We start from the raw sequence: 144,179 nt of genomic DNA, 5'->3' as shown, positions 1-144,179 counted from the left end.
TTCCCAATGAGGCAGCGTTGGTTGGGAGGTGGAGCCTAGTGAGGGGTGTTTGAGTCATGGGGGGTACATCTCTCATGAGTAGATTAATACCCTCATTTGGGAGTGAGTGAGTTCTGGCTCTTTTAGTTCCCCCAAGAGCTGGTTGTTAAAAAGAGGCTCTTTTAGTTCCCCCCACCTTGCTTCCTCTCTTACCATGTGATCACCTTGCACAGGCCAGCTCCCCTTCCATTTCTGCTATGAGTGAAAAGCAGCCTGAAGCCCTTGCCAGATGCAGCTGCCCCAGAATTATGAGCCAAATAAGCCTCTTTTCTTTATAAATTACCCAGTCTCGGTTATTCTCTTATAGGAACACAAATGGACTAAGACACTGAGCCGTATCTGAAGAGATCTTAAAGGATCACTTCGTGATCAAGAGAGCCTCCCAAAGAGACCCCTTCCAAAACAAAAGTCTTCTTCTACCTTTGGAGGCACAGGAAGGAAGTTTCTGACAGTTTTAGAATTGCCAGTTTGTTCCTGTCTCCTGTCATCAAAGGTTAAGAAATATTGAGGTCTATCCTAATGCATCTTGCTACATAACCAAAATATTCAGCGACAATGAAGGGATATTTGTACACCGATGTTCATAGCAGCATTATTCACAATAGCCAAAAAGTGGAAGCAACCCAAGTGTCCATGGACAGATGAATGGATAAGCAAAACATGTTCTATACACACAAAAGAATATTATTCAACCTTAAAAAGGTAAGAAATTCTTTTTTTTTTTTTTTTTTTTTTTTTTTTTAAAAAGATGACCGGTAAGGGGATCTTAACCCTTGACTTGGTGTTGTGAGCACCACGCTCAGCCAGTGAGCGAACCGGCCATCCGTATATGGGATCCGAACCCGGGGCCTTGGTGTTATCAGCACCGCACTCTCCCGAGTGAGCCACAGGCCGGCCCAAAAAGGTAAGAAATTCTGACACCCGTTACAACATGCTCTACAAGGTTAGAGCATGGCGCTGATGACACCAAGGTCCAGTGTTTGATCCCTGTACCGGCCAGCCACAAAACAAAACAAAACATGCTACAACGTTGAAGACATTATGCTAAGTGAAAGAAGACAGTCACAAACAGACAAACACTGTATGATTCCACCCATATGGTATATTTAAAGTAGTCAAATTCATAGAGACAGAAAGTAGAATGGTGGTTGCCAGAGGCTGAGGAGGAAGGGGGAATGGAGAATTAGTGTTTAATGGGGAGAGTTTCAGTTTTGCAAGATGAAAAAAGTTCTGTGGATGGATAGTGGTGATGGTTACACAACAATGTGAATGTACCTAATACGGAACTGTATTCTAAAAAATAATAGTAATTAAAAAAATCAATGACAAAAACATTTACATGCCAATTTTTTTTTTATCTATCAGACAGGCACTAAAGTATAGGACTTTCCAAATCAATTTTGGATCCTGGCAAATTTTGGATCCCATATAGCAATTTACAGGAAAGGTTTCTTGGAAAGCCCCAACCCCCCGTCCCTAAGATATAAGTGGATGGGATTCCAGGAGAGCCCTGAGTGGGCTGTGGGGAGCCAGGGGTGCAGGGTGAGGAGGACAGGCAAATAGAAGGATTTCAGTCTGAACACTGGTCCAGTGTCTCTAGGGATTTTCCTCCAGGGCACCCTTCACTATGTCTTTGCTTCCAACATGAAGTTTGGAGTTTGCCAGGTGGGTTCCCATCTGGATATAAGGTCAGAAGGAGAAGGGGGCAGGGAGGCTGGATACCAAATATCCTGGGACTCTCCTGGAAAAATCCATTGCTTGGTTACCACACTCCTGACAAGAAATGATGTACTGCTTTTCCCAGACGCTGGTTTGGGAAGGCCACTACAGGCTTGCAAACTGTAAATAAATTGTTTATATGTGGGTGTTTCAGGAATGGCGTGAATATCTTATTGTAATGAGTATGATATACTCTGGTGTGGTGCTTGTTGCTTGAAGTTTGCGTTAACAGGAATGGTTTAAATGTTTGAAGACTTTTAATCATATTGGCTGAAACCTTGCACGTTAGAAACAGATAAACGTGCAGTCCCTCTGTAACAGCCCACCGCTCCCCACACATATCTATCCCTAGCTGAGGCAGCATCTAAGAACACCCAAGGCCACTTGGAAAGGAATCACGTAGCCCCTCCCAGAATGGAGTCTTCATCTCAAGAAGATCTGTAAAGGCTGATCACAGGGACCTGTCCCTCTGGAGAAATGCCTGCCGATAACTGTCTCTAACTCAAACAAGGTAGACTTCTCACTCTTGGAGGCTCAGTGACTCTCAGACACTGGCTGCCATTGGAGAAACTGTAGGATTACTCTGCCTTCCCCAACATGCCCCTCTCTCCTCCCCCAAACACACACATGGTGACTTTGTATGAAATGGTTTGGGCTATTGCTCGTAGGGCACCAATTAATATGTATATTGAGTCTGACGCTAAAAACCAAACACCCTACCTGGGCAGCAAAGACACTATTGGCTGCTACATGTGGCTGTGCTAGAAACACTAGTGTTCTCAGAAAAACAGCAAACACGGGTGGGAAGGGACAGCTCAGCATATGGGTAGCTCCCTTACCCACTCCCTTACCACTCCTTAGTTTTACCTGAGCGCCCTCTCTCCTCACTTGACACTGGCTTGACACTGGCAGGTATACTCCAATGGGACTCGGGCACCCTGTGAGTGTCTGGGAGAAGCAGGAGCTGGGGCAGGAGGATTTGCATTTGGATTTGGGAGCAAACTTCAGATGTTCCAACAGACTGAAGCTCAGAGAACAGTGGGCATAGTGTCACCTGACCTCAGAGGGTGGGGGCCGGAGCAACACCAAGTGAGACTAGGGCTCTGCCACCCAATCTCTCTCTCCATCTCTCCCTCTCTGTCTCTCTGCAACACACACCAGACACACACAGCATCACCTGCCTCACTGTAGGAAGCCTTAGCTGTTGGTCTGTTGGTTCCACAAACCTTGGAAGGAAGCCTGCTGACAGCCCATTTCCAGACCCAGGATCAGCCCCAGGAGCCTGGCAGCCACCCACAGGCCTGAGGACAGCGGGGCCAGGCAGTGGGGGCAAGTCAGCAGTGACCAGCACAAGTGCTGAGGAAGCCCAGGACAGCTGTGGAGGTGATCCTCCCAGACCTTCATTGATAAAGACCAGACGACAGTGAAGACCCACGTGGCTGAGACCATGGCACATACTGCGATCTTCAAAATACAAAAGCTTTATTTGATTATTTTGCAATGGGCTTAGCTACAGGCTTCTTTGCTCACCACTGTTTTTTTTGGTTGTATGTGTGTGTGTGTGCGTGCGCATGCGTGCGTGTGTGTGTCCTATGTCTTTCTCTTCCTCCCTTCTTTTCCTCCTTCATCATGTTTTGGTACATCTTTGTGTATCTGTCTTAGTCCATTTTCTGCTGCCTATAACAGAATATCTACAACTGGGTAATTTATAAAGAAAAAAATGTATTTCTTACAGTCTGCGAGTGGGAAGTCCAAGTTCAAGGGGGCGCAGGTGGTGAAGGCCTTCTTACTGGTGGGGACACTCTGCAGAGTCCCCAGATGGCATAAGACATCACATGGTCAGGGGGATGAGCATGCTAGCTCGGGTCTCTCTTCCTATTCTTATAAAGCCACCAGTCGCATTCCCATACAACCCATTAATTTATTAACCCATGAATGAATTAATCCACTCATGAAAGCAGAGCCTTCATGACCCAAATCACCTCTTATAGGCCCCATTTCTCAATACCATGGTCAGATTTCCCACCCTCTTGATACTGTCCACCTTCCAATTACCATAATAGGATTTCCTGCCCTCAACAATTACAGTGAGGATTAAATTTGGGGGGACATTCAACTCAAGGCACTACATGTACTGAACTGTCACATTTGTCTTTCCCATTAGACTATACGTTTTACAAGGGCATGGATTGTGCCATATTAACAACTACCCCTGCAACTAGCAAAATTCCTGGTACCTAGTAAGCATTCTACATATTTGGGGAAGGAAGGAAGGAAAGGAAGTATTAGAGTCGGTCACTGTCAGTCTAGGTTGCCAATGGGTGTTAACATTCAGCTCACCTGTGCATCCTTGGAATAAGCCAGTGTGGAAAAGTTTCAGATTAGTCATCTCCCTCCATGTCTCATTTCCTGTTCATTCAAGGGCTCAGCAGTTCCTAGATAATATATCCCCATGTGACTGTCTCCCGCACTGATTGTCTCGAGGACTCTGATGATGCCCCACATTGTAATGACTTGCTCACACAGTTGCCTTAAAATGGATATGACTGAGAAACTTTGGAATCTGTGCCAAAGTGGGTAATGGAGAAGGAAGCACGTATTAGCCAGTTCAAAAGATTTCTCATGCTTTGATTTTCTCCGGCAGCTTTGTGGAATACACCCTAAGCACTCAAGGGTAGTTTTTCGTTTTTTTGTTGTTGTTTTTTGTTTTTGTCTTTTTGTGACCCGTAAGGGGATCTCAACCCTTGGCCTGGCGTCGCCCGCACCGCGCTCAGCCAGTGAGCGCACCGGCTATCCCTATATAGGATCCGAACCCGCAACGGGAGCGCCGCTGCGCTCCCAAGCGCTGCACTCTCCAGAGTGCGCCACGGGGCTGGCCCTCAAGGACAGTTTTAAAATCAAATTCTTGTTTCACATGGTAGTAGCTACTTCTTAAACACAATTTGCTAATATTAGCCACAATATTGGACTGACAAGCCACAACCGTAGATCGTCACATAAAACACAACTTGTCACACATCATTTAAATCAAGCCACCTGCACCTATCCAGACAGGCCAGCTTTCTATATTACCATCTTACCAGCTGCTGCCATCTCTTTCCTGAGTCCTTCTCCATAGCTCTGCTGTGTACTACTTAGGAGACTTTTGGTTCAAGTGACATAAAACATGATCCAAAATATTGAATGAAAACTGGAATTTATTGGTGCCCATAACCCTAAGTTTCCTTGACAGATCTTGACTTAAGGGGCTGGCGGGTTTGCTCAATTGTTTAGTGTGATGCTGATAACACCGAGGTCTAGGGTATGAAACCTGAACCAGCCAGCTGCCAAAAAAAAAAAAAAAAATCTGACTTAAGGTTTGACTTGGCTCAAATAATGCCACTAGAATCTAGTATTTCCACAGCCCTGCTAGCTCCACTCTCAGGTTCTAGGCAAGGAGACTCCACAGCTTCCTTATGCTACACACTATGTTTATAGCCTCTGCAATAAATAAAATAAGGATGTAGGAAAGACTATGGCTTGTAGACCAACTCGCTTTTTAAAAGCATTCCTGTCTGGCTCAAACAATGACCTACTGAGCCTCAGAAAAGGGAAAGATCCTTCCAGCTGCCAAGATCAGGAAGATATCATTAAGGAAGAGGCCTTTAAGCTAGACCCTAAAAGTTGGGTAAGTTTTCAACAGGTGAAAATACAGACCCAACAGAACACAAGATAGAAGGAAAAGGGTTTTTCTCTGAAACGACTGGACATGAAGAAATTTAAGAAATGGAGGAGGCCCCGCCCTGAACTATGCCTTTTAGAGGGCCCTGCATATTACAAACACATTTTAAAAAATCAGTTCATTGTGACCGAGTAATCCTGGGATAGTGGGACACTGAGGCTAAACAGGAAGTGACTGCAGGGGGTGGGGTGGGGCAGTGAGGTTCCATTAACAGAGCACAATTCCTGAACCCAAAACAATGAATCCCTAGTGGTGAAGCTTCAGGCATCAGTTGACAGGCTGCAGCCAGACTCTCAGGGCACGTGCTTGCACCTGATGAATGACAGCCTGAACCATGAGCAAATGGGACTATATGAACACTTCAGTGCAGGAGCCCCCTCTTGACCAATCCTTCAGAAGCATCCACGTCATCCAAGGTCACACAGAACACAGCTCTCCACTCACCATGGTAGCAGGCCCAGTGTGGTCCCTACTTAAATGCCTAAAGAGATTCTTCACATATTCTTAATTAATGAATTAATTCATGCACAGATTCTTCACATATTCTTAATTAATGAATTAATTCATGCACAAAATATAACTTTTGGGTTCATCATCTGATATAAAAGCAATGCAAATGAGTTATGGAACATTTTAATAAAGAAAAATTGTAATGCCATACCAGCCAGCCACCAAAAAAAAAAAAAAAAGAATTATATGAAGAAAATAAAGGCTTGTCAATGAACATAAAAAAATAATTTATCAAATATCACATGACTACCCTGTCTGTCACTCAGGATCCTATTCTCAGCATTGGCATAAGCAACCTGTAACTCCGAACACCCACCCTCATGACAGACCCCATCCTGACCCAGGAAATGTTTCTCCACATCTCTTGCCCCATGTTCTTGACACAAAAGGTGTCAGCTTCTAAACGCCTAGAAGAGTTTCTCACTGGATCACTGCCAACATCAGAGATAGATGCTTCAAAGTGTAGAAAGGATGAAGTGAAAGCACTTTGTAAAAAAGAGAAAAGAGAGAATAATTAATGTATTAAATCCCTCCTCTGATATAGCACAAATATAACAGAATCATACATAATGAAATATCATTCCCTAGTAGAGCTGAGTGTCCATTTCCTTGTTTTTCTTCATGTTCTATCTAATTCATAGCTCCAGAGGTACTCAGGAACTTACAGTCTTTGCAACAATTGCTCAAGACAGCAGAGGAAACATTTTGCAACATTAACGACTCATATTACTCTTACATTGTGACTATATAGGTCTAGATCTAACTCTTACAGAAGCATGATACCAGCTCCTTACACTGGTAACTAAATGAACATTAAAGGCTAGAATTGTGAGTAGTTTTATTTTTATAAAATGATTTAATAAGATTTAATTAGATCTTTACAAAATTAAGTAAAAGTCAGCTTTATTTAAAAGACTGATTTTAAATGTTGATATTTAAAATTTGATGACACGAAAATCAACTGCACTGTATATTGATAAAATATTGATAAAATAAAATAAAATTATTTTTAAAGTTGATATTCATTAATCATAATTTATATTTTACTTTTGCCTTTAATTTAATAGAGGATTTTGAATATTTTAGAAGATAACTTATTGAAAAATATATTAAAATAATTTAATTTTTTAATTTTAACTTACATTTTTGGATAAAATGTATTCAAATTTAGTGCCCTGTGAATATAATTACATTTTATTTTTAATCCTGCAGGACAAATCTGGCCCACCACCAGCGTTTTTTGTAAATGAAATCTTATTGGAAAACAGCCATACTGCTCATTCATTCATGTGTTGTCTAAGAATGTTAAAGTGGCAAAATTAAGTAGTTTTCACAGAAACCACATTGTCCACAAAACTGAAACTTTTTACTATCTGGTCCTTTATGGAAAAAGTTTGCCAACCTCCGCTTATATGATTATAGCCAATAGAATATGTAAAAATCTTTAATATATCAACATAATCTTGCTGAAATGAATACAAGAAAAACAAATTTTACAGAATACACATAAAACATTTTATAAATTATATATGTCTTTATTTTATTATTCATCTAAACATCACTGGCTTTTCAGCAGACACTCAGATGTGTAATAACAAATAAATTCAGTCATCTTTAATAGCCTGCCAACTTTCAGTTTATAAAAGTTGGGCTTTTCACATATTTGCCAATTTTGTATTTATGAAGGTGCATTTTGCAATATGGGGTATATTTAGTTTACTCTTGCCCCAAGCTCTGCAAAAAGAGGGAAAGGCCCGCCAGGGTGTGCTCCATACGTAAGGCATTCCACTGCAGTGACAGCTGAGCCTGGATGCTGGAGCTGGGCCGATGGTCCCCCGTGCCTTTGATGGCAGTTTGCATGGAAGGCACACTCCCAGAGCAGTAACATGCTTCACTCTGTGCCCTGCTTCAGCTCTGGTGGCCACCAGAACATTAGGATGGACATCATGCATGGAAGGACTCCTCTCCTCTCTTGAGACTGTCCAGGTAGGAACAGCTGTGACCCTAGAAGCCCAGGTCAGCTTCCAGACCAAGTCCGTGGGAGGATGTGGCCTTGCAGAAGGGCTCCTGAGGGACTGTCAGTGCAGTGGCAGCTCTTCCGGCCACACCAGCAGCCCCACGTTTCCTACAACACCTGTGGTTCTTACATGCCACCAAGAACTATTAGTACCTGTGACAAGTGTGCAACTGGAAATGTCAGGCTGATGCTCAAGACCCGCCCATCCCTGCTGCTGGGGGTGGCAACCATTCCCAAAATGTTAGAAACTAGTGCCAGCTTTACCAAATAAAAATACAAGATGCCCAGTTAAATTTGAATTTCAGATAAACAACGAATAATGTTTTAGTATATGTCACAATATTGCATGGGACATACTTCACATCAAAACAGTATTTATTGTTTATCTGAAATTCAAATTTAACTGGACATCCTCTATTTTATCTGGCAACACTAATTCCAGCTCATCTCATCGTGCCAGGATGGCCTTATCTATGCTATAGTTGGAGAATATGAAAAAGGGCTTCCAACCTTGTCCCACAGCGGCTGATATTCTGGCCTAAAAGTTAATTAACAGAGAATGAAGGTTTTTGCGTTGCCATCAGTTGCACATTTGATCTCAGAGGCTGTACAGAAAACACAGGTCTGGGGGGGAAAGGATGATACGTGCCGAAATAACGAAAACCACTAAAGGTGACACAGCGTTTTCTCTATGCCAGCTACTTTTCTAAGCACCTTACACATTTTATTTTATTTATTTATTTATTTTTTGTCCTTTTCGTGACCGGCACTCGGCCAGTCCTATATAGGATCCGAACCGCGGTGGGAGCGTCGCAGCGCTCCCAGCGCCGCACTCTACCAAGTGCGCCACGGGCTCGGCCCTAAGCACCTTACACATTTTAATTCATTTAATCTGTACAACCACTTAATAGTAGCTACTGTTATCCTTATCTTATGGATGAGAAAACTAAATTACAGAGCAGTAAAGTAACTTGCCCAAAGTCTCACTGTCAAGGGGCAGAACTGGCAAGCCAACATGGGCAACCCAAGCCCAGAATTGGTGTTTCAACCACCCTACTATGACACTTCTCAGAGAGAGAGCCAGGGATAGCTCAAGGTGAGTCTCGCTGAAGGTCTGTGGGGCTTTGTGTCAGGATTGGGGCTGGAAAGGGCCTGGGCAAAAGCTTGTCATGGTCCCCCAGTTCTGAGAGGTAAAGTCCTGATTCCTCAGCCTACTTTGCACTGGCTTCCCACATCCTGCTTCCCACGCAAGGCCAGATCCCACTCTAGCCCCTACCTGGCAGCTATTCGATGCTGCTCCCCAGCGTCCCACACACCCTATTCCTCTTCCTTGGCATATTCTGTTCCCTCCCCTCACTCCTCTTCCAGGCGAATTCCAACAGTCATCTGTTCAGAGAGAGCTCAATAAGTATCTGTTTGCTCCCTCACCTTCTCAGCCTTCCTAGAACTTAGGTTGGGGCCATATAATTCTAGCCAGTGGACCACGAGCAGGAATGACGTGTCCCTTCTCAGACAAGGTATTTTAAAACTGAGGTATTTAAGAACCATCACTCTCTTCCCTGCTGAGGAAACTTTGGAGACCATGTGTTTTAGATGTGGGTCACTCAACCCACAGAGATGAACTGTTATTGGTGGTAAGCCATGGATTTTCACATTTATCTGCAACTACAGCATCACCTAGACTCTCCTAAGACATCGTTCAAGACCCTGCCTAGACTTCACTCTGGCTCCTTCCCCTTCTATTGTGCTCCTATGGTGTTTTATAAACCCCTCTCTTACAGTGCTCAATAAATGCCTGCTTAGTTATCTTTCTAACACTAACCTGGGCAGAGGAGCCCTGTCTTATTTGACTTGGTGACCACAAGAACTTACATAGAACTTTAGCACGTGCTGAATGAGTGAATGGCCAATAATTTCTTGAGTTTAGAGCCAGGAGTCATCTTTACATTCTTTTTTTTTTTTTTTGCTTTCTTCAAATTCTTTTCAAAGATGGATAATTGTCACACAAAAGACGTCACACAAAAGATGTTACCTCTCCAGGTGTCATCTTCACTGTTCCTTAAATAAGGGATTGCCTCCTTTTAAATAGGTCTGCAGTTTTTGGAAATTCAATTACATGTCACTATTATTTATATAGTGATAATCAGAAGAGAAAGAGATTGTGGGTGATGATATTCATTTTTTTTTTTTTTTTTTTTTTTTTGACCAGTAAGGGGATCACAATCCTTGGGGTGGTGTCGTCCGCACCGCGCTCAGCCAGTGAGTGCACCGGCCAGCCCTATATAGGATCCGAACCTGCGGCGGGAGCGCCGCTGCGCTCCCAGCGCCGCTGCGCTCCCAGCGCCGCACTCTCCCGAGTGAGCCACGGGATCGGCCCGACATTCATTCTTAGTCACAAATTAAAAGAGAAACATGACAATGACATTTCCAGTGTGAGAGAAATGTCACCTGGCATTGGGAAGCCCTAATTGCAAGGCTGCGTTTCCATTCTAATCGTCTGTACTTCCCGGGGATGTCACTGTCACTGATGTTGAAAGGCTAGGTCCCCGGTCTACTCAGGAGAAAGAAGGAATATTATTTCCCTAAATGTTTACTCTCTCTAGATCAGTGATTCTCCATTGGGGGTGCGAAATGTACAAATCAGAATCTCAGAAAGGGAAAAACATAGAAAATATTTTTATTTTATTTAAAAAACTTATTTCTCTAATACAAAATACAGAGATTCAAGTGTGAAATTCGAGGCTGACAGGCATGTGGAGAATATGGAATGAGAAAGCCTTCAGAACAAGCTGTAGGACCAAGGTGGCACTCCACACATTCCTCAGCCAAAACGTGTTGTTTTCTATTGCATATTTGTGGCCATCTGGGCTGCAATTCCCACTGCAAATACAAAGTAAGTGTTTTCTGTTTAAAGGGGACTGTAGGTTTTTATTTTAAACAAGTTCTGCGGGCTGGCTGGTTGGCTCGAGTGCAGCCTTATAACCCCAAGGTCACGGGTACAGACCCCCATCCCAGCCAGGTGCCAAAAAAAAAAAAAAACAAGTTCTGGTTTTGAGTTGTTATGACATGGCAAGAAGGGGAGGGGGCTTTGGTGAATGTAGGCAGATGAAGAGCAGAGACAATTCTCTCTGGAAATTTGGCTGTGAGGGGAAAAGAAGAACTAGAGGAGGAGGCAAAAGAGCATTGGGGGTTTATTCTTTGTTTTAAGATGGGAGAGACTGGAACGTGTTTAAAATGTGGTTAGGAAAATCCAGTAGAGCAGAGGAGGTGGAAGAGCAAGAAAATGGGCAGGGGATAGATAATTGTCTTAGCCCTTTTCTTGCTGATAACAGAAGACCTGAGACTGGGTAATTTATAAAGAAAAGAGGTTTATTTCCTCATAGTTCTAGAGACTGGAAAGTCCAAGATCAAGGCGCCAGCATCTGGCAAGGGCCTTCTTATTGCATTCTCCCATGGCAGAAGACAGACGGGAAGAGGGAGAACAGACAGCAAGCTGCTGAATGCTGCACAAAGCCTCATTTATAAGGGCCTTAATCCCATTAATGAAGTGAGAGCCCTCATGGCCTAATCACCTCTTATAGGTCCCATCTCTTAAAACTATCACATTGGCACAGCTGGATAGTGGATAGAGCAAGATCTCTGAAGAGGGTAGGAGGGGATGAGAGCTTGAATACAGGAAGGAAAGAGGAAAAAAGGGACAAAGAATTGGTGTGGCTGCAGTATGTTTTAGAGTCCCTGTTAAGTTGCTGAGGGATTGCTTGCAGATCACAGAGGCAAAGAGGAGGCAGGTAGACAACAACTGGATTTATTTGCCTATCTTTATGAATATCTGAATGCCAATGCCCAATGCCAAATTTGTATAAATTTCTTCAATTCCATACTAAAGTTTGTGGGTGGCCCAAGAAATATTCACTTGGCTAAATTTAGAAACTATTGCCCTACTTTGGGATGAAGCTAACATTTTCAAACTTTTCAAGAAAGGCAAATTTGCAATTGAGCTTTTTTTGTTTGGAATACAGCTCTGAAGACATTTAATCTGAAGTATAAAGACTCAAATACCAACTTTGTTGTTCCTTTCAACATTTACGACAAAAATCCATTACTGGATTCTTCCAGCTGATGTTAAAATGCCTTTTTAATTTCTTATCTTGATGGTGCTCTAAAGGACAAAGATTTTGAGGTTGGTTACCAAGAAAAACAAATTCTAACCTCATCCGGTCCAGCTGCAGGATGAACTCAAGCTATAACTTTTCCTTGTGTTAGGGGTAGAACCAAATTTTCTTTGCAAAACTCCAAGAAAAAAACTCTTCCTGATATTCAGTCTTTGCCAGAAAAAGCCTCAAGAAGGGTTTAAGTGACACAACTTTGAGTCAGTTGCATAAGAAAACACTTGAAAAGGCACATTGGAGAATTCAGGGATAAAGTTTACCACAAAGAAGAGAACCAACTTTATATGCCATTATGTCATTCCCATCAATGCACATTTGCTAAGCTGATTTGTCTGCACCTCTGGCTACATAAACCCAGTGGTGGCAGGCTTGAGTTTGAAAATGCTGTTCCTTCCACACTACAAACAGCTTATGACAAACGCATACACTTGGTGCTCACATTGATACCACATTAGTAAGGCTCCAAAACATGTATTTTTTAAACACCAAAATACATTTGTTCTGAAAAATTGTCATTGCTTCATTTATTTTTAACCATGATGTTTGCATTATGTTAAACTTTCTATTTGACCCTATAGGAAGGCATGAGATTTGTATGTCTATCAAAGGAGAATAAAACAGAGTTGAGAAAAACAGCTCTAAATGAAAAAAAAAGAGTGCTAAGAATGAAGACACTGGTAGAGGGATGTGGAATAGCTGTCTGCAAAGGCTCCTCCATGCTGCCAGCACCCTATTTAAATTCCTGCTCTCAGTTGGAAGGCATATCTGGTTCCCTGAGGAAGGTAACTTAAGGACAAGCAACGCTTTAATGTGAAGTCTTTTTATTTTATTTTATTTTATTTTATTTTTTAAAAGATGATCGGTAAGGAGATCTTAACCCTTGACTTGGTGTTGTCAGCACCAGGCTCTCCCAAGTGAGCCAACTGGCCATCCCCATGTAGGGATCTGAACCCATAGCCTTGGTGTTATCAGCACCACACTCTCCCAAGTGAGCCACGGGTCAGCCCTGTGAAGGATTTTTAGATCTCAGGCTTTGGATCTGAGAGATGGATGGGCAGGTTTCCCCTTGTCCACCTGACCCTTTTATGGTTCCAGATTACTTTCCAGACCTGTGGATTGCCTCCATGTCAGAAGGGGAACATGGCAAATCACAAAGCTCCCTTCAGCTTTATGCTAATTTCCATCACTTTCTGGTCATCGGGTCCAAACTACTGTTTACCTGACTGACACTTCTCTAAGCTGATGGTATATTAGGACCTATACCCTTAGTTTAAGACATCTTTGACTTCTTCTAAACTTCTAGCTGAGACAATTACCTCTCGAGACAAAGCCAAAGGACCATGGCAACCATTCTCCCCACTGTGTTCCCTAGCTTCATCCTGTATCAGGGGCTACATCATTGGGATCTCATGGAAAGGGGAAATATCTATTCACTGAAGGAAAAATTTAGAACTTCTGGGTCATTTCCATCACATAGGATGAAGGTCAAGCATATAATTTGAGGACCCAAATTGTTAGATGACTATTCAATAATAGGTAACTTTTGTTTAACATATATTATGTGCCAGGCACTATTCTAAGAACTTTGCAACCCTTGGCTTGGTGTCGCCTGCATCGTGCTCAGCCAGTGAGCGCACCGGCCATCCCTATATAGGATCCAAACCCGCGGCAGGAGCGCTGCTGCGCTCCCAGCGTCGCACTCTCCCGAGTGAGCCACGGGGTCGGCCCCTAAGAACTTTTTACTCCACAAATATGTGCAATTATTATGCGTCAATTACAAGTAATTAAAATAAATAAAATTTTTAAAAATTACATATGACATGCCAATCAGTTAACTTTTGGATAATATGTGTCATGTGCCAGGCACTATTCTAAGAGTAACTCAGTTATTCCTCACAAAAACTCCATGAGAAAAATACTATTATTACCCGCATTTTATAGAGCAGTAACCAAGGCACTGAGTATTATAGACCAAATTGTGTCTCCCCAAAATTCATATGGTAAAGTCCTAATCCCCCAATGTGACTGTATTTGGAGATAGCGCCTTTAAAGAGATAACTAAGGTTAAATGAGGTAATAAGGCCCTAATCCAATAGGACTGGTTTACTCATAATCAAAAGGAAGAGACACCAGGGATGCACACACACACACACAGAAAAGGCAATGTGTAGCCACAGCAAGAAGATGGCCATCGGCAAACCAAGGGGAGAGGCCTCAGGAGAAAGCAAACCTGCCAACACCTTGATCTTGGACTTCCAGCCTCCAGAACTGTGAGACAATAAATTTCCACTCTTTAAACCACCCAGTTTGTGGTAGTTTGTTATGGGAGGCCTACCATACTAATATACCAAGAAACTAAGAAATTTGCCCAGGATCACACAGCTCTGATGTGGTAGAGCTAGGATTTGAACCCAGGCAGTCTGGCTTCAGAAATCATGCTCTTGACCACTAGAGCAGCACGGTCCAATAGAAATATAATGTGAGACACAAATTCAAGCCTCATGTGTAATTTATTTGTTTATCTATTTATTTGGCAGCTGGCTGGCATGTTCTATGGAATTTTATTTTTTTATTTCATTTATTTTAATTTTTAAATTTTATTTATTTTTAAATTTTAATTTATCCATATACAACGTAGTTGATTTTCGTGTCCCTTTACAAATAAATTTTATTTACTTTTAATTGACACATAATAATTGTACATATTTGTGATGTTATAGTGTGATGTTTCAATATATCACACAATGTATGATAATCAAATCAGGGTATTTGTCATATCCATCGTCTCAGATATTTATCATTTTTTAATGGTGAGAACACTCAAAATTGTCTCTTCTTGCTATTTTGAAATATAAAACATGCGAGTATTATTGTAAACTACAGTCACCCCACTGTGTAATGAAACACTAGAACTTATTCCTTCAATCTAACTGTAACTCTGTACCCATTAATAAACTTCTCTCCATCTTCCCCTTGCCCCTACCCCTTCCAGCTGCTGGCAACCACAACTCTACTCTTTACTTCTATGAGGTCAGCTTTTTTAGATTCCATATGAGTGAGATCATGCAGTATTTATTTTCTGTGCCTGGCTCACTTCACTTAACATAATGACCTCCGGTTCCATCCGTGTTGTACAGGATTTCATTCTTTTTTATGGCTGCATAGTATTCCATTTTGTAAATATGCCACATTTTCTTTATCTGTTCTTCTGTCGATGGATATTTAGTTTGATTCCATATCTTGACTATTGTGAGTAATGCTGCAATAAATATGAGCGTGTAGATATCTCTTCAACATACTGATTTCATTCTTTTGGATAGATACCCAATAGTGAAATTGCTAGATCATATGGGAGTTCTATTTTTAGTTTTTTGAGGAAACTTCATACTGTTTTTCATAGTGGCTGTACTAGTTTACATTCCCACCAACAGTGTTTAAGAACCTTAATTTTTGTCCTTTTGATAATAGACGTTCTACATGGGGTGAGATGATGGTGGTTTTGTTTTGCATTTCCCTGATGATTAGTGATATTGAACATTTTTGTATGCCATCTTTAGATCTTTTGCTCATTTTTTAATTGGATTATTTGTGGGGTTTTGTTACTAAGTTCCTTATATATACTGAATATTAAACCCTGGTCAGATGTGTAGCTTGCAAATATTTTCTCCCATTCTGTAGGTTGTCTCTCCACTCTGTTGATTGCTTCCTTTGCTGTGCAGAAGCTTTTTAGGTTGATATAACCCCATTTGTCTATTTTTGCTTTTATTGCCTGTGCTTTTGAGGTCTTATTCAAAAAATCCTTGTCCAGACCAATGTCATGAAGCATTTTTCCTGTGTTTTCTTCTAGAAGTTTCATAGTTTCAGGTCTTACACTTAAGTCTTTGACCCATTTTGAGTTGATTTTGATTTTTATAAGTGGTGAGAGATAGGGGTCTTGTTTCATTCTTCTGCCTGTGGATATCCAGTTTTCCCAGGGCCATTTATGGAAGAGACTATCTTTTCCTCATTATATGTTCTTGGCACCTTTGTCAAAGATCAGTTGGCTGTAAGTGCATGGATTTGTTTCTGGGTTTACTATTCTGTTTCATTGGTCTATGTCTCTGTTTTTATGCTAGTACCATGCTGTTTTGATTATTACTGCTTTGTAGTATATTTTGAAGTCAAGTAGTGTGATGCCTCCAGCTTTATTCTTTTTGTTCAAGATTGCTTTGGCAATTAGGGTCTTTCGTGGTTCCATATTAATTTTAGGATCGTTTTTTCTATTTCAGTGAAGAATGTCATTGGTATTTTGATAGGAATTTTATTGAATCTGCAGATTGCTTTGAATGGTGTGGACATTTTAACAATATTAATTCTCCCAATCCGTGAACAGAGGATATCTTTCCATTTATTTGTGTCTTTTTCAATTTTTTTCATTGATCTTTTATACTTTTCATCATAGAGATCTTTCACATTAGCTAAATTTATTCCTAGGTTTTTGGTGTTTTTTTTTTTTTTTTGTAGTTATATGTTGCTTTGTTTCCCATGGATTCATCACCCCTCTTCTCCTGGGTGACAGAACTGCAAAGAATTACTCAAACGCCATCTCTTCTGATCAATGAGAAGCCCCGAAGGGATTAATCTCCCAGAACCCTCAAGAGAGAGGCATCCCTTCCATTTGGGAAATTAATCAAGAACTGGGGTTCTTGCCCCACATTTATTCTCCAGACCAGGAAGTTACAGGAAAAGGACATAGGTGGGGTTATAGTTTAACAGTATAGGCTGATAACATCAGTCAAACAAGCAAAGTGACATTCCATAATGCAATTTGCAAGAAAGTCAATCCACCAACAAAAGCTTGATCTTAGCAAACATTTTCTCTCCCTACACAATTTCCCAGTATCTTTACATATTAACCAGTAACTTGTCTATCCTTGAGCCAGCAACGTTGCTGTGCTACAATTCTTTATCTTACAACAGAGACTAGCCTGAAGAAAATTTTCTGTCTTTTGCAAGGTTAATATACTTTTAAGAAGTTAGGCTAAACCTGAAACTGCAAGAAACTAGGCCCTGTGAAATATATTTGCTTTATAGTATACTCCACAGTTATTGTAAAATAAATTGCTTTTCTTATTTCTTTTTCACTGTTGGCATATAAAAACACTACTAACTTTCATGTGTTTATTTTGTACCCTGCAACTTTACTGAATTTGTTTATTAGTTCTAATAGTTTTTTTGGTGGATCCAGCATTACCCTGATACCAAAACCAGACAAGGATACAACAATAATAGAAAACCACATGCTGGGCTGGCTGGTTAGCTTACCAATGTCCTTGATGAACACACAAAAATCTTCAACAAAATACTTGCAGACAGAGTCCAACAGCACAACAAAAAGATTTTCCACCATGATCAAGTTGGAGTCATCCCAGAAATGGAAGGATGGTTCAACAAATGCAAACCAATAAATGCAAACATTACATCAACAGAATAAAGGACAAAAACCATACAATCATCTCAATAGATGCAGAAGTATTTGATATAATTCAACATCCCTTCATGCATGATAAAAACTCTCAACAAATTAGACAAAGAAAGAACATACATCAACATAATAAAGGCCATTTACAACAAACTCACAGCCAACATCACACTGAATGGGAAAAGCTGAAAGCTTTCACTCTAAGATCTGGAACAAGACAAGAATGACCATACTCACCAATTTTATTACATATGGTACTAAAAGTCCTAGCTAGAGCAATCAGGCAAGAGAAAGAAAGTGCACCTAAATTAGAAAGGAGGAAATTAAATTGTCCCTGTTTGCAGACAACATGATTTTATATATAGAAAACCTCATATGTAATTTTAAATTTTCTAGCAACCACAGGTGAAACTAATTTTAATAACACATTTTATTTAACCCAATATACCAAAGCATTATCATCTCAGTATGTAACCAATATGAATTATTAATGAGATATTTTACATTATTTCTTTTGTACTGTCTTGGAAATCCAGTGCTTATTTTACACTTACAGCACATCTCAATTTAGGCTAGCCACATTTCAAGTGCTCAATAAGCACTGGCAATTGGCTGGTATGATTTATGGCTTTCCTTAATTCTGTGACCATGATGGCTACTGTAAAGTCTTTTTCTGATATATGTGGCATCTGGCTACTTTAACGTCTTTTTCTGATAAGTTTAATATCTGGTCTCTATTATAAACAATTTCTGTTATCTGCTTTTCTCATGGTGTATGGGTTATTCTTCCTCATTTCTTTGCATGCCTTGTAATTTTTGGTTGAAAACCGGACATTTTAGATAATATATTGTAGTAACTCTGGGTACTGTAGGAACTCTGGTGCCCCCCTTCTCTGGGGCTTGTTATTGTAATTTGCTTATTTGTTTAGTAAATGACTAGATTATTTTAGTGAAGTCTATTTTCCCTGCACAATGTTCAGCCTCTAACGTTCCTTCAGGAGTTACAGCTTTGAGCATGCCCATGGTCACTCTAGAATCAGTGGTTTTGAGGCAGGACAGAATAGAGATATGCCCCATGGAGGCTGCTCATAAATATTCAGACTGGATAAGCGCAGATCATCTCCTTATCTGGCAATTAATGAACCCATAATGAGCCAATGACAGCTTAACTACCCTACCAATCAGCATGTTACACCTGGAACTTTGCAAATTATGAAAACCCCCAAACCTGCACGGTAGAAGAAACAAAAGTACAGATGACCACAATACAACCTTCCACCCATGACGCTAGACCAGAAAGATCACTGTGCAAGACCAAAAACTTCAGATACTTGAGGACGCATGACAAGAAAGAAGCTGATACACCTTCTCATCTAGCTATTAGGCCTTCATTACCCTAGATCCTCCCCCACAGCTGACTATTCCTCCTCTTAGTTATGATAGAGAAACACTCCCATCCCAAAACAGCATGTTAAGCCTTCCTGTAAGAATCCAGGGCATTCCTCCCTCTTGGAGATGCCTGTGCACACTTCTGTGCATACTTTCTCTTTGTAATAAAGTCCTATTGTTTGAATCTTCCATCTGTCTGTTCCACTTCCTTTTCTTTTGCTGAACTGGTGTTCTCCACAATGCAGACTCAGCTCAGTACCATGCAAGAGTGCAAGATTTTTCTCCAGGGTTTGACCAAGAACCTGGAACCGCCATCCAGTAACAGTTTTGGTACAGGGCTGGCTTCCTCTCTTCCCTAACCACAGACAGCTTTTAAACCACACTATTGTGAACTGATTGCTCTAGTGTTTTCAACAATGCCCTGGGCATAAATTGTGCTACAATTTATCCAGTTGAATTCTGGCTTCTCCCACTGAGCAGGTTTTGAAGACAGTGTTTGATTGTCTGACCCCAGGAGGGCTTTTTCCATCTGTCTTATTCCATGCTTTCTCCTGAAAAACCAGTCATGTACAGTTTAACCTGTATCTTGAATCTCCTCCCAATGCCTTTCACCACAATTCTACTGTCCTTGAGAGTGACTTTAGGATTGAAATTCTTCACTTGCTGTTGCAAATGAGATCAATTCCTTCTGAAAGAGATTAAGAGTCATCTGTTTTATGGTCTGTTTCTCCCCCACAGGCACAATCTCTGAGCCAAGGCACTGGAGCTAGGAGTGGAGACAATGAGTGACACCCCACCCCCACCCCATTCCCAACTCTTGACCACACTACTTAGCCTCAGCAACAGGTGGCTGGGGCAGGGTAAGAAAAACTGTTCTGTCCTCCCAGGAGGAAAGCCTTCTGGGTTTTAGGGGATGTTCTTGGCTGCAGCAATGTGTCTGGGGGCTCGGATGGGAGAGAGAGGGAGCTATCCTGGTTCGAACACCACAGACTCTTGCCTTTCTTACCAAATTTTTGTAGATGTCCCTGAATAAATGTTTCTTTGTACGCTCTTTGCCCTTAGGACCATTTCCAGAGGTTTTAGTTATTTTTACAGTTTTCACCAGTTTCCCTGGGGAGGGGTCAGTGAACTCCTCAAGCTGTGATGGCAGAAGTAATCTTCAGAACCATTTCTTTAAAGACCCAGGGTTGGCAAAGTTGTTCAAAGAGACTCAAGATCAAGGACAATATGAATCAGATTGTAAACTGTGGCATTATTTACACAGGAAAAGTATCTAAAACTTGGAAATACAAAATGATTATGTGACTTACAATCCTCTAATGTTAGACGTTAACTTGCAGAAAACTGTTAAGGGTGTGATTTTTTTAAATGTCCAGTAGAGAACCCTAAAAGTTATTGTTAATTGCCTGCCCACTAACTGGTTTTACATCTAAGTTAGAAATCTTTTTTTTTTTTTTTTTTTTTTTTTTTTTAAAGATGACCGGTAAGGGGATCTTAACCCTTGACTTGGTGTTGTCAGCACCACGCTCAGCCAGTGAGCGAACCGGCCATCCCTATATGGGATCCGAACCCGGGGCCTTGGTGTTATCAGCACCGCACTCTCCCGAGTGAGCCACGGGCTGGCCCTAAGTTAGAAATCTTAACTCAGATTTCCTTCTCCCACTAATTATATGAAATGTAGTTTTCCAGATTCTTTTCTATACAGCTTTGTCATTCTGCTAGCTCCTTTATTAATGAAATAAAATTTTAACTCATGCTCACTATCTTTGGTATGAGAATTATGTTAATAGTTTTGAAAGTTTGAAAGAATTTTGCTTTTCAAATCTTTGGAGTCTCAATTCCCTTTTTTTCCCTGCACAACTAGCACACACCCCAGTCACTAAGATTAAGGAATAGACAGCTTTTCTGAGTTTGGTTCTTAAGGTCCTAAAGATTCTCTTAGCAGGATCCTGGGCTCTGAAGGGGAAAATGTGTGTCATGGGCTGAATTTTGTCCCCCACTCCCATCCCCATTCACATGCTGAAGTCTGTGATGGTTAATTTTAGGTGTCAACTTTACTGGATTAAGGGATACCTAGAGAGCTGGTAAAGCTTTATTTCTGGATGTGTCTGTGAGGCTGTCTCCAGAGGAGATAGGTGTGTATTGGTAGATTAAGTGAAGATCCATGCTCTCTGTGGGCAAGCAGACTAAAGGCAAATTTTCACACGCTCTGCTCAACTGGGACACCATTCTTCTCCTGATCTTGAACATCAGAAAGGTTCTCTGACTTTTGGGCTCTGGAAATTGCAACAGTGGCTCCCGGCTTCTCAGAACTGAGAATTACACCATCAGTTTCCCTGGTTCTGAGGCCTTCAGACTTGGATTAAGCCATGCTAACAATCTCCCTGGTTCTTCTGCTTGCAGACAGCCTATCCTGGGACTTGTCAGCCTCTATAATCACATGAACCAATTATAATAATCCTAATAAAATCCCTCTCATCTATCTGTCCTTAGTTTCTGCTTTTCTGGAGAACCCTATACAGAGTCTTAACCCATAGTACTTCAAAATGTGACTGTATTTGAAGATAGACACTTTAAAGAGGTAAAGTAAAATGAGGTCTTATGGGTGGGCCCTAATCCAAAATAACTGGTGGCCTAGTAAGAGGACAATAGGTCACAGACACACACAGACCAAGACACAACCATGTGAGCAGACAAGGAGAAGGTGGCCAACTACATATCAATGGGAGAGGCTTCTGAAGAAACCAAGCCTGCTGATACCTTGATCCCAAGACTTCTGGCCTCCGGAATTGTGAGGAAATAAATTTCTGTTGTTTAAGCCACACAGTTTGTGGTATTTTGTTGTGACAGCTCTAGCAAACTAATATAAAGTGCAAGGGAATATTTTGGCCTCCTTGGGATTGCCCAAACCTTGGAAATCTATAGGCCAGGGGCAATAGTTTCAGTTGTGGGTATGGATCTATGAATCCACGCACTCCATAAGATAGTTCTGTTGTTGAAGTTTATCACCAAATTCCCAAAGTCCTAAAGTGGAGTGGAGAGTATATGTTTTTGTAGGTTGAGGGAGGGCCTCTGTTTCCTTCTGTGAGTATCCACTCAGTTCTCTGTATATTTCTTTGATCAGATGGCAGCTTGGCTTAGACAAAGTGTTGGTTTACAGCAATACACTTGCTGTTCACAAAGTGACTGGAAGCACCAGGGTTCTATCCCTAATGGTCTCAGTGGTTTTGCTTCAGGAGTGGAGAATGGGGATTGCCAGGGGGAAAAATCAGGAGACGATTCCATCAGAAGCTGAAAGGAAATGGCAAATCTTTATTCAACAGATAATCTACAGTATGCTGGTTTTCTGCATGTGCTTTATTTCTTACAAAGAAGGCCCTGCCTCTTAGTGAACAGGGCTTATCACTAGAACCCTGTAATCTCTTCAGTATTTATGCCTTTTTTCATAAGAATTTAGTGTAGATTCAGTCTAAAAGTGAGCTAACTTGTCACATACCAGGCATAAAGCTAACTATTAATTCTGTAACTCCAGGAATTATATTTTTTGAATAAAAAAGTGGATGTGTTCTTAAAATACAAAGATACTACACTGATTCTAGAAAATCTGGGGCTGACTGCCATTATTGTTTAAATGTTTAAAAACATTAGATGTCAATAAATCAGGTAAATTCTTCGGATTTAGTTTGTAAGCTAGTATCATGCTGCAAGAAAAGTCATACCAGTGCTTTACATCTTTATTATAATGTTCCTTGCTGGCATGGCTAGAATAACTTTTACAACTTTGGATCCTCCAACCACCATTTATCTATCAAATCAGCCTACACTAAAGCACAATAAGAAACATGAGTGTGAGGGAACCATCAGGACAATTCTAAACCTTGTGGGTTTTTGTTTTTGTTTTTCTATTAAGTTTTTATTCCTACCTAAATAGTTCTATTTCACTCTCAAGCTCATATATCTATTGTTTTTATCATAAGGGATAGATGTGCACTAAAAATCTGTAGGATAAATGGATTTTGAAGGCAAAGTAGACAGCTATGATTAAAATGTCAAGTCTTTTGCAAAAGAACCACAAAAAATAAAATTAAAAATAGTATAAAAATGAAATAACAAAAAACATTAATAAACTGAAAAACAAACTCATTTGGGAGGATCAAAACAAGTAAAAAGCAAGTTCTCTGAAAATACTTATAGCAAGATGGCTCAAGAAAAAGAGAGAAAAAGTGCAAATGAAAAATATAGCCATTAAAAAATGGAATATAAAAAGAAAAATTTAAATTTAAAAATTAAAAAAATTAAAAATGGGATATAATGCCAAGGTCCAGGGTTTAATCCCTATACCAGTCAGCAGCCACACACACAAAAAAATATGTGTGTGTGTGTGTATAAATAATTACCAATGAGGCAGAGACTTTATTTTATTATTACTATTTTTTTAAAAAGATGACTGGTAAGGGGACCTTAACCCTTCACTTGGTGTCATCAGCACCATGCTCTCCCAAGTGAGCCACAGGCGGGCCCTGAGGCAGAGACTTTAAAATATTATAAACATTACCAATGAATTTGAAAGCTACATAAAATTAATAGTTAATAATCTTCCCAGTAGAAGGGGAGAAGAGGTAGGTATAAAAGATAAAACACTGAATATAAATGGTGAATGAAGTTGGTTAATGAAAATAGTTTTACATAGTAGTCAATCTACTTTTGTGTTTGAAATTTTCCATAAAAACATAGGCTTAAAAAAAAAAGATATGGGCTGGTCTGTTAGCTCAGGTTAGAGGACGGTGCTGATAACAACAAGGTCCAGGGTTTGATCCCTGTAATGGCCAGCAAAAAACACACAAAAGACAAAAAAGGGAAAACTTCTAGAATGGTAGAAAACAAAATTATTTTGAAAAGACAAAATAAAAATAATAACAGGGAAAAAATTAAGCATTTATCTTATCTTTCCTATAGAAACTGTACCTCAGAATAACCAAATAGTTGATATTGGGAAGTTTCTCTTATTATGTAGAGGCAATCCAACAAATACAGGCAAAAAGGATTAGAATAGAATTAGAGCTTTGCTGTTTCACAGCCCTAAAAATTAATGGATCTAGGTAGGCAATGATCATCAATGGCTACTGCCATCGCAAGAAAAGACACAGCATTATGGAAGTACGCAACACTATCTACGAATTATTCTTGCCAAAAAGAAAAAGAGGAGGGGGGGGGCAAAGGAGGGAGGCAGGGGAAAATGAAAGAAGAAACCAGAAATCTGAATGAGCTCCCAATTCGCAAGAAATTTGAGGGAGGGAGGGGGGAAGACATGGAAGAAATAACATCATGGGGATATAATCAGTGAAATCCAGATTATTAGAATTTTTACAGAGCAAATAGCTGTTTCTTCAACAAATAAATTGCAAGAAAAAAGATGCAAAGGGAAGCTATAAGACTTTATCAACAGTTGCAACGTATGTATGGACTTAGAAATATTGAAATGTTAACAGGTGAAATTATATGTCTGATATTTGTTTAAAATAATCCTGGGGTGATGAATAGATGAAACAAGATTAGCCACTAATTGCAGTTGGGTATTGGGTACACGGTGAGGGGGTTATTATACTAATTTGTGTAAATTTAAGAATCTTAATAAGAAAGAAACAACAATCACAACAATATGTTGATCTTTTAGAAGAAGAGCAGAACTGTGATTACTAGAGGTGGAAAGGGGGAGGGGTGAAAAGGAGGGGGTTAATGAGAAATTGGTTAACGGATACAAAGAATGATTATATACTGTAACGATGAATAAGCTAACTATCCTGATTTGACCATCGTACATTGTACACAACTACTGATAGTCAACTTTGTACCCCACAAATATGTATAACCAATTATCTTTCAATAAAAAAAAGAACCTTAATAGCAAGTTTTGCTAAGCCTCTTGTATGAAGTCTCTTGTTACGATGCTAAGGAGGAATTTCTGGCTTCTCTTTGTGTAACAGGGCCATGCGTGCTCTAACCAACTGAGCTAATCTGCCAGCGCTCTGGCTTCTCTTCATAGAAATGTATTAAGGGTTAGACATCAAACAGCCCACCAGATCAGGTTCATAGTTGCAAAAACAAAACTAAAATGCATGAATTTTTTTCTGAATCTACTTGGGTAGGTAAAGTTTACTTGAAAAAGGTTTTTTTGGGGGGTGGGGGTGCGGGTGGGGGTTGTCCTATATGGGAATCCAATCCTTGACCTTTGTGTTAACGGTTCACATTGTTTTGTCAGTGAAACATTTTTTCTGCAGGCACACCATGGTCAGAGAATTGCAATATATACATACGCAGAAGAGCTTCACAGTGAAACTCAGTCCATAGTATCTTGGGTTCTTTGTAACAGGGTCTTACTGGGTAGTATAATCCAATGATTTAAGAATGGGGATTGGTTTATAGCTCCTTGTTCAGTTGTAATTGTTTTTAAACATCCTATTAATTGAAATATAACACAGACAAATGCACAAATCCTAAGTGTACAAGCTCAATGAATTATCCGAAAGTAAACACTCCTGGGTAACTGGTATGAAAGTTAAGAAATAAAACATTAACCAGACACCAGAAACCTCTCCTCTACCCTCTTTTAATTACCTCCTTTCTAAAGGTAACCAGTATCCTGTTTCTGAAGTTGATGTAAATAAAATTATACATTATATATTCTTCTGTGCATGTCTTTCTTTGCTCAGCATCACATCTGTGAGTTTTATTGGCTTTATTTTGTTCGTTGCATTACTATAAAGTATTCCATTATATAAATATATCATTATGAAATCTCTGATTAGCTCAATAATGCCTTTTGCCCTACAGTGTACTTTGTCTAACATCAATATAGTTAATACCAACTTTCGTTTGGTTAAAGACAACCTCTTAACAGATTAGGATTTGACATTTCTATTCTGCAGGACTGAGGATTAAGCAGATAGTTCCATAACCTTAGGCACAGAACAATGATAGAGGGAAATTTATTCCAATAAAACTGAGCTTTTCCTGTTATCCTGTCTATATTCTTAGAACAAACATAGGGACAAAAGAAAATAGATACACAAAACTTCACAGAACATTAGAATCATTAACTTTTTTTGGTTAATTATACTTACTTTATACTAGCAGAGTTGGGAATTCTACCTCCCAATGGAGGTAAAACGCAATGGCTCAGGAATGCAGTAATTCCAGCAATATTATCTGAATTTTTTAACTTTGGTATAAGTTGTTTTGATAGAAATACATAAAGGAATTTGTGACAAATTTCCATTGGAAGTTGATATAGAAAAAAAATATTGCTTTAGGAACAATCACACAAATTATAAGAAAAATGAGTTTAACATTTGTAACAATTCCTAATCCAGCATCCCAGTCCAACTATCAACAAATGTTGGGCATTAAAACGGCACAGCTTGTTTGATGGTGTCCTCTTATTTCTGCAACTGTTCTTCAAGTAATAGCATTTGTCACAGGAATGACCATTGCTCTGACATGGCTTATTTCTGAGAGTAAAAAGTATACAATTAATGCAGGGTATGTTTGTACTTCTATATATTCATAACTAGCTGCATGATAGTTTTAGCCATATATATTCTGACTAGAATTGTCTCGAGAGAGCCTCATGATCCATTTTTGTGGATTTAGGCTGATTACATTACACATTTCTGAAAGGTTAAGTCATCATGACTTTAACTCTTTGTATTTTTCCCAGCACCTAGTTCAATTGCTGGTATAATCAGTACTTGGCACACTGAATGAATAATCTCTGTTAAACAGTTATGGGCTGAATTGGGTGCTCCAGCCCCACACCTCAATTTACACGTTAAAGTCCTAACCCCCAGCATCTCAGAATGTGACTGCCTTTGGAGACATGGCCTTTAAAGAGGTAATTAAGGTAAAATGAGATCATATGGTGGGACCTAATCCAATTATGACCAGTGTCCTTATAAGAGACACGCACAGAGGAAAGATGTAAAGGCACAGAGAAGGCCATCTACAAATCAAGAAAAGAGGCTTTAGAAGAAATCAACACTGACACCTTGATCTTAGACTTCTAGCCTCCAGAACTGCGATAAACTAAATTTCTGTTGTTTAAGCCACCCCATCTGTGGTACTTTGTTATGGTAGCCCTAGCAACTACAAATAGTAACTACATCTTTTGAGTTAGTTTCAAATTTATAATGCAAAACTACATTTTTTAGTTTATTTTTTTTAGAACTAGGTAGGCATTTTTACCCTTCAGCAAAAACATCCCCATCATTTATTTAATGTCTTTAAGTTGGTTTTGGTAGTTTCAGAGGAATACGTAAGCACCCCAATACTGTTTACAGACCTTCAAGATCATAACCTAGCAGCACTTAGCAGGATATATCTGCAATACTTGGGTGCAATAGAGAATAATGGGCAAAGGCAAGGAGGCCTGAGTTTTAGTCTAGACTCTGCAATTAACTGGAAATTGAACTAAATGGTCTCATAGGTTCCTTTATGCTCAAAATTGCACAACTCTTAACGATGGTTATAAGCTCTCTGCTGTGTAAATAGGCATTTCGAGGTCAATCAAGTTTATAAAAGCCTCAAGTTTATTTGGCCATATGGTTATTTTATCTTTTCCTGATAAAACTTCTTATGCTAAAATAAGTAAGTAGGTATTCACTTATTTATCTAGTGACATTTATGGAGACAACAGATTTTACAGGTGAGCCAGCAAAGTATCAGTAGTGATTACCTAATTTTCTATTCCATTGAGAATAAATTCTCATTTCCAAGAGATCCTAGAATAAAAGATTAAACTAAATATGACTGCTTAAATTCCTGCAACCCAATAATTCTTTAAAGGGCTGAGAAGTAAAACATTTGTCTAAGGAGAAGCAATGTACAGTCCGCTGGTAATTGTGTTACCCTTTAAATAAAAAGGACATAAACTGTGTTTGAGATCACACCTCATGTCTCAAAGTGTATGTATTCTAATCCCATAGGGAAGTCAAAAACTGAACTGAACTGAAAGAAGTGCTTCAACTCTGGTTTGGCATTGCACATATGGGTGACAGAGAGGAGAGAGAAAGAAGAGAGAGAGACGAGTGTGCGCGCGCGCACACACACACACGGAGGGAGGGAGGGAGGCAAGGAGGGAGAGGAGAGACACGGTGTGAGCAAGCAAGCAAGCTAACATGTACTTGCACTAAGAAGGGAGTGCCATAGATGAAGGTGCATTATAGGAAGATTAGAAAAGCACTTTGCTCCTCAAAATGAGAATTATTCCTAAAAAGAGAGGTAGTAGATTTGGGGTTTTTTGTTTATAAAGTTGCTTGAATATGTGCTTACTACTCTCTAGCTATGTCAAGTTTAGATGGATGGCTATGAAAAAGAAAATATAACATCATTAGAATTACAGGTAAGACAAGGGGAAACCCAAAGTACAGACAAGAACACAGAAAAATTTTAAGAGAGTACAGATGTCATGACATTTATTAAAAGGCATGCTACAATGCTATACTTGTTAGGAAAAGAGTAGAGATATCAAGTAATAGTCAGCAAATATACAAACCGAATGAAAATGTAATATATTGTAGTGTACAGAAGCTTAAATTAACCATGCACTACGCATTTAGAAAATATGTTTTTTAATATTTTATCTTCTCTGTATTTATAACATAATTCACTTCAACAATCACAGAGTCCTCTTCTTCCAATGCCACAAACTGTGTTACAAATGAAAGCTGGTACTGCTGCTTATCAAAATATACAAGACAATTGATGTTTCATATAAAATCACTTTATATGTTAACATGTTCCCAAAAACCTGTTTTTTTTTCTTTTTTGGTCTGGTTAAAAAAAATGTTGTTACAAATATTTACAGCATTTTCTTCTGTAGATGAACATTCTTACAAACCGAAAAAGGGAATTTTATGAACAGACCACGTAACACACGTAAAATAGAAACAATGTCAGCGGCTCCTAGCTGTGCTATTTTTTTCCTTAAATACAGTACTGAAAATGCCCATCAAACTCTTGTCATCCTAATCCATTCTGCTCACATTTAAACTCCCATTTTCTCTAAGTAGTCTATTCAACCAATAAGAAATAGAAAGTAAAGGCCGCTCTGCACTGGGTCTTCTTTCAGAAAGGAGCTTGGGGAAAATGCTTCAGAGAGGAGTTAAAACCAGAACAGTCAGTCTTTGGTCAGAGCAGTGAGGTGACATTCTGATGCAAAACTTGGCTTGGTCAGCAATCTTTATAATTAGTACTTTCTGGATGTGAGACAAATTTTTAAAAGATCTGAGTAACAGTGGTAAGGGAAAAAAGGCCAGAGTATGATTTTTTTAATGACATGACATAAAAACCAACTAATTAAATACTTGTTATTACAACTACTACATAGATCCAAGAACAGAAAGTACACAACAACAACAAAAAAATCTGTTGACAGTGCTGATTTAAGCTTACCATAAGCAGCATTCAATCATGACTACTATCACCAAGGTCACTGGACCAGACAAATATCCCTGTTCTCTGGAACATATGCCTCAGGTTACAAAAACTAAGGTGACTACCACAAAGATTCAGAGCAGCTGTTCTTGGACCTGCACAATGCTATAATGAATATTATGTGATAAAGGCAAAAGTGTAACTGAGACTCTATATATACAGTTACAATTCACGGTTTGTATGAACAGTTTGTGGGACAACATTCTTTTAAAACTATATAGTACATATTTCCTGAAAACCAGAATACTGATGCTACCTTAGTCTCAAATAGGAAGAAAAGGTCAATTAAGACTACTGAAGAAGGCACATAAACTTTGGTCCTGTTTTGTTTTTCTCCCTCCTATAAAATCCCCCAAACTAAAATTTTAGTAATTTTCTATTTTTTAAACTATTCACAAGTAGCTGTTAGAATATGCTCAGAAAAAAGATTGCAAATAAGTCTTGTAGATAATAACACAACTTTCAGAAGACAGCTGAGTTACATTTTAAAATTTTGTACAGTCTGAATTGTATTTCATTTAGCACAATAGTAGAATATTTTAAGTCTGGCAGTTTTATTCTTGTTGACAGCAGATCAAGACAAAGGAAAGGCTAAAAAAAAATGCTTTATACATAGTCATGCTGTCTCTTTTTGGTTTTAAAAATAGCAGTACACATTAAGTTTTTTAAGAGATAAGCTTACAGTTTGGCAAACTTTGGGATTTTGAGTAAATCACTAGGGGTGAAAAGACACGTTTCTGAGTTTATCGTTTTTTGCCTAAAAATATGTGGGAACAGAAGAAATATACTCAATAGATAAACATTCCTGACTAATGACATGGAAACTTTGAAAAGTTTCTATGAAATTGAACAGATATTCATAAGAGCTACTTCTTATCAAATGAAGCAGAATCTAGGATCATCATACCAGGTGGTGCCAAAGATGGCCTTGATCCCATAAGGAATTAGGTAGACAGAAAGACTGTGAGTTCTGCAACATTCAATAGCAAAATCAGGAACATCACTTCAAATAACTGATTATAATATTTAGTCTTAAACAAAAGAAATTATGGCATTCTGTAGGAGCTACTAGGTAATTCTGATACCCTACAGTAAGTTATCAATTAAGATAGTGGGTCATTTTTCTATTTGTATCTTACACAAGACACATTACAACTATGCAAGTTATTCAAATCTCAAAGTAAAACATCTTGGCATAGATTGCTACTGTTAAACGTGTACTGCTATCTTTTAAAGTCCTGAATATATATACTTTGTGTAAAAGTCAAGACATCTTGAAAAGTGATAAGACAATACTCCTTAAAATAAGGTAAATAAACTTAAAAATAGTATACTAGGACAGATCAACAGCAAAAATAAATCATTGCTTATTAGATATCAAATAAATGCATGCCAAAACAAAAATACACAGATCTAGTTTTTCCACCACTCTTGATATTTTTTAATCTTTTTACAAAAACTATGCCAACACAAATTCTGTAGACCTCAATAATTCAAACAAGCAAATAGCTCAACATGGAAAACATCCATGTGCTACAGCTAATTTAGACACAAACTGATGGTTTCAAACATGCTATTTTAAAATAAGAACATCTCACTTTTCCAATCTTAATTTGGTTAGTATTTTTTGTCAATAAATTAAACTGTATGTAATGTGCATATGTATACACAACATTAGAAGAGTGTGTGTACACACACACACACACACACACACACACACACACACCACACACACCACACACACCACACACACCCTACACAATACCTGAAAAGAATTCAAATGTTCTCTCTCAAATTAAAGGCCATTCCCTACTTCAAAATTACATTCAACACTATTAAGATCTCCAGTCTCCTATCAGTAACTGTTGCTACACTTATGCTGATTGTGAAGAGAATCATGAATTAATAAATTACATAGCAATTCCCAACTTAAAGCAAAGGAAATAATCCAATTTAACATGCCACTGAAAATTATAATAGTGCCTGTGTAGAAGGAAAATAAGGGCAAACTTTGAGAGATTTCTTAAATTTTTTTCTAACCCCCTCACCCCGTGTTTGGATAAAAATATTTCGTAGGCAGAAAAAAAACACAACTAGGTAAACGATTATACCTATCTATTCAGCCAATACTAACAGATCCATTCGAAAGGTCTCAACTTAGTATCCTGTTCTACCAACTAACTGATGCTCAGTGTTGAGTGAATTCTGCTTTTTAAACAACCTGTAACATCTCTTGCAGTCTCTATTTTTTTTGTAAAATTTCTTTTGTAAAAACCTCCCGATGTTCAAAATTCATGGCTGGAATTAGCAAAGTGGTTGAGATATTCTTTTAAAATTTGAGATGAGCTACTTTGAGAATGTAAAAAGTGCAAAAGGGTGGACAAAAATGATCCTTTTGACAAATTCTGCTTTAAAAAAAATCTGATCAAGCATTAAAGGAATAACTAGCAAAAGCAAAATTATCTTATTAAAAAGAAACAATTTTTCATTATATAATCACTTAAGCAACATTAAAATGTACTCTTACGTTCAACCAAAAAGAGAGAGAAGGACAGAGTACAAGAAATAACCCATCTTCTCACACTCTAAACATGTGGGCACTCAGTAATGAAGTTACATTAACAAAGAAAAGTAAGTTTTCACTTAAGTATTGAGAAAAACCAAGTAATCCTGAGACAAATTCTGATGGGTGATGAAGATGAAACTAAGACTGCATTCTATATCCCCAAACTAGTATGCAAAAACTGGCAATAACTTATCAGTCACAACGTAAAGAGGCCTACAAGTGTGCACTGAGTAATTCCCCATCACTCCATCTCATCTCTGCACTGAAGCACCAAAATTTGAATAAAAACCATTACTTATGAGAAACCACTTAAAACTGCAATGAAAGAAACTTTAAAATCCTTACCAAAACAAGGAAAGAAAAAACAAAACACTCACCAAGTCCACAACATAGCTTTCAAGATATTTAGATAAAACTCTAACCTACTGTATCTTAAGCACATAATAAGGCACATAATAAGAAATTAAGTAAATACACAGTAATTCTGAATAAGTATTAGAGATTACAGTGGTACAAAAACCCCTTGAGATTAATTTTTTCTAAAAGAAGACCTTACCAAAAATAACTTTTAAAAAATCTGTCAAACCATATGATAGACCTGAATATTTTCCTTAAGACTGTAAACTTTTTTTCCTGAAAACAATTATAAAAAAGTAGTTCATAAGTAGAATTATTTTTCTTTTAAAATTTTCCAAGGTGATATTATACTATGATGTGTTATTCTGAAATTTAAAATGGGATTTTTCCTAATAAAACTATTAATTATCTTGACATCTTAACAGATCCTGGTTGGATTCCACTTCATTTCCCTGGGGACAGTCAAGACACTTCATTTTTCCAAATAGCTTTAAAAAGCTAAAAGATAGGTATTATTCAAAGGAGTGTCTAATAGTGAGAAAAAAGATATCATTGAAAGAAAACATGCAAGTTTATAAAACTGCTTCCAGTGCAACTCAATGTGTTTATGTATATTAACCATCAATATATGGCAAATATTTGATGTAATTTATAACTGAACATAATTTCCTACAGGGGTCAAACTTCTGAATCATTAAGTTAAAAACTTGGCCATAAATGATTTAAATTACTTACATTAAGTAATAAGTCCATATGTTTACATTTTTCAAAGTACAAAGGAGTTTAGAAATGTTGTATAAGGCTGATCTGGACCCAAACTTAAAGAAATTTCATCCTCTCAAAATCTAATTTAATATAGGGAGGTAAATTATTGAAAAAATATTTTTTCCTGCAGGTTATTTTCATAGAAACCATGGTACAAAGAAAAAACAAAACTTTGATCACATACTGGCAGGGGAAAAAAAGAATGTCTCCTGATTTTTTTAATATACTTAAATATCAAACTCAGAAAGTTATTTTTGTGAAAGAGGCAGAATTGGTCTTGAGCTGCTTCAGTCAATGTCTGAAGGTTTTACTAAAATTATGGTCCAGTTTTAGGAGAAAAATTCACAAAAAAGTCAGATTGTAGATTTTGAGAAGGAAACTCTGAGGTGATGATTTTCTCCTAGGTCATGGTTATGAAGCTCAATGAGGGCCTGGATTGCTTCTTCCACAGATCCCAACTGAATGAGCGCCATTTTGCGATCTTTCCTGAAAAATGTATAAGAAATATAAAATGTATTTAGGATTTATTTTGCCTCCAGATCTCCTCCCCCACATCAGATTTCACTGAACTACCTTAAAATTTGCATACTATATTAAATAATGTTAACGTATTTCTTGAAAGAAAGGACTTACTGAAAGAATTTAAAAGCCTTCACTGAACATCCAGCTTCTATGAAAAGGTTCTTCAAAGCATCCATTGTAACAGAAGGGCTGTGAAAACATCACAGAGAGTCAACTACCCTAGCCCCAATTCTCAAATGAAGCACAGATTAACTTTTGCAATCATCAAAGCTCTAGAATATTTTATATTTTATGTAAAGAAGACATAACTGGAAGTGCCCTGAAAGATGTTCAAAATTAACTCACACACATCACCCAACAATGGAATTTTGTCTCAATCTTTGCAGAACATATGGGCAGGTATATAAAGGGCAAGAAAATCTTTCTATATTTATTTCAAAGTGGTTATTAGTCATACCACTGGCTTCAGTAATTACCTCTGCTACTGCCAAAGTTACTATGTTAGCTCTGATTTATCTTCCACCAGCCAGAGTTCTACATTTTCAACGCTTTCAAGGTAATTCTGAATGTGTGTATGTGGCACCCAGGCTCTAAGATGGCCTTGGGTATTCCCCTCCCATAATGAATAGACATGTCCTCTGTAACTCTGAGGATATTGTAGAAATGACAATATGTGACTTATGAAGCTGAAAGACATTGTGGCACTTTGTCCTCCCTTGAATCATCAGCATTGGAAGAAACCAGCTCTCATTTCATGAGGCCAGTCCTGTGAAATCCTTGTTGGAAGAAACTGAGGCCTCTTTTAACAACCAGGCACATGAGTGAGCCACTATGGAAGTAGATCCTCTAGCTCTAGTTAAAACCTTCAGATGACTGCATCTGCGTCCAGCATCTTGACTGCAAACTTAAGAGGGACTCTCAGCCAAACCACTCAGCTAAGCCACTTCTGGATTCCTGACCCGCAGAAACAGTATAAGATAACGAACATTTACTACTGTGTTAAACTGTTACATTTGGGGTGATCTGTTACGAGACAGTAATAACTAATACAGTGGGTCTATCACATGACAGTCAACTGACTAAGAGTAGACTCCTCATCTTCTCAAAACTGCCAACAAGGACAGTGTAGTAGAACAATCACTGGCTTTGCAAGGAGATCTGAGTTCATAGTCTATGCCTCAATCACATGTTATATCACTTTGAGTAAGTTAATTAACCTGAGTCTCAGTTTCATTAATAAAATTAAACTAATAACCTTACTTAAAAGATTATTATGGATTTGAACTGGCCAGCTGCCAGCCACAAAAAAAAAAAAAAAAAAAAAAAGATTATTATGCATAAAGTCAGAATGTGAAATAGTGGTTACCAGGGGGCTGGGAATTGGGGGATAATGGGGAGTTACTGCTTAATGGGTATAGAGTTTCAGTTTGGGATGACAAAAAGATTCTGCGAACAGAGTTGATGGTTGCACAAATAATGTAAATGTACTTAATGTGAATATATTCTGCACTATACACTTAAAAATGGTTAAAGGTAAATTTTAAGGTATGTATATTTTACAATAATTTTTTTTAAAGGTTTTTATGGAAATAAACGAGGCAATAAATGTAAAGCACCAGCATAGTGCCCAGAACTTGGAATATGGTTCGAAAAATATTAATGTCCTTTCCTCTTCTACCTACATGTAGGTTGCAACTGGTGACCAGCTCCTACATAATGTGTTGTATTTAAGAAGCTAACAAATACAGGCACCTGCCTCAGTTTCTAATTGTTTCCCATATACCCTACTCCTAGTGATGAGCTGCTAAATTTCTAGATCCAAGTAATATACATTTTTTTCTCAAGTGACTCCTCTAGTTTCCTAGCTGACATGAAGTTTGATCCATTGCCCAATTCAGATTCAAGGTTTCTCGACGTAGCCTAGCAGAGAGGTTGGGCATTCAACACTATTTTGAATAATTATTTTCTATTTTCATTCTCATTCTCAATAATGTTCCAGAATTTACCCTTCTCTATCTCCTCAGTCTTTAAATTTTTACACACACACATATACATATACACACACACCCCACAGTTTTTACCCCCTCCTTTCCAATGTTTATCCCCCTTCATGTATTAGTTTAAATTATATAAAATTGCCATTCTTGTAGACCAAGGATATCAAGAATTAGCACAGGGGTTAACAGTTTTTCTTTAACAGGCCAGATAGTAAATACAACAGGCTCTGTGGGCCATATAGCCTCTGTTGCAACTATTAAGCTTTACTATTGCAACTCAAAAGCACCCATAGATAATATGTCAATGAGTAAGTAAAACTGTGTTGCCTGAAACTTTATTTATGAAAGGTGAAATCTGAAGTTGTTCTTGTTGGCTGGCCAGTACAGGGATCAAACCCTGGACCTTGGTGTTATCAGAACCACGCTCTAAACAACAGAACTAACCAGCCAGCCCTGAAATTTGAATTTTATAGAATTTTCTCATATCACAAAATATTTTTCTTTTGCTTTTTTTCCCAACCATTTTAAGATTAAAAATTATTCTTAGGGCCGAGCCCGTGGTGCACTCGGGAGAGTGCGGCGCTGGGAGCGCAGCGACGCTCCCGCCGCGGGTTCAGATCCTATATAGGAATGGCCGGTGCTCTCACTGGCTGAGTACCAGTCATGAAAAAGACAAAAATAAATAAATTTAAAATTAATTAATTAATTAATTAATTAATTAATTAATTAATTATTCTTAGCTCACAGATATCCAAAAATACCCATGGGTTGTAGTTTGTCAATCTCTGGGTTAGAAAAGATCTAAAGAACACACCCAATACAACAAGGGTTAATAAACAGACCTGTAGAGTGGTCACAGGGAAATAACTTTTAGCTTTTAAGTAATTAATATATATATAGCTTTGCAGCTGACAGATAAAAAGTACAGAATTAATTTTTACCAAATTCTTAGATACATAAATTACTTGATTTTGCTACAGTGGCTACTTCAGAGTTGTTACTTCTGCAAAGGAATGAACAGAATATTTCTGCTTACACTTATTTTTATGATCCTTATTTTCCACTTTTTTATTTTTTACACTTATTTTATAACTGAAAGGTAACTAGCTGCTAATTTCTATTCGGAAAGAAAATTTTAAAACATGACTATCTCTCCACTTTGTAGTGTATGAGATGACACTTCTGAAGGCATGACGGCAAATAAATTATCTTACAAAAAATCGGTGATCAAGACAACTGCTAAATAATCTTAATTTCACAGTTTTTAATCTCTTAAACCATACACTATAGATTATTAATCACCTAAGTAAACAACTTATTAGGTACATACGGAATGTTGGAAAGATGCAGAGTGGCTGATGGTGGAAAGATATTCTGGAAGTTTTTAGAGCCAGGTTTTTTAAAACGATGCAAAGGACTATTGCTGAAATCCTTAGTCAGACCTTGGTCTTCTTGTCCCTCTCGAGGAAGTTGAACTGCTTGATGTTTAGACAGTGTTGCACGAAGTACTTTTCCATAAAGTCTCTGACCACTTAGATGGTTCATTGCTAGAATATAGGAAGAAAATAAGGAAAGTTTGGGTATTAAGATAGATTCTCAGTAATATTTATCTAAATCATCATAAATTATTTTTATTTAGTAATTTAAAATTATATTGTCTAGCTGGCCAGTTAGCTCAGTTGGTTAGAGCATGGTACTGATTACATCAAGGTCCGGGGTTCAATGCCTACACCGGCCAGAAAAAAAACTAAAAAATAAAATAAAATTATATTGTCAGTTTGAGGTAAGGATTTGAAATCCAAAAACTCTTAAGAAAATGTATTAAATGACTTCATTTTACTATAATAAAAGCAATTTTTAATAAAATAAATAACAAACCAACCAAACAAAAAATAACTATCTTCCCAGCAAAGTGCTATGAAATTCCAGAGTGCCTGGAACATAAGTGCTCATGAAATGGTTATTGAATATATTAGTTTTATCTCAAGCAAAGCATTTTTATAAGAAATCTGAATGGTAATATTTTAATAGACCATAACAGTGAGGCTGTAGAACAACACCTTCTTACACCATGAAAGGTAAATTCTGCCCAAACTTTTAAGCCACTCAACAGTCCTAGAAAACTTAACTTGAGAAGGAGAAGAAATGAACAAAATAAAACAAAACAAGTCATGTTTATTAGTTTAAACAAGCGGAAAACCCTGGAGTCAAAGCTTTAAACATCAACAATATGTACAAGTAGATAAATGAACTTCAGACTTAAAAGAGTAATGAATATTTTTTAATCTTAAAATGTAAGCAGGTGCAATTAATGATAGAGACATTATCACAAGGAGGTATTCTTCTGTAAAATTATATTCCTACTAGCTATAAGTTTAATTTGAAGGAAAATTCACATAAACAGGGGGCAGGTTATCATTATTATTATTAATTATTAGTACCTAGCTGAGCTTGATTTGCATCTGCCATCTGAACCAAGGCATTTTCTTTCTTATTAAACATAATCTTCACTCGATGTACATCACCATACACTCCTAATTAAAAACAAAACAAAACACTTTTTAATGCCCAATTGTGTAGTGTTTAATTAATTTTACTAATATATTTAAGGAAGGCTTCTTTTTTCATACTATATATTCTCCCTTCGCAATTTCATACATAAACTCCCAAATTTTTATCTCTTCCAAGTTCCAGTCTATTCATCTACCCCCCTTTTTTCACTTGAATGTCCCACAAACACTTCAAATTTAATAGTCCCAAACTCATTCACACCTGCCTTCCCCTCCCTACTTCCAGTGTTCACTAACCCTGTGGATTAATGGTACCATTACCCACATAGTTTCCCCAGTCAGACACCTGGGAGTGATCTGTAGACTCCTCCCTCTCCTTTAACCCTTGTGTCCAATCAATCACGAGCACCTGTTGATTCTATGACCTAAACACCTCTCACATTTGTCCACTTCTCTCCATCTTCACAACCATCAAAACTATCATCACCATTTTATATTGGGACTACCAGAACAGCCTCCTAACTGATCTCACTACACTCTACTTTTCTATACTACTGTTTCCCAAAGTGAGTTCCAAATTCCAAAGGACAGGCAAAATGACTCATTGGGGTGTCAGAAGAAAATGATCAAGCTCTTATGTATACTGACCTGTTCATACAAACCAATATGGAAACACTACATTTTAAGAATTTTTAACATACGCATGAAAATAGAGGCAGGAGAATCTACAATGTGAATGGCATTCTCTCTCTTTTTCTTCCTTCATTGTACTGCCATATATTGCAGTTTATATGCTACAGGGTATCACTGACATTATAAAAGTAAGATCTTTCAGTAGTAGCATCATTATCATACTTTGTAATGCAATGAGAGAATAACTATGATAATATTCAAGGCACACAAAGATGTACTGGTTATTTTGTGGGCAAGCACCTAAGGCAAGTGAATGTAGAAACAAATGACATTTTAAAAATTTTAAGCAAAAAGACAAGTATGCCAAATTTGCTGCCCTTTTCCGAAATGACAAGTGGGTGAAGACATTCTTTAAAAACTAAACGCAATTTGTTCTTCAGGGTGAATTTTCTTTAAATGAGTGAGAAACTAACTACTATTAGAAAGAAACATACTATGGCTAGAAAAGAGTCACATGAAAATGATTTTATTACTGAAAAGTACATAGACGTATAATTAATAAAAATTTTTACTGTGACTGCAAATGAGCATGACGGATTTCTCTGGGGTGATAGACATGTTCTAAAATTGGACCATGATGATGGCTGCACAACTGTGTAAATTTACTAAAAATCACTGAGTTGTACAACTAAAACAGATGAACAGTACGGTTGTAAATTACACTTCAAAAATGCTGTTAAAAAAACTATTACCACTCAATTCTCTTATTTAAAAAATCTTACAAATGAACAGTACCAGTGGGTTTTAACCCCATTTGTTCAATATATTTAGATAAAACAGATTTCAAGATCCACTGATTTACAGGGGAAAAAAATGGAACTTTCTAGATAAAATATAAGAAAAATTAGTGGATTAGACTAAAAAAATTAGTAAATTAATGAAGTAACATCAACAATGAGACACTTCCAGTTAGACTGCCTATTTTATGATGTATCTTTTTCAGTTACAACAACCATTAAGATCAAGTACTGTAATATAAATTAAAAAATTTTTTTTAAAAGATCAAGTACTATAATAATCAGTCCTTAGAATACCAAATCAAAATGAAAAACAAAGATATTTTTAAAATAATAAAGGATATTAAATCATATTTCTCACTAAATGTAAATATTTTTTATGGGAAAAAGGTTTTCTATCATTAATAAAAATCTTTAAAATACTGAGTACTGCTATTTCATTGCTCTCATATTTCTACACTTGTGTACATTTTATACTTTATAATAAAACTGGGTACAATTTATAAATAATTAATCACATATAAATTAGAAATACATGCTAATTTTTTTCTTTTACTGAGGGAGGGATCCGTTAGAAAGTGTGGAGACTATTTTTGAAACTTGAATCTTATGCTACTTGCTTGCTTAAAACTATTCAATGGTTTCCCATTGTTCCTAGGTTAAAAACAAAACTCCTTAATATAGCTCACACAGCTCTTCATGACCTTGCCCCTATCCATCTGTCCAGCTTCAAAGTATCTCTCTCTTAGACTCCACTGGGCTTCCTTTACTTCCATGTACCAGGATCTCCCTCTCTCACTCTCTGCTAGTATCTGTGGAACGACATTTACCTTCCCTTTCTGCCTGGCCGAGTCTTTCTCATTTTCCACAAGTCAGCTTAACTGTCATTCCTATTGATTCTCTCAATTAGATTAGGTCTCCCTGCTTTTTGCTCCCATTAAAACCTTTATTTCCTCTTTTATAAAACTTTATTGTAATTACTTACTAAGTCTTTACTCACTGCTCTATACTCAGCGTCAAACACACTACTCAGCACACATGGAGGTAATCAGTAAGTATTACTAAATGAATGAAATGTGCTCAATTCACATCTGCAGATAATATTAAAAACAGCAAAAATGAACTTACCAAATAGGATAAAAAGCCCATGTGGTGTGATAAGCTGTTTGAAAAGGATAACATAAAATATGAGCATCTGACTAAATAATTTAAGTAAAAACTTTAAATAAGTTTATTTATGATGTGATAATTACAGCTGATTTTGTTTAAAGTATGGATGATATGCTTCTCAATATACTAGTAACAAATTCTAATAAAAATTCTTAAAATAAACAAGTATTTTAATTAGAATACAACCTTAGGTCAGCAGCTACTACACATCCTCCTGAAAAACTATTTTCATGTAATACTTTTCAACTCACATCAGGATTGAGATTGGTGACAAGTAGAACAGAATTTCCTGGTATACCACTAGCTCCAGGAATGGCCATCCTTCCAGTGACAGCAGAGGAGGTGATTGTGAGAGGACCAAGAGCTCCAGGAACAGCTGGGACTGATAGACCTTTTAAAAACATCAAAAGCATTTCATATTCTAGTCATCTGGAAAATTATAACAGTATATATAACTTAAGTAAATGAAAACAAAAATATAGAAAAAAAAGATGTCATGGCTACCCTAAGCATAGCTATCAAAGGCCAGTTTTTGCTCTACAGAGTCTGTCTGGAAGCTGAGTTCATTATTTGTTGACATCATCATACTCAGTAGTCTACTATTCATAAGACATTCTGCAGAGTAACTGAAGTTATTGGTCTTAAAAAAGCTATTAGGTAGGCTTTCAGAGAATTTATCAACTTGTAAACACTCCCTCTGTTTCTTGAAATGGATATATTCTAGCACCTTTCTATCAAGTGGATATAATTTTCATATTGCCTTCTACCGTAAAATCAAATACATATTTTTAAAAAAATCCTTCAGCAGAAGTCATAAACAAGCATGCTAGGTAGTGCTGTATGATATCTATTTGGGAAAAAACACTTTATAACTATGTAAAGTATGATATGAACATCATTACGACCAACAATAGATTTACAGAATTCAATATTCTTTTGTAGCAGAAATTTTCAGAGCTCTCCACTCCCCTAGACATTATGGAACTACTAGAAGTTCTATAATCCTGGAATATTGGCACTATACTTAAAACAGTTCACTTTCCCAAAATTCCCACTTTTTGTGTTCTTGACTTAAGTATCTGAGGTAAAATCTCTAGTTTATGTAAAATGAACCAATTCCTTAATTTATTGATTCTTTAAGCTCTAAATTCTTTGTAACAGACAGTCTGTCCAGTTTACACACACACCATATGATTAGATTATAATTGTCAAGCAAAAGAGGCTGAAGGTAAAATACATTGCAATCTAAGAAGGTCATTACTACTATCATCCATACTGCTGAATTTTAAAACTGTGCAGACTACATTCTCAGGCTAAATACTTTTCCATGAAATCTACATCCAATAGTCCTTCACATAAACTCTTTCCATGCCCCTCCAAACCAACCATGTAACTTTTGCAGTTTGTAGGTCTGTTATACATGGGCTAAGAGTATAGCTTTGCTGCATTGTGGGATATGTACACACACGAGGGTACTTCAAAAAGTTTTTCGAAAAACAGAATTAAAAGGTAATATGAATCTCTCCATGAACTTTTTGAAATACTGTGTGTGTGTGCGCGCGTACTCTACTAGATCCTCTATTAGACCTTAAAAGTCTGATCAAGTCAGGAGTCCTCTTTAGTCACTTTTTATCTTTCTTAACACCTATTATTGCGTTTTATACATAGAGTGTGTCTAAAAAAAAAAAAAAATAGCTAAAATGAGGGAAAACATATATCACTACTTCCAAGTGTCTACCAATTAAACTTTAGGGAGCTTTAAACAAGTAAAAACTATGTTTTTTAACAGAATAGGTGGACTATTCACTTAATTATATGTATCGTTAGATGTATTGAAAATCATCAAATATCTAAAATTTAAACCTCAACCTTATCACTCTTTCCTTTTTAGTTAATTCCATCCTCTTTATCGAAAAAGCAGAATTGGAAGGTTAGGATATAAACATTATTGCCAGAAAGCATCTACGTTGCAATTTAAGATACAGTTACAATCAGGAATCAGCTAGAAGCTGGATACATAGTATGTAGAAAAGGCTTAACACTATGCCATTCCCCCAATCAACCTCGGTGTTTTCTTTAGGCACCAACCATAAAGCAAAATTTTTTTCTTCTCCTTAAGTTATGATCAAATTCATTTTGTTTACTATTTGGGAAAGAATTGGAGTCATTATCCAAGTATTAATCAACTCTTCTATCCCTTAATTACCTCCATTAGCTAAAGAGAAAAAAATATATCCCCTGAAGTGAATGGCATGCACACCCTTCTATGGTAATCTTCTGAACCCATTAATGACAAAGGATTTTCTGGAGAAATGTTTATTAATTCAAATATTTACTGACTGCACACTATGTGTTGAGTGCTGTCCAAAGGCACTGAAGACACAAAGATAAGACACAGACCTGTTCAACACATAATTGATAAGCTTATTAGCAAAGACAGAAGCAGCTCATAAATTTTACAATCAACTAAAAAGGCAAATCTAAGATTATTTAATGTGCTCAGCCTACAGTTATCTGTGCCAATGGAAGGTATAAATGATGCAGAACATATAACGGAATTATTGGAGTTAAGAATGGAACCAGGGAGAATTATTTGTAAATAAAAGGAAGCTGTGCATCATGTGACTCGTGTCTATGGCTGATACACATAATGCTTTCATTGTAAATATGATAACATTTTCCATCTATTGATAAGTTCCTAGAAAATACAGAACTTCACTGAAAAATCATGTCGAATTCGACTTTAAAAGAGTCACCTGTAGCTTGAGGAAATCCAATGGCTGGGGCAAATCCAGCAGCCCCCGCATATGGTGAAGAAATTATACCTGGTGCACCTAATGGAGAAGAGAAGCTAAAATAAATATACTACCATCTATAAATATGGTTATCAAAACAATATAAAATGGCTATATGAGAATATATTATTGATAAAAAGATTCTTTTACAGTACTAGGGACCACCATTCAACAGGTGGTCCCTAGTCTACAAGTAAAGAGTCTCTGTCACTTCCATAGGCTAACCCCTTTCAACTGGGTTCAAGGATCAAGAGTACAGCTTAGTTGTCAATTATTTTTAGACTAGGCTGAAATTCTTGCCCTTATTTAGAACAATATTTCTATATGAAAAATCATCACTCATTAAATCTTATTAAATCATTCTGTATCTATGGGTTACCATGCTGATAAAAAGAAATATGAGATAAGATCCTTCCCCTTGAGAAGTTTACAAACTAAGTATGAATTGCAAGAGTCATATGCTGAGTGGTATAAATATAAAAGTACTGCAAGTGGACTAAAAAGAAGGGATCACAGAGGGTTCATTGTTATTGATGGGAGGTTTCTCTGAAGGTCAAACTTGAGTTAGAGGCTGGCCAGTTAGCTAAGTTGGTTAGAGCTTAGTGTTATAACACCAAGGTCAAGGACTCAGATTCCCATACCAGCCAGTCACCAAAAAGAAAAAAAACAACAAAGAAAACTTCAGTTAGACATTATGTAATTGAAAAACACAGTGCATACTGTGTACTAGATGCTAAAGAAATGCTGGTCTTCTTCCCTTTCCTTGAAGAAGCCTGGTGGCTGTGCATCATCAACAAAAATCAAAGTTAGTTTTAATGGAGAAGTCAGTTCTAGTAGAAAAATAATTAATTTGGTATGAGGCATGTCAAGTTTGAGGTGATATTAAGACATTCAAATAGAAATGATAACACGTAGAAATAAGGGGGGGCAAACTCAGACAAAATATTATAAGTAAACACAGATTTGCAAGTCATCTGTGTAGAAATACATGTGAAAGCAATACAAATGACAACTCCACTAAAAATAGCACAAGAAACAAAGAGCTAGATACTGGGAGTATTAGCACATTTAAGCAGTAAAAAGAAAAGGAATATCCTACAGAAAACAGAAAGTGAACAGCCTCAGAAATAGGGAAAAAAATCAATGAATTATAGTACCTCAGGATATAGAGGAATAGAATTTCAAAAGGGGAGAAGAGGAGGATCTTCAAAAAAGGTCACAGAGAATGAGAAATGAAAAGGTAAACAACAGTTTTACAGAAATGGGAAAAGTTAGGTTGCAAAAGTCAAAGGGAGGGTTTTGTTTTTTTAATGATAGGGAGACAAGCACATTTACAGGCAGAAGTATATAGACTATATTTTCCAGAGGAGATAAAAGCTCATATAATTTTATGCTCTTCATTAAAGAGAATTATTTAACAATCTGTTAAATACATAACTGTAATTTATTATAATAATTCAAGAAAATATAATCATAAGAGACTGCAGGGATAGAGCTAGGAGAGAATTGACAGTAACTGAAAATGCAAAAAATAAGAATAACTGACAGAATAATTGATGAAATAAGAGGGGAGTGAAATCCATGCAGCAAGTATATACTGAAAGCGTACTATGAGCTAAGTATTCTCCTAGTGAGGAATCACTGAACAAAGCAGACAAGAATGTTTGTCCTGCTAAACGTACAAGATCACAGGTAAAATTAATCATTTTTACAACTATATTTAAGGCATAAAGGAATATTTAATAAAAAAAACTCCAAGATAGATATGAGAAATTATGGAAATTTATGCTAGAAAATCTAATTAGTTAAACATAGAGATATGATAGAAACTGTATTAATCTTGCCAAGTATTCACATGCACCTTCTATATAACTGGCCACTTGTGACTTGCAGTGCCTTCTGTGGGAGCAGCATACATTTCTATCCAATTCACAATAGGCTTAATCATGTCATATGTTTTTGTCAAGAAAAAAAGAGAGAAATGACATATGCCACCTCTACACATAAGCTTTAAGAGGCATTACAGGTTTACACCAGTTCAGTTATTCTTTAATCTCTTTCATAAGAATGACATGTCTCAAATAGGAGTGAGACCTTCAGCCTGGGCCCAAGATCAAAAAGACATGTGAAGGAAGGATGCAATAGTTGATTCACAACTGCTGCAAAGGCATGTGAGAGAAATAAATGTTAACTGCTATAAACCACTTATTTGGAGAGTTCAGGGTGGGGGGGGAGGGAAGAAAGAAGTAGTTTTTAAACACAGCAAAGTGACTAATACAGATGGCTTTGGTGGCAGGGGGGCAGTAGGTTTTGGAGAAATGAAATACATTTTTGAGAAAACTATCACAAAGCATTCAATAGAGATGAATAAAAGAAATAGCAAACAATTATCAAGGCTAAATTTTAAATAATCATTTCCATGTAAGACATGATTAATAAGAACATTGGTTAAAATTGGACAACAGAATCGTTTTAAAAGTTTCTATAAATCTACACTTCTCAAATGAGCAGAAATAGAAACATTTTAGCAAAGTAAACTGTTAGACAGTGAGTCAGTATCTTTATTTTATGAAGAAATTATACAAACCTCTAAAAAAAAAAGGTTTAAGATTTGAATGACTAAGAATAGATATTTTACATTTGGAAAATGTACCACCATGATAGCAATCAGAACAATACAAATTAATAGACAAGGCAACATTTTTACCTATGAAATCAGTTTATCACAGTGTTATTTATAATAGCAAAATCTTAAAGAAACTAGCTTAATGTCCAAATTAGAGAATGAATCAACAAATTGTGGTGAGTCTCTAGTCAAAATATGAAGCCATTTGGAATGATATTAAAGAGTATGCACTATAAAAAATATAGCACAATTACAATTGTTCCAAAAAATTTGGATATAGTAGTAGAGTAGATAATATAGACTAACCTTACCGTAGAAAATGCCCAATGAAAGAGTATAAAAACCTAAAAGTTGATAGGATGATAAATAACCAGGCAAAAAGTCTAACCCTCTGAAAATGAGCTATGGTTTGGTCAGCCTCATGGTGCAGTAGGCCAGGGGCAAATCACAGGGTTAACCCAAGGAGGGAAGTCAACAGGATACTCTCACGGCAAGGATCTATTAGTACAAGCCTAAAATAAACTACCCAATCTGCCAACTCCTCCCACCCTAAGAAGACTACAAGAGAAGTTTCCTTTGTATCTAGCAGAGAAGGGAGAAAAGTCCCCGAAAAGTTCTAACCAAATGAAGCTCTCAAGCAAATTTGCAGCCCAAATTCACATTTCTTGGGAGCCCAAAGGAACATTAATCAAGTTCTGAATTTAGGTTGAAATGATCACAAATGTAGAGCCTTTATTGTTGCAGACACATACATTCTCTTTGGAAAAACACATACCTTGATCCTAAGCCTCAAAGACCTCTCACAATTAATTCTCCAAGTAAAATGAGTAACTCATCCAAAAAAAAGTGTGTGGGGGGGCAGGCAGAAATATCTAAGCAGAACGACAACTGCAAAGATTTCTTCACTGAAATTAGCAGATAAAGATTTAAATAGCACATACGAAGAAATTTTTTAAATGCCAAAAATACCCATAGGGCAGGCAACACTTCTTTTTAAAAGAACCAAATAAAATTTCTAGAGATAAAAAACACAATTGCTGAAATTAAAAATTACTAAACAGACTTAACAAAAGATTAAACAAAGTTAAAGAAACCATTAGTGAACTGAAAGTTAGGGTCTTAAGAAATTACTCAGAGAAAAAGAAATGGAAAATATGAAAGAAAGTTTGAGATGCTGAGGATAGAATGAGAGTGTACAAAGTTCCAGAAAGAAAGAAGAGAAATGGTGGGAAGGGGAAATATATGAAAGGATAATTTCTAGAACCAATAAAAGATACCAGTCCATCAAATCAAGAAGCCCAAAGAGCTCTAATCAGAACAAATAAAAATAAATCTTTAAATAGATATATCATACTAAAACTGTAGGATACCAAAGGTGAGGAAAATACTAAAGAACAGCTAGAAAAAAAGAGCAGTAGTTAGGTTGACAGCTGACTTTCGAAGAGCAACATGAAAACCAGAATACCATGGAAAGATATCTTAAACATACTTAAAGAAAAGTATCTGTCAACCTAGAACTCTATACTCAGGAAAAACACCTTTTAAAACAAATTAGACACATTTGTGGAGAAATAAAAATGCCAAATATATTATCATGGACCTTCCCTACATGAAATACTAAAGGATATCCTTCAGGCAGAACGTAAGCATTCCCAGATGGCATGTCTAAATTGCAAGAAGGAATAAAATACCTAAAGATTTATATATTGTTTATAATCTAAATGAATATTGATTGTATAAAACAATACAGTAGTCCCCTCTTATCAGTGAGGAATACGTTCCAAGACCCTCAGGGGATGCCTGAAACCACAGATAGTACCAAATCCAGTATAAACTATGTTCTTTCCTATACATACATAACTGTAATAAAGTTTAATTTATAAATTTGGCACAGTAAGAGGTTAACAAAAATAAATAATAATAAAATAGAACAATTATAACAATATAATAAAAGTAATGTGAATGTGGTTTCTCTGTTTCTCTAAATATTGTAATATTTCAGACTGTTGTTGACTATGGGTAACTGAAACTGCAGATAGCAAAACTATACTAATTGCAAGGTTACAATCAAGTAATTTAAAAATATAATAACAACATCGTGAGTCTTAGAAGGCGGTAAAAGGAGTTAGTGTCCTAAAATTCCTAAATTATTTAAGAAAAAGGTACAGCTATCTATTAAGGAAAATTAAAAATACTAGAAGAGAAAAGAAACAGTGTTAAACTTCACAACCAGTGGCAGAAAAACAGAGTAATAATAATTAAATATTATTAACAAATATTATTAACAATTCAACAAATATTTTTAGCATGGATATTTTGTGTCAGGCCGCAGGAAAAATGAATAAACTAAATAGACACTCCCCACCCCCAAAATCTACCCTGATGAAGTTTAGCAGCGATGAAAACAGAATAAACAATACACATATAATATGCATAGTAAGTAAACTAATTGTATACTATGTAAAAAGGGGACAATTATTATTTTTTAAAAAATTGAAGAGAGAGAATCAGGAGGGCTGGTAAAGATAGGTCAAAGAAGGCAGCATGAGAAAAATCTCTCTGAGGGTATCTGAGGGAAGTGCATGCCAGGCAGAGGGAATAACCAGTGAAATGATCTGGAAGTAGGAACATACTGAACACATTTAAGAAACAACAGGGGTGTCCATATGGTAGGTAGAAGGAGGAAGTGGGGGAGCAGTAAAGGAGATATGTCAAAAAAAAAAAAAAAAAAAAAAAGGTAAAAGTGGGGTGGGGTGGATGGTATAGAGCCTGTAATCCGATGTAAAGATGGTGCCATCTACTCCGAAAGAAATTGGAACCTTTCATGGATTGTCAGCATTAGAGTGAATGATTTAACTTACATTTCTTTTCTAATTTACATACAACAAGCTGCATATATATGACATATATGTACATATTATATGATGTATATTTTATATGTAGTAGGTGATGAGTTTTGATATATACTTAAAATGTGTGAAACTATCATAACAATCAAGATAACAATTTCATTACTCCCGAGAACGTTCTTATGTCCCTTTGCAATCCATCTCTCTCTCCAAACCTTGTCCCCAGGCAATACTGATCTGTCACTATAGATTAGTCTGCATTTTATAGAAATATATATAAACAGAATCATACAATAGATTCTTTTCTGTCTGGCTTCTTTTATTCAGCATAGTTCCTTTGCCCTTATCAATAGTTTATTCCTTTTTATTGCTGAGTAATATTTGATTGTACAGGCAGACATTTTTATTCATTCACCTCAGAGTATTTAGACATTTTAATCCATTCACCTGAGAATATTTCTAGACTTTGGCTATTACAAATAAGACTGCTATGAACATTTGTGTACAAGTATCTGTGTGCACATATGCCTTCATTTCTCTTGGGTAAATATTCAGGATAATGATCAGGTCATACTGCAAGTACACATTTAACTTTTTAAGAAACTGCCTGACTCTTTTCCAAAGTAGCTGTACCATTTTACATTGCCACCAACAGAGCATGGGAGTGAAAGATGATCTACATCCTTGGTACAGTGAGTCTTTTTAATTTTGGTTATTCTAATGGGCATGTGATAATATTTTACAGTGATTTTAATTTACATTTCCCTGATGACTAGTAATGCTGAACATCTTTTCGTGTGCTTATTACCATTCATCTCTTCAAATCTTTTGGCCATTTTTATGGGTTTATTTGTTTTTTTAATAAGTTATAATTGATCTTTATATATTCCTGATATAATGAGTCTGATATATGCGTTGTGAATATTTTTCTTCAGGTCTGTGGCTTGCCTTTTGGTTTTCTTTTTTTCTTTCTTTTTTTTTTTTTTTAAATGATGACCGGTAAGGGGATCTTAACCCTTGATTTGTTGTTGTCAGCAGCAAGCTCTCCCAAGTGAGCCACAGGCCATCCCTATATAGGGATCCAAACCCGTGGCCTTGGTGTTATCAGCACCACACTCTCCCAAGTGAGCCACAGGCCAGCCCTGCCTTTTGGTTTTCTTGACAGTATCTTTCAAACAGTGGTACTTTAAAATTTTGATGTACAGTATATAAATTATTTCCTTTTACAGTTTGTGCTTTTTGTGTTCTACCTAAGAAATCTCTTCATATCCTCAGGTTGCAAAGATTTTCTCCTATGTCATCTTCTGCAAATTTTACAGATTTAAGTTTTACATTAAGGACTAAGATCCATTTCAAGTTAACTTGTCAGTGTGGTGTCAGATAATGGTTAACATTTTTTTTTTCCAGTACCAATATCCACTTGTACAAAAACCACTTGTTGAAAGATTTTCCTCTCCCTACTGAAATATGCTGGCACTTGTGTTAAACATCAGTTGACCACATGTCCTTCTGACATTACCAAACTGACTTGATTACTGCAGCTCTGTACTGTCTTAATTTTTTAAATTGCTTTGGCTATTCTAGATGCTTTCTTTTCCATTTCTCTACAAATTTTAAGTGCAGTCCACCTTACCAAAGCAAGAAATAAAAAATCCCAGAGATTAGATAAATGAACATAAACTAATATTATTTATAAATGATATGATTGAGTAAATTGATATGTGAAAAGAATCCACAGGCAATTATTGAAATTAATGAGTTTATCAAGGTTCTAAATATGAAATCAAGAAACAATGCTGCATTTCTATATCACCAACAGACAGAAAACAAAATTATGATAGTTCAAACTTACACTGCATTCATGCCAAGCATCATTTAAAACTCTTTATGTACATGAGCACATTTAATCTTCATCACAACCCTACCTGTTAAGTACTATTATTATGCTTATTTCACATATGAAGAAACAGAAGTGTAGAACAGTTAAGCAATTTTCCCAAGTTTAACATAGATCAAAATAATAGGTCCAGAACTGAAATCGAAAAACTATGGTTCTTAACCACTATACTATGACAAATAAAATATAATCAAAAGTAAAAAGTTCTTAGGAATATATCTAACCAAAAACATGCAAACCTTTATGGAGAAGTCACCAAACTTTACTGAAAAACTTTAAGGAACATTCAAATGAATGGAGAGATGTACGATGTTCACAGACTGGAAGACTCTTTTGTAAAAATATAAAATGTCAATTATATTCTAACTGATTTGCATATTCACTATAATCCCAATTAAAAACTCAATAGCTCCTTTTTTTTTTTTTTTTTAAGGAACTTGATAAGCTTAGCCTAAAATTCATAAGAAGTGCAAACGGTTGAGAACTGCCAAGATACTCTTGAAGAAGAATAAAGTAAGAAAAACTTTCTCTGTGGGGTATACTAACATTTATAAAGCAAATGTATTTCCCAGGGCCTAGTTTCCAAAGTCCTATAGTTTCAGGTATAACCTAACCCTTTTAAAATTATAATGTTAACCTTGCAAAACACAAGAAACTTTCCCCAGGCTAAAGTCTCTGATATAGATATAGAATTGTAACACAGCAAAGTTGCTGTCTCAAGGACAGACAAGTTACTTGATTGTTATGTAAACATACTAAAGATTGCTGTAGGGAAAGAAAATGTTTGCTAAGAACAAGCTTTTGTTGATAGATCGACTTAGCCTTTTGCAAATTGCATTATGGAATGTCACTTTATTATTTCACTGATTTTACCAGCTTCTATTGTTAAGCTATACTTAGCCATAACTTCACTTATGTTCCTTTTCTGTAACTTTCTGGTCTGGAGAATAAATACAAGTAGAGAACCCCAGTTCGTGGTTAATTTCCCAAGGAGGAATGCCTCTCTCGAGGGTTCCAGGAAGTTAACCCCTTCGGGGTGTCTCACTGCTGAGAAGAAATGGGCTTTGAGTAATCCTTTTTGCATCTCTGTCATCCCATGTGAGGCAAAGCAACATTTCTCTACCAGATATTGAGACTTGTGGTAATGAAAAAAGGAAAGACAACTAGCCAAATGGAATAATGCCCAGAAAAATAAGTCAAGCAAATATTAAGCTCAAATTAGTGGTATGGGTTAGCAACTCCAAAACTATTTTTTGTGTATTCTAGGATTGAGCAAACAGGTAAATATGTTGAGGATAATGGAAATCAAATTGGTCATTCTTGAAGAAGAGAGTTACCAAAAGGATGCTGGGTTGGAAACAGGGCTATCAGTAAAAACATATTTTTTAAAAAGGAGTGCACACACACACACAAGTAGAGGGGGCTAGCCAGTTAGCTCAGTTGGTTAGAGTGTGGTGCTGATAACACCAACGTCCAGGGTTCCATCCCTGTACTTGCCAGCCACCAAAAATCAAATAGATACACATTTATGAATCACACATATACATATATTTGAGTCATGTCCATTTAGAGCACTTAGAAACAATGATGCTACTGGCAATGAGCACATCTAATGCCTAAATATTGATTTTTAAATACCATTTCCCACTAAAAGAAACCAGGGCTCAATGGAGAAGTGGCTGATTCTAGGCCAAGGGCAGAGAAGGTAAAGAAGATCTGAAACATCTTTTGCCAGAAAGTAAGGAAGTGCTCAAATGATGGGGGAATGTCAAAAGACCACAGAAGCCAGTGTGAAAGGGCTCCCACTGGCCAAGTCTGGGACAATTTGAGCATAAAATGAAAAATCGATAGTAAGAAATTATAACTCATGGAATAAAATAACAATCTATGAGTCCATACTGAAATAAATAAATAAGGCTGGTGATGGCAAAGAAAAAGTTCTTTCATTTTGTTTTTGTCTTTAGGTGGAAGAGGGATGGTTTATTATCCAGGCACAGGACAGGAACTTAAGTAACATGAATTCAGGGATCTATTCATACTTAGCACACCTTTTCCTTCTTGTCCTTCAGATATATGATATAGTAACCAACTTAAAGTAAAGCACATGTTGTTCACTTTTTAAAATCCACTTAGGTCTCATAATTGCTCTAATAGAGAAAGTGAATCACGCCATGATTCAAAAAATCTGTCCTTCACATAAATCTATGGGCGCACATTTAAAAATGACTTATTGTACATCTTTACATTTCTTAAGGCATGCACTACATATGGAAAGGTTCTCAGAAGCATCACATCTTTTTGACACGGCCATCACAAGCACACTACATCAAAGAGACACACTGAAAGTCTGAGCTGTCCAACTACTGTTGCCCAGGAGCTCCTATGACTTAAGTACTTAGGAAAGTGCGTCCATGTAGACAATGGACCAAATGCGTGGTTTATACATTGTTAAGAAAAAAGTTCTTTACAGCTAAAATGTAGAAGAAATGATGGAAATAACAAATTACCAGATAGCAACCATCACAGTAACAAATAATTTTGGCAACAGATGTGAAAAATAAAAGGTGAAAAGTGATAAGCAACAGGATATTTACATAGTCTCAACCTACAAATTCATTACAAAGGGAAAAACAGTACTTTAAAGGGAAGAAACGCGGCAAAAATCACCTTAATTGATCAAAGTTAACACCATCAGAAATAGGATAAATGGACATCATGTGCCTCCTTATGTAACGAACTAGGAAAGATACAACATTATATCTGTGGTATTTCTGCCCCAAAATGCATACACTGAGGGAAAATCAGACATCCACATTAAAGAACATTCTACAAAATACCCTCCCTGAACTCTTCAAAAATGCAATAGTCATGAAAGACAAAGAATAAGGAAATGTTCCAAATTAAAGAATGCTAGAGAGACACAACAAATAAATTAGCCTGATACCAGGTTCGGAAATTTTCAAAATTGGAAAAATTTAAAGACAGCCTGTGGATTAGATAATAGTATTGTATGGTTGTTAATTTCCCAATTTTGGTAACTGAACTGTATTTAGGTAAGAGTGTCATTGTTCTTAGTAAATACACCATGAATATTTAGAAGTAAAGGGGCATCATGTTGGCAACTTACTCTCAAACACACACACACACACACACACACACACACACACACACACACACACACACACACACACACACACACACACACACAGATGGTAAAGTAAATGTGGCATGATGTTAATAGCTGAGGAATCTTTTTATTATTTTTGGCAGCTGGCCAGTACAGGGATCAAACCCTGGACCTTGGTGTTTTCAGCACCACACTCTAACCAACTGAATTAACTGGCCAGCACCTAGAGGGGAAATCTGAATGAAGGACTTATAAGGGAGTTCTTGCGACTTAAATAATTTCAAGAAAGAGTTACTAAAATACTATCAACTTTACAATATAAGTAGATATCTTTATGACCTCAAGATAAAAAGAACTTCAAGACACAAAAAAGAACAAATATAAAGGAAATAATGAATAAACTCACCTACATAAAAATATCATGAAGACAATTGTAGTGGATTGATTTACGTCCCCTCCAAATTCCCTGAAGCTTGAATTGTGCCCCCGCAAGTTCTATGTATCAGAAACTTAGCTCCCTTATTAGGGTTAAGAGGGTGGGAAATCCTATTATGGTAATTGAGAGGTGGAGCCTTGAAGAGGTGATTGGATTGTAGGATTATGCTGTAGTAAATGGATTAAAAATGGTCAGGGGCATGGTTCTGAGGGCTTTAAGAGAAGAGGAAAATCTGTCTCTCTGCTGTCTCTGCTTCCACCATCTTGCAATGTCAGACCCCTGAGTCACTGTCACCACCACCAGATGGACTTCCCAGCTTCCTCAGAAACTGTAAGCAATAAATTTCGTTTTTCTTTATAAATCACCCAGTCTCGGGTATACTGTTATAGCAACACAAAATGGACTAATATACCAATAAACCCGTAAGGCAAAATTGGGAAAACCATTTGCAACACATGACCAACAAAGGATTATCATCTGGAATACACAAAGAATTCCTACAAATAAATAAAAGAATTCAAAAAAACAAGAAACCAAACATAAAAATAGACAAAAATGTTGAACAGAAAATTTATAAGGAAGGATGGCAAATAAGCAAATAAAAATATGTTCAACCTCACTAGTAATCATAAAATGCAATTGAAAACTAGAATGTTAAGATATTATTATTACACATACACCAGAACAGCAAGAATTAAAACAGCCCGCAACGCAGTTTTAAAAACAATATGGCATTATGTAATAAAACTGAAGAAATACATACTCTATGACCCAACAATTCCTTTCCTATGTATGCTCCCTAGAGAAAATTCTTGTCCAGAAGACACATACATGAATGTTTGTAATAGCACTGTTCATAGTAGCCTCAAACTAAAAACAACCCAACCCAAATGTCTATCAATAATAAAATGGATAAACTGTGGTATATTAATATAATGAGCTACTATACACTTGACAGTATTGTAAATGAATGAGCCATAGTTACATGTATGAATGTGAAGAAATCACAAAAGTCTAATACAGAGTAAAAGAAATGTCACAAAAGAAAAACAGCACGATTGCATTTACGTAAAGTTCTAAATATAGGTAAAAAAAATTTAAATGTTGCATTTAGGGCTACATAATGAGTGCTAAAAGAAAAAAACAATGGGAAAACAGAAAAGCAAGAGAATAATTATCAAATTTGGGACTATGGTTATCCTAGGGCAGACAAGAGTGGGGAAAAAAATGATGAAGCAGGGTACTGTTCCAGTATATGTGAATATTTTATTTCTCAACCTGAGTAGTAATTACATGGGTGTATAAAAATACATTTACATGTTTTATAAATTATCTTTTTTTTTCTAAAAGATGCCCAGTAAGGGGATCTTAACCCTTGACTTGGTGTTGTCAGCACCACGCTCTCCCAAGTGAGCTAACCGTCCATCCCTAAATAGGGATCCAAACCCGCGGCCTTGGTGTTATCAGCACCACACTCTCAAGTGAGCCATGGGTTGGCCCTTATAAAGCTTTTCTATAGGTATGATAAATATCACTGAAAACAGGGACAGAATGCCTATGACTCACCCCTAGAAACTTTAAAGGGCAACCTTTAAAAGAGAAAGAACAGCCAGTGAGGTAGGAAGAAAGTAAGTAGTGTGTGATGTTTCAGCAGCCAAGAGAAAAGAGGAGGGAATACTGAACTGTGCCAAATAGTAGTGAGGGGCACAGTAGAGAAACTTTCACATAATATTGTTCTGTCTGATGAATTGCTTATCTTAGAATATAAACATTATTTTGCAACGACTGAGGACTTATTAATAACAATGAAACAGGATATGCACGTTCTGATATTTTATATTCAGAAATCAAAAATTTTAACCATATTTTTTAAATCTTCTCCTCCCACAATGCAGAACATTAATTACACCAAGGCTATATATTCAATTATTGGAATAAGTGCAGTTCTACATTTGATAAGGCAAATTCTGGCAAAACTGAATTTGCCCCATTTCCTATCACTTGTTATTGAAATGATAAAGACAAAATCTTTGGCTCTGCCAAGTCAGACTCGGGAGCTAGTAACAAGCATAAAAAACAAAATTTTGGTCAGAGACCAAACCAGAAACTTTAACAATTTCAGGAACATGCACTGAATAATTCCCTTTTTAAATTATAAATCACAAATAAGCTTTTGCTTTAAAAGAAAGTTACAAACTATCTTCTAGAAAATTTTGGACAACCATGTAGTTGTCTTAACTCTTTAATTTTCTCACCTTTAAAAGAAGATGAACTACATACTACACCTAAGGTCTCAATCACAATATTTTATGGTGTTATTTAGGGAAGGAAAATTAATCACAAAGGGTAATAAAACTTAATACTTTGTCTAAATAATAAACCACACTTCTGAGAGACATAAAACCAAAAAGCAGCACATATCAATCTAATGATATATTCAAACTGGGCCATCCATTCCTTTTTTCATTATACAAAGGTTTACTTTAAATAAAAGAAGAGAAAAGAAGCTCTTTAAAGCTACATTTGCAGAGACAATTTAGAAGGATATACTTTTACTAATGCAAAATGCAACTTCACACAAACTTAAGTTGGAAGTTCTAATATATAAAAAAGAAAACAAAAATGAAATAAAACCTCTTCACTGAATAAAGAAAGAATACACCATTAATTTAGGCTTGTAGTTTTAAAATAAAGCTACTTAAAAAGGGAAAAGTATTTTTCTAAAGAGCTCTTATGGTAAAGTTCTGTTGGCCATAGACGAATACATTTAAATCAATGTTGGGCCGAGCCCGTGGTGCACTCAGGAGAGTGCGGCGCTGGGAGCGTGGCGATGCTCCCGCTGCGGGTTTGGATCCTATATAGGAATGGCCGGTGCACTCACTGGCTGAGTGCCGGTCACGAAAAAGACAAAAAAAAAAAAAAATCAATGTTAATTAATTTGAAGCAAATGGCTATCGGGATTATAAAGAATGAGTAATATTAATGTCAGAAAATAAGTTTGTAACTCAATTTCAGATTAGCCACTTGTTTTATCAACTAATTGAACCTCCTAAGATTTAATTAATAGGCTATAATTCTTGCTTTCCTTTAGAAATCCTGAGAGAACTCAAGGAAAAAAAAAGGCTAACTGACACACATGGATTAATAAAACAAACTTCAGAAAACTTGCTTTGCGACCCAAAAAGGAACTACTCACCAAAAGCAGCAGCCATAGGGGGTTCAAGGGATGGCTGGCCATCACCAGTAGGAAGGTCTAAGCGAGTGAAGTCTCTGCTTTTGTCATTATTATATTTCACATTAAGGCTGGTGAGCTTGGAGAAGTCAATACGCAGAGTGCAGCATGCATTATAGATATTCTGGCCATCCAGAGCCTAAAGCATGTGAGAAAGGGACTGATGGTTTGGCAAGACAACAACACTGATACATCAAGGAGCGTCTATTTTGACACAGAGTGGCAATCAGGTGTAAAGCAGAGAGCACTAAAAGCCAAAGACTTGGGTTTACTTTTACCTATGTCATTAACTGTGTGAGTCTAAGGGAGAAAAACAAAATCTCTAAGACTCAGTGTTCACCTGTAAAATAAGGGTAATAATAGCTATCTTGTCTGTGGTAAGACCAAATGACAGGTGAGAAATGTAAAAGCTTGGAAAACTATTGTATATTATAGAAATACTAACTATTATTATGATTATTTTACTTATGGCCAATTATTTAAAGATACTTTAATTTTACATTTCATCTTAATTCACTTTAGTACAATTTATATAGGTTAGAATGAAAAAAAGCTTTTGCATGGTCTTGTCACAGCCACAATACATAAAATATTATCTACCATTTTTTTCTCTTGTAAATTTACTTTGTAATACTTTGAATAATAAACTGAGGGAAATTTGGAATCAGTTGTGACCAAAGATCAGTAACTCCTTTCTTTCTTTGCAAGAATAAAAATTTATCAACTGGTTATTTGTGGCCATTTATGACTTCCCATAAATGCTCAGATTTTAAAAAATAGTTATCAGAAACCAAAGCACATAAAAATAAAACAAATATTTATAATAATAGTCATTGACAAATACACCATCATAAGGGTACAAAATAATATATGCAGATAGAAGGTACAGCAAATATAAAAGCTACATTCCTAATCAAGTGTCAGATGCTGTGTGGTACATAAGAGTACTATAAACCTTAGTCCCTATATTTGAGCAGAAATTAGAAATGATTCAGATACCAGTATAAGACAGAATTAGAGCTAAGGATAGATCTCAATATAACCAAACTGAATGTGAAGTTTTGTACATTGTCAAGAAAGTCAGGCATTCATGTACTAAAAAAAATGAGAACATGAATTGACAGCAGCATGTTTCCTAAGATTCAATGTCTTCACCAATTTATAGCTTAACAGGAATGAACATTGAATATAGTTGCAAACATAGTGAAATCAATCTTAGGCTGATTTAACAGAAGTAAATGGAGGCACAAGGGTAAAGATAACTCTATCTTGTTAGTCTGACAACATCAGGAGTACAGTGCTCAACTCTAGACTTTAAACATGACAAAAAGGAATGAGTTTCAGAGATCTGAGAGGTGATAGGAGATTTGAAACCATTTCATATAAAGAAAAAAGTAGTTATTTTTAGCTTAGAAAAAAAACAACACATGAACTATACACTTTAAAATGGTTAAAATGGTAAAAATGTGTATTTTACCAGAACTTAAAAAAAAAAAAAACAAAAAAAACCCACATGGTAAACTGTAGCAAGAGAAGACATGATGGCTTTGTTCAGGGGTCACTTAAGTGAGTGATTAACAACTGAAAAATGAAAAAAAAATCATAATTACCATTTTGGCATAATGTGCATTCACTGGGTCAGCATACTGAAGCAAGGCCTGAAACTGATTATTCTTTGTAAAGGTGATAATCTTCAAAACTGTGCCAAATTTAGAAAATATCTGGAAAAAATAAAGAAAATATTAAACTAATGTGCCTTTATAAAAATACACCTTGGCTCATGAATCCCATTTTTAAATGAAAATAATTTTCTCTATTAAAACTTGGTACTAAAATGATTTAAATCAAGCCTAAGATGTTAATGTTCCATGCATGTCTTAGAACAATGCCTGGTACACAATAGGCACTCAAATATTTAGCCTATTTTACAGCATGTATAAGTGGTAAAATACTAAAATAGGAGGCTATGATAGGAATTAACTGATGGCATGAGAAAATGGTGTTACAAAGCGTATGAATGGAAGTGAGAGAGCCATATGGGTCAATTATTTCACCCTGTGAATCAGCATCTACTTGAGATTTTTGTAGGCACAGAAACTAGAAGATTTCAACTAGAGGCTGCTCTATTAATTCATCAAATATTCATGAAGCACTGTTCTAAGCACTAGGACATCAGCAGTGAACAAAACAGAGACAAAAGTCTCCACCCTTATGAAGAAAGATAGACAAGAAACAAATAAGCAAACAAATGACATGATGTCTAGTCATTAGAAAGTGAAAAGAAAAAAAAAATAAAAGAGGGGAAGGGATAAGAAAAGTTGGAGTGCAAGTTGGGATAGTGCAAATGTGCTCAAGGATGGCTTCTCTGAAGTGTCTTTGGAGAAGAGGAATAGAGTCAGGGAAAGGCTTCCTGACAGATCCCTAGTTCCCAATGCTCTTATAATACTTGCTCCACATCAGCACCACAAAGCTTCATGGCCTGAATTAGTAGTAACTCATTTCTGAAAGACTAAATAGGTAGCATTTTGTTTTCCTCTGCAATTCCATCTTAAATTTGGATCTTAATGAGCCAGAAAATTTTCCTTCTGCTTCTGAGAATAAAAAGAGAAGTACCCCATGCTGAAGATTTTGCTGTTATCAAGCACTGTGTATGAGTGTCCTTAATAGGCAATTGGTCCTGCTTTTCAATTATCAGAAAGAATGCTCAAGAATAACTATCCTAAAGCATAGGCAAGAAAAGAAAAAATAAAGTGAATTACCTCAAAATTAAAAACTTTTGTGCATCAAGGGATGCTATCAACAGAGTGAAAAGGCAACCCACAAAATGGGACATAATAATTGTAAATCACGTATTTGATAAAGGGTTGATATATGAGTATTCTTACAACTCAACAATAACAACAAAAACTACCCAATTTAAAAACAGGCAAAGAACTTGAACAGACACTTCTCCAAAGAAGATAATCAAATGGCCAATAAGCATATGAAAAAATGCACATCACTAATCATTAGGGAGATGCAAATCAAAACTACATGCTCACTTCACACCCACTAGGATAGCCATTATCAAAAAACCCCACAAAAACATAAGATAACAAGTATCAAAGAAGATGTGGAGGGAAAATAGAACATTTGTATTCTTTTTGGAATGTAAAATGTTACAGTCACTATGAAAAACAGTATGACCTTTCCTCAAAAAATTAAAAATAAAATTACTATATGATCAAGCAATTCCACTTCTGGGTAAATACCCAAAAAATTAACAGCAGGGACTCAAAGAGATATCTGTACACCCACATTTATAGCAGCATTATTCACAATAGCCAAAAGGAGAAAGCAACCCAAGTGTCCATAACAGATAAACGGATAAACAACATGTGGTGTATCCATACACTAGAATACTATTCAGCCTTAAAAAGGAAGGAAATTCTGACACATGCTACGACACTGTTGAATCTTCAAGACATCATGGCAAGTGAAATATGCCGGTCACAAAAGGACAAATACAGCATGACTCCACTTATATGAAGAACCTAGAGCAGTCAAATTCATAGAAACAGAAATTAGAACAGTGGTTGTTAGGGGCTGGGAGGCAGGAGCTATGGGGAACTATTATTTAATGGGTACAGGAGTTACCATTTGGGAAGATAAAGAAAGTTCTAGAGACATATGGTGTTTGGTGATGAGTGAAAAACAATTTGAATTAATGTCACTGAACTGTACAATTAAAAATAGTTAAAACGGTACATTTTGTTATACATATTTTACCACTTCAATCATTTTGGGTAACACATCTATCTATTATTCATGCACCAAGCGAATGTTTTCCTCCAATAAAAGAGGAGCATTAGACTTACTTCTTAAAATTAAAAAAAAAAAAAAAAAGACAAAAGTGTGGCTGGCCTCATGGCTCACTCGGGAGAGTGCAGCGCTGGTAGCACCGACAGATCCTATATAGGGATGGCCGGTGCGCTCACTGGCTGAGCGTGGTGCAGACAACACAGTGCCCAGGGTTGCGATCCCCTTACCAGTCAAAAAAAAAAAAAAAAAAAACCCAACCAACCAACCAACCAAACAAATAAAAACCTGTCTACCTCAGGTAGTGTTCTAAATTATAAATCAGATTATATTTTCCCCTGCTTAAAATCCTTCACTACCTCATTATCTACGGTGAAATCCAAGCTCCTCAGTACAATATACACAATATCTCAACCTCATACCCTGGCACTTCTTACATCTCACTATTTACATCAACAATACGCAGTTACCTGTAGTTCTTCAAATACACCAAGTAACTTCAGACTTCTATGCCCATACATGTGGATTTTCCCTTTTCCTAGAGCTCTGTCTAACATCTAGTAAATTTTCATTTTTTTTTTCCAAAACTTAGCTCAGGGAGCAATGCCAGCATAAAATTCTCAGCCTCCCCCAAATCCCAATAGAGATTTTAGGGAAATACTCTTGCCCAAGTATTGTTCCCTTCTGGGTCGCATGTAAGCAATTATCTTGCTGTTGTACTAATATTCTAATATATATTTATTTATTTACATATTTGTCTCCTTTAATTAGGCTGAAAGCTCCTTGCAGGAATATACCTTGTCTTAATAATTTCTGTATCATTAAGCACAATTCTTGGCATTTAAGAGATACAGGGAAAAATATTTATTATTAACTGACAAAGAATTATACTGAGATCTGGCTGGAGAATTATGGCAATATGCAATTTTTTAAAATGATAAACATGGCTAACCATGGATAGCTCTCTCGAGTACCCTGGACTGTACTCACTGAGAGAGGAACTACAAAGATTATTCTGATACTTCTGAATAAGTGAGCGCCAACATCAGGGAATCCAGAAATATCTCAAGTGTGATTTTTTTTTTTTTTTTTAAATTTTATTTTGTCGATATACATTGTGGCTGATTATTGCTCCCCATCACCAAAACCTCCCTCCCTTCTCCCTCCCCCCCAACAATGTCCTTTCTGTTTGCTTGTCGTATCAACTTCAAATAATTGTGGTTGTTATATCTTCCCCCCCCCCCGGTTTGTGTGTGTGTGTGTGTGTGTGTGTAAATTTATATATTAATTTTTAGCTCCCACCAATAAGTGAGAACATGTGGTATTTCTCTTTCTGTGCCTAACTTGTTTCACTTAATATAATTCTCTCAAGGTCCATCCATGTTGTTGCAAATGGCAGTATTTCATTCGTTTTTATAGCTGAGTAGTATTCCATTGTGTAGATGTACCACATTTTCCGTATCCACTCATCCGATGATGGGCATTTGGGCAGGTCCCCGGAATCAAGTGTGATTTTTAACATCTTTTCATAACCACCAAAATAGTAAACTTTAAACAGATTTGGTCTCAAAAAATTAAAATTCAGGGTATTTAATATATACAGATTTATTTTTATTAATTATAAAGTCTTTGACTCTATTTCCCTAATATATTTATTTTGCTGTCATAAATACAGACAAACACATAGACTCAACTCTAGATGTCTCCTGTGCATTTGAATCTTTTCGGACTACAAAATGGGACTAAAAAGATACTAAAGATCAATTATTCAAGTTAGAAAAAGAAGACTGACAAAAATTATCTCTAATGGTACTATCTCTTGTATGAAACAGGATGGTGAAGATTTTTTCATAACTTAAACAAATATATCAACCAAAACAACAAGGCCACATTTGACTTTCCTCTTATAAGAGTATTCTTCCTTACCTGATGAAGAACTTCCAAAGTAACAGGGTAAAAGAGGTTTTCAATAATTATTCGGAGCACAGGGCTCTGCCCAGGTAGAACTGTGCCTTCACTGGAAGGAGCTCCAGGAAGGGCCAGACTTCCTGACTGGACAGCACTGACAGCCTGCAGTGCAGCTTGGGCTCTCTATAAAACAATCCAAAATGAGAATTTTTGGTTATACAGAAACATTATAAGAACCCTAAAAATTAGTTGACATAAAACAATAAGAACTAACATAGTTAAATAAAAAAATACATTCTATTCAATCTGGATACACATATCCTAAGTTTGTAATCAGTTAAGAGTCATAGATGTGCCTTCTTATCATGATAAGAAAGTGCTTAAGAAAGTTGCTTAAATTTACTTAAAGAGATGAAAAAAAAGAAAATCTGGATACGATTTTTATTTCCTAATTTTAAAAAGACAACATGAAAACAATATTAAAGACCATGTAAAAAATCTCTCAAGTCCCTTTTCTTTCTCTCTCCTTTTCCTTTCCCTTCTTGAACAATTCGGTTCCATTCTTAAGCCTCTGGGTGGCATTAAGATAGGTGTAAATATAGAGGAGGAGAGGAAGTATGGTGGTTCAGAATGGATAAGGATGGCATCCTGGCATGGAATATCAGAGCCAGAACAAGTTGAGGACAGCATCCTCAACAGGGCTGCATGGCAAGGGGAATCTGAATCCAAACAAGGTAGAAAGTATCTATGTGTGGGGGGTAGCCCAGTGTTGAATATTAGAACCTAAGAAGCATGAGAAGGGCATTCAGAGGAAGGGCAGCCTAGCTTGGCATGGCAGAGCTGAAAGAGTTTTAAGAGGGAGGTCTACATGGTGTAGGTGGCCGACATAGTGAAAGACAGTCTGAGCAGGAAGAAGAGGTCCACGGGATGGGAACAAGCTGGTATGAAAAGTCAAAGTCTGAATGGGGTAAGGTCATCCAGTGGAGGAACAACCTCACAGGGGTTGTCAGAGCCCAAGCAAGGGTAGGCAGACAAGCTTCTAAATATTCTCCACTAAAAGGAACCAGGACACTCTAAAAACTGGCTGGTTCCAGAGCTGGGCAGAGAAAACACAAGATGAGTGTAAAACATTTGTGTGTGTGTGTGTGTGTGTGTGTGTGTGTACGTGTGTTTCGGCCAGAATGCAAGGAAGTATTCAAGGTGATAGAGACATGTCAAATGGATATACAAGTCAGCTTGAAGGGATTCCCACTGGCAAAATCTGGGAAAATTTGAGCATCAAAATAATAATGAATCTAACAAACAATAACCTATTAAACAAAAAAGGAAACTTTAAGTCCACACTGATATAAATTGACAGGTTATAAGGAACAGTATATTTACATTGTCTTAAAGTACCTTCCCACAAAATACTATGCTTCCCCCTTCGTAAACAATAACTTTACAGTAAAGAAGCCTGGCAAACACTAGCCTAATCAAGTGATCAAAGAGCACATCATCGATAATGAAACAATCTGAAATTATGTACTACCTGATATGATGCAATGAGAAGAAAAGAACATTACTTCTGTGATGTTTCTGTCAAAGATACATACCTTGAATGGAATCATGAGGAAACAGACTCAAATTGAAGAATATTCTAGAAAATAAATTACCTATAATTTTTAACAGTGTCAACATTATGAAAGTCAAAGACTTAAAAAGACATGACAACTAAATGGAACATATGATTGGGAACTGGATTCTTTTGCCATAAACAACTGGCAAAACATGAGTGAAGTGTGAGGACTGGAGAGAAGTAATATATCAATGTTAACTTCCTGATATTGACTATATTGTATTCTGGTTGGCAGAAGAATGTCCCTGTTTGTAGGAAATGCACACTCAAAGTACTGGACAGTGAAGAAAGACCAGGTTAACAGTTTATTCCCAAATGGCTTGAGAACTCAAAACTTCGTTCTGTACCTGCAACTTTTTTCTAAATTTGTGACTGTCTCAAAATCTAGAACAATTATTTAAAAAATAAAATAGGCAAAAGGATGGGGAAATTAAAGGGAAAAAAGCACAGTTAATGATTATTGAAATTAAATGCATGTTTTTATCAATCTTTAGTTCCATAGTCATCTTTTCTTAAGAATGGTGATAATTAGTAAAATACCTGTGCAACAAAATGAAAAATCCAACCACTTCAATGTAGGTACTTTTCATTTTTACATATTGCATTCAATTGCAATTTTAAAGATGACAGTATTTTGCAGGTTATTTTGAATTATTAACATTTATTTTGATTAGTTTTCATGATTGTAATTTTTAGTTACTGTCTATTTAATTTTTTTATACCATCTGTCTTCTGTGATATTTGAATAGTTTTCAACATTTTCTATGATAAATAATATTAAAATAAGTGCCTTTCCAAAAACTAGCCATCTTTTACTTCTTGTATGCTTATTTTAAATTCCACATTTATATCTGTATACATCCTTTTTAAAACTACTTGTATATAATCCCTCTAATAACATTTTTATAACATATACAGATTTTTTTGGGTAGCTGGCTGGTATGGGGACCTGAATCCTTGCCCTTAGTGTTACAACACCACACTCTAACCACATACCCATATTTTTATGTATCAGATATTATATAAACTGCGAAAAGTTTGGTTTCCAAAGTAGCACCATCTTTAAGAACAATATATGAATAATTTTTTGATTACTTTTTATCACTAATTCTCAAAACTATGTTCTTGACAGCCAAGTATGTGGGATACTGGGCACCCCAATCCTGCTTCAAACATGGCAGTTTATCTCATCCATTTTACACTGGGCTCCCCAGTAAGATTTTATTGGGGAAAAAAGGGTGCTACTGCTTTTAAAAGTTTGAAAACTGATTCAGACATATACTTTGAGCCTGTAACTGGTAAAAGGGAAATCAATCAATTAGCAGAGATGTTAAATTACTTATTATAACTGTATTCCACACACTCAAAAAATCAAGTAGAGACATGAAAGGTATAAAACAGTGCTGTCCAGCAAAATTTCCTGTGATGATGGAAATGTTTGGTATCCACACGGTCCACTATGGTAGATAGTAGCCACATGTGGCTAGTGAGCACCTGAAATGTGGCTTCTGCAACTGAGAAAATGAATTTTTTATTTTAATTATTTTAATTAATTTAAGTTTAGCCACATGTAGCTAGTAGCTACTGCATCGAATGCCATAGCTCTAGAATATCTAGAAGACATCATCATACATAGTGAGGTTTTAAGTGTAATAATTGTTCCTATTCCTTTTAGATTGAAATGATTAAATCTTACCAAAACTAAGTAAACCAAAAGTAAATGTACAACGAAAAGTAAATTTAACCTCGCAGACCTCTTTATTTCATTATGCCATCAATCATTCCATCAATAATATTTATTAAACAATTGTATATAAGTGCTTTGCTGCTGGTGGTACTGTTGCTGTTGTTATTGTTGTGCTCCTCTTCTTTCACCCCCTCTTTGGCTTAAGGGATACCACAAGGGAAAAATTAAGGAGCTGTGGTATATACTGTCCTAATCATTAGAGAATTTTCAATATACTCTGCATTGACACTTCACAGAGTATTAAACACAAAGCTCTCTACATAGCAGGCATGTAAGGAATGTTTTTGACAATAAAAATCTGAGAAAATAACACCTGGGAAAAAAGGTAGATTTCTAAGTAACTCTATAGTTTCCGTTGTTATTGTTTGTTGTTGTTGTTGTTGTTGTTGTTGTTGTTGATTTATTTATTTATTTATTTATTTATTTATTTATTTATTTATTTATTTATTTATTTATTTAATTTATTTATTTATTTATTTATTTTTAAAGATGACCAGTAAGGGGATCTTAACCCCTGACTTGGTGTTGTCAGCACAACGCTCACCCAATGAGCCAACCGGCCATCCCTATATGGGATCCGAACCCATGGCCTTGGTGTTATCAACATCACACTCTCCTGAGTGGGCCACGGGCTGGCTCCAGTTCTTATTATTTTTTAAAAATCTATTTATTTTTCACAGCTGGCCAGTACACGAGTCAGAAGCCTTGATCTTGGTGTTGAAACATCACACTCTAACCAACTGAGCTAACCGGCCAGCCTTCAAATTTTTTTTTTTTTTTTTAAAGATGACCGGTAAGGGGATCTTAACCCTTGATTTGGTGTTGTCAGCACCACGCTCACCCAATGAGCTAACCGGCCATCCCTATATGGGATCCAAACCCACGGCCTTGGTGTTGTCAGCACCACACTCTCCCGAGTGAGCCACGGGACGGCCCAGCCTTCAATTTTTAATTAGGCAAATATATTTAAGTAAAAAAGCGAGAAATGTCTTAATATGAAAGTATGTCTGGTACTAAAAATTATGAGAAAGCAGAACTCCTATTATGGGAAAAAATTTTTAAATGTTTGGACAACAAACTCTCTGGATATGTTTACATTAACTATTAATAAAGGAACTAATAGCAGTAGCATAATTGAAAAAGCAAATATTTTATTAAGGTAGGATAGGGAGATATACTTCCTGCAAAATTTAAACATGCCTGGATAATGTGAAGATGACATTTCTAATATTGAGAATATGAAAATTAATACACAATAAAAACACAGATCTTAAGTGTTCAGTTTGATGATTTTTTAAGGAACTTTTTAAGGAAAAATCCTCCCATGGTCATCTATGCAGATTTATAAAATTCCACACACAAGGTCAAGAAAAACTATACAATAATGACTGCCATTAACCATTTCTCAAATGCTATTACCTCAGAATATGATCCAAATTTTGTAGTTATAATTTTAGCTGAAATCAAGGAGACAAAAATACTAGATATTCGCCAAACATTTTGGCAAGTATGTCCATAAGCTGGAAAAGTAATGTGCATGTTTTGGGATATCTTACTATTCAGAGAACAAAAGAGAAAAAAACACTAATCTACTAGCTACCTGGGCCTGTTAAAATAAAAAGACATATGGTACTTTCTATGTATGCAAACAGGTACCCTCAATGACTTCAGGTTTGGTGTAGGACTTTGAATAAAAGAAATTTTTAAAAAATCAAATATCAATGCATAAAAATTGCACAAAAGTAACAAAATGAAAAGGGTACTGAGAAGAAATCAAGGATATCTAAGAATAAACTAGGTCATCTGGGCTGTCTCTGGTTGCCAAGCAACAGGGATTTCTCACTGTTTCCCTTTGGAATAATCCAGTCTTTAAGACTTTTATTAAATTGTTTTTTTTTTCTTTTCCAAGATTTATACTAACATCCTAAAGAATCACACTAGAGAAAACTGTAGAACTTACTTGAAGGAAAATGAAAAATTCTACTGAAAGATGTAAAAGAATACAAAAAAATATATAACTTCCTCCTCTAAAGGATCAGAGAGCAATATACATATGTTAATTATCCCCAAATTAAGCTATGAAAATCAACCCAGTTCCAATTGTGTTTTGGCGGGGCAGGAGTTGCCAAAATAATTCTAAAATATAGCTGAAGAAATAAACAAGAAATATTAACCAGGAGGGTGGGGGGATCGGGAGAGGGTGGTCAATTGATACAATACTGTAGAGATAGGAAGAACAAGATTTAGTGGTCTACAGCAATACGGGGAGACTAAAGTCAACAACAAATTACTGTATAACTTCAAGTAGCTAATTGAGAAGATGCTGAATGTTCCCAACACAAAGAGGTGACAAACGTTTAAGGTGATGGATATATTAAATACCCTGATATGATCATTGCACACTGTACAAATGTACCCAAATATCACATTGTATTCCATAAATATATACAATTATCATGGATCAATAAGAAAAAATAAAATTTTTTTCCAAATATTTCAGACAGAAGTAGATTAGAGGTTACCAGAAACTATGGGGAAAGAATAATGAGAAGTTATTGCTTAATGGGAACAAAATTTATGTTTAGGATGATGAAAAAGTTTTGCAAATAGATAAGAGACAGTGGTCATATAACACTGTGAATGTATTGAATTCAATGCAATTGTACATTTAAAAATGCTTAAAATGGCAATCTTTAGGTTATATATGTTTTACCACAATAAAAACAAATATTAATCCATTAATTTCTGAAAAGAGAAAGTAATGAATAGGACCATGCCCTACAATATCTTAAGCTATAGGGTGCACTGAATCACAAATGGAACAGAATGGAACCCAAAAAGCCAGTCCAGGTTAGACATGGAGTGCATACGATGTGAGCAGCACACACATAAGGGTAGATCAAGCCATGCAAAACTAGAATATGATAAAGGACAAGTTTCACAACAGTGGATAATAAATGGTTTATTCAAAAAATAATGGAGGAGAAATTGGTCTCTTGGAATAAAAAAGATCAAAGCCCTATCCTCATTCCCCACATCCAAAAAATTCCTAATAAAACAAAGATTTAAACATCAAAATAAAAATAACCAAAACATAAAAATATTAGAAGAAAATGTAAGTAGATTTTTTTCTTAATCTTGGTCTGCTAGGTCTTTCTGAGTATGGTACCAAAGTTAGAAAAGACTGTATTATAGCAATCTTAAGAGATATGACTATATGTATAAAAATATTCTAAAAACTGCATTAGCAGAAAAATTCACAGAGACTAACAGTAGAATGATAACTGCCAGAGGCTAGAGAGAGGAGGAAATGAGGACTTATTGTGGGTAGAAAGCTTCAGTTTGGGATGCTGAAAAAAAGTACGGAGATGGTTAGTGGTGGTGACGTACAACAATGTGAATACATGTAAATACCACTAAACTGTATAGTTAAAAATGGTTAAACAATAAATTTTATATTATGGATATTTGACCACAGATTTAAAAATGGGGGAAAAAAAGCATTAACAGAAATCATTATAAATAAGTACTTTACAAATTATCAAATAAAAGTAAATAAGATATAATTTCTCACCTATCATATTAGCAAAGATAAACAGGAAAACTGCTTACCCTAAATCAGCATGCAAATCTTTACAGAAAGCAATCATGCAGCACATATCAGAATATAAAATATGCATATGCTTGCATAGGACAACTTAACTGCCAGAAATGTAACCTAATAAGATAACGTTGCAAATGTGCTAAAATATATGTTGTTGCAGTACTATTTCTAAGGCAGAATGGATAAATTACGGCTCTCCTATACAAGAGAATATCATGCTATTAAAAATTATGAAGTAACTATATTTATTGCCATGTCTCCATGTTTGTTGTCATGAAACCATGTTTATAAGATGTGATAGAGAAAAAAGATTTCAAAACATCGGGATTCTGTTTGTGTAAAATGAGATACATAAATACCTAAATAGAAAAGGGGTACTACAAACAAAATGATAGCACCAGATATTAGATATCTCTGAGTAACTGATTTTTTTTTTTTTTCTTTTACTTCTTTGGGTTGTTTGAATGTTTTACCATGAGCATGTATACTATTTATAATTTACAAGGCAATTTTTCATTTTAAAAAGTCTATTCTATTTGAAAATATCTAATATTGCATTTATTCTAAGTTTATATAGTTTATTATATACTGTTAATACATCTTAGAAAAAGTTAAGGATTATGTGCAGGAAATGTCTCTGTTTTAAAACAATGTGGAAAACTGTAATTTAATCTCAGCAGCTTGCATTATAATGCTTTTTACCACAGAATCAGACAGCTTTAGAAGTTCTTTACCTAGAGCAAGAATACAGGGGGTAAACATGCTCTTAACATAAAAAAAAACAAAACCACTTTCTTAAAATACACTTGCTTTGTGGAGAAAGTTTTTCTATTCTTAAGTAACTTCAAATTACTATTTTAACTACTTAAAAATGAACCTGAAAAGATACAAAAGACTCAACATAAATTATATCAAAGTAAAAAGAGGAAAATGAGGTAAGAAATGATGATACGCTATGTTCTAGTTATCTCGAGGAGTCAAAAATCATTTAATGAACAATTCTAAACAAATCCCTATTAAGTTCAGTTACTTAACATCATAATATAAGCATCATTTAACTTCTTAAACTTTGCTATATATTCTTTAAAAAGAAGGGACTGAAGTGAATGACATAATTTCCTTTTAGATCTGAGATTTTAAGAGGTATGTAATAATACAGATTTTTATATTTTATTTTTTATTGTGAAAAGTTTCAAGGGAAATAATAAATATCTGTCATTTCTTAATGGCACTGTTTTCTTACTCTTAAGCTTTGGGAGAAGAATTTACATACACAATCCTAATATAGTATCCTAAAATTAAGAAAAGCACATTATCTTTCTTCCTCTGTAAAGTACAGAAAATTAATTTTAAGTTATTATACCATGTGTACTTATACTTATTTTTAAAAATGTCTTTAATACTTACAGCTTGATTAGGAAGATTGTCAGTCTTAAGTTCTCTGTGATTGGAATACTGAATAAAAACAGGCTGGCTTCGAAGGTGAGGAGTAAAAGGAGTATAATAATTCACCATAGTAACAGCTGCTTCCTCAGACGCCATTTCTAAGAAAGCCTGTAATAAACACAAGGTGAAGTGAAAGCTCATCTTTCTGAAAGACAGTTAAAAACCGTGATCCTAGCTTGCACTTAAACTCATGCATTCTCAACAGAAATGATATTGCCCCCAAGAGGATGAAAAAAACTTTTGCTCCAAAGTGTATCATGGATGTTAATTAGCAACATATTTGAAAAGTTGGGTTCAGGGCCAGCCTGTGGCTCACTTAAGAGAGTGTGATGCTGATAACACCAACTCAAGGGTTAAGATCTCCTTAACGGTCATCTTTTTAAAAAAAAGAAAGAAAGAAAGAAAGAAAAGTTGGGTTCAATAAAGGACTTGGGATTGGGAAACTGCCAGTTGACTGAATAATTTTATGTGGTTTTTGGGTTTCCTCTTATTAATGTTTCTTCTAAAACCTAGAAATAATTATAAAGGCAAAAATAAATGTGTAGATCAACATTGTAAATGGATGCTTTCAGGGGCTGGGCTTTTATAGTTCTTTCATTAAAAATCTTGGGGTTATGAGGTTACAATACATAAACAGAGATAGTAAAATTTCATGGGGAAATTAGGGGGTTAAAAAAAAAGTCTAAAAAAGCCTCTAAAGGAGCAAAAAGAAAAAAAAGGGCCGAGTCCATGGTGCACTCGGGAGAGTGCGGCGCTGGGAGCACAGTGACGCTCCTGCCGCGGGTTCGGATCCTATATAGGAATGGCCGGTGCCCTCACTGGCTGAGTACCGGTCACGAAAAAGACAAGAAAAAAAAGGTTGAGAAACACTGCTCTAACTATCTAGATTCTTCAACAGTGATGGGGCATAATGATTTGTTCTCCCTTACCTTTTCATAAAACAGCCATTTATAAATAAAATTAAATAGAACATTCATTTTTTTTCAGTAAGAGTTTTATCTCATACTTTGCCAATTAAAAACCAACATATTGGGCCAGCCCGTGGCTCACTTGGGAGAGCGTGGTGCTGACAACACCAAGTCAAGGGTTAAGATCCCCTTACCATTCATCTTTTAAAAAACCCAACATATCTCACAGCAGAGAATGAGAATCATCATTAGATAGTGGAAAAGGAACTAGATTAAAAGCTATATCTAGCTCTAACACCTTGGTCAAAATCTCTTGAGACTTAGTTCCCTCACCTAAAATATGAAGCCCTGCCTAACTAATATGATCTTTAAGTCTCTGTCTTGAGTGAATGTCCTCCCCAAAACTTTTAACTTCCACTGTTAACGGTTGAAGATGGGAAATCCTATTATGGTAATTGAAAGGTGGGGCTTTGAAGTGATGATTAGGTTGTAGGACCATGCCAGTGATGATTAGGTTGTAGGACCATTCGGTAGTGAATGGATTAATAATGGTGGTCAGGGGTGTGGTCTGTGAGGCTTTAAAAAAGAGAATGAATGAGAAGTTTTCTCTCTCTGCTCTGCCATTTTCTGCAATGTGTAACCACTGGGTCACTGTCACCAACAACAAGACCTTCACCAGATGTGTTCCCCACACTGTGGACTTCCTAGCCTCTGAAACTATAGGTAAGAAATTGTGTTTTCTTAAAAGTTATCCAGTTCTGTATATACTGTTATAAGCAACAGAAACGGACTAATACAATCTCCTTGTAGCTCTTACCATGAGATGACTTTTTTCCTAGTAGGTAGTGTTCGAGATTTTTCAGAAAGAGGCTAAATCTCAGCCTCTGAAAGCATTCATTTAAAATGGTGATGCATACATTTAGTTTTGTCTTTTTAATTATTTCTAGATTTTAGAAGAAACAGAAATAAGAGGAAAACCAAGAGCCACATAAAATCAGTTAACTGAGTGGCAATTTTCCAAGTCCAAATCCTTTACTGCACTCAACTTTTCAAATATGCTTCCAATCAACATCCATGTTACACTTTCAAAGATTACATATAATTATACAGAACATATTTCCGTTTAATATATTTATATTTTTATATACATACACACATCTGTGCACACACATAAACACTGTATCTACATCTGTATGTCATATATGAGGTTACTTCAAAAGGTTCATGGAAAAACAGAATTGAAAGATAATATAAATCTTTCCATAAAGGGCCGAACCCGTGGCGTGCTCGGGAGAGTGCAGCGCTGGGAGCGCGGTGACGCTCCCGCCGTGGGTTCGGATCCTATATAGGAATGGCCGGTGCACTCACGGGCTGAGTGCCGGTCATGAAAAAGACCAAGAAAAAAAAAAAAAAGCTTTCCATAAAGTTTTGAAGTATCCTCATATATTTGTATGAGTAGCATCACACTTAACTATTACCAAAAAAACTGACATTTGAGGAATATCACATTTTACCTTAAACAATTCTATACTTTTGAATTTTTCAATAAACATGTGAAACACTTAATTTTTTAAAGGTTTCCCAGCATAAGAATTATGATCTTGATCATTCCTTAAAGCGGCATTTGAAATTCCAGTCTAAAATGATGGGAAATCGTACGTGCAGCACTGACAGTCAACATGAGGCTAAGGGGCAAGAGCTCTCCCCATTCCGTGCCTTCTCTATTCCTTTACCCCCAAAAGACACTGTGAAGAAAATCTTTGTTAGCATCTCCTCACCACCATACCCACCACCGCTTTCACCACTCACCCCACATCACACATTCACATGGTTTTAGCTAATGTTACTAGGGTTTAGATTCAGTTTCTTTTTTCTTTTTCCTGAGATTAAGACGTTTGGATGGATAGACTTATAAGTGTTGGGGCTTTCTTTAAACTACAGATGTGCACATAGAAGTATATACCACATTCCAGACATCGTAATTTGGAGGTATTAGAAAATAAAGTAGTTTCTAATCCTACAAACACAGAATCTTTAAAAAATAAAATAAGGTGCAAAGGATCAATTATTCAAATTACAATAAATGGGAGAACTTCCTACATCAAGTCAATATTGACGAGTCACTGAAATGACTTTTTTTTTTTTTTAAAAGATGACCAGTAAGGGGATCTTAACCCTTGACTTGTTGTCAGCACCACGCTCTCCCAAGTGAGCTAACTGTCTATCCTTATGTATGGATCCAAACCCGTGGCCTTGGTGTTATCAGCACCACACTCTCCCGAGTGAGCCACAGGCCAGCCTCTGAAGTGACTTTTGATTACTGTAGTCACTGTACTAATATTAGACATGTGAAGATGTCTAAACGTAGGAAAAGCTGAAATGGTAGAAGCTCCTTGATATTTATGTCCTATTCTCTATATGGTTTCTTCTAGCTGTCAGTACTCCTGTGACAGGAACAGGATAATCATAGAGCTTTAAAGTGGCAGATATTACACTCTCATCTTAATGGTTAGTTAGGAAGATAAAATATAGATGATATACTAACCATTCTGGGCTCTCAGAACTACCTATAAGATCACCTCTAATTTAAAATGCAGGAACAAATCAACACAAATTTCTAGTTAGACAATCCAACTTTTTTTTACTACAAAAGTGCATTTAATTAACAACCACTTCAACCTATCATAAAACATTTACAATTTATTTATAATATATGCATTTATTAACAAAATTTATTAAACACAGGAAATGGCAAATATTTATAAATCAAACTATTTCTTTGTTACCTGACTTGTCAAATGTTTTCATTTGAAGGCCAGTAAAGCAGTATTAACTGGACCAATGTTAAACATGATGTCTAACTGTATCAACCAAATGTCGCAACTGAATAAATTCAATGCTTCAAATGAACCAACAGTATTGTATGAAATAGTGATGTTAGCCACATAACAGTGGATAAAATATCACAAATCAATCAATAATAAACAAATAAAATTCCACAAGTAAATAAAATTCTACTATCTTTAAGGGATGAAATAGGCTTTGAGTCATTTATACTCTCTAACAGGTATGATTGTCCATGTATGCACTTTAAAGTCACTATACAATTGCATCAATAATATGCTTTTTCTAATTTTTCTGAAGTAAGAGGATAAAAATGATCAAGGTAAGAAAAACAGCAATGGCAGGAGTTTCTACCTATCCGGTCTTAATCATCCTTTGACAAAGAATTTGTAAATATTATTCTAATAATATTTACTGCATGGGGAAAGAGCTTATTTCTGCGAACTTCTTGCTAAATGTTAAGATGGAACTCAATTTTCTAACATCAGTCACATAAAGGAAAAGCTAAACAATGTCTTTGGAATTCATGATTCTTGCCATAGGAAGTTTTTCTTCAAAGTATGAAACCAAAAATTTCATATTTAAAAATAAATTTTTCCACATGGAGTCCAGTAAAGAAAGTATTTGTTTCTCCAAAGTATCTAGTCAAAAGGTTCAATTTTCATAATGTGGGGTGGAGAGACAACCAAAGGTCACATCCCAGAGGAAGGCTGATAAAAATAATCCCCACCCTGCTCCCAACACTCCACCTACAGTTTCCCTAGGAAAGATTATCTCCCACAAGTAGTTCTAGTGACTCACATCAGAATCTCTTGGCTGAAGTATATTACCAGAGAGATAGTTTCTAAACAGGATTTATAATCAAAAGATAAGCAATCAACATAACAGTTATAGTTAGCTTACAGATTAAATACACCCAGAAGTAGAGAGCAAAAAAATTGTGCCACTGCCTGCTGCCTCTCACAGGCAAGTGTAGCCATTAGACGTGGCCATGTTGGCTCTTTCCAAACCACATAATCCATACTATTCTTAATAGCAGCAACTGTGTTAAAGATTGAAGTGGCAGGCATGCACTATATTTAACTTCTCTGGATCTTAGTAACCTCAAGTGAATTAAATAGGGATACTAATTAAGTAGTTTACTAAAGATAGGGTCCAAATCATACATTATCATCCACCCTTTTTCATGCCCAACGCTTATCTTTTTACTTATGAAAGTATTTATAATGTGTTTCTTAAACTTATTATTTACAAAAAGTAGAAGAAACGTACTGACACATCACAAATGAACTACAAAATTCCTAAGGCCTAGATTTGTTGTCCTCTTCTTCGCAGCAATGCTCAGTTTAAAAAGTTTTCAGGACAACCAAAAACTTGGAAAGAACTAAAAGATTCATCCAAGTGGGGTCTGAGTTGGAACAAGAAAGCACACAATTATTCAAATCAAGTATTATATTTCTGTCATGGTCACCATAGAAGCAGGTTTCCTTATTCATCTCAAGAAAAACCTATTAACTTCTAAAATGAACTCTTACAGTCACTTTCAAATTATTAAAGAAGTTAAATATCAATTTTACAACTAAAATATACTGTTAAATAAACTTTGTGGGAGGCCACTGTTTTAGACTAGCCTCCTGCACTAGGCCCCAGCAGAAAATGGGATCACTTACGCTAAGTGAAGCAGGTAAATCCCCAAACAGATCAGCTTTTCCTGCAAATAGGATATTCACATCACAGCAACTAATCAGAAAGAACTCAGTCTACCTGAATCAGCATAATGAAGTATCCTCTGCTTTAACCCTTAGAAGGAACACACCCTGTGGTAACCTGATGTTAACCAATGTGCTTTTTAGAAATTTTGTTTCCTTTTTCCCACCTTACAAAACCCAAACATTCTGTCATGCCCAGTGGAACACTCTTTCTATTTTATAGAATGAGATGTTGGCAGATTCTAGAATCACAAATAAAATCCAATTAGATCTTTAAATTTGTTGTAATTTTGTCTTTTGACATTGTTATACATTTCTACCTAGATTTTTAAAAACTTAAATGTTCTTTAATTTGCCAAATGAGGTATAATTTATATCCACTGTCTCTGATAATCAGAGGATATTTCATAAACCATCCTATAATATAAAATATAAATAAAATTTATTAAATAAAAATAAATAAAATAAAATTATAGAAAAGAATATATTTCTTGTTAAGGGGGAAAAACACAAGTCAGTAGATACAGAAATCCTATGGCAGTATTTTTGTTTGTTGCTTCCTGTCACATACAAAAAAAAATTCTACTTTAAAAAGTAATTTGTTTACAGAATAAAATTTAGAAAATACAGAAATTTCAAGAAAATAAAAATCATCTCTATCTCTTTGTCAACCTTTAAATATTACATACCTGGCTTTTTCCTTTCAACATCAAAAGATTAGTTACTTTGCCAAATGGTAGACCTAATGATATGACCTCTGCTTCGGTGACATCACATGGAATTTTGCGAAGATGGAGAACACGGGAAGGCGAACAGGGAGGTCTATCTCCTTTAAATTTCTTGTTGTCATTCCCATTAGCTAAAAAACATAAGATTTTTTTTTTTAATTACTGAAACTAATTTGGGTTGACATATTACATTAACTATATTGTCACATTTGATCCTCTAAGAGTTTCAGGTTTTGACATTCAGGGAACTGTGGGGTTGATGGGGAGAAAGGAAGAAGTAGAGTAGAAAACAAAACCAACTACCTTTCAACGAATAGGCTTTTTGGGTATTTTTTCACTTCAGGTATTAAGTATTTAAAAATTGAAGTCTGACTTTTAACTGCAAGGAAAAGTATTAAGGTAAATGAATTATATTATTTCAAATACCTATAAATACTTGACTTTTTCTTATGAACAGAGAACAATATAATGTCTTTAATGTATTTTTAGGATATTTTAAGGATATTTTTCTATTTTTCTCTATTGCTAAATTAGAATAATAAATTTTAGAAAAGACAATGATAGAAATTTTATATTTATCACATCAAAAGAGATTTAAATTTGAGCTGTATGTTTATGAAAATTTATTTCTTAGGTGTTATAGTCTTTATTAATCTATTTTTTAGATGCTAAGTTGTGGTTTCCTATGATAATCTTATTCCTTATTATATAACAGTAGTTCTTAACCTAAGCACCACCTTTTTGAAAATGTGAATTTTCAACCCTACCCCAGCCCTACTGAATCAGAAATTCCAGGGGTGGGACACAGTGACCTTCCCTTTAACAAGCCCTTCAGGTGACTGACTTACCCTGAAGTTAAGAACCACTACTGTAAAATAAAGAAATTCATTATCCCAGAACACAGCTAAATTTTACTTAAATCTTATTGTTTTAACAGTGACAATAACTAGAATTAACAATATTATAAGTACTACTCAAGTTTATGTAGATAAGATTCAGAAATGTTTTTCTTCTAGGAAAGCACCATGTAAAACTGAATGCAAATTACTTAAAAGCCAAAAGTTTCATCACAATATTTTTTAATATTAAATACAAATATCTGCCACTATTTGGAAAAAAATATAATCTTTCCAAATGCCTAAAAATATCATTTTTCTAAACACAAATGAAAATTTACAATCAAATGTCTTTGATCCTAAATAAACAATTTCATGAGGACTAAATAAAAATTACTATGGCAATTCTCTACCCGTGTCTGTGGCATCTGTGGCATCTGATTTACAGGTAAATAGGTTGACTTAATACCCAAACCAGCACTTGCTCCCAAATTCTACGTTCATGAACGCAGGAAGCATCCTACCCAGACCCCAAAGACTATCAATTCCTAGAGGTCCATACAGGTCTGTGCCCTTATACAGCAAACGCCTAGGTCAGATTATGGAAAATAAACGGCACTCAAATATTTACTGGGTGAATTAATTTGGGAAGCAAGGGATTCCCTCTTCTCTACCTTAATCACCAAGAAATACTATATTGATGTTTCTCTCCAAAATGACTACTGATTATATTCTTTCTACTCCACTCTCAATGTCACCAACCTCACCTTTGATCTTGTCTCCCTCTGCTCTCCCTTCCTCTAGTCTCATTCCCTGTGCTCCAGACCCCACTAGGATCTAGTATCATATCAACTTTTCCCAAATCATGTATTATGTCATGTCATTACTCTGCTCTAAAAACCCTGACAGGCTTCCAAATATCTAAAATGTCCTTTAGTTTCTAGTTTTCAAACTGTTTTCACTTACATTGCCTCATTTGAGCCTCACACACATCCAAACTGAAGTCTAAAGGTAATTTCTTTATTTAACCACAAAAATCAAAGTGTCTTACCATTCTTAGAAAAAAGTAAAAGACTTGACACTGATGTAAATTTTCAAAGTACGTGCTGGCTTAATGGATTGTTAACAATAACATACAATGGGCACCAGTGGCGCCAGTGAGCCGCCCCCAGTCCTGGGGGAAGGAGGGTTGTGGCAGGAGGCCTCCTTGGCACTGGGCAGAAGAGCCCTAGCACGGAGATGTTGGTTGGTGATTTTCTCTCCAGATGCTGAGATACCTGTCTCTTTGGCACAGGCCAGTACTGAGCTGCAGTTAGAGTAGACGTGCCTTCTGAAGCAGTATCTGTTTACAAGGAAGTTGCTGTGTTCAGAATTCCAGTCACTTTTCCCAGAAAGATTGAAGAGTCTAACAGAATTATTTGTCAAAGAGAATCAAGAATTAAGAATAGCAGGAGGAGCTGTGAGGGAATTTTTAAGTGTGGTAAAGCCTTAAGATGTAGATTTTGCTTCTATTGCTAACCCTACTAAAATGAAAAACGTTTCAGCCAGCCAGTGTTCAGATGATAAACAACAAAGGAGAAAAGCACAGAACAATTACTGTCAGGCTTCATGGAAAAAATTTTTAAATTACTGTATTACAGACTGATGTCATCACTGAAGTAGAATTCACAACTGACTGTCAGAAAGATGCTGAACACAGAGATCTCACTATAAATTCTGTTTTTAGGTGCTGATGGTACCTTATCTGACTACTTTAATGGTTATGAAGATTTAAAAAATAAGAAAGTTAGAATTGTTGAACATGCTAAGAGAATACAAGACTATCTGTGAATTTTAAGATATTTCAGGTTTTATGGGAGAATTGTAGACAAACCTGGTGACCATGATCCTGACACTGGAAGCAACTTCAGAAAATGCAAAAGGCTTGACTGGAATATCAGGAGAGAAGATATGGATATCAGGAGAGAGGATTTGGGTAGAACTGAAAAAAATTAGTATTTGTAACCATGTAAATCACTTGATTCACCTCATGTATGATCTTGATATGGCTCCTTATATATGCTCACCTGCTAATGTAAGTTTAGAAAAATTTAACAAAGTCAGTAAAAATATTGCAGTGTTTTCCTCCAAGCTAAGACTCTTGGCCTCATTGTTCAAAATACAGTATGATGTCACTCGCACATGTGAACTACCTAATACCAAGGAGAGCACTGCCTTTTAAAGAAAATGCAGTAGTAGTCTGTCGTGTTACACCAATTGCAGTGCTCTGCTAATGTCAGAATCCTGTTCGTGATGCCAATTGTAAAGCTAGGTGACCACGTCAGTTGTCGGCTCATTTACTTACCCGTAATCCTGCCCCCACTGGGCCAACTGTCGAGCTAGGGCTGGGTCTGGAGCTCACAGACCCCTCAAGCCCGTTCCAGACTGGGCTACAAACCCTTCATACGCCAGGCTGGGTCACCTGACCCTTTACACGCAGGTCTATGAGTTAGGTAAGGCAAACAGGCCCTCAGAAGCCATAGGTTGGAAAGCCTGGCTGCGGCAGAGCGGTGGGCACCCAAGGCAGTAGTCGGCCAAGGTGGAGGTGCCGCCCAGGCGCACTAACTCCACCCACTCACAACCTGCCTATAAAGAATGTTGCACCACCCCCAACCTGCCCCGAGGCGAAGGGGCCTAATTATTCTATTTTCCCAATGTAGTCCATTCCTCCATTTCCTGTAAATGGCCAAGATATCAAAAAAGTGGGCATTTCTTCAGGAAAAGAAATTGGGAATCTATTACAACAGTTGCGAGAACAGTGGGGAAAAAAGTGGTTACCAAATGGTAAAAGATGAACTTTTTTTTTTTCTTTTCTTTTTTTTTTTTTTTGTCGTTTTTTCGTGACCGGCACTCAGCCAGTGAGTGCACTGGTCATTCCTATATAGGATCCGAACCCGCGGCGGGAGCGTCGCCGCGCTCCCAGCTCAGCACGCTACCGAGTGCGCCACGGGCTCGGCCCTAAAAGATGAACTTTTAAGTTACATAAAGAATACCTAAAACTGATGAGAGCTGGCTACTAAAATATGGAAGATTTTTGGTAAGATTACTTTTTTCCCCCTCTTTCTCAGTGAGATATAAATAACTACGACAGAATAAAAGCCGGCTTGGAGGATTTCTTTAGAAAAGGTCTTATTTTGTGAAATATATCTCAGTCACTAAACTGAAGTCTACCTCCTCTTAATCTGATTTATATCATGAACATTATAATTCTTTTGGAATAGTTCCTACTGAGAAAAGTATAGCTGGTTTTGCCTACCTTAATCTGTTTAGATTTTTTAAATTTCTTTCCACCCATAGGGCAGTACTAAGATCCTTAAAAAGTGGTGAAAAAAATGTTTATTAATGTTTACAAATGAAATAACTTTTTTTAAAACAATGATTGTCTATAAGTGTCAGTTCTTACCTAAATTCCAAAATAAACATGCCTAAAAAAAAAAATAGATGAACAAATTTCCATCAAATATCCTGTGTAAAATATGAATACCAACTATGTCTTGGTTGGCTGCATTCATACATACAAGATTTGTTTTAGCAAGCTATGTTTTAGTGTGTAGTTGATAATTTTCTGTCATAGTGATTTCTTTAACTGTGCATGCAAAGCCTGAGAAAGTTGAAGTTATGGAATTAATTTGAACGTTACTCTTCATCCTATTATTTTAATAAAATATTTCCTTTCGTATCGGGAGAAAAAAAATAACATCATCACTAGAGTAGAACACTGAACATCAGCATCTTGGATAGGAATGATAGTTGAGCATGGAGTGCCTTTTTGCACCCTCCGTGTAGGCCTAAAAAGCTAAACAATACCACCACCAACATGGCCTTTCATAACCAGCAAATGGTAGTAAAAAGACTGGAGAAACATCTTTAAAGGCATGAGGCTCCTTTCAGTTTACCCAGAATACTCCAAAAAGAACAAATGAACATGAAGAAGGCTCCTTCTTAATTAAGGCTCCATACAGTATTCTATGTTTGAGAAAATGTAAATATCAAATAAAGACTTAACATGAAAAACTTTTACCAACAATTGTGCAATTATAAATCACCATCTTGTGTTTTTAATTGTTCTGTATTATAGAAGTGCCTGGGCTATGTTAAGAGCAGAGGCTATGAAATCGGACATCCTGTTTTGGGCAAGTTACTTGACATTACTGAGCCTCTGATTCTTCTCCTCTAAAATGAGTATAATAACAGGGATATTCAAAAATTAAATTAGTTTATTTTTCAATATATTTTAAATGCTTGGCACAATGTCTAGTATACAGTGATCGATAATATATGTCTAGCTTTTCTTAAGAAGAACTATTTTCCTCGGGAATTGTGTTCTTTCTACTTTTTTGGTGTCAAAATGATTGTTAAGTGATAGTGAATTTTCTGTTGATGTCCTGCCTTAGCAAAATTAAGACACTGGCCCAAATATTATTATTCTATAAAATATAACAATCTAAAGAACTACTCTTTGGGGGCGGGGGGGCTGACAGCCGCCCAGTAGTGAGATCCGAACTTTTGATAAGAGCTACTCGTGTAGATCACCAGAAAAAGGTTGCATCTAAAGACTTGACAAATAATCTGAAAATGGAAAATGTATGGCCATAATTTATGAAAAGCTAACAGGAACCAAGGAAATTCTAATGCACTGAACACATAAATTTGAAGGGTTATTCTCTGTACTAAAGGATAGACTAGAGTTCCCCAAAATCTTAATATAAAAATAAAGATTCAAAATACTTAGCTTATATAAATAAACCTTGTATATTACTGAATAATATATTGAAAACTACTAAATGCCAACTATATATTAGTCATGTTCCAAAAGAGGTATGAGGAAGAGGGTTTTTAAAAATTCATATATTCACACCTCAAAACTGGAGGAATCTGTCAGGAAAACTATCTGAAAAATACAGGGTTTTTTGGTATTAAATCAACATTATAAGGGTATACTTCAGATACAATAAAATCTACCACATGTTAAATGCAGAGTTTGATGAGTTTTGACAAATGTATATATGCCCATATGATAACCACAAAAATCAAGATATAGAACATTTCTATCACCCCCAAAATTTCCCTATTGCCCCTGTACAGATAGTTTTCCCTCCAAAACCCCCCACCCCACGCAATATGCATTCTATTCTGTTTGATTAATCCATATGTCTATCATCAGTCACAACACTGTCTTGATTACTACAACTTTACAGCTATTCTTGAAATCAGGTACTTATGAGGGAGAGAATTCATATCTTAACAATTTTGAGTCATCCAAACCATAAACATTGTGATAGCTCTGCATTTATTAAGACCTTCTTTAATGTCTCTCAGCAATGTTCAAGTTTTCAGTGTAATGGTCTTGCATATATTTTGATACATTTAACACTAAGTACTTCATAATTTTTAGTAGACTTGTAAATAACACTTAAAATTTTATGTTCCAATTAATCATTGATAGTATACAGAAATACAATTGATTTTGGTATGTTGGCCTTATATCCAGCAGCCTTGCTGAATTCTTTAGTATTTTCTACGTATACAATTTTATTTCTTATTTTCGAAACTGTATGCCTTTTATTTCTTTTTCTAGCTTTACTGAACTGGCTAGGACTTTCTGTACAATGTTGAATAGAAGTAACAAGATTGGACATTCTTACCTTGTTCCTGATTTTAGTGAAAAGGCACTGTCTTACACCAGTTAAGTATAACACTAGATGTAGTTTCAGACCTTTACCAGGTTGAAAAGGTTCCCTTTTATTCCTAGTTGACGCACAGTTTCATCATGAATTCAAGTTAAATTCTTTCAAATGCCTTCTCTGGATTCATTAAAATGTGCATAATGTTTTTCTCTTTTATTCTGTTAATATAGTATATTACAATAATTAAACTTATGAGATTCATTTTAGACATTTTTTTCTTTTTCAATATAAACATTTAAAGCTGTAAATTTCCTTCTACGAACAGCTTAGAAGGAAATTTAGAAGGCTGGTTAGCACAATTGGTTAGAGTGCAGCCTTGCAACATCAAGATCACAGGTTCAGATCCCAGTCCCAGCCAGCCGCTGAAAAAAGAACAGCTGTAGCTGAATCCTGCAAATTTTAATAAGTTGTGTTTTCATTTTAATTCAGTTCAAAATACTTTCTAACATCCCTTGTGAAGACTTTTTGGATTTGTGGGTTAAGCATTGTTTTATCCCTAAATATTTGGGGTTTTTCCCCTAAATATTTGAGGATCTTGTTTTTTGATTTCTAATATAACTCTAATGAAGTCAGAGAACTTATTCTACATAATTTTAATTCTTTTATATTTACTGATACTTGTTTTAAAACCTAGCTTATCTTGGTGACCACTTCTTGTGAACTTGAAAATAATGTCTATTATTCTGGTGTTCGGAAGACTGCTCTATATATTAATTAGATCAAGGTGGATGATATTATTGAAAACTTCTACATCAGGGATCTACCAACTTTTTCTTAAAAAGCCATATAAATATTTTAGACATTGTAGGCCATATGATCTCTGTTACAACTACTCGACTCTGCAGTTATAGCATGAAAGCAGCTGTAAATGAATGGCATAACTGTCCTCAAATAAAATTTTAAATACAGATATTGAAACCTGACTTTCAAGTAAGTTTCATGTGTCACAAAATATTGTTTGTTTTCTATTTAAAAATGTAAAACTCACTCTTAGCTAGTGAAAAATTAAAAAATAGGCAACGGCATGTATTTGGCCAACAGGCCAGAATTTGCCAATCCCTCTCCTGTATCTATACTGATTTTTCTGTCTACTACAATATCAATTACTGAGAAAAGTGAAAATTCCAGCTATAATTGTAGACTCATCTATTGATCAGTTTAGTTCTATTCGTTTTTACTTTATGTATTTTAAAGCTCTGTAATAAGATTTTAAATATAAATATATATGTATTTAGATTATATGTTCTTGATAAATTGACCCCTTTATTATTATGAAATGTCTCCCTTTATACCTGGTAATATTCTTTCCTACAAAGTCTACTTTTTCTGATATTACTATAGCCAATCCAGCTAAGATTTTATATTTAAAACAAGTTTTTTACACACATCAAGTAACTGTCTTCCTTTTATCCAGAAATCTCTGCCTTTTAATTGAAATATGTAGTGTACTGAATTATGTCCCTTCAAAAGTCACTGAAGCTTGAATTGTGTCCCTGAAGTTTTATTAAGAGGATGGGAAATCCTATTAATGGTAACTGAAAGGTGGGGCCTTGAAGAAATGACTGGATAGTAGGACCGAGCAGTAGTGAATGGATTAAAAATGGTGGTCAGGGGCATGGTTCTGAGGACTTCAAAAGAAGAGGACAGTCTGTCTCTCTCTGCTCCTGCCATTTTGCAATGTGATACCCTGCGGTAACTGAAGTCACCACCAAAGAAAGCCTTCACCAGATGTGTTCGCTGGACTTTGAACTTCCTAGCCTCTGAGACTGTAAGCAATACATTTTATTTTCTTTATAAAATACCCAGTTCGGTTTTATTATAAGCAACAGAAATGGACTAATGCAGAATCTTTATGCCATTTCCACTTAATATAATTATTGACATGATCAGATTTAAGCCCACCATCTTGCTATTATTTCTCTATTTGTCCCATTAATTCTTTGTTCCTTTTTTCCTTTGTTTCCTGGCTTCCTTTAGATTATTTTGTATTTCATTTAATTTACATTATATACTATCCTTTGTTTACTTTTTTTTTTAAGTGACTGCTCTGGAGTTAACAATATGCATCTTTAACTTAACAAAGTATATGTTCAAATAATATTAAGACACCTAGGTATAATGCAAGAACCTTCAAAAGAATATGTTTATTTCCCTCATCCTATCCTTTGTGGTATTGCTGTGTACTCTTCCCATATACTATAACCCCCAAATGCATTAATGTTATCTTTCTCTAAATACCCAATAATCTTTTAAATCAACAACAACAACAAAAAAAAAAAAAAAAAAGGAAAAGAGTCATACATTACTTTGTGTAGACCCAAGTTTCCACCTGGTATTTTCCTAAAATTTGAAGAATCTCCCTTAACATTCTGTGAAATGGAAGTCTGCTGCTAACAAATGCTCTCAGCTCTCATGTGCCTGAAAGACTTTATGTCGACATCAGTTTTTAATTCCATACAGAATTCCAGTGTGATTCTTTTTTTTCCCCTTTCTTTCAGCACTTAAAAGATGTTGCTCCATAGTCTTCTGGCTTCCACAATTTCAGGCAAGAAATCTTTCTTGTCATTCTTATCTTTGTTCCTTTGAATGAAATGTGATTCCCCCCCCAACCCCAAACTTTTAAGATTTGCTCTGCATTCTTGGTTTCCAGCAATTATTATGATGAGCCTTGGTGTGGTTTCATTGTGCTTATCCCTACTTATGGTTCACTGAACGTCTTCAGATGTAGGTTTATGATTTCTACCATATTTGGAAGATTTTTGCTCATTATTTCTTCAGATATATTTCTTTTTTTAGAAAAAAAGATGACCAGTAAGGGGATCTTAGCCCTTGATTTGGTGGTGTCAGTACCACACTCTCCCAAGTGAGCTAACCGGCCATCCCTATATAGGGATCCGAACCCCTGGCCTTGATGTTATCAGCACCACACTCTCCCAAGTGAACCACAGGCCAGCCCCTCTTCAGATATATTTCTGTCCCTCCTCCCCACCTTTTTGTCTGGGACTTCAGATAGATATAGATATGTCTGGGCTGCTTGATTTCATGCCATTAGGTTACCAATGCTCTGTTCATTTCTTTTTCAGTATTTTTTGTCTGTTTTAGTTTTGTTTTGCTGTTTTAAAATTCACTGGTGTTTTCTTCTGTGGAATATAGCATGCTATGAATGCCATGCCATGTTTTTCATGTTTTATATTTTTATCTCTAGAAGTTCCATTTATTTTTATCTTTCATTTTTCTCCTTATTGTGCTCATACAGAGTCTTCAAAAAGTTCACGGAAATATTTGTATTATCTGTTAATTCTATTTCTCCACAAACTTTCTGAAGTACCTTCCTTTAAATACTTGAACATACTTTTAAAAGCTGTTTCAAAGTATACAGATGCTAATTCCATCACTTCCGTAATTTTCTAGGTCTGTTTCTGTTGACTGAGTTTTCTCCTGCTTTGGGTCACATTTTTATGGTTCCTTCCATGTTTGGCAACTTTCGATTGGATGCTCAACATTAATTGTGAGCACTAGAATTAGTTTTATTCTTTTAAAAGTGCTAGATCTTTTTTTGGGAAAAAAAAGTTAAGTTACTTTCAGATCAGCTATATTATTCTGGTGCTTGTTTTTAAGCTTTGTTAGGGTAGGTTAAGAGTAGCTTTAATGCTGAAGCTAGTTTAGCCCTTCTGGTAAGGCATGTTTCCTCTGGTATCACATGTCCCTGAATGTGCTTCAGGTATTCAACAAGAACTTTTATATTCTAGTTGGCTATCACTCAAACATCTCCCAGCCCTGTGTGAGCCCTGGAAAGTTCAGCTAATAGCTCCCCGGTTGCTCTTTCTTGACCTCATAGAGTTTCACGATATGCCTGTGTGGCTTAATATTCAGCAACAGATTCACTGTTTCTGCACAGCTCCCTTTTCTCCCATACTCTGTCCTCGTATATTCCAGCTGCCTCAGCCCTCCCAAACTTGGATCTCTGACTCTTCAGCTCAGCAATTCTGCCATGTTTGCTTGGGTCTTCCCCTCCCCCCTTATACTGTCTAGAAAGAAAACCAGGGTAATTACAGGGTTTACCACATTTGTTTCTGTTCTCTCTGAGATCACAATCCTGTTGCACCTGTTGTCCACTGTCTAAAAACAACTGAAGGTAAGTCTGGTTCCAGTTACTCGATCATGGTTGAAAGCAGAAGTCTATCAATTCTTTTTTAAGTTACAAATTACAAAATTTAAATCGCAAAATTTGCATGGGTGTACATCAAGACTTCAGGTGAATTTACCTTAAACTTAATTCTCAGAGCTACTTTAAGGTACTGCTTAAATATTTGATGAGTTTAAGAATTACTTGTCAAGCTTAGAGATTAAATAGTGTTCACATTTCTTCATATGATTTAAAGCAATTTTAATGCATTTCTTGCTATCAAAAGCTAAATACTCAAAATAACTGGCCAGAGAAACTAGTGCTTATTATGAAACCATATTTAGCATTCAATACCTGTGGCAGAGAATGCAAATCTGTGTTGCAGTGTTTATTGTTTTCTTCATAGAACCCCCTATTTTTAGCTAAGCACATGCCTGCCAGAAAAAAGGCTATATTCTCAGCCTCCTAAGCAGTTAGGAGTGGCTGTGTGACTAAGTAAATAAGACGCAAGCAAAATGATATGTGCTACTTTTTCCCATAAGTGTCTTAACAAGGAGGAAGACATGTTCTTTTTCTCTTCTTCTTCACCTTTTTGTTGCCAGGAGTTCCAAAAACCATCTAGGACCATTTGTTAAACGTGAAAATAGACACTATGTACCTCAGAGCACTGACAACTTCAGAACTTACTGAATGTGACAGAAATAAAATTCCATCTTCTATCTTGCTTAAGCCATTAATATTTGCAGCCAAACTTAATACTGGGCTCTTTTTAAAAAGGAAATTAAAGTTTGATTTGATAAGAGGAATTTCAAGACTTTTTTTTTTTTTGACTAACGATTTGCAAAACAAAAGGGTATGCTAATAGTTTATTAGTATTTTGGTAAAGTATCAAATGTTCCTCATCAAAAGTAACTACTAACTAAAATGTTGAAGAAATGGAGGGAGTGGTCTCACACAGAAGTAGGAGAAACCTATGTTAGGAGTGATTAGGCAATGGAAACCACAAAAATTCAGAGACTATTAAGTGGTGTGATATAAAAAGTATAAAACTATAGTGAAGAAGAGAAGACACTGAAGACTCAGGAAAGAGGAGAGACTAAGTGACGGAATAAAATCCCCTTTCAGTCACTTCATTCCATCTGACCCTAACAGGGAAAAATAAAGAAAACATACAAATGGAGATGAAACTGTTAGTAAAAAAGAAGTTAGCAACGTTTCCAAATTTTCACCCAAATGCCTCCGTATATAGAATGAAAGTCCTTTCTAACTCCAAATTTCCATAACTATTTGAAAAACTACTACATTGCAATATTCATTACAATAAGTGAGGCTAAAAGTTCCAATCAATATTCCACAGTAAGGTACTTTAATGATTCAAATTACAACATAATTATAAAATAATTATGACATGAAAATTCATTCTTCTTAATTAAGTCACTTCATATTAAGCCACTCTTTAAAATAGGAATTTAGTATGCACAGTCTTAATAATGGAAGGAAAGCAAAATAAGTATTCCTATAATTTATATAAAGTACACTACCAATCTTTAGGCAGTCCTTCTAAACGGTAAGAAAGGACAGTACCCAAGCTCACCATGTTAGATAATCTTTTAATAAACTAAATAAAGAGAAAGTTTCAGTAGGTTGATACATTTGGCCCTCTGTAGGTGCGGGTTTTGCACCTGTGGATTCGACCAATTGTGGATTGAAAATATTCAAAGAAAAAAAATGTTTTAATGATATAATAAAAATACATCTATTTACACAGTCTTTACATTGTATTAGGTATTATAAGCAATCTAACAAGATTTAAAGTACAGTATATGGCTGGGCTGGTTGGTCAGTTTAGTTGGTTAGAGCATGGTGCTAATGAAGTACAGTAAACATGAGGATGTGGATAGGTTATATGTAAATACTACATCATATTATATGAGACTTGAGTATCTGCAGATTTTGGTATCCACAGGGAATCCTGAAACCAATCCCCCATGGATACCAAGGGACAACAGCATGTACTTTTTAAAGAGGGTATGTTCAGATTCCCATGCTGGCCAGCTGCTATAAATAAATGAATGAATGAATGAATGGATAAATAAGTAAATAAGTAAAATAAAAAATAAAAGGGGTGTGTGTGTGTATAAAATACTGATTATGCAGTATAGTAGCAGTGGTTTCCTGCTTACATATATTAACCCATATAATTGTTGCTTATAAATCAAATATATAAAATTTGATTTCCTCAACATTCAACTTCATAGGAAGATTTTATTAATGACATACATATGGTTTCAAAAAAAAAGAACTTCTGAATTTCTGAAGAAAAAGATTTTGAGCATTAATTGATTAGCAAAATATTGAAATATATTTTTAACAAGGCACAAAAAGTTCTAACCATAAAGAGGAAAAACTGGAAAAGTAGACTACATTAAAAGGTACAACTTGAATTTATCAAAAATCATCATTAAGTATAAACTTGCAAACTATAGTGTCAGAGGGGTAAATATATCTATATATGTATAACAAGGAATTCATACCCAGAATATACAAAGAACTACTACAAATTGATGAGAAAAAGGCAATCAACCCAATTAAAAGATGGGCAAAAGATCTAAATAAACATATTATAAAATATTCAAGTGCCAAATAAATATGAAGGTATGCTCAATTTCATTAACATTCAGCAAATGAAAATTAAAGTCACAAACAGCCACCAATGTATAGTTACCAGAATAACTAAAATTAAAAATCACAAGTATTGGTGAAGTGCTGGAATAATGAATTCACATAATTGCTGGTAAGAGTGTAAAATGGTACAATTGCTTTTGAAAATTAGTGGAATTTACTAAAGATAAGTACATGGAAATCTTAAGACCTAACAATGCCACTTCTAAATATATACCCAATAATAATGCACACATTTGTCCACCAAAAAGTATGTCAAGAATATCCAACAAACTGCAAAGACATCCCATATTCATGGATTGGAAGACTGGATAGTTAAAATGTCCATACTACCCAAAGCAATCTACAGAATCATTGTAAGCACTATCAAAATCCCATTGGCACATCATAATCAAATTACCAAAAACTAAAGACAAAGAAAGACTACTGAAAGCAGTAAAGAAGTAAAGCATATAACATTCAATGGAGCCCCAATATGGCTCTCAGCAAATTTCTTGGTAGAAACCCTACTTGTCAGGAGAGTGGGATGATATATTCAAAGTGCTAAAGGAAAAAGACTGTCAAACAAGAATTCTATATCCAGCAAAACTAACCTTCAAATATGAATGAGAAATAAAATCTTTCCCAGACAAACAAATTTGAGGGAATTCATCAACACCTGACCGTCCTTACAAGAAATGATTTAGGGAGTTCTTCAATCTAAAAGAAGGTGACACTAAAATGTAACAAGAAAATATCTGAAGATACAAAACTCACTAGTAAAGTGAGTTACACAGACAATCTCAGAATTCTCCAATGTTGTAAGGGTGCTGAATAAACCACATATTGTTAGTATGAAGACTAAAGAACAAACCTAACAAGACAATAGCAAATATAGCAACAGTATGAGAGACAGACAATAATAAAAGATGTAACTTGAAACAAAAAAATGTTAAAAAGTGGAGAAGAATGATGACAAAGAGCTGGCTTCAGTTTTCCCCTTTTTCTCAGTGATTAAAGTTAAGTTGTTATTAGTTTAAAATAATCTGTTCTAAGTATGTTTTTTGTAAGCTTCGTGGTAACAATAACACAAAAACTTATAACAGACATACTAAAAATAAATAGTGAGAAATTAAGTTACTACTAGAAAAAAACAAATAATCAGAAAGGAAGATGTGAGACCAGAAAAAAGGATATACAAAACAAACAGAAAAAAAGTAACAAAATGGCAGTAAAAAGTCCCTATATATCAATAACTCTAGATATAAATGTATTAAGTATCCCAATTAAAAGACAAGGAGTGGCTGAATGGATTATAAAACACGAACCAACACACTTCACCCATAAAGACACACATTAACTGACAGTGAAAGGATGGAAAAAGATATTTCATGCAAACAGAAACCGAAAAAAAGTAGCAGTAGCTATACTTATGTCAGATAAAACAGATTTCAAGCCAAGGAAAGATAATGAAAGTGGTTATATGATGATAAAGGAATCAACTAAACAAGAGGATATAACAATTCTAAACATAAATGCATCCAACACTGGAGCACCCAGATATATAAAGCAATTACCCAAAGGAAATTAAATCAATATATAGAAGACACATCTGCACTCTCATGTTCACTGCAATACTATTCACAATAGCCACAAGGAGGAAATGAATGGAAGAGGAAAGGAGACGGACTTTTGGGAGTACTAGCAATGGTTTATTTCTTGATCTGGGTGTGCTAATTGCATGGAATATTTATTTTATGATGTTATGATAATATTAATACTAAAATCTACTAAGTATGGTATAAAAAGAAAGCTGTGGATAAATATTTTGATTAATACAGTTGTAAAAATTCTTAATGAACATACATAAAATGAAAACAGTATATATATGGCTGAATGTATATGTGACTGAGACTGTTAGTGTCCCCACCAATACATGTATTTCCCTTCCATTTTAAAGTAATAGAACTCCCTGAATTATGACAGAAAATGGGCATCCCAAAATAAAGACCAGTTTCCTAGATCTGTGCCCACCTTGAAGTGGTGTGTCAATGTGACTAAGGTCTCTAACAGGATGAGAGAAGAAAGTGCAATTTCTAGGTCTTGTCCCTACAGTCACTCAGCCTCCACCTCTCATCTCTGTCACCTTTAGGTGTAAATCTCATCATTATGGTCTAAGCTAAGATGGTTGATGAACTCCAGCCTCAACTTTCCTTGTTCCCCTTCCTAAAGGAATGATGGAGAGAGTCAGCGTTCTGTTTTATATCTTGACAAGGTAGTCATATGTTGAGAATGGAAGAACAACAAAATAGAAAAGTCTGGTCCCCATTACAATCAAGAAACCAGATAAGCCCCTGATCATCTACCCAGACTTCAGAAGAAACTTAGAAAAACTTAAGTCTGTATTTTTGGGTCTGTATTATTGCTCTATTACAGCAATCTAACCTGTATCTTAAATAATACAGCATAACAAAATAACACCCCATGACCAAGTTTGTTTATTTTATGTAAGAATGGGTCAATATCAGGAAACTATAAAATATTTCACTGCATCAGCAAATGAGTAGAGACCAAACCTCATGTTTAAAATAACAAAAGTGGGCTGGCCAGTTTGCTCAGTGGGTTAGAGCACAGCCTTGTAATACCAAGGTCAAGGGTTCAGTTCCCAGTACTGGCCAGCCACCAAAAAAATAAATAAATAAATAAAATAACAAAAGATAAACATTTATAGCTACTAGTAATAAAAAATAAGTAAAATAGAAAACGAAAGTAATAAAATATGATGAATTATTACCAAAACCTAACAGTAAACATCACATTAAAAGATTAACTAATAAAGCCACCTCTATTAAAATTAAGAGCAAGACAAAGTCATAATTACCACTATAATTCAACTTACTTGGAGAGGTAGCAGTGAATACTTAACAAGTTAATAATTTTAAGTTAACACACTTAAAATTATCTTTATTTGAAGGCACATCATTGAATAACTACAAAATTCAAAAGACTAATGAATTACTAAGACATTTTAGTAAAGTAGCTGTACACAAGATAAATATTCAAAAACCAATAGCTCTTCACTATAATAGCAGTATTCAGTTACTAAGGAAAATAGGAAAAAAATTTTCTGCTCATAATAGCAAAATAAAATTAAGTTATCTGAAATAACAGTTGCTTAATAAAGTTAATTCTTGCTCATGTAAAAAGTCTAAATGTAGGAATGCCAGATCTGGAATGGTAACACAAAGTTATCAGTGTCTCAGGCTCTAGCTGCCTCTCTGTTAGGGTCATCTAAGATGGAAGAACCCCCGCAGGCAGTAGGATAAAAGAAAGGGAAAACAGTGTACCCATGCAGACATGCCCCAAAAGTTTTATATAACTCTTCTAATCACACTTCAGTAACCAAGACTTAATCACATGACCACATCTACCTATAAGTAGTTATTTAATCTGGATGGCAATGTGTCCAGGTAAAAACTAGGGTTCTTTAATAAAGAAAACGGAAAGAATAATGTTGGAGTTCACAAATAAGCAGTCTCTGCCATTGATTTCTAAGATTAAATCTAAAAGGAAAAGCATACGATTTATGATTTATTGGTGTGAAACTAATTGTTAAAGGACATAAAATAAGACCTAAAAACATGTAATCACATATCATATTCTCAGATGGAAAGACAATACCAAAAAAGATCAACATTTCACATTAACATACAAATTTAACGTAATTCTTTCTAATCAGAAACCTAAGATTTTGTGGGCAAAAGTAAAGGGGAAAGGGACTCTTTGTTTCAAGACTAGACAAAATAATGTAAAGTTCAAATGAAAAAGACAAGTCTACAACAAGTTAAGAGAATTTTTAAAGGAAAATTAGTAACACTTAAATAGAATGACCAGGGCCGGCCCATGGCTTACTCGGGAGAGTGCGGTGCTGGTAAATAGAATGACCATACGTCCCAGGCTGCCTGGAACAATCACAATTTTGCACTGCTGTTCCAGCATCCTGTACAGTTTGACATTAAAAAATATATATATATTAGTAATAGTTACACTGAAATATACCAGAATGAGTTAGTAGGTCCAATTTTTTAACTTCCAGTTTCTGCCATAGTCTCATCTTGTAGTTTATAAGCCATGTACGTGTACAGTGGTTAAATCTGAAAGTCAACCAGTGACTGAATGAATCTTTTCACAACTTTTTCACAGACACACAAAGGGCCTATGAATTAAAAAAAAGTACAATGGAACACAAGGAACTAGGATAGCTACCTCTTTCCAGCACCATTCCACCTTGCTGCCTATACTGTCCATAAAATATGTGGAAATTACAGGCCAGGTGCACATGAAATATACCTTTTTATCACCATTTCATTTTATATCTTGCAATAAATCCATAAATCTCCTAATTAATTTCACATGCAAAGTTTCTTCTGCATGTATAAATAGTAAAGTGACGACAGCTGTTCCACTGTTGGCTCCATTAATTAAAACGTTGTAAACAGTTAAATTATCAGTTTTACCATCATCTGCTAACATTAGAAAATCAATTATTATCTAACACTGGTTTAATTTTGAATCCTCTCCATGGAATCAAAATAAAGCTTTTGGGAATGCCATTCTATCTAAAATGAAATATCTGACACTAATAATAACTCCGTTTTAAAAGTTCTCTTTTTAAAGAGAAAACCTTTTTTTGAGGAGATAATACAAACATAAATTTTGATGCAACACAGAGTCATGACAGAAACACTGTTCTTACTGAAAAGCTTATGGGGCAGATATGTACTTGCAGTAGGTTTGGTGTATACCTAATTCCTGTTTCCAAACAACCAATATCCTACCAATAGAGACAGAAACTACAGTTGTCAAATTTTACAAATGTTTTTAGATCAACATTTAGATGAACTACAAAATTTCTGACGAAGATCATACTGAATACAAAAAAAGATCCTTTAGCACAATAGCATACATGGTTCTCATGTAGCTACCCATAATCAATGAGACTGTTTTGTAAAAAAGGAACTACTTACAAAGGTATTAAAAAATTTTGTAAAGGAGCCCTAAAACCTTTATGTTGCAATTTGTTCAAAGTAAATTAGAAACCTTTATATAAAGTAGTCAATGAATGGAGTACCAAAATCTTCAGCTTCTGAGGCTTTTAGAGAATTGCAAATATTGGATATTACAAAATTATTTTAAATGTATAGATGACCTCAAAAAAGAAAAGTGAAATTTCCAGGTGTCAACAGCTACTAGACAACTGAAAGCTACAGTGTTTGGGAACAAGAGCCAACAATGAAATGAACAAGGATAAGGGAAAACAAGCGCTTCGGGTTTTAAAACTTTGGGTCTGTGGCAGTCAAAAAAGCTGGAATCTTCCTTAAAGACAATGCCTGCATAAAAATGAGCCCCTCAGCAAGCTGTTCCCTCAGTGAAAGGCAAACTAAAATTAGCAAATTTCCATCTACCAGAGGTATTTAACAAGGGAGCTTATCTCCGTTCAGGTAATTTGATTGGGAAATGTGAATGTTTGGATTCTGAATTTTCTCCTTCTGTTATAGGAATCCCTAAGGCAATAAATTAACCCACATGAGAACATTAGAACATGTTAGGGGCTAGTGATACAGTAGAACGCCTACTAGCAGAGCAAAACACAAAACTACCCTGGAGACTCACAAAAGAAAAAACAATTCAGCTGAAGATCATCTCACAACTAAAAACTAATAATCATACAAAGATAAACAATAGACCACAAGCAAATATTAGCAAATACAAAAAACAGGAATATTAGCACGCCTGGGAACTCCATATAATTGTCAAATCTGAAGCAATAAAAAGTTTGTTTTAAATGATTAAAGAATTAGGAAAATAAGAATAAAAACCATAAGAAAAAAAAAATGGTACTGTTAATTAAAAAAAGAAAAAAATAACACGTAGGTAGACTTTAAAAATTAATCAAATAAAACGTAGAGAAATGAAAAATAGAAGCCCTGAAATCAAATACTCAACAGAAGAATTAAACACCAAATTAGACAAAGCTGAACAGACAATGAGTGAATCAGAAATCCATTTTAAGGAAATTATCCAAAATACAAAACATTAAGTAGAAACAGATGACAAAATATGAAAGAGAGGTTAAGGCAAATGCAGGACAAAATAAGGTAGTCTAACTGTAGTTCCAGAGAAGGCAATTTTGTGAAGAACTGGGTAACTCCTAAGCAGGATAAATGAAAACACGAGCAACAGTCCTCAACCCTGGCTGCACCTTAGATGGAGTATCACCTAAGAAGCTTTAAAAACAAACAGTGCCTAGCCCTATACCCCTAGAAATTCTGGAGTTGGTGTGAAGTAGGTCAAATCATCTGTACCTTTTTCAAAGCTTCCCAAGTTATTTTAATGAGCATCCAGAGTTGAGAACCAGTGATCCATACCTACACATAACTGATTAGACCACAGAACAAAAACAGAGAGAAAAATGTTAAGGTAAAAGTCTGAGAGGTTACTATTTACAGAGCTGTGCTGAAACGGCTACTAAAGAGGATGTGTTTCAAGACACACATTGAACCTAGCATGGAATGGGATATAAGAAGAAATTCAAACATGAACGCAAAACACAACATAACTGCTGCTGCCAGCTAAGCTCACATCTCATATGTCAAACTTTTTCTTAAGTAATCACCCTGAATGTTAGTCTTTCTGGTCATCTATCTCAGTAGTTCATAAACATGACCAAACAAACAAAATGACCTGAGGTTTTAAAATAAGTACAAATATGTGGGCCTTACCCTAGATGTACTATAACTCTGGGAATAAGAGCAGAAATTTTTTTAAAAGCCCACCAGATCAAGAAGGTAATCAGGCTTAGGAGCTTCAGATTCCAACCTTTCCTTCCCCCCACTGCCACAATAGTTATCAAAGTGAGTTTCCTCAAATGGCAGCATCAGCATTTATGGAAACTTGTAGAAATGCAGATTCTCAGGACCCATCCCAGACCTACTGAATTAGAATTTCTGGGAGTGGACTTAGCAACTGTGCTTTATTTTAACAAGCTCTCCACTTGATTCTGATGTGAGATCAAGTTTGAGAAGTCTGCTGTGCTTTAGTCTCATGTCCATATTATTCTGTTCACACTGTCACATAAACAAATCACTGGCTGTTGTCCTGTCTACAGAATCTTTCCACTTAGTCCTTTAAGAAAGATGGTTGACCAATTCCCACACATTCTTAATCTCTTCACTGAATTTTCTTTTCGTCTTTTTGCCTTAACTGACTCTGGTCCACTTCTCTTATAGAGTCCTCCCATAGAGGGTGTTCACTCTCCCAAACACCAGGTAAGCTCATGGTCTGGAAAGGGAGGTCTACTCATCCCCTAACTTCCTGTAACTCCAAACACATTTGGATAAAAATCCCACCTTCTCTGAAACTCTCCATTCCCATGGTTTCACTTGTCAACTGTGTATGATATTAGACTACCAAATTTCTTTCATGATGTTGAGACCAGGAACCACTGTCTATCTGACATTTCCACCTGGATATTCCACAGGAACCTCAAACTCAATCTGTACAAATCTTAACCTGCTGTGTTGGCCAACTCTGTTCTTCTTATACTCTCTAACAGAAATAAATAGTATCACCATTCATCTATGCAATTACCCAAGTCCAAAACCTAAAAATCACTGATGGACTCCTTTATTGAAACATTCAGCTAATTACCAATTACTGTAAGTTTTACCTTCTGTAAATTCTCCAACTCTCTCCATCACAACTGCCATTTGTAATCCCTCCTTACTAGGATTACAGCAATAGCCTCTTAACTACTTACTCTCCCTCCAATACTGCACTCCTCCAATTCATTTTAAAGCCCCCAAATTTCAAGAGCATTCATTTTTAAGTCATGTGGTACCTTATGATATGTGAATTATACTTCAATTAAAAAAAATCATATGGTCATATAATTTTAATATTTCCATTCCAAATCTATCATCACTCATCACAAGTTTGAAATCTAGCTCTTTTATTCAATAGTTCTGGGTCACCAACTTATTGACAGTATTTTTATCACAAAGAACATCAATCAAAAAAGGAATCATCAAGTTAGATCCAAATGAAGACTTACAACTTAAGAAAGCTGTAACTAGTCATTCCATCCATGTAGACAGTACAGTACTTTACTGCAACAAATTTTAGTTTTTGTTATAAACAGTGGCAATTCAACATATATTTATAAGATGAGCAAAATAAGAACATTGTAGAAAGAAAAACTGAAATCCATTGGAAAAAAACATTTTGAAAAAATTAAAACTCACTATACATACCTGTAAGAGTAGAATTGTTCATGGTAAAAGGTCCGTTAATGATGCCAGAAGGAAGAAGCTCATCAGGTCCCCGCTGAAAAGCAAAACCAATGTTCAGTTAATAAAACAAGTTTTAGAGAATGGTCCATATATTTACTACTAAAAATATTAAAAGCTAATAATATTACTTCATCTTAGAATGAAGTCATTTAAGGGGAAGTCCTTGAGAATCACAAAATCTACAGACTGAAGGTGAGTTGCAGTGTAAGGAAAATTATCGCACATCCACATGACTGTTAGTTATTAAAAAAAAAAAACTGCCATCAGAGATACCAACAATAATTTTGCAACCCTTTCTAATCAAACTCAGTCCTCCAAGATGTTACGTTTTAAATATAAAACTGTATTTAGGGGAGTTGTAGCATTATGACATTGTTTTTGTCGTATATATTTACATACAAATAATTTGAATAGTCCTCCCTAATAATCCTAACTTTTCAATACCTATATGTTTATTTTTTATTTTTTATTTTTATTTATTTATTTTTTAAAAGATGACCGGTAAGGGGATCTTAACCCTTGGCTTAGTGTTGTCAGCACCACGCTCAGCCACTGAGCTAACCGGCCATCCCTATATAGGGATCCAAACCCACAGCCTTGGTGTTATCAGCATCGCACTCTCCCGAGTGATCCACGGGTCGGCCCCTATGTGTTTAAATAGAACACAAAGACACAATTTATTTCTATATTTGCCAATTTCTTTATAATCAGTAATTTTTCATTCATTAATCCTCAAAATGATGTTTAATATCTACTGTTTCTTAAACAACTACTGTTTTCAGATAATAGTTTTGAGCTAATTCCAAATCTGAACTGTCAATGCTAAAAGATAAGTCAGACAAGCCTTTTCATTGTAATTTATAAGATCTACAACCAAGATTTAAAAGTTTACATTTAGAAGGACAATGAATACCACATACAAAGTTAAAACTAACCTATTTTAAATAGTACTATTTGTTTAGCTTGGTGAATTTTTAAGAATGAGTATTTTGGTCTACTGGATAATAAAACAATCTCCAAACAATCCTACAAATATTAGAATAGCAACAGTGTTCATGTAAAGACTCATAGTATCTTTTAATTCTACTCTTCCAAAAGCTTTTTGAAGAACCCTCATATTTAATGTTTAGTTTTAAACATTAAATATGCAGTCAAATGCTCTACCACTGAGCTATACACCCCCCCCTCCACTTGTACCACTTTCATAAAGAACAACTTCAGCCTTTGCTGAAGAAAGATAAACTACCACTGTGCTTGCATAATAGAAATACAATTAAACAATTCTTGTTTAAAATGGAAATGTATCCATATATTCTACTTTAAAGGGGGGGGTATTGAAAACTCAGGATTCTTAGGGAGGGCTACATATACTATTGTTTAAAACTGCAAAGAAGGTAAATTTTTACAGTTTTAAATACAGTAAAACTCTAACTGTGCCAACATGGTTTTCACATGAGGGATTTCGTGTTATAAGATAAATATATCTTCTACATATATGTGAGTTTAACATTAATATGTCTCTATGTAAATCAAGTTAATTTGATCTTAGAAACCACTTGGAGGTCACTTTAGCTCTTTCTAGACTTGCAGGAGTATGTTAAAAAGTCAACTAAAACTTAATTCTAGGTGGATTGTAGGTTGAAATGTAAAAGGCAAAACACTAAAGACTCTAGAAGGAAAGTAAAGGAGTATATTCATAATCTTGAGGGTTAGGAAAGATTTTTTAAAATAAGAAACAAAAAGCACAACTATAAAAATATTGATAAACTAGACAACATTAAAACTAAAAATTTTATTTGATAAAAGACACCATTAGGAGAGTAAAAAGACAAGTCATAGAATGACAGAAAATATCTGTGATACATATAGTCAACAAAGGGTTTATATCTAGAACTTACAAAGAAAAAGGAAAAAACAAAACAAAAAGTACTAGGAATCAATAAGAAAAAGTCAAGAAAACAGAAAACAACCAAAGACCTAAATAGGCATCTCACAAATAAAGTGGTAGACTGTATTACTGTTCCAAAGTATTGGCACCCTCTCCTTTTCCTAAGAAAAGATTAGGCATCCCCATTCATGGCCATGAGACTTGCAATGCCTCCTGTGGGAGGATAACTCTCTGCCCCACTAACATTTGAGCACAGTCTTATAATATGCCTATGGAATTTAAATTTAAATTTAAATGAACATGACCTACACTTAATATAAGCAGAAGCTTCAGAGATATCAATCAGTTCTGCTAATTTTTTTCTCTCTCCATCTGGGCCAAGAAGATCACATCCCAAATAGAAGCCTGATTCCCAGAATAAGAACAAGTATAGCTCCATAACAACCACCAACATTATAAGTAAAGAAGAATTAATTGTTTTGCTAAGCCATATATAAACGACTGATAAGTATCCAATAAACATAGGATAAGATGCTTAACCTCACTGGTCATCAGGCAAATGTAAGTTAAAACCCAATGAAATAGTCACACATGGCTTAATGATGTGGAGACAAGAAATGCATTGTTAGCAGATTATGAAATGGAACAGCAATGAATTTTCTCAATCCACACCGGCCACTAGTTGCATGAATGTGGGGTCTCTAATTATGCTACTAAGTCTTTCTGTGCCTTAATTTCCCATCTGTTATATAAGAATTAGAATACCAGCACCTCTACCAAGTTACGAAAATTAAAGGTAGGGACTGTGCCTGGCATTCAGCAAGCACTCAGTGAGTGTTAAGTATGAAGGTTAATTCTAGATGTCAACCATGGTTATATGAAGGAATGCTGAAAAACCTGGTAAAGCATTCTTTTCAGGTGTGTCCATGAGGGTGTTTCCAGCAGAGACTAGTATGAGAGTCTGAGTGGCCTGGGTGGGAAAGACCCACCCTCAGTGTGGGTGGGATCCATCCAATCCACTGGGGGTCCAGAGAGAACAAGACCGAGGAAAGAGGTGAAGCTCTCTCTCTCTCGATCCGCTGGAGCTGCGATACACTCTTCTTTCCTGTCCGTAAACATCAGAGCTCGAGACTCTTCAGCTTTTGGGTTCCAGAACTTACACCAAGGACACCATCAGCTTCCTTGGTTCTGAGGCCCTTGGACTTGGACTGAGCCACGCTACTGGCATCCAGTTTACAGATGGCCTATCATGGGACTTTTCTTCATAGCCACGTGAGCTAATTCCCCTAATAAATCCCTCTCATATAATTATAACATATCCTGTTGACTCTGTCTCTCTGTTGAACCCTGACTAATACAGTTAGCTAATTGTTATTAACTATTATTTTACTATGGGGATGGGCGAGAATCATTTAAAAATGCAAGAATTCTAAAGCAGACAACAACCTTTTACTTGGGGTTAGATCTAATGTGTCAAATGCTTGGCTTTCTATCTTAAAAATATGAGTTACCTTTGGCAGGGTCACCCAGTGGGTAAGCTAGGCACTCTTCCTCAACATATTTTGCAGTAGGTTTGTTTACGAATAGGAAATGTGTTGCACCATGATATTACCATGGCTACAATGTATTAGGCGGTACAAATTTTTCAACTCCATTATAATCTTATGTGACCACTGTCAGGTATGCAGCTCCTCACTGACAGAAACATTGTTATATGGTGCATGACTATACATCATATTAAAAGACTGACAATATCAAGTGTTCATAAGAATGTGTAGCAACAAAAACTCTTACATGGGAGTTAAGTCAGTACAATTTAGAGGGAGTGTAAATTGGTACAACTTGGAAAAGTTTCACCCAGTCTTCTAAACTTGAATATTACACAAGGGATCTTCAAAAAGTTCACAGAAAAATTGCATTATTTTTTAATTCCATTTTTCCATGAACTTTTTGGAGTATCCTCATATACGAATATCCTAGGATCCCTAAATATTCCACTTCAATGCACACAACCAAGAGATTGCCTGCTTATGTACACCTGGACATATGAGAATGTTCTCAGCAGCATTATCTGTACTAGCCAAACTGGAAATAACCAAATGTCATCACCTACAGAATGGATGAATAAATCTTTTAAATGCTTGCAATGATTTAACACCAATGAGACTGAACTACTGTTTCACACAATAACATAGATGAATCTCATGAATGTAAGAAGTCACTCACAAAAGACTATATTAATTGCATTTAATAGGGTTCCAAAATAAAAGTCAAATCTAAGCTACATGAGGTATCTTCAAAAAGTTCATTGAAAGACTGTATTATCTTTTAACTCCATTTTCCATGAACATTCTGAGGTACTATATGCAAAAGAAGAAAGTTCGAACCCATTCCTCATACCATATACAAAAATAAACTCTACATGGATATATACTTAAATGTAAAACTATGAAACTCTTAGAAGAAAACAAAGGAGTAAATCTATAGACTTTGGGTTAAGAAATAGGTTCCTCACAACAAAAGCACAAGTGATAAAAGAAAAAATAGATAAATAAATAAATTGGATTACATGATAAAAACTTCCATACTTCAAAGGACACCATCAAGAAAATGAAAAGACAACCCAAGAGAATAGAAGAACATTTTTGTAAATCATATATCTGACAAAGGACTGGTATCCAAAAATTCTAAAATACTCTTACAACTCAACAATAAAAAGAAACCCAACTTAAAAGCATGCAAAAGATCTGAATAGACATTTCTCCAAAGAAGATATACAAATGGTCGATAAACACATGAAACGTTGTTCAACATCATTAGTCATTAAGTAAATGCAAACCAAAATGACTTCACATAAAAATTAAGACCACAATATCACCATATACCTACTAGAAATCTAGAATAAATAGAGATGATATCAAATGCAGACAAGGATGTGGAAGAAGCTGGATTTCTCATACATTACTGGTAGGAATGTAAAACGGTACAGCCACTCTGGAAATTAGTTTGGTGCTTTCATAAAAAACTAAACATACTCTCAGCAATCTCAAAAGATAACATGCTCCAAAGAAAACACACACACACACACACACACACACTCTATGATTTCACTCATATTCTCAAAATGATAAAATTATGGAGATGGAAAACAGATGAGTGTTTGCTGGGGGCAGAAGAGATGGTTGAGGGGAGCAGGTGGGTATGATTATAAAAGGGTACCATAAGAAAGGTCTTTGTGATGGATTAGTTTTGTATCTTGATTGTGATGTCAGTTATACAAATCTACACAAGCAATAAAAGGAAATAGAAAGCATACTTCAAAAAGTTCACAGAAAAATGGGATAGTCTGCTCCACCATCTTCACAATGCTATATACTCTGCCATCACTGTTGCCAGTACCAAGAACTTCCTCAGATGTATTCCCTGGATTTTGGACTTCCTAACCTCCAATGCTGTAGGCAATAAATTTTATTTCTGTATTTAAAAAAGAAAAAAAGGAAAATGGGATAAAAAAACAATAATAAATCTCTTTCCATGAACTTTTTGAAGACCCCCCCCTGCAAGCATTGTACCAATGCCAAATTCCTTGTTCTGACAGTGTACTATAATTCTGTAAGGCGTAATCATTGGGAGAAACTTTTTGAAGAATACATAGCACCTTTCAGTAGTATCTGTCCAACTTGCTGTGAATCTGTAGTTGTTTCAAAAGGAAAAAGGAAAAAAACACTATGACAAGAGATACTTCATTCTAAGCCAGAGGATTCCTACCTGCTAGAGAATATTCTTGCCACCTGTGCTCAACCCTCCCACAGCTCATTGTCATGGCTCATCCCCCACATTATGCTTCTGTACAACAGTGGTCCAAAAGGCAAATGCAAAGAAAAGCAACATTCAAAAAAGAACACATGCGTTCCTTATGGGAATCTAAGTAAAAAAAGGATGGAATGATGGAAACACTACAAAAGACAGACAAGATACACCAGAAAAATTACACAATTTTAAACTGTGAGCAAATGGCTTTTCATAAAATGAAAAATATTTAAGAAAATATAAGTGTTTCCTAAATAAAAATACAAAGGGATACAACAGTTCAAGGGAGGCACAAATAAGAAATCTACCAAAGGAGTTAAAAGAGAGACTGATAAGAAAAAAGAATAAAGCAATACCTTGAAAGTCAAACATTTCAAAGAGAAGGATTAGGAAATTAAAAGTGCAATCACCTTTCCACCATCCAAGGAATGAACTTTCTACAATTTTGAGATTAAAGAATCAGAAAGAAGCAATGTTCAGGAAAGCACTTTCTTGGAGGCACCTGAGATTACCTGAAAGGCATCTGGAGAAGGCATTAAACTGTTAACATAGGCCCCAGCTAAGAATCCAAAGAGCCTCTTTAATGCACACATGCTATTCCAGGTTCAATTTGGGGAGAGGACTGAGTTACGTTTTTGTTTTTGTTTGTTTTTTCTATTGCTATCTCACTCAATAAACTCTGTTACCTAGTCTTCTACCAAATAAATCTCCAATCAACACTTAACCTGATATTATTCCCCACTGCTTACTGGATCAAACCTAAATGTATTGTGATGGTGATTAAAAGCTCTTTCTAATCTGGACTTCTTCCTCACAGTAACACAGCTCTGTCATGTAATTTTCCCAAAATTCATATTTATCTGATTCTTTTTATGCTGTTGTCCTGCCTCAAACACTATCCCTTCACTATATATCCAGTCCTATCTAATGATCACAGACTAAATGGTACCACATCCTTGAAAAGTTTTCTATCCCAAAAAGTGAAACGGTTCAACTTGACTTTGAGTGTCTTTCAAGATTAAAATGTATATGACTTTAGGATTTCAGTATAGGTTGAATAATATATTCTTCCTACATGTATAACTATCAATACCAAAATTTTGTCAAATATATACACAAAGTTAGTTCTCAGCTATTTTGAGGTCTATTATTGTGCCTCATACCAGATTATATTCCTCCATAGCCTACAGCATAGTGTTAAGAACAACATAATTGTTCTCTCCCATGGCTATGCATTACAATCACATATCCAGTTTAAAAATAAATACTGCATACCAGGTCCCACCCCAGAGACTCTTAACCAGTAGGTCTAGGCTGCAGCCTGAGCACCTGTATATTTCCAAAGTCCACATGATCATCATGTACAGCCAATTGAGAACTACTATAAATAGATGCTATAGTGAACACAAAAACAGAAATGTAAAGCAGTTAAAAAATACACTCTTTTAAAGTAGAGCAGGTCTGGGTTTGAATTCAGGCTCCACAAACTTAATTTACCTTTCTATGATATAGCAAATTATTTAACCGCTCTAAGCCGAAGTTTGCTCATTTGCAAAATGTGGTTCACAATGATACTCTTCAGGGTTGTTCTGAAGATTTTTCTTTTCTTTTCTTTTCTTTTGGCAGCTGGCCAGTACAGGAATCCAAATTCTTGAGCTTAGTGTTAACAATACCATGCTCTCACCAAGTGAGCTAAGTGGCCAGCTGAAGATTAATATTTCTAATACATAGGTCTCATTAAACACTGGCAAATAAATACTTCTAAGTAACTACTCAGTCCTTTTCAAAGCTGTGTGTACGAATAGTTATATGCATTCAATGTAATGAATATTGGACATCAATTGCCTAAAGGTGAAAGATATACTTTCAAGAAAGGAAACTTCCTGAAGTTTTAAAAGTAAATGCTGCCTTACCCTCCTAAAAAAATTTGCTTCTCTCAGATAAATTGATGACTTGATTTTGATAAAATGTGCTTAAAAACTACACACAATAATTTTCACATTTTACGTAACAAACTCTTAAAATACATATCCATTTGTAATAGAGTCCATACTCTCTTTCTATAGAATAGTATAGGAGATTTATTAAAGTACCAATTATGATTAACCTTTGAGAAAAAGAAAGAATAAAGCATGTATCTGCTCTTGCATTAGGATTTTTCCTGTAGAAAACATTGTGATGAGATTTGTTTAGAGGAAAAAAAGACAAATTTTTCACTATAACCATTCCTTATATAAGCATCTTTTCATACATATCCAATTATCTCAGATTAAATCTGTATATCATTCTCCAAGAACAGAGAAATATGACACAATCAAAGGAAACAAAAAAGCACCAGCAATGGGCCCAGAAGAACAGTGGACTTATGAAATGCCTGATGGGGAATTAAGAATAACCCTCTTAAGGATGTTCAGGAAGTCACAAGAACATACAGATAGAAAATTAAATGATATCTGGAAAACAAATCAGGAGCAGAATGAGAAACATGACAAAGGAATAGAACAAATTAAAACAAAAACAAATACAAACTCTAGAAATAAAGAAATACATTTTCTGAACTGAAAAACTCAATAAAATCTCCAACAGCAGGCTTAACAAAACAGAGAAAAGAATAAGTGGGCTCAAAAACATAATATATGAAATTATCCAATTAGAGGAACAAAAAGAAATAAGAAAAAATGAAACAAAAATGCAGCAATTATGCAATTTCCTCAAGCAAAATAACTTCCACATATCTGAAGGAGAGAAAAAAGGAAGAGACCTAGAAAGTATATTCAAAAATATGTCAGAAAATTTCCAAAGCATGCACAAAAATGACAACATTCAGGTACAGGAAGCTCAGAGGTCACCAATCAAATTCATTCCAAAGAGAAACACCCCAAGGCACATCATAATCAAATTATCAAAAACCAAAGACCAAGAAAGGATACTCAAAGCAGCAAGAGAAAAGAAACATATAACATTCAATGGAGCCCCAATACATCTCTCAGTGGATTTATCAGTGGAAGCCCTACAGCCAAAAGAGAAAGGGATGATATATTCAAAGTGATGATGGAAAAGACTATCAGCCAAGAATTCTGTATCCAGCAAAACTAACCTTCTAATATGAAAGAGAAACAAAATCTTTCCCAAACAAAAGCTAAGGGAATTCATCAACACTAGACCTTCTTTACAAGAAATGCAATAGGAAGTCTTTAATCTGCAAGAAGATGCTACAGTATATCAAGAAAACATCTGAAGGTACATAACTCAGTAGTAAAGTAAGAACACAGAGAACCTCATAATACTCCAATATTGTAAGGGTGATGAATAAACCACTTATATCCTCAGTATGAGGGCTAAAGGACAAACCTAACAAAACAATAACAAATACAACAACTATATAAGAGACAGTTAATATTTTTAAAATGTAACTTGAAGCAACAAAACATCAAAAAGTGGGAGGAAATTATGCCAAAGCATACTGTTGGCTTTTTTTTTCCCTCTCTCTCTTTTTTCTTAGATAACAAAGTTAAGCTGTTATTAGTCTAAAATATGTGAGGAACTCAACAGCCAAAAATAAATAAAAATAAAAAAACGCAAATAACCCAATTAAAAAATGGGCAAAGGACATTTCTCAAAAGAAGACACAAATGGCCAACAAGCACAGGAGAAAATGCTCATGATCATTAATCATCAGGGAAAAGCAAATTAAAACCACAATGAGATATCACCTCACTCCAGCAAGAATGGCTATTATTGACAAGATAGAAAACAACAGATGCTGGCATGCATGCGAAGAATAAGAACTCTTCTACACTGTTGGTGGGAATTTAAAGTGGCATAGCCATTGTAGAAAACAGTGGGGAGGTTCCTCAGATAATTAAAAATAGATCTACTTTATGACCTGGCTATCCTACTACTGGGTATATACTCAAAAGGAACTAAAATCAATATACTGTAGAGACATGTGCACTCCCACACGTTCATTGCAACACTATTCACAACAGCCAAAAGATGGAATCAATGAATGAATGGGAAAACAACAACAACAAAATGTGGTATCTATACACAACGGAATACTATTCAGCTATAAAAATTAATGATATTCTATCATTTGCAGCAGCAAGGATGGAATTGGAAACCACCATGTTAAGTGAAGTAAGTCAGGTACAGACACAGAAAGATAAATGCCACCTGATCTCACTCATTTGTGGAATCTTTAAAAAAAAAATTCTCATAGAAGTAGAGAGTAGAATAATGGTTATTAGAGGTCAGGAGGGGAGAGGGATGGTGGCAAAGAGAAGAGGTGGTACAAAACTATGCTATCTACCCTAAGTGAGTCATCATGCAGTATATGCATATACTGAAACAACACATTGTACCCCACAAATATGTATAAGTAAATGTTTAAAAAAAACTTTTAGGGCCAGCCCGTGGCTCACTTGGGAGAGTGTGATGTTGTTAAGACCAAGGCCACGGGTTCTGATACATATATAGGGACAGCCGGTTAGCTCACTTGGGAGAGCGTGGTGCTAACACCAAACCAAGGGTTAAGATTCCCTTACTGGTCATTTTTTTTTTTTCTTTAATTTTTTTAAAAGTCTGTTTTATCTAAGTATAGCTACACATGCTTATTTTGGGTTTCCACTTACATGGAGTATCTTTTTTTTTTTGTCGTTTTTTTTTTTTCGTGACCAGCACTCAGCCAGTGAGTGCACCGGTCATTCCTATACAGGATCCGAACCCGTGCCGGGAGCGTCACCACGCTCCCAGCACAACACTCTACCGAGTGCGCCACAGGCTCGGCCCCATGGAGTATCTTTTGATGTATGTTTGTGTTTACTGGTTTAATCCACCCATCCAGTCTGTATCTTTGAATTGGGGAACTTAAACCATTTACATTCAAGGTTGTTCCTGGCAGGTGTGCACTGTGTTACTGCCCTTTTGTCAATTGTTTTATGGCTGTTTTGTATATCCTTTGTTCCTTTTTTCCTCTCATTGTTTATCTTTGCAGTTAGGTGGTTTACATTAGTGATAGTTTGATTCCTTGTTTCTCATTTGTATATCTGTTCTATCAGTGTTTGTATTCTTTCACATGTTTTCATAAGGGTAGTTATCATCCTTCCACTTCCAGATGTATGACCCCCTTAAGCATTTCTTATATGGCTGGTCTACTGATGAATTCCCTTAGTATTGCCTGTTTGGGAAAGACTTTATTTCTCCTTTATTTTTGAAGGATAGCTTTAATGAGTATAGTATTCTTGGTTGGCAGCTTTTTTTCTTTTTCTTTTACCTCCTTGAATAAATCATCCCATTCTCTCTCAGTCTGTAAGGTTTCTGGTATGAAATCTGTTGTTAGCCTGATGGGGATTCCTTTTCATGTGACTTCATGCTTTTCTCTTGCTGTTTTCAGAATTCTCCATTTTTGACTTTTGACAGTTTGACTTCTTATAATGTGCCTCAGAGAGGACCTTTTGGGGGACCTGTGAGTTTCCTGGATTTGTATGTCCACATATCTGCCAAGACTTGAAATTTTGAGCTACTATTTCATTAAATATGTTTTCTTTGCACCTTTTCCTGTCTTTTTTCCTTCTGAAACTCTCACAAAGGGAATATTTGTTCACTTAATGTTGTCCTCTATATCTCATAGGCTTTTTTCATTCTTTTTATTTTCCTCTTACTTAGTTATTTTAAAAGACGTGTGTTCATATTCAGAAATTCTTTCTTCTGCTTCACCTAGTCCATTATTGAAGCTCTTGATTGCATATTTTATTCATTCACTGAATTCTTCAGTTCCAAGATTTCCGTTTGGTTCTGTTATATATCTCTGTTGAATTTCTCATTGAGATTATGAATAGTTTTCCTGATTTGGTTGAATTGTCTATCTCTATTATCCTTTATCAACGATTTCCTTAATAGCATTATTTTAAATTCTTTTTTATGCATTTCATAGATTTCACTTTCTTTGGGGTCTGTTATTGGAGAATTATTATGTTCCTTTGGAGATATCACATTTCCTTCATTTTTCATGTTTCTTGTGTCCCTACACTGATATCTGCACATCTGGTGGAACAGTCGTTTCTTCTAATTTTATGGAGTAGCTTTTGCAGGGAAAGACTTTTTCCTATAGATATGTCCTGTGATGTCAGTTGAATGGGGTGCTTTGGCTTTGGTTCCAGGTGGGTACAGGAGTGTATTCTCAATGTGATTTCTTCAGCTGTAATCAACAGTGGTACTTGCGAGTGCCTTAGTGGAGTAGGCTGCAGATGTTTGTGAAGGCTGTGGTGCAGGTTTCTAAGGGCAGGGCCTGCCAAGCAAGCTGGCAGTTGGGCCCTTGATGAGTGGGGACAGCAGCTCTGCTGCTCACGAGGACAGGGCAACTGTTGGCAGCAGACCCCAGACAAACCAGTCTTTGGGACCCTAAGAGGGGGCAGTGTACAGCTCCATGCTGCAGTGGGCAAGGTCACCTCCACCTGCCCTCAGGCCCTTGGGATGTCAGTGCAGGCACACAGCAGCTCTGCCACTGGAGGGGGAGGGATCTCTGCCAGTCCCAGTGGGCCCTGGAAATTGGCTTTCACATTCTGGTAAGTACACTCATGGGCTCCCTCTGTATTGGCAGTGGCTTCCCCACTGCACTGGACTGCCTGTTCCCCAGGGTGCAGAGCACTGCATGAACTCAGGTTCCAGATTCACAGCTGCACCACTGGGTCCAGCTGGGATCCTGTCCCTGAAGCTCTCTGTGTGATGAGATGACGGCAGGGCCCCAGGTACATAGAGATGACGGGGAAATTGGGCTCCTGAGCAGGATACACTCTGGTAGTTTATTTAACGTATTTTTTAAAAACTTTATTCTTAACTTTTGAATTACCATTGGACTTCTAACATAAAACAATTTTAGTCTGAAAATGTGATCAAATATTCAAATATAGAAAAATCATAAAATTAAATTTATACATCTTAAATTAATGCAACATGTAACTACCACATTCACAATATCGACCCAAAATATAAACTATCCTAATAAGGAAATGATGAACCCTGCAAAGAGACTTCAACATAAACAAGTTTTCATAATTCTACTTGAATACTATTTCAATGATAAAAAGAGCTTTAGAAAAGAATAAAACCTGCCTAAAATAATGCATAAGTAAAGAAAACCCTATAGTATCAAGAGAAGTGTTGGAAAAACTATTTTTATTGCCTTATTATACATCAAAGACAGTTAAATATAAGATCATGAAGTTTCATATCTGGAAATTGTTTTTCATCAATATGGGGTTTGTCATCCATTATATAGAATAAACAAGATATTTCTCATGTAATTATGATACTTCTAAAAACTGGTAACATTTTTCCCCCTAAAAATTTCAGAATATAATAAAAAAAGACAAAGAGAACAAAAGGAACTTATATTTGAAAATGTAGTCATAGAAAAAATTCTGATCAGAAAAACTTACTGGCCAAGTTTTTTTCCCTAAAATTTATTTTCTTCCTTTCTGTTTCTCTTTTTGGGGGGCTAGGTGATTGGGGAGCTGGCTGGAACAGGGATCCAAACCTTTGACCTTAGTGTCATAACCAAAAATTCAATTTCAAATCACAGAAAACAAACTTTTTTTTGGATATTATAAAGCTTAAGTCCCAAGAGTTTTACTTTTTTTTGGGGGGGGGTACCAGTAAGGGGATTGCAACCCTTGAAACGGTGTCGTCAGCACCACACTCAGCCAGTGAGCGCACCGGCCATCCCTATATAGGATGCGAACCCGCGGCCTCGGGTGTTCCCGCACACTCCCAAGTGAACCACAGTGCTGGCCCCCAAGAGTTTTACTTTGTAAAACTCTGTAAAAGATGAAAACTCAGTTCTATATCATTACTTTAAATATTCCTTATAATTAAAAAAAAAAAAAACCTTTTCGTACCTAAATTCTTTCTCCTGAAAACATAACACTATGTATAATTACAGATACTTCAGTACAAAATAAAACATTTTTTAAAAATTATACTTAATATTCATATCCTAAGTGTCTGCAAAGCAATTTCTCATTATATTAAAGGAGAAACAATGCAGACCAAGGTAAAATTGAGTATCTCTTCCATAAGGTTTGACTTCTATAAGAAGATACGATGATTTAAAGTAAGAATGGAAGACAATCAAGCAGAATGAAGACATTTAAAAAAAAATGGCTAGTTAGCTCACTTGGTTACAGCATGGTTCTGATAACACCAAGGGTCAAGGGTTTGAATCCCCAGACGGGCCAGCTGCGAAAAAAATAAAATAAAAAAGGATGGATGGCTGGACAGACAGACAGAGAGATGAAAAGCTTAGCTGGATGAGTGATTGTAGACTACCAAGAGAAGGAAATATTAAAAGTGTAAAAGAAAAAAAAATTCTGTACCTCAGATAAACAAATTAACAGTATATAAAAGGCCTTAACAAGCCAAATAATGAAAATATCATGGAGGCTAAAGGGTGGGGTGGAAGGCAAACTACACTAAATCAACAGTCTCCTTAGAAACACATGGCAAATTTACATAAGCCCAGCAGTTGCTCTGTCCACTTGTTAGCTCTCTGGCTAAGTCAACATAGCAATCCGCTTCACTGCCTCAAGTATCAATTATTAAAGCTCTCTCCCGCTGAAGAATAATTAAATACACATGGCCAACAAAGCAAAGAAATACTGTAATTAAGCAGCACAAATAAAAAGTTTCATTATCAAATTTTTGGGAATTGGTTTTATTTAACATTGAGGTGAGATTATTAATATGATAAAAGGCAATCCATACAATTGAGAAACAGCAACTGGAGTAACACGTAAAAATGATTTTAAAAATAAACCATTAACTCATGGTAAAACTTCCAATTAAATCTAAAATGCATATAAAATTCAAGAATAAGATATCATTTGTTTTTGTCTATTAAGATACTATGGCTTTAAGAAGAAGTTCTGGTGTTCTATGCTGATTACAGCTAATAATATTATATATTTCTAAAAAGCTAGAAAAGAGGATCTTGAATGTAGTCACCACTAAGCAGAGATAAATGTTCAAGTGATGGATATCCTATCTACCCTAAGTGAATTGTTATACAATATACACATGTATAGAAACAACAGAGTGTACCCCACAAATACGCACAATTAAAAAAACTTTTTTAACTTAAAAAAATACTATGACTTAAAAAGCTGGTTATCAAAACACTACTTCACAATCTTCCAGAATCCTAGATCTTTTTGTTTAATTAACACCATCTTAAAAATTGACATTAAGGGCCGAGCCCGTGGCACACTCGGGAGAGTGCGGCGACGCTTCCGCCGCGGGTTTGGATCCTATATAGGAATGGCCGGTGCACTCACTGGCTGAGTGCTGGTCACGAAAAAGACAAAAAAAAAAAAAAAAAAACTTGACATTAATACCCAAGTCCTACCTTGAGCCAACATAAAATTTCTAGAAGATGATCTAGTGACCCTGTGTTGAACACTTCCTGGAATAGAAAACTCATGTTGGTCTTGCCCTGTTTCTAAGTGTGTCCATAAACAGATATTAAAGTAATAATATGTGGAGTCTCACTGTAGTACATACAAGGGTACTTCAAAAAGTTCATGGAGGAGCTGGATGGTTAGCTAAGGTTAGAGTGCAGTGTTATAACACCAAGGTCAAAGGTGCAGATCCCTGTACTGGCCAGTTGCCACAAAAAAAAAAAAAAAAAAAGAAAGAAAGAAAAGAAAAGAAAAATTTCATGGAAAAATAGAATTAAAAGATAATATGAATCTTTCCAAGATGCCTCATATACCCGTCAATTATGGTCTCCTCATTACTCACCTTTATATCATCAACAGAAACTACTACAATGTTTTTCATGTTACCTATGTTCAAAACATATTTTTGCTCAAAAAAAATGAATAATATCTATAGACATAGGAAGTAAACAGAATATGCAGTAAGGGTTTCAGATTAATTGTACAGCACTACATGTAGCTCCAAGTTTTGTTTTTTTTTTTAACACTTAGCTTTTTGTTAACATTCATCCTTCCACAGCCTCCTGTTACTCTAAAACACACCCAAAACCCAAAGACACTAGCTATTGGTAACTCTACCAAAACACCCTTACAAACTACTTTGAGATCATATCCTCACATACACTGTTCCCCATAAACACCTTTCATCTGCTAAGTGAGTGTGATTATCCCTAAATATATTCCCTATAGAATAGTTACCAAATTGTTCATTTGTGACATTTTCTTTTCCAAGGCTGCCACTGTTGAGAGCAGAATAAAAAAGGGACTAGTTAAGTATGGGGCAAATTCTTTAAATGTACAGCAGTAGCAATGTTTAAAAACCACTGTTTATGACAGTTTCAGTAAAATAATTTTGTCTGCCTTCATTTTATATGGGCATCTGCTATGGGTCAAATGTGCTCCCCAAAAGTTCATGTATTGGAAACTTGATATCCATTGTAACAGTGTTTAAAAGGTGGGTAATCCAATTATGGTATTTGAAAGGTGGGACCTTTAAGAGGTTGATTAGAGTATGAGGACTGTACCCTCATGAATATACTAATCTATTCATGGAGCAATGGGTGTGGTTCTGGTGGCTTATAAGGAGAACAAGTGAGAAGTTTAGCACTCTTGCTCAGCCCATTCTCACCATGTGATACCCTCAGCTGCTGCAGAAGAAGGCCCTCACCAGACGTGTTCCCTGGACCGTGGACTTCCCAGCCTCCAAACCGTAAGAAATAAATTTCATTTCTTTATAAATTACCCAGTTTTAGGTATTCTGTTATAAGCCACTAAAACAGACTAATACAGCATCTTAGCAACAAAATATTCATACTTAAATAACTAGCAAATTATTCCTCTAAAAGTCTTCTGATTCATGACATACAACTAAAATGCCATTCATTTGAATATTTAGTTTCTATTACACAGGCATAGCCCATACATATTGAATTCAATATGTATACATCTTAGCAGTAATATTCACTCATTAAACAAATTCAACAAATATTTACTGAGCACCAACTACCTGCCAGGCCCTAACCACTGAGGAAGATTAGGGAATGGACAAAAATCCCCACCCTTACCTTAATGAAGTTTTCAATCTTGCAGAAAGAAACATAATAATCAATGTAATTAAAACATAAAGTTTTAAAGTAGTAAGTGCTTTTTAAAAAGCAGGATAAGGAACATCAAGAGTGCTGGCAGAGAGAAAGGAACTGAAATTTTAAATAGGGTAGTTAAGGTAAGATTTAAGAGAAAGTGACATTTAAGGAAAGCCTTACAGGAGGTAAGAAGTAAGCTATGTAGATATATGAGAAAAGAATTTTGAAGGTAGAGGAAACTGATAGAATACCTCATAAGTTCTAGAAAACAGTAAGGTGGCAACTGTGGCTGAAGAGTGAACAAGGGGAGAAGAGAAGTAGCTGCACAGACAGATACAATTCTGGTCATAAAACTGTGTTTACAATTGCTAGCTCTGACAAAGGAGTCTTCTGATCACCTAAACTTTGGAAATCATAGCTATGTCCTGTAAAAATAACAAAGGTCTATAGTTGTGGCTAATTGGCCTACTTAATAATTTACTGCACTCATAGTAAGCCCTGTATTGACAGTGATTCTCTGAAGTTTATATATACACACTTGTTAGTTATCTTTATTAAGCCAAACCATCATCAAAACTTCCCTCTTCTCAAACATTCATCAACAAAACCTAAGTAGATTTCTCATAACATAGAGTTGGAAAGCCTAATATCATATTGGGAATGAGAGAACTAAGCCACAAATGAATTAAGTAACTTACACAAGATTATACTATAAAGAGTTAGGGTTAGGATTCAAACCCAGGCATGCCAATTTCAGAGTCCATACTTTTCATTGCTAAACTAAATTGCCAAAATATTAAGCTACCACTCTGCCCTTAAGAGATTAGTTAAATGAGTTTCAGTATATTCATGCAATGAAATTCCAGGTGGTTATTAAAATAATGGAGCACCACACTTATCAACCTGAATATAAACTACAAAACACTTTTCATTTCATTTCAAAAGCTATATGTACAAGGCCACTTCAAAAGTTCAAGGAAAGATTTACATTATCTTTTAATTCTATTTTTCCATTAACTTTTTGAAGTACCCGCTTATTACTCATAATGTAACACGTATTTTCCATTTTTATAAAAATAAATAAGGATAAACATATACCATATGTGCATACATGTAAAGGTCTAAAAGGAAATTTACCTAAATATTAACAGAAATTATGATGTCTGGCCTTTACTTTCTCCTTTATACTTGCTACATTTAAAAATTAATCAAAGGGAAAGAGGCTATTTTCCTTTTGAAAAAGATAAAGTTTAAAAATTCTGCTAAAATTTGTCTAAAGCTCCACAGCTGGATCTTTCAATTTAAATGTACTTCATGATGATTCTGGTCAATTCTACTACTGACCATTACTGAATATAGTATCCCAAAAATGGTACTAAAAATTTTTAAAATTTTAAATTTCTTCTTGCATTATTTAGTAATCCACAAGTACCTATGAATTTTATAATAGCTACACTGTACGGTCTTAGGATAGTTTTCATGTTTCTTCAGTGGATTAAGACAGAGTGAACAGTAATGAGCCTAAACAGATGAAATTCCAATGCATCACAAAAGGAGGTATTCCAACCTTTTCAACTTAGTGAACTAGAGATTACTGCTTTAGCAGACTGCATGCTATGCTTCCATCTCTAACTCTAATAAAATGGTATTCTATTTGTTATACAGTAACAAGTATTACTATGTAACATGTTACTATATAATAGTATCATTCTAGAAATAATGAAACTTATTAACCAAATACCACCTGGAATATTAAAGATCCTAAAGCCAGTAGAGACACCATGATAGAAAACAGCATGAGTTTCGAAAACAAACCTTTGTATGAATCCAGCCTGTGTCACTTATCACCTATCTGACCTGGGGGGATGAGGTTATGAGACCTTCATAAGTTTGGTATCCTCTTCTGTAAAATTGGTCTAACATCTTAATAGATAAACAAACTTCCCTTTTAAAAGGACTTCTTATATACTGCTACCTAGCAGGATAGGGATAATATGAATTTTTTTTAAATTTAGTTTAAAAATCTCTGTTGGCTTTGTGATTCTAGAATTGGGTAATGTTTCATTCCATAAAATAGGATAACTGTTCCCTACATTTTTTTAATCTGAGGGAGGAGAGTGAGAGCAGCACTGGTAAACAGCGTGTTGGTGTCCTGTCTCCTTATTCTATCAATAATTGAGAAAGGTGTTGAAATCTATGACTAATTACGGATTTTCCCATTTCTTCTTTCACCCAAAACAGCTATTAACTTCTCAGAAAAATGTCTGTCCTCTCCTGAATGGTAAGTTTTGAAGTCTTAGGAGTGCTAGCCCAGTCTAAAAGGTTGGTTCTCTTCAGCTATTACAGCTCATTGGTTGTTGCTGCTATTGCTCCAACACATCATCACTGGCAGTACTGCTACTGAATAAAGTTCCTGTCTGCAATAGTGACTGAGCACAAACCACCCTTAATCTGCCAGTATTCTCTCTGCACATTTGGAAAGGAACTCTCCTCTAGTAATAGTCTCAGCTACTGTTGCTCCTAACCTCACAAAGTTATAGAGCTCTCAAATTCTATCAAAATCTGAGGATGCTCAAGTCCAATATAAAATAGCATAATATTTGCATATAACCCATGTATATTCTCTCATGTACTTTAAGTAATAAAACACCATTTACATTAGCAAACAAAAATGGGATACAAGTGCAAAACCTTGTTAAAAATCCTGACAAATAGAGCCAGAGAAAGGCCACGAAGGAGAGAGTTCTCATGCACATATGCCTGATAACAAGAAACCATTACAAAGCACTCTGCAAAACCACAACCTTGCAGAGGCCATCGCAACCTTACACAAAAAATACTTCTGCAAGGACATCTGCCCAGCAACTGCTTGTCCAATCTCAGATAGGCATAAACCCTTGTTACTGATTCTCTAGTAGTCTAGAATAATTATCCTAAAACAATTGTGTAATCCTCCCTCATTTTTCCTTTAAAAATCTTTGCCTTTCTATACCTCCCTGAATACACATACAGTTTACTATGGCATGTAATTATTCTCATACCAATGCCCTATTCCAGATTAAACTCATTATTCTTTCAGACAGCCTCTCTGTTATTTAGGATGACAACCTATACATTGAAAACTACAAAACAGTTCTGATAGAAATGAAAGACCTAAAAAATTTAAGATATTCTGTTTCATACATTAGAAGACTCAATATAGACAAAATGTCAAAAAGAAATCAAGAAACAATCCCATGCACAATAGCTACAGAATTAAAAATTACAAAACACCTGAGAAATTTAATCAAGGAGATAAAAACTCTATACACTGAAAACTATAAAACACTGATAAAAGATATTGAAAAAAAGATACAAATAAATGCAAATATATCCCATGTTCATGGATTGGAAGAATATTGTTAAAATGTCCATACCCTGCAAAGCAATATACAGATTCAATGCAATCCCTATCAAAATTCCAGTAACATTTTTCACAGACATAGAAAAAACTCTCCTAAAATTCATATGGAACCACAAAAGACCCCAAATAGCCAAACCAATCTTGAATGAAAAGAACAAAACTGGAAGCATCACAGTACCTGATCTCAAAATCTGCAACAAAGCTGTAGTAATCAAAACAGTATGGTACTGGCAGCAAAAACAGATAGGCCAGTGGAAAAGAATACACAGCCCAGAAATAAATCCACTCATTTACAGTCAATTGATTTTTGACAAAGATGCCAACACTCAATGGTGAAAGAACAGTCTCTTCAATAAATGGTGCTGGGAACACTGGATATCCACATTCAGAAGAATAAAATTAGGCCCTTATCTCATACTATATATATAAAAAAAATCAATTTAAAATGAACTAAAGACTTAAATGTAAGACCTTAAACAGTAAAACTACTAGAAGAAAACACTGGGGTGGTGGGAGAGGGAGACAAATAACCTGATTAAAAAATGGGCAAAGGACCTAAATAGACATTTCTCAAAAGAAGACATACAAATGGCCAACAGACACATGAAAAAATGTTCAACCTCACTAATCATTAGGGAAATACAAATCAAATGCAAAGCAAAACCACAATAGGATATCACCTCACATCTGTTAAAATAGCTATTATCAAAAAGATGAAAGATAACAAGTGTTGGTGAGGATGTACAGCCATTACTAAAAATAGTATGAAGGTTTCTCAAAAAATTAAAAATAGAACTACAGGATCCAGCAATCCCACTATTGGATACATATCCAAAGGAAATGAAATCACTATGTTGAAGACATATGTGCACTCCCATGTTCACTACAGCATTATTCACAATAGCCAAGATATGGAATCAACTTAAGTGTCTATCAACAGATGATTAGCTAAAGAAAATGCAGAATATATACATAATTCAATACTCTTCAGCCTTAAAAATCCTACCATTTTTGACAACATGGATGAACCTGGATATTATTACGTTTAGCAAAATAAGCCAGGCACAGAAAGACAAATACTGCATTATCTCACTTACACATGGAATTTAAACAATATGAACTCACAGCAGCAGAGAGCAGAACGGTGGTGACCAGACACTGAAGGAATTGGAGGGGGGACTATTGGGGAGATGTTGGTCAAAGGATACAAAATTTCAGTTAGAAGGAAAAAGTTCAAGAGATCTATTGTAAGACATGGTGAGTATAGTTAATAGCAATGTCCTGAATACTTGAAAATGGCTAACAGTTTATTTTAAGTGTTCTCACCGCAAAAAAATAAGTGTCTGAGGTAATGTATATGTTTAATAACTCGATTTAGCCATTCCACAATGTATACATACAGTCATGTGCAGCTTAAGGACAGGGATATTTTCTGAGAAATGAATTCACTGCTGTGAGAACATCACAGAGTGTACTTACACAAACCTACATGATATAGCCTACTATATACCAAGGCATTAGGGTATAGCCATTTTAATCTTATGAGACCATTGTCACACATGCGGTCCGTCATTGACTGAAAGATCATTATGCAGCGCATGACTATTTGAAAACATCATGTTGTACACCATAAAGATATACAATTTTTGTCAATTTAAAAAACTGTTTTAAAATAAAGGAATACAGGGACATTTAGGACATTACTCTCTTGTGCTTGGGAAGAAAAGGCATAACAAATAATAAACTTTGCCTTTCCTTCAGAAGGTAAATTAAATAAATAAATAGAGGAAAACAAATTTTAAATAATAAAACAAAATATGGTTGAAATATCAACTGATCTACCAATTCTAATCAATCTCAAAGTCCCAGTTTCTTTTATGGAAAATGGCAATCTGATTTTAAATTTTAAAATGAAATTCAAATTAAATTTTAAAATAAAATTCAAGTTAAAAGTGCTAAAGCAATTTTGATAAATAAGAACAAAATTGGAGAAGCTACATTGCTTGATTTTTAGATATACTATAAACCCACTCTTATCAAGACAGTGTGATATTAACATAAGATACATAGATAAAGGGATATGAATAGAGTAAGCAGAAACAGACTCCCGCACATATGCAAATTGACTTTCAAATAATGATGCCAACACAATTCAGTATGGAAAGGAAAATCTTTTGAACAATGGTGCCAACTAACTAGATAACCATATAGAAACAAATGAATCTCCTACTCTATCTCACACCATACACATAAATAAATTTCAGATTCATCTTAGACCTAACCGTAAAAGGCTTCTTGAAGCAAATAAAGGAGAATATCTTCCTTCATATGCTTGGGATAAGCAGATTTCTTAGATAGATAAGACATAGAAAGCTATTACCAAAATTACAGAAGAAAAAATAAATTTATCAAAATTAAATTATTCTATTTATCAAAAGACACCATTAATAAATAGACAAGTCACAGACTGAGAGAAAATACTCACAATACATATATCTGACAAAGGACTTACATCTAGAATATATAAAGAACCCTTACAACTCAATAATAGAGACATAGATCCTATTTGAAAGAATAGGTAGGACTTCTAGTCAGTAAACAGCATGGAAATTGTCTCTTCCGTCTTTGCAGAAAGAAAGACACTTAACTAAAGATCATCAGCTGTTCCTGGACTCACTGGCTATTCTCGGACCCATCACAGAACTAAGGTCACAGAGCAAACCACCACCTAAAAATCTGGAGAAACTGTCAAATCCATAGTCACAGCTCATATGTCCTTAACTGGAGAAGCTGCTGGAGCCATAAATTGGTAGGAACACTTAAATAGTAACTGACAAATTACTGGAGGCTGAGTATGACTATCAGAGTGAAAAACCCCTGGAACCTGCAGTCTTATGGGGCTCCCATACTTTTCCGGGTTTTACCCTCAGAAACCCTACAAGTTCTTGAGATGAAAAGATAAGAAAGGTCTCTTCCAGTCTCTAGGAGGACGTGGGGGAAAGTTACCACCGTAAATATGTCTGGGTGATCCATAATTAAAGTCCTACTCTAATGGATAAAAGACTTTACCTTATCTGGTTTGAGGGAAGGGCTTTTTCTCAAGTCCAGCCCTCTCTAGCCTTCCTGTCTTACCAAAGGGTGGGAAAAAACCTAAGAAACACTTGTTAATGTCACAGACCAAGGACACAGGCCCAGTAAAAGGCTAACATTTAATCACAACATTACAGAGCAGTGCCCCTCCCCAACAACTTACCACTACATCACAGGGTTCCAGTATAATAGCAATGGATTACAGCTGAAAGACCTGCAAGGCTCAGACTCTAGGGAGACAGAAACGAGGACACTAAAGAAACCTGAAGCCTCTGCCTACAGCAAACATTAAACACAGACCAACTCCTAGTTAGATTAACATAAAACACACTAAAGGCCTTTTACCTCAGTTCCTATTCTGATACATCTTGTCTGGCTTTCAACAAAAACTTGCAAGGAATTTTAAAAGGCAAGAAAAAATACAGACTATAGAGACAAAACAAGCATCAGGACAAGACTCAAATAGTACCCAGATTTTGGAATTATCAGGCAGGTTTTAAAATAACTATGATCAGGTGACCAGTTAGCTCACCTGGTTAGAACATGGCACTGATAACACTGAGGTCAAAGATTCAAATCCCCATACTGGCCAACCACCAAAAATGAAAATAAAATAAAATAAAGTAATATAATCATTGTGTTAAAAGGTCTAACGGAAAAAGTAGATAACATTCAAGAAAGATGGGTAATGTAAACAAAGGTATGGAAACTCTATAAAAAAACCAAAAGGAATCACCAGAAATAAAAAACACTGTAGGGCCATAATTACGATTTGTAATAATTAATATGTTAATAATATTGATTTGATCAATACATGTTCTTCATAGGTAATGCACCCCAAATGCTGTGCCCCCAAAATAATCAATCATACTTCAATAAAAAATTTAATAAAATAAAACACTATAATAAAAATGAAGAATGCTTTTGATGGGCTCATCAGTGAATTGGACATGGCTGAAGAAAGAATCAATGAGCTTGCAGATATTTCAATAGAAACTTCCCAAAATGAAATAAATAAATAAATAAAAATAAACAAAAAGAAAAACAGAACATCCAAGAACTGTGGGACAATTTCAAAAGTATAACATAGAAGTAACTGGAATTTAGAAAAAGAAAAAGAGAGTGCAGAGCAAAAGAAACATTTGAAAGTAATAATGGCCAAGAATTCTCCATAATTAATGATATATATCAAACTACAAATTCAGAAAGCTCAGAAAACATCAAGCAGGACAAATACCAAAAAATCTACACCTCGGTATATCATTCAAACTGCAGAAGACCAAAGACAAAGAGAAAAATTGTAAAAGAAACCACAGGAAAAAAACACTATATCTATAGAGGAATAATGGTAAGGATTACAGCAGTTTCTTTCTCATCAGAAACCAAGGGAATTCATTGTCAGTAGACCTGTCCTGCAAGAAAAGTTAAAAAAAAAAAAAAAAAGTTCTTTGGGGAAAAGGAAAACATTATAGACCAGAAACTCAGATCTATATAAAGGAAGGCTGCTGGGAAACTAATAAATGACAGCAAATAAAATCTTCTATGCTTATTCATAAGCTACAAGATAACTGCTTACTTAAAAGTAAAGGGCCGGACCCGGAGCTCACTTGGGAGAGCATGGTGCTGATAACACCAACCCAAGGGTTAAGATCCCCTTACTGGTCACCTTAAAAGAAAAGAAAGTAACAATGTACGGGGTGATTACTGCATATGTTTAAGTGAAATGAAGGACAGTAATGTCATAAGGGTCAGGGAAGAGGAATTGGGAACGTTCTGTTATAACATACCTGCACTACACATGAAGCAGTACAGTGTTATTTGAAGGTGGATTTAGATGAGTTGTAAATGTATATGCTAAAATATATAAGGCAATCACTAAAAAAAATGTTTAAGAAATTATAATTAATATGTTGATGGGAGATAAATGAAACATAAAATATTCAAAATCAGAGAAGGCAGAAAATGAGGGGAAGAAAAAAGATCTAATACAATGAATAAGAACAGTTATGAGCATGGTAGATATTAATCCAACTTGAAGTGTGAATGATCTATTTAACCAACTAAGAGACAGAGATTATCAGAGTTGATTTAAAAAAAAAAAAAAAAGACTCAACTATAAGTTGTCCACAAGAAACTCACTTTAAAACAACAGGCAACTAGCCTGCCACCAAAAAAAAAAAAAAGAATTAACAGATATTCACAAGATAAGACAAGTTAAAGGTTAATAAACACTTAAAGGGGTACTCACCACCACTAGTCATTAAGTGAGTAATGCAAATTAACACTAAAATGAGATAATACTAAACATTTCAAGTATCCATGAGAATGCATTAAAGCAAAGACTGTCAACACAAAGAGTTGACAAGGATGTGTGGCAACCTGAACCCTAATACAAAGCTGGTCAGAGTGGAAAGTGGCATAACACTTTGGAAAACAGTTCAACAGTTTCCTATAAAGTTAAACACACACATATCCTATCACCTAGGAATTCTACTCACAAACCTGTAGTAGAAATAAACATAAGTGTACCCAAAAACTTATACACAAATGTTCAAAGTAGCTTTATTCATAACAGTCCAAAACTGGAAAGAATCCCAATGTCTACCAGTATGAGAACGGATTTTTACATAATGTGATATAGTCACACAACAGAATATTCACAGAAATAAAAAAGAATGAACTATGATACATGCAACAACATGGAAGAATCTCAAAATCATTCCACTGAGTAAAATAAGCCAGAAGACATCAAAGAGCTTATGCTCTATGATTCCATTTATTTGATGTTCAAAAACAGGTAAAACTAATGTATGGTGATAGACATGAGAACAGTTGCTTAGTCTGGGTCTAGAAAGAGGCAACAGGGAACTTTCTGGGAGTGGTGTTCTATTGTCTTCATTGGTGTAATCAGTGGATTCATTTGACTGAACTTATTGAATTATAACCTTAAGACCTGTATATTTCACTCTATGTAAATTACAGCTCAGTTTAAAAGGAAAAGGATTTGCAGCAAAGGCCTCCTACATTTCCTATAGTTCAAGCAGACAGTAGGCAAACCTTTTCTATAAAGGGCCAGAGAGTTAACATTTTAGGCTTTGCAGTCTCCACTACAACTAATCAATTCTGCCAGTGTAGTGTGAAAGTAGCCATAGATAATGTGAAAACGAAGGTGCATGGCTGTATTCCAATAAAACTATTTACAAAAACAGATGGCAAGCCAGATTTGGCCCATGGGCTGAAGATTGCTAACCTCTGTCAAGCAAATAGAAAAGTGATCTTCAAAAGTAATTTAAATATGCGATATTGCTCTTTCCTATACAGTGACAGGCATGATCATTACTGGAAGCCAATTATGGTCCTTCCTATATATTTGAGTTTTTTAATACTCATGTACTCACTTAAAATAGGATGATAACCCAGAAAGAGACTAAAACATTTTAAAATGGGAGACCATCACTTAAAAAAAAAATCATGTTTTGAAAAAATAACCATAGGGCCGGCCCGTGGCTCACTCAGGAGAGTGTGGTGCTGAGAACACCAAGGCCCCGGGTTCGGATCCCATATACGGATGGCCGGTTCGCTCACTGGCTGAGCGTGGTGCTCACAACACCAAGTCAAGGGTTAAGATCCCCTTATCGGTCATCTTTTAAAAAAAAAAAAATGAAAAAATAACCATAATATGGGAAACATCTGAGTTTAAGATAAGCCAACTAGTAATAATTAAAGTATAAGCTGGAAATTTAAAATATGCTTAGGCATACACACAAAAAGCTTACCCACAATGCTGACACTTTAATTTATCTGGTATAATAAAATTCTTGAAATACACACAGTTATCACTCCTAATCACCTGACTGGTTCTTCATTTAAAAGAACTCAAAATTAAGGATAACAGTTACTTCTCACTGTTTCTCAATAAGCATTTCAAAATACAAAATGAAGGGCCGGCCTGCGGCTCACTTGGGAGAGTGTGGTGCTGATATCATCAAGGCCACGGTTAGGATCCCTATATATAGGGATGGCCAGTTAGCTCTCATGGGAGAGCGTGGTGCTGACAACACCAAGTCAAGGGTTAAGATCCCCTTACCGGTCATCTTTAAAAAAAAAAAAAATACAAAATGACATGAAGAAATAAAACAAGTATTACATGAGAAGTACCATAAACTAGTTTTCTTAATTTAGGCAAAGCTCAAAAATTGATACCCCACATAGAACATCCACAGTAATACAGCTAGACATAACATGGTATGGCTCTAAGTGGCCTGAAATGTTTACCTGTCTTGAAAAAAATCCCAGCCTAAAAAATGAAAAGAATTCTTTCTTACCATGGTGTATACCTAATAGAAGAAACACCAGCAAAATTAGAAAGCTTGGGTTCCAGCATTAGTTTGCCACCTAACGAGCTGTGTAACAATTTGGCATTCATTCATTAAGTATTTTTTGAGAACTATGTGCCAGACACTGGAAACACACTAGTGAAAAAAATACCAAACATCCCTGCCCTCATGACACATTCTAGTGAATCACTTAATCTCTAAAAGCAATTTCATTTCTGTCTATAAAATAATGGATTTTATACTTAAAGGTATTTTCAATTCTTAAAAAAAAAAAAAAAAAATCCATTATTACTTTTCCAAATCCAGAAAAGCAACTTATAGGGCATACCTGAAATCCACTCTTGCCACTGGCTAAAACCATTTGTTGTATAATCATACTCAAACAGCAAATAGAGGAAGTAAGTAACTGTTGGCTTATTTTTCACATAATTTAGATAAAATATGAGCCTTATTGGCCTATTATTCGTTACCTAAGCTTTCTTGGATGGGATCCAAGAAAGAAGGACAATCTTATGAGAAATTTCTCCATCTAATGCACAGTTTTACAGCACATTCCTAGTATTTAAGTCTATAAAAATATATATTGCCTATTGAACCAACTAATCAGCTTATCTTCTCCACAGAGTAGGATCTGATTTTTATGTTTTCAAAGTGCTTGCTGCAAAACGAGTAGTCAAAAGGCCAAATTCTGCATTCAAATATGATTCCTGTGACTAACATTTAAAATTTTCTTTCATTTATCATCAAGATATCTCTTCTTCCCTCCATAAAACAGGCATGACAGTCCTTCAAGCATAATTCCTTAACTCCTGAACAGTAAGTTTTTTAAATGTCTCACATATTCACTTTTGCCAGATAAAACTCTAAAATCACAAATTATATTTCTGATAAGACCCAAACACATTCACTTTAAATATCTTTTCTCCCACAGGCACCCACAGAGACACCAAAGGCAATCCTGGATATAACTGAGCGTGCAGTTTTTAATCTCTTGAGTATTGTTCCCAAATGAGAAACAGACTTAAATATCTATCCCCAAAATGCATATTCCACCAACAGGAACCTCTCCATTTATTTTAAACTCATGAATATGTTCAAAGTTTGTGAAAGCAGGTCAATTCGACCCAACTCCAAAAGATAATATAAACAACGGTTTCCCATTATGCTTATCTTGGACATCCTATTCTTTGTGTCAAATGCTGTTTGCTATATGTATGTATGTTTATTTTTTAAGGTGTTTTAACAATATGAACACCACCATAAAATCCAATAAATGCAAGTGAAGCAGAAGCACTGAAATTGCTAGCCAGAAGAGACAATGGACAGAGACGGTCAGAAAGTGCTGGGTGGGACAACTTTACCTAAGTCAACCCATAATATTTAAAATACATATAATACAGGGATGAACTATTTCTACTTTCTACATTAATCTGAACTGTAAGTGGCCTTCAGAACTAGATTTTCAACTCAGCTATATCAAATACCAAATTACTAAAGAAAACCTTAGAACACTCAGTTATATTTGAAAAGCCTCACATTGATAAGCATTGTTTGATTTATATTTAAAAATATAATAAATGAGAAGATTTTAATAAGACTGAGATGGATCATAACTGAAAAGAATCACTGTAAAATATTAGTTATCTAGCTCTCCATCTGTTCGCCTTTTAGACAGAACCCTGGTTGCTCACAGCTAGGTATAAAGAAAAAAAGATCAGACTTTGGAACAAGGAAGACATGGATTTGAATACTAGTGAATCACATCTTGGACACAAACTTTCTGAACCTTTTGTTTTCATCTCTAAAATGGGAATATTAATTACCTACCTTGAAGGATTGTTATAATGATTAATGAAAATACATGTTAAGCACGTGGCACATAGTAGGCACTGAAGAAATATCAGCTGCTATTATTATTTTATTACTCATAAGCACATACGAGAAAGAGAGGATATAAGAAAGGACAAGAAAGGAAGATAAATCAGAGTGTAGGTTACATTTAACTTCTTAAACAAAACAAAAACAAACAAAAAACATTCTGATAGGCTAAATTTTTGTTCACATTTTATATATACTACTACAGCTCCTGTTATAAATATATAAAATCCAAAATTAGCTACAGGTCTACTTATTTTGGAGCTAAATAAAACTGAAAGATTATTATCACACTGTAAAACAGATAATTTTATGAACAGGTGAAATGGTTTCACCATTGGAAAAAAAAGCCAAAACTAAGATATAAAAATGCTTATGAAAGGATAGTAAAAGATTCCTACCTTTAAACCGACTGCTATAAGATCTGTAACAACACTGTATGGAAAAAGTAAAAAGAGAAAATGGAAAACAAAGTTAGAGAACAAGTTTTAAAAGACAGAGATAATAAGATTAAAGAAAAAAAAGAAAAAGCATTATAACAAATAAAAATAAGAATGTGATGAATTGTGAAATATTCATACAAAGAAAAATGATGGGACGGTCTAGCAACAGCAGAGTATAACAAAGCAAAGCCTTAATAACAATGTAAGAAACAAATTATCTTATAGTATTTAGGATAGTTGTGCTTCAACAAAATGAGTATGTGTTTATCCATTACCTCTATTTAACAAATCCAAACCAAAACTTAAGATCACCAAAGTCTGTTCTCTTAAATCACTGGTATGAATTATCATGTCCACAGTTTTAAAAGAAACAAAACCAGTGCTAGGGATGTTACAGAATAAAAAAGCCATCTTGCAAATCTGCATTTACCACTCAAAACTCCCCCCCCAATATAATTAAAACAGTCTCCCAGAACTAAAATAAATACAAACATCAAATTTCAGACATCAAAATTTTCAAAGATTTGCTTTTTTAAAAAAAACTCTACCACATCAAAACTGTATTTAAGTATGAATTATCTTTTAGGAGGAAATGAACACATACACACACAAAAGACCGTTGGGATTTGAGGAGGAACTAGCAAGATAAGTTGACTGGTGGTCTGTTTTTTAACTATCCAATATAAGGAAAAAGGACCTTTTTTAGTCTGTGGGAAAATGTAGAAATTTAATTAGCCTGCTGAATGCAAAAATTCACTGTATTCAAAACCACACTCCTTAAGACCAGGGTGTAAAAACCCCTATATAAAGTTTTGCCTTACAAAAATCCACCTCTTCTAACCCCAAAGAAACAATTTGTCTCCATATCTTCTAAAAGAAAGCTACAAATAAATGCTATATATTGTTAGTAATATACAACGTCATCACTACTTCATAAAAAGTAAATAAACATGACTCTGGATTATTCAATGATGTAAATTTAATTGTTTTAAACAATAACCATGTGGTTTTTTAAATTTTTCCTTGCAGACTTCTGAAACTTGAAATTTATTTGTGTAAAATTTAATTTATAAATAACTCTAATATATTCTGCATAAAAAACTGGCTTGTGCAATACTACCATTACTGGTCCTGATGAAAAGAGCAAATCATTCTGCTTGAACTCCTAAATCAACCTACCTTCCAATATCTGTATCACTGCCCGACATATTTAAGCCAATAAGCTCATTCTTAGCTTTAAAACCACAAATAGGTTGAAGGGAGAGTTAACTTCTTAAATACTATGAAAAAGAGTAAGTTTGCACTACACAGTTGTACAAGAGTATAACAGTCAAGACGCAAAACTCAAGAGTCCTCTCTCTCATAACTATAAATTTTACGACACAAACACTAGCCTGCTTCCGTATCTGAAGTCAAACCTTCCAACAATTTACTACACATAATGAAATACTAATTTCACAGCCTCTCTAAACTGAAATATTGGCATAATAACACAGATCATTAAAATCGCAAAATTTTGCATATTTAAAATGTAACTGAATAAGGTAATGTGAAATAAGTCTTCAACAATGCTCTCAGAAAAGCTTTAATTAAACAATAAAAATAGCTTCCATTAAATATGAATAAAACAATACTTTAAACATCATGCCATAAATAAAATCTAACAATCATCAACTATATGACAACATATAAACGGCTTTTACTGTTCAAGCGAGTTCCCTATATTCCACAACCAAGAGGCTTACAGAAATCTTGCCATCAAAAGTAGGGAACAGGCCAAACAAAACCTCAAATGCATAATGGAAATAAATGAGTGGATCTGTAGTCTCTAGCAGAGCTGGAGATTTTTTAAAATCTTGATATACCCATACTACGACCTTCAATTAACTCACCAAGATCCTAATCTAGCTGTTTCTTTAAACATTAAAATGTCAGGTCCCAACCCATATCCGAGTCCCCAGAGAAATATTTATACAGGTGATTCTAAATCTTATTTTGGTCACGGACTGCATTAAATTTTTGAGCACTTGAAAGCTCCCTGAGAATTGCCACTACACAATATTTTATATGCACGACAGCGAATTAACGAAGTTTCTTGGAGGGGGCTGGGAGGGTCGCGTCCATGGTCCCTAAGTCCAGACGCCTGGTACTCATAGCTCACAGCACAAGCCAGGAGACCTCGGCCAGTGACCTGGCAGCCCCGAGAGCACGCGCGGGGCCCTGGTTCGGGACCAGGTCGCCGCCCAGACGTGTCCCGACGCGTGCACTAGCCGTTCGCCACTCCGCGGCCACTCGCCTCGCCGCGGGGGAAAGCTCCACCGCTCGCCTCACCTCACCGGTAAACAGCAACTCCCTGAGCCGGAGGACACCCGCCCGCGCCGAGCGCCGCCTCCACCTCCCCCAGCGCCGCGCACCATTTTCTGAGAGGAAGTGTCGGGAGGCCGGGCCGGGCTGGGCTCCCCGGGCTCTGGGCGCGGAAGGTGGACGCCGGCACCGGCGGCCGGACCGGGCTTTCCTCCGCTTCCCGGCGTGAGGGTGTGAAGGAGAGGACATTACGGGTGCGCCGCGTGGGGGAAAGAGAGGCAGACAGCGCCTTGGCGATTCGGGTATCCCAATGGAGACTCCCGGAAGCCCCTCCGTCGGGCTCGGCTAGGGCCGCTCCTCCGGCAGCCAGCGTCGCGCCCGGCTCCCCGGCCACGACCAGTCCCGCCGAGAGGAAGCGGGGCCAGCGCAGCCCGGTGCGGCCGCCGTGCCGCCTTGCACTTACCCATCCATGGCCCAGATGGAGGAACGCACACTGCGTAGACTGACGAGCTCACCGCGAGCGGAGAGAGCAGGCGGCGGCAGAAGAGCGGCTCCAGGGACGCGCAAGCGGAGCCCTTCCGAAGCCCCGACCGGCTGGAGGTGGAAGGAGAGTGGGAAACAGGGGCGGGGACCGGGCACGCTCCCGCCACCGCCGCGCCTCCGCCTTCCCCACCCCGCGAGCGCGTCCCCGCCTCGCCTGACCCCGCCCCCTTAGCGTCGACGCCCTCCCTCGGGACCCGCCCCTACGCTCGCGCCCACCCGCGCCAGACTCGAAGTCGGTATCCGGCTCGGCTCCTGGGCGCCCTCTTGCCGCCGTCGCCGTAAGACCCCGCCTCCCAGGCCCTCATCCCGACGCGCGTGCGCGCCCCCAGCCTCCCTCCTGCGTTCGCGGGAGCGCGCGCCTTGTGCTTCCCGCTCGGCCGCACGCTCCGCCGCCGGCCCCGCCCGCCTTCCCGCTGCCCCGCGGGCCTTCCGGCTTCGGCGACCCGAGTGGCCGAGTTTGAACACCTCCTTCTGCTGGCGGGAAAATCCTTGGTGATCTGACTCCCGAGAGTAGGTAGGAGTGTCCGGAGAGGACCCCAGAACCGAGGCAGAGTTGCCTCAAGTGGGCGAGCTGTCGGAGGCGTGGCCAGAGGCCAGGCTTTGGCTGTGGTCTTTGGAGCCCCGGGCCCTGCAGCCCAAGGAAGCCCGGGCTCGAGACTCGGGAGGAGGCGACCCCCAGCCTGTGCGGGACCCGCCAGTCCCTGGGAGTCGACCACTGGGACCGGACCCAGCCTGATAGGTGTGCCTGGGTAGAAGATGAGTGAGGTCTTGAAAAAGACTGCCTTGGACTAGAGAACATTTGAATTTTTGTACAATTTTAGTGCTTTTCGACTCGACCGTCTGGTGTTGAATTTATGTGAAACATTCATTGCACAAATATAGAGTGCCATTATATTGCCAGTAATTTATAAAAGTTTACTCACTCATTCATCTCCTAAGGGTGGGGGAACTTCAAGAAAGGGATTATTCCCGTTTTTCAGATGAAAATATAGACATAAACAGAGCGATTTGTCCTCAATGTTACAACCAGAAAACGTTTACACCACAGCCCTTTCCTTTAGTCTGATATAAATATAAATGTATATAGTATATGTAGTTACGTATAGTTATATATTACATATAAAATATGAATATGTAACTAGCGACAACACGCTTCCTTTTTTCTCATTTATAGTCTTTTTCTGAAAGTGAGTGATTTTTCTATTCACAGATCTCCGAAACGTGAGCCACTAAGCAAACGCTGTCCTCAACCAAATTTGCAACCTTCTAAGTAGAAAGAGGGAGCTTACCCCCTCTACCTCCTCATTTGACAAGTAAAGTAACAAGAATCAGTCATGTATCCTTGCTTATTTCCTGTTTTTAAATAAGTAGGTGCTACTGAAAAGACTTAAACTGTGAACTCATGCATCACTCAATCTGTTTATTCATTGTCTACTATGTGCCAGTCACTGCAGGAATACACAAGAAAATCAGGTTCCAGCCATCATGGTTAAATAGATTGCTCAGTCAGTTTCTTTTTTTTTTAGCAGAAAACAATTTTCAAACAGCTTGGGTGTCTAATTTGGTGAGCTCACTTTTAAAGTACCGTATCTGAGGGCTGGCCCATGGCTCACTTGGGAGAGTGTGGTGCTAATAGCATCAGGGCCACAGGTTCAGATCCCTATATAGGGATGGCCGGTTCTCTCTCTCCGGAGATCGTGGTGCTGACAACACCAAGTCAAGGGTTAAGATCCTCTTACTGGTCATCTTTTGAAAACAAAAAATAAATAAAAAAATTAAGTACTGTATCTGACCTCAATCCCTCTTTCCAAAATGTCAAATATATTTTGTTTTGAATAAGTCCAAATATTAAGTTGCATTTGTAAACCTTGCCACACTACATTGACAGATGGAAATTTAAAATACCAGCAAGATAAGTAGATGATGTAGTCTTTCTATTGCTGTATTTGGGGTATATATGTTGATGAAAATTTTTTAATTTTTTTTTTAGCTATACAAGTAATATAAACATAGATGCTCCTTTTGGAAAATTCAAACAATATTAAATATTAAAAAGTTATAGGGGCTGGCTGGTTACCTCAGGTAGTTAGAGAGCAACCTTGTAACACCAAGGTCACAGGTTTGGGTCCCCATACAGGCCAGCCACCAAAAAAAAGTTACAATTCTTTTCCTCCCAAACCTCTCCCTGCCAATGATAACCACTGTAACAATTCTGTGTGCATCTTTCTAGACCTTTACCATTTTTTATTTGCTTTTTTCACCCAAAATTGGGATTTTTTTATTACAGTACTTTTAATTTACTTAATTCTTTTAAATACTGCATAGTATTTCATAATTTTATGTGCCATAATTTATTTAACCTTTTGCAAAATAGTGAAAGTTTACCTTGTTTCTAATTGTTCAGTATTGCAGAAAATATCATGTATGAATGAACATCTTTGCACACTTACCATTACATCTGAGGAATAGATTTCTAGAAGTAGAAGTAGAATTGCAGAACAAAGCATTTTGAAGTTGGTAAATATTGCTAGAATTATTCCAAAAGGCAGTACCAATAATTTGGAATTTTTTTATATGTATACATATATAAAACTTTTGTATTTCTTACCCTCATGCCTTCAGATAGCTAACAAATTTCACTATTAAAAAAAAATGTGTGGGCTGGGCAGCTTGCTCAGTTGGTTAAAGCTCAGTGTTATAACACCAAGGTCAAGGGTTTAGATCCCCTTACTGGCCAACTGCCAAAAATAAATACATAAATAAATAAATATGAAATGTGTCTGAAGCTCATTATCCATACTAATTAATAATTCTGAAAAGTCTGCAAGGTCAGTGCACCTGACTGAAAGTAATAAAACTGTAAGAGGCATTTCCAAAAGAAAGTCCAGCTTTAAAACAGAAGCCTAGATATAAGAAAACAGTTTACAATAGAAAATAAGGTGAAACCTTTCCCTTTCACTTGTACCTTGGTCCTGCATTCAAAGAACTTCTTATGGATTGAGCTGTATGGGTTTATGAGTCACTCTGATTCAAAAATAATAGAGTTTAGCTCTTGAAGGACCACTTTTAGAATCCTAGCTATTCCCATATGCATACATGACATGGAAGAGTCATCACCTTCTATAATTTCAGCAGACATTTCTGAGTTTCTGGAATAATCAGATATCACCCACATGACCCAGCTTGGCATAAGAACTTTATGTTCTGCATACTGGCTTCTCGATGGTGAAGAGGGTAACATTTTCTCTATTTACTGATTGCTCTAAACTTTGAAAAAGAAAACAGTTACAAATAATTTAGTTTATAAATTTTCTAACATTTTATCTTTCTTGTGTTTTTATTCTAATTTGCCTAAGAAATTCCCCTGAAACACCTTTATCTGATGAGACACCCCCACAGACACTCACACATGCACACGCAAGCACACTCACGCACACACAAGCCCAATATCACTATTATGTTTGGAGAAAATGTAACCTTTGAACACTTGTCTTAAGGTGTTCCAGTATGCAGTGGTTAGTTAACATTTAACCAACATTACCCTATTCACGTTTATAGGTAAGATTTTTTAAGATAAAAAGTAATACAAAGATGTCAATAAAGGTGAGAAATAATACCAGCCATTAGGCAAATCTGAGAATGTGAACATTTTAATATCATTTTATCCTATGACAAATACAAAATTATAATCATTGACATGTATTCCATAAACTGGAAACACCTGAAATTATACTGAGTGGAAAAAAAGCCAATCTCAAAGGTTATATACTGTATGATTCCATTTCTATAACATTCTCAAACACAAAATTATAGAGATATGGTTGCCAGAGATTAGAAACAAGGTGGCAGGGAATGAAGGGGGATGGGGTTGATTATAAGAGAGAAGCAAGGGGGATATTTGTGGTGATAAAACAGTTCTGTATCTTGATTATGGGGGGTGATTCTACGAATCTACACGTGATAAAATTGCATAGAACTTTAGATACACATAAGTGCAAGTAAAAGTGGAAAGTCTAAAGATTTATGGATCACACCAATGTCAATCCCTGGTTTTGATAGTCCACAGTAGTTCTATAGTTATTAAGGTGTTATCATTGGGGGAAACTGGGAGATGGGTACACAGGACCTCTTCATACTATCTTTTAAACTTCCTGTGAATCTGTGATTATTTCAAAATAAAATTTAAAAAATACCACTTGGCTGAGTGTTCCCTTAATATTTGTTGTTATTTGTTCAAGAGTTAAGCAGTAGCAAACTTCAAAGGCTTAAGAAAAATGTGTGGGGGGCCGAGCCCGTGGCGCACTTGGTAGGGTGCTGCGCTGGGAGCGCGGCGACACTCCCGCCGCGGGTTCGGATCCTATATAGGACTGACCGGTGCACTCACTGGCTGAGTGCCGGTCACGAAAAAACGACAAAAAAAAAAAAAAAAAAAAAAAAAAAAGAAAAATGTGTGGGAGTATAATTCATATTTTTCAGGCTATGTCACCTTGGTAGTCAAACAAGGTTATAATAGCTGACACACACTGTCTGACAGACACTGCCCAATTAGTTGAATTACGAGTCTTTCTTCAAAGTCCTTCCGAACTGTTTTGAGGAGGCAGCATGAAAGTGACTCCTTACATGCTCACTGAATCACGTCCATTTTCCCATGCCTGACCCTGATGTAATCATTTCTTCATGAATCTCCTAACATGGCCAGTGCCTGATACAGAGGACCTTTATGTCTATGCTGAAGGTGCTGTCTCCAGTGACTGTCCTATAGTACAGGTTGCCAGACCATGTCAAAGCTGCATTGGATTTTCTGGAGCACTTTCCTGAAAAGGGAGGGATTCCTTTACCCTGTCTTTTTTTATCATACTGTATCACCTAGGTCCCAGTGTCTCTCAGAGTTTTTAATAAAACAGCCCTTTCCATTTTTATTCACAGAAAATCCTCTTTTAGGATTTAGGCACGAATCCATGGGGGCCAGGCGAGAGAACAATCTCTGCAGTGTTCTAAAAATCTTCATTCCCCTTAAGCTCTGACATTCTGTATTTAAAACTGGTGTCTCACCTCCCCCATTTTCTACTCTGAGGGTGAGTTCTTAACCTGGAAATCTCCTGAGCCCCACTTAGATCTCTTGGAAATACAGATTTTCTCACCTCTTTGGTATATTCAAATCCTAGGACGAACCCCATTTGATTTTGACACCCCACTCCCACTAAAATAGAGAAAGAAAGGCATCTAACCACTAACCTTATTTATCAGAGGAACTCCTCTGCCTAGGCAATAAAATGAATACTACTGTATAGTGGTGTCAACCTAAGGAAGAAACTGAGGCACAAATATATAAAGCAATGAGTTTATTGGGGCCAATGTTGAGGACTGCAGCCTGGAAAAACACAAATTCACATTGCCTTGAATATGTGCTCTGGGGGTGGCCTGATAGCTCAGTTGGTTAGAGCACAGTGCTGCAACACCAACATCAGGGGTTCTCATCCCCTACCGGCCAGATGCCCACCCCCCCAAAAAAGGAAAGAAAATGTGCTCTGTTCGGCAGCAGTAACAAATTGTTGTTTGTTTGGGTTTTTTTTTTTTTTTTTTTTGATTATACATATTTATGGGATAGAGTTAACTATCAGTATTTGTGTACAGTATGTGATGATCAATATTATTATCATATTCATCATTACAAATTATAATTATTCTTTGTGTCCCTTACCCAGTTACTCCCTAATACCTGCTCAAATTGATTTTTAAAGAGAGAAAGGGAGAAGTTAAGGGGCAGTTCCAAATTTGTTCGCCAAGAATTTACATTGGTTCACTAAAATAACATGAGTGAAATAAAATTTTAAAAAATAAATAAATAAATAAATAAATAAATAAATAACATGAGTGACTGATTGGCTATACGTTGTTCTGCGTGTCGTGAATTCCAGGAAAAATGCAACAAAAAAGAGTGAAGGTCACATCATACCACTAGTGATAACATTTAGGTAATCTATACCTGATGGTGGTAGCACCTAATCTGGAAATTGTTGCTAAAACATGCCTTTTTTGCAATTATTCTGGATATGGGTGAAGGAGACATGACTAAATCTCCATGCTCATGTCTCTCTGGTCCTGATAAATTTAGCAGAACTTGCAAAACTCAGATTGCTCTGAGTTACTTTTCTTTCTCAATGGTTAAGAGGGTGACCTGGAGCCAGACTGGCTAGGTTAGAATCTTAATCTCCAGTACTTATTAAAAGTGTGAGCTGGGAGAAGGACTTAACCTCTCTGTACTTCAGCTTTCCGAACTATAAACTGGGGATAATAATAGTAATTATACAATAGCGTTTTGAGAGGTTTAAATGACTCAATATGTATTTACAATGTTATTTAGCACATGGTAAGTGCTCAATATGTTTACAGTAATTAATAATTTTTTTCTTTTTTTGACATCTGGCCAGTATGAGGATCTGAACCCTTGAACTTGGTGTTATAACACCATGCTCTATCCAGCTGAGCTAACCAGCCAGCCCAATAATTATTATTTTATATTACTATTCTGAGCTTACAGAGCAACAAAATTCCTTGAGAGCATAATTTGAGAATCATTTATTTAGTATGGACAGTGGAATGGTGCTGGTCAAACTGTTACTAGTCCCTAACAAGACAGGAATAGAATGTGAAAATAAGTGTCTAGAAACTTTTGTAGCAATATGACAGAGAAATATTATTTCTGTTAAATCTAATACCAAAGTTTTTTTTTTAAAGATGACCGGTAAGGGGATCTTAACCCTTGACTTGGTGTTGTCAGCACCACACTCTCCCGAGTGAGCCACGGGCTGGCCCTGTTTTTTATTGTTTTGAGGTAAAATTTACATATGTTGAAAGGCACAGATTTTAATTTTACGGTTTCCTTAAAACAGATATACCCCTGTAATATTACTACACTTCTGGACTGCTTTTAAAATAAAGAAAATACTCTCCGTTACTGGCTTAAATACTTTTCTTATGTTGGCAGTTAAATATTTAGAAACATATGACTAGATTCTTATACAACAGTAAACTAAAATAGGTTTAAAAGTTAAATGTAAAAATCCCAAAACCAATAGAAATCCAAATGAACAGTTATTGATTTCAAAAGATAAAGTTGTTTGGCTAGAAAAAAAACAAACCTTGCTCACAACATGAATATAGTGCTGACTCCTACAGCAAAAGTTATGTGGTCAATGATATGCATGATACACAAAATATTTAATAGCTGGCACTAAACGGGCATCAACAATTCAGACTAGATATTGGCTGTAAACAACTGGTAGGGCCAAACCGTGAATGTTAGCTGAATAGTAGCTGGGATATAACTTCATTATAGTGGGTAGTGTGACAGACTTAACTGTATCAATAACTTTCTATATACCTTCATTTCTTACTTAGCATGCCATGAAATCATTTGCCCTCTGTCTGAATCAAATGCATCATTTATATACCAAACTCCTCTGTTCTTTTCTCATTAGCTCAAGACAATCAAAAAAACAAATATAAATATAAATATAGGTACTATTATGCACATGACAGCACTTTGTTGTAACATAGCTATCCACATGATCCAGAATATAATTATGTAAAGTTTTAGAAATTACAAACACAAATGTGAAACATTCTTGTTTCACAATTAAAACATTTTACAGAAAAGCCTCAGATCTCCATGAATGTATTCACAGGCCATTTAAGAAACATTTGCCTGAAGGAGTTTCTCAAAGTTGAGTCATTTCAGTACTTTAACATCCAGGTTACTTGCTCTATCCATGTACCATCTTTACTCTTGTTTACTTAACATTTTTCCTTAAATCACCTCATTTGTTTTTTACTTAAATAATTTATGTAGAATCAGTATCACCTGTCATAACACCTGTCATAAACACAAATAAATACAGTAAGAACAGAAAATGTTATTAAATTCTAACTAGATTCTGTTTTCTGAAGACTCTGGGCCAGAGGCCTATCTCTCCTTTTGATAAAAAGTGAGATTATTAAGTGTTAGTATGAAAGGCATACTAGTGACAAAAGGAAAGTTTTATTTTTAGTTTTCTAAGCATTTCATCAGGTAGATGTTCAATTTCATAATACATTATGGAGATGTTGAGTTTTGGCATTTGAGATTGTCTCATATGATGATATCTGGCATATGATCTAGAGATTATTATATGGTTTTTCTCCTTATTTCTTTTGTTTGTTTGTTTTTCTCTCCTTATTTCTTTTAATGTAGTGAATTATAATCATAGACTTCCTTCATGTCAAACATTCTCACATTTACAAACTAAACCCTACTTAGTCAAGGTGTATTTTTAAAATACATTGGTATGTTTGTTTTACTAATATTTTTATTGCAGTTTGAAAAGATATAGAAAAAAATTAAAATACTAAAAAAAGAAAGAAAAGAAAAAAATGTATATCTCAATAAATAGAATTGCTTTAGAGTTTTTTGTGGACTCTTTCAGTTTTGTTATCAGAATTATGGCAACTTCCTCTGGCAAATAAGATCTATTTTTAGTTCCACTAGTGGTTATTTTAAAATATTAAATAATATACTTAAATCATCAACTTCAGAAGCAAAAATATATTTATTGACTACATTCCGAGAAATGAAAAAATTATCCCTCACGCTAGTTCTGTCAGAATTCTTCCCTTTCTTTGTAGTCAATTTTGTCAAGTATTATTATTTTTATACTACATACATTTCTATCAAAATTATAACCATCACATTAAATTTTATAAATATTCACATTTATTTAGACGTAATTCTCTGTTATGTGGCTTAATGCTCATCGACAGTTTTTTTTTCCTTATTAATTTTGATTCATCTCTCAGCGGAATTATATCTTTAAGAAGTTTTTTTAGAAGTTATCTTAGTCCTGCTGGCAAGTTAGCTCAGTTGTTTAGAGCATGGTGCTGGTAACACCAGGGTCCAGGATTCAATCCTCATTCTAGCGAGCCACACCCCAACCTCCCCCCAAAAAGGCATCTTAGTCCATTTTCCGTTGCTGTAACAATACCATAGACTGGGTAATTTATAAAGAAAAGAAATTCATTTCTTACAGTTCCAAAGGCTGGGAAGTTCAAGAGCACAGAGCCAGCATCTGGTATGGGTCTTCTTGCTGCATCATAACATGGCAGACAGCATCACATGGCAAGAGTAAAAGCATGTGTGTAAGCTCAGGTCTCCCTTCTTCTTATAAAGCCACCAGTCCTATCATGGGTGCCCCACCCTGATGACTTTTTCTAATCTTAATTACCTCCCAGAGGCCCCATCTCCAAATACCATTAACACATGTATTTGGGGATTAGATTCTCAGCACATGAACATTTGGGGGATACATTCAAGCCATAGCAGAAGGGATCATGGGTCATTTGTTTCCCAAGTCCTTCTATATTCTCTTCTTTTTCCAAGCCAAAACTTTTTATCTTCTAAAGTTTTAACTTAGAAAAATAACAGAAAAATCTGTAGCTATAGCTCTACTCTTTTTCAGCATCTAAATCTATGTTGGAAAATACTGAAGCCAGTCTGAATTTTTCCTTTTATGTAAATTACATCTTTGGGCAAATGCTTAAAGCAGTCTTTCTCCATCTTTGAAATTTAGATTATTCTTTAGGGTATGTCTTATTTTGAATTATTATCCATTAATTTTTCTAGAAACAACCTGATGGGCAGTTCTCAGACCCCATCTAAATCATCTGACAACTTCCTCCTTCTTGATACACTTCCTTCACTGGTTCCCAGGACACTACATTTTTGTCATGTTTTTGTACCTCTTTGGCCATTCCTGTGTTCTTTGCTGGTTCTGACTTTGCTATGGTTTGAGTTCTGTCCCCTCCAAAACTCATATTGAAACTTAATCCCCCATACAATTGTATAGGGAGGTGCAGCCGAATGGGTGGAACCCTCATGAATGGATTAATGCCACTATAAAAAGGGTGTGCAGGAGTGGAGTTTCCCTCTTTTGTTTTCTGTCATCTAAGAAACAGCATCTCTCCCCTCTGGAAGATGCAGCATTCAAGGCACCATCTTGAAAGCAGAGACCAGGCCCTTACCAGACACCAAATGTTGGTGCCTTAATCTTGAACTTCCCAGCCACCAGAACTGTGAGAAAATAAATTTCTGGTCTTTACAAAGTACTCAGTCTCAGATATTTTGTTATGGCACCACAAAATGGACTGAGACAGACCTCATAATTTAAAGTACTTCAGGACTCAATCCTTGACCACCTTCTCTTACTAAATTCACTCTCTTGATCTCAAGATTGTAAAAACCATCTACAGGCTGATGATTACCAAATTTCTCTAGCCTTGAACTGTTCTTTGAACACCAGATTATTTCTTGACAAGACCAGGCGAGTCCCCATCTCCCAGCCTTCATGCTGCTGTTTCCTCTGCCTGGAATGTTCTCTGCATGGTTTACTCCTTCATTTCTAGAATTCTTCATATTTTTCTCATGTTATTTTCCTAGTAAGACCTTTCTTGACCACCCTATTGTAAATTAAAATTGGAACTCATGCATCCTCCTCCCTACTGGCTATCTTCTGCCTTTATTTATTTTTCTCCTTATTCTAACATTTATAATTTATTTATTTTATTTATTGTTCATCTCCCTTCACTAAAATGTAAAATCCATGAAGGCAGGATATTTGTGTGTAATATTTGTGTCTTTTGTTTATTGCTGTATTCTTACCAACTGAGAAAATGCCTGGCACATAATAGACAGTCAGTATTTTATTAAATGAATGCATGAAATGGGTTGTGCACAGGCAATCTTTCTTTTGTTTCAGAAATTATTTATTGTGTTAAATTTTTGTGTTTCTGTTAAACTTGTTCTATTTTCTTCCTCAATATTACCAATTAGTTATTTATTGGATCTCTGTTCTATCACTTTCATATTTTTCTTTAATGTCATATGTTTGTCTTTTTCCTTAATATTTTGTATGATTTTCTCAAGCCTATCCTCTCCAACCATATTTCGGATTTCTGCAGTATTAGTTTGATTTCTTGCTATTTTTAATGTGTTTTTAAATTATATAATAATTTTGTTTTTCTCCATATTTTCTTTCATTAGCTCTGCCAGGCTTTTTTAATCTCATACTATTGTCTTAGCTATGTTTTAAAATCCCTTGTTTTATGGAGGTCTTCTTTACTTAAATAGAATAGAGAAGTATTTTGCCTTACATTTTCTTATCCATATTTGTTCTCCTTTAAAAGTATAATTTTCATGATTTTACATGTTATATTATTCTACTTCATTTGCAGTTTAGGTTTTTTTGTTTGTTTGACATGTGTCTCTGCTAGTGTGTCTTTGTTGTTGCTGTTGTTTTCCTTGTGTAAGGAAGGGTGACTTTTTTTTTTTTAATGAAGGCAGTTCTACTCTGATCTGCAATTTACTAAATAATAATTTGAGTTAAGGGCTCACAGATCTTCTCTCTGCTTGCCTGTGCATTATTGAATTTTTTTTTTTTTTTTTTTTTTTGCTTTTAATTCAGCTTGAGGACTAGATATCAATGGCTTATATTCTTGTTTTAACTTTTAATGACTTGGCTGAGATACCGGAGTAGAAAGTGACTGTGAAGTGATTCCAGTGATTAGACAGCT

General features: G+C 35.8%; 1 protein-coding gene and 1 pseudogene across 5 annotated transcripts; one reads left to right on the top strand and one right to left on the bottom strand.

Moving 5' to 3' along the window:
• Nucleotides 1–32,779: 32,779 nt before the first annotated feature.
• Nucleotides 32,780–132,613, bottom strand: PTBP3 (polypyrimidine tract binding protein 3). 5 transcript variants are annotated; one of them, XM_063081561.1, is made up of 15 exons: nucleotides 132,496–132,613; nucleotides 129,687–129,720; nucleotides 99,767–99,839; nucleotides 78,067–78,236; nucleotides 71,878–72,024; nucleotides 63,520–63,684; nucleotides 59,406–59,516; nucleotides 57,760–57,934; nucleotides 43,590–43,667; nucleotides 41,085–41,224; nucleotides 40,792–40,825; nucleotides 38,165–38,257; nucleotides 37,054–37,270; nucleotides 33,838–33,915; nucleotides 32,780–33,690 (listed from the first exon to the last, which is right to left on the bottom strand). In XM_063081561.1, the coding sequence occupies exons 1-15, from the start codon at nucleotides 132,501–132,503 to the stop codon at nucleotides 33,558–33,560; spliced, it is 1,656 nt and encodes a 551-aa protein (XP_062937631.1). In that variant the 5' UTR covers nucleotides 132,504–132,613; the 3' UTR covers nucleotides 32,780–33,557. The 5 variants fall into 5 exon arrangements, with proteins under 5 accessions (XP_062937631.1, XP_062937634.1, XP_062937632.1 ...); XM_063081564.1 differs by lacking the exon at nucleotides 38,165–38,257; XM_063081562.1 differs by lacking the exon at nucleotides 43,590–43,667.
• On the top strand, nucleotides 80,207–81,162 carry LOC134366110 (CCA tRNA nucleotidyltransferase 1, mitochondrial-like; annotated as a pseudogene).
• Nucleotides 132,614–144,179: the final 11,566 nt, after the last annotated feature.

This window comes from Cynocephalus volans, chromosome 17 (assembly GCF_027409185.1).
Source record: "Cynocephalus volans isolate mCynVol1 chromosome 17, mCynVol1.pri, whole genome shotgun sequence".
Classification (NCBI taxonomy): Eukaryota; Metazoa; Chordata; class Mammalia; order Dermoptera; family Cynocephalidae; genus Cynocephalus; species Cynocephalus volans.
This window is presented reverse-complemented; position numbering and strand designations above follow the sequence as displayed.

Bases quoted from the DNA above. Each gene is read 5' to 3' on its own strand.
- PTBP3 (XM_063081561.1), bottom strand. The intron at 99,840-129,686 runs GTAGGAATCTTT...TTTGCTTTTCAG, and splicing joins TTATAGCAGTCGGTTTAAAG to CGGGGACCTGATGAGCTTCT. The intron at 59,517-63,519 runs GTAAGGAAGAAT...TATTTTTTCCAG, and splicing joins CTTTGGAAGTTCTTCATCAG to ATATTTTCTAAATTTGGCAC.